The 144,179-nt window shown below is 41.7% G+C and overlaps 7 protein-coding genes across 10 annotated transcripts; 4 read left to right on the forward strand and 3 right to left on the reverse strand.

Moving 5' to 3' along the window:
- The first annotated feature begins 1,434 nt into the window (after positions 1-1,434).
- wdr77 (WD repeat domain 77) lies at positions 1,435-5,540 on the forward strand. The gene is made up of 10 exons (XM_053315882.1): positions 1,435-1,775; positions 2,613-2,798; positions 2,882-3,023; positions 3,175-3,224; positions 3,501-3,571; positions 3,736-3,793; positions 4,559-4,630; positions 4,718-4,826; positions 4,908-4,976; positions 5,060-5,540. Exons 1-10 carry the CDS (start codon positions 1,667-1,669, stop codon positions 5,205-5,207), a joined length of 1,014 nt encoding a protein of 337 aa, XP_053171857.1. The 5' UTR covers positions 1,435-1,666; the 3' UTR covers positions 5,208-5,540.
- Positions 5,541-6,962: 1,422 nt separating this feature from the next.
- Positions 6,963-15,495, reverse strand: LOC128356044 (proline-rich protein 36). The gene is made up of 5 exons (XM_053316475.1): positions 15,269-15,495; positions 13,002-13,090; positions 10,793-10,883; positions 8,138-10,097; positions 6,963-8,041 (listed from the first exon to the last, which is right to left on the reverse strand). Exons 1-5 carry the CDS (start codon positions 15,345-15,347, stop codon positions 7,945-7,947), a joined length of 2,316 nt encoding a protein of 771 aa, XP_053172450.1. The 5' UTR covers positions 15,348-15,495; the 3' UTR covers positions 6,963-7,944.
- Positions 15,496-19,050: 3,555 nt separating this feature from the next.
- LOC128355759 (guanylyl cyclase-activating protein 1-like) lies at positions 19,051-21,122 on the forward strand. The gene is made up of 4 exons (XM_053316098.1): positions 19,051-19,248; positions 19,829-19,978; positions 20,236-20,326; positions 20,589-21,122. Exons 1-4 carry the CDS (start codon positions 19,051-19,053, stop codon positions 20,717-20,719), a joined length of 570 nt encoding a protein of 189 aa, XP_053172073.1. The 3' UTR covers positions 20,720-21,122.
- A 1,878-nt stretch (positions 21,123-23,000) lies between these two features.
- irf6 (interferon regulatory factor 6) lies at positions 23,001-27,590 on the forward strand. 2 transcript variants are annotated; one of them, XM_053315932.1, is made up of 8 exons: positions 23,001-23,244; positions 23,559-23,733; positions 24,247-24,442; positions 24,577-24,675; positions 24,846-25,109; positions 25,358-25,750; positions 25,869-25,987; positions 26,684-27,590. In XM_053315932.1, coding segments are annotated over exons 1-8 (1,479 nt in total). In that variant the 5' UTR covers positions 23,001-23,242; the 3' UTR covers positions 26,915-27,590. The 2 variants fall into 2 exon arrangements, with proteins under 2 accessions (XP_053171907.1, XP_053171908.1); XM_053315933.1 differs by having other exon boundaries at positions 23,001-23,240.
- Positions 27,591-29,678: 2,088 nt separating this feature from the next.
- On the forward strand, positions 29,679-36,894 carry eps8l3a (EPS8-like 3a). Its single transcript, XM_053316288.1, has 19 exons — positions 29,679-29,686; positions 30,707-30,793; positions 30,902-30,975; positions 31,059-31,123; positions 31,210-31,368; positions 32,151-32,300; positions 32,384-32,448; positions 32,529-32,617; positions 32,714-32,874; positions 32,963-33,068; positions 33,166-33,239; positions 33,359-33,433; positions 33,955-34,100; positions 34,698-34,842; positions 34,953-35,114; positions 35,252-35,356; positions 35,804-35,889; positions 36,611-36,743; positions 36,850-36,894. Exons 2-19 carry the CDS (start codon positions 30,729-30,731, stop codon positions 36,859-36,861), a joined length of 1,872 nt encoding a protein of 623 aa, XP_053172263.1. The 5' UTR covers positions 29,679-29,686; positions 30,707-30,728; the 3' UTR covers positions 36,862-36,894.
- Positions 36,895-39,915: 3,021 nt separating this feature from the next.
- LOC128355072 (AMP deaminase 2-like) lies at positions 39,916-66,129 on the reverse strand. Of its 3 annotated transcripts, none has more exons than XM_053315245.1 (18): positions 65,770-66,129; positions 48,766-48,896; positions 47,607-47,737; positions 46,846-46,914; positions 46,024-46,135; positions 45,708-45,894; positions 44,698-44,839; positions 44,532-44,621; positions 44,271-44,400; positions 43,753-43,947; positions 43,520-43,651; positions 43,267-43,430; positions 42,699-42,825; positions 42,426-42,589; positions 42,192-42,312; positions 41,591-41,764; positions 41,318-41,428; positions 39,916-41,122 (listed from the first exon to the last, which is right to left on the reverse strand). In XM_053315245.1, exons 2-18 carry the CDS (start codon positions 48,793-48,795, stop codon positions 40,907-40,909), a joined length of 2,295 nt encoding a protein of 764 aa, XP_053171220.1. In that variant the 5' UTR covers positions 48,796-48,896; positions 65,770-66,129; the 3' UTR covers positions 39,916-40,906. The 3 variants fall into 3 exon arrangements, with proteins under 3 accessions (XP_053171220.1, XP_053171221.1, XP_053171218.1); XM_053315246.1 differs by having other exon boundaries at positions 65,754-65,801; XM_053315243.1 differs by lacking the exon at positions 65,770-66,129 and adding an exon at positions 63,407-63,857.
- A 6,101-nt stretch (positions 66,130-72,230) lies between these two features.
- Positions 72,231-73,634, reverse strand: LOC128355890 (G-protein coupled receptor 61-like). The gene has a single exon (XM_053316272.1). It carries the CDS (start codon positions 73,632-73,634, stop codon positions 72,231-72,233), a length of 1,404 nt encoding a protein of 467 aa, XP_053172247.1.
- Positions 73,635-144,179: the final 70,545 nt, after the last annotated feature.

Consider the following 144,179-nt stretch of genomic DNA (forward strand, 5'->3'; position numbering starts at 1 on the left):
CGTTTGCCTCTGAATTCAACTCTTCAAATTTGAGAAAGAGAAAATCTGAGTTACAAATTGATGTGTTAAAAAGTTATATTATGTTCAAGTTGCTCTAATTTGATGGCCAAATTCAGATCCTAAAATTCAAGTTAAAAAATTGAGATCAAACATTTGGGACTCCAAAGATAAACAATCGATACTGTCTCAAATTGAACCATCATCAGCCAATCAAGTTTACGTTCCATTTATTATGTGATGCCAAAGCTTGAAATTCACATCTATAAAGCCAGAATACTTGTCATCTATATTTTGAGGGGTGGGGCTCTTGCTCCAGTTTATCCTACTGATGTGAGATAATAGTATTCTCAGAATAAAACATCGAGCCACCCTTTATTGTTAACTTTATACTTGAAATTTCAAATACTGTCCAGCATTATTTGTTTATGTTAATGTATTCAAGAGTTAATCCATGATAACTTGTAGTTCATGTTACAATACATTTGGTTTGTACTTTAACTTCTTTTGTCTTTAATATTGATTGACAATGTTAGATTTTACATTCAATACTTTCAGTTGAAAGGACAGGCAAATCATACAATACAGATAAAACATTAACATCTTCTGCCAAAGGAGAGCAGCCTAGTTTAATGTGAAAATACACATTTCAGACTTCTGGCAATTCTCAGGACATTCTCATGAACGGTCGTCATGCCCTGCAGGTAAGTCAGAACCAGCCAATGTCTGAAACATTCAAAATGTATGGCCAAGGAGAGCTTGTGGTCCAGACAACATTAAAAATGAAATGCTCACAAGTGTTTTAGTAGCTGAGTGGTTACAGCACATGCCACATAATTGCAACGTCTGGTTTGACTCTGGTAAGAGACTTGTGTTGCATGTCATTCCCCACTCTCTTTACATTGTTCAATATCATATTAGTCAGGATGTTTTCTCACATCTGATACAAAGGGCTCCTTTCCCCTACTCAAAAGAGTGGGTATAATTCAGACCCTAGTTACAAACCGTGGCATCTGTGTCAGCAGTTATGTAGGTCTGTGGTATTCTAAATAAAATAATACTAGATTTCCTTGATGAACACTCCATCTTGAGTAAAAATTAAATGAAATGCGATGACTTTTGTTGTGATTTCGTGCTCTATAAATAAAGATTGATTTATTGATTTATAGACTGCTTAAATATAATTAGGTTACCTGATTGCGGGGACTGTATGATGATAAGTTTACTACTAGTCTTAAAAGAGACAGAAAATGTGGTAGTAACTTTGCCTATGCATGGAGGTATGAGGATCGTGGCAGGTATCATGGAGAGAGAATAAACGAATTATATATTGTCGCTTACTGCCAGCTGGTGGCGGTGTTGCACCAATAAACCTCAAAGCAGGCGATGAAGAAGAAGAGACCCGGAGCAGGAAGCGTATTGTCGGCCCCATGTGTAGCAGGGCTGCTCACTTGTTCATTCATTGTAGAGAGGGCAACTCAAGCAACATCAGCTATTGTTGTATTTTAACGCAACACATACACAACCGTGTTTTTAGGATACGATAAATCGCAAACAAGCTGGTCTGTGGTGCCGGCGACGCTAGCTAGCTAGCTAACGTTACGATAGCAGGAAAGTTGTTTGGAGGTCCGTATTTGTCGCTAGTGAAGATTTCAGGTGCGCTATCTAGATGAAAAGTGCGGTGGATACCAGCATGATTAAGGAGAACCGCTGGAACATCCCCCCCAATGCTCCGGCATGCATGGAGAAGCATCTGTGCTCGGCCCAATACAGAGCAGGTGGGTAAAAAGGTAGACTAGTGTTAGTGACTCAAGTAAACACGTGGTGCCGCTAGTTGGTTTGTTATTAGTCTGATTAAAAGCGTAATGTGCATTGCTCTTCTGATTGAGATGGTGCATGTACACTCCAGCAAAATATCCCCCTCCATTCAAAAGTGTGTTTTTCTACTTGTTTCCACAGTTTGAGCTTAAATGTGCAGTTTGACACCAGAAAGCTGTTTTTGCATTCATCTACTGATAGTGTGAAGTTTTCCCGAGGTCATTGAAAATCTGATTTTTAAAGGGTGGGCCTACAAGCAGGATTTGTGACATTACCACTAGCTTTGACGCCAATCCTGGTCCAATATTCAGCTGTGATGTGGAAACTTGAAGCTTCCAGTGAGCATACACTGATGATGGACTTTATAGCAAAGAAGGAGATATCTTCCAATTTACTTTATTTAATTACATTTAGTTTCGTTAAACCTATCCAAAGGACCAACGCCAGCCCTGATTCGAGGGAAATTGGGTCAAAGAGGTTGCTGTGGAAAAGTTGAAAATACCTGCTCTGTATTATCTTTACTGTGTTGTCACATTTTTAGCTAATTAAATATTGTTTTTAAAAAAAGTAGGGGACATCTTGTGTCCAATTTCAGTATTGTTGTATGTTTTAACACATGTGTGGAGGAGATCTTTAAATAAATAGCAAGTATGTTGATACAACTGCACATCACAGCTTAAATATGAGCTGCGTTGATGATTGGATGAATTTTACTCTTAATGATAGCTGTCACTGCAGCATTAAAATACAGGTGTTTGTTAATGTTTCTCTTATCTGATTATAATCTCTTTTCTCAGATGGCACCTTGCTGCTTGGTGCCTCCAGCCTCTCTGGAAGGAGCTGGCAGGGCTCTGTGTGGATCTACAGTGACCCTGAGCAGGCCCCCAATGAGGGATTCTGCAAAGCCGGTGTGCAGACTGAGGCTGGTGTTGTAGATGCCAAATGGGTGTCGGAGAAGGGTATTGTTGTTGCATCAGACTCTGGTAAGATGCTCAATAATCTCAGTTATAAATCAAGCAGTAGTCTTAAGATTTGATTGTTAAACTAGATTTGTTTGATTGTTTAGGTGCCTTGGAGTTTTGGGAACTGGCAGAGGATGAGCGCCTGCTGGTGAATCGTTTCACCAAACAGGAGCATGACCATATCATCACCACAGTGAGCCCCGTGACTGGAGCAAGCAGTGCAGTCACTGGCAGCATGGACTGCAAGTTAGTCAAACTCTGATTTACATAAATACACACAGTTTAATAGTGTTGCTGCAGAACAGAGGCATGTTTATAACTTTTGTGTATGTTTTTTGTTTGTATTATTGATCATTCCTTTTATCTCAATTCATCCATTTCCTTCTCTGCACTACAGAATTAAAGTCTGGGATCTCAGTCAGGAGACGGTTGTCACTACATACAGTGGTAGGAGAAAATCCCCAAACTCTTACAATAACTACATCAAAGGACATTGTTGATTTACCTTAAAGGCACATTTAGTTTCTATTTTATGGGTTTAATATTTGCCACAAAGTGTATGCTTCTCTTCCACATAACCTTAAAATCCAGATGCAGATTCAGTCATTTTTGGTGCAGATCCAGATATTTTCTGTTGTTAAAATACAATTTTAGCTACGTCTGAAAAATGAAAAGGCTTAATCATAACATATTACTGATTTTGTCTCTTTATTCATCCCTCAGCACACACAAAGCCAATCAACTGTGTTGCCTGTAGTCCTGCAGACGATTCTCTCTTCATCTCCTGTGGTCAAGTAAGATACCAGTCATCATCAGTTTCCTTACAGTGTTGTGAACACAACAACAAACAATAAATAGTAAAAATCGATGCAAGTATAATTTCTAATTATACGTACTGTGTAAGAAAGATAATAAACTACGCGTCATCCATCTTAACCTGTTGTTGTCCATCTTTTAGGATGGCCGTGTGTTGATGTGGGACAGAAGAAAGCCAAATAAACCTGCCTCAAGAATAGGTGAGCAACTTTTCCCAACTGGGACAACTAACACTTTTGCCAGGTTTTTGACAGTACCGGAATTAATTTTGCTAAACAAGAACAACAGTGGAAATGACAGATTAAGGGCCCCACCTTGCCCATTTGCACCAGTCTGTGCGCCTATGGGCGTGTTGGTCTCAAATGAGGTGTGGTCAGGCGCATTGGTGGAGGAAAGCGATTGTGCTACTGACCAAAAAAAAAACAGGTCTAAAGTCACTGCTGCATATGTCACTATTATTTAAGGAGCGCATCATCAAGAGTCCAATATGCTCCTAGATAGGCGGATGTGCAGTGTGCAGACACTGTGTCTGTTACGCAAACACGGGCACACAGCAGCACATCAACATGCAAAACATCACTAATAAAAGGACCACAATGTGAATTCGTTTTATGATGTACATCAACATATTAAGTCACAATGACGTGCCACTATGTATCAGAATCAGTCAATGGCAGTAATGATTATTGAAGCTGTCAATGTAGTCATGTGACCAATCCTGGTAAATCCGCCATCAAACTAACAATCCACCAAGGTGACAGCGACCATATTTCTGCCGTTAAAATAGCAAAAGTGGATTTGGATACGCCCCAAAGGCACTTGTGCCATGCGCTTCACGCCATGCGCTATATATCGTTAAAACAGGGCCCTAAGTGTAACCAGCAACCTAGTACTTACAAATAATCAGTCTCATTTCTGCATGTGTTGTGATATATCTTCCATTGCTCTCTGTGGTTTTGTCTCAGATAAAGAAGCCCCCATCTGTTCGCCTACCACTGTAACTTGGCACCCCCACCACAGAAGCACCTTTGCTTTTGGTAAGGACCATCAGCACAGATTGTCTGAGTGACAGAGACACTGAATTGGTAGTCCCTGTGTTTCTTATCATATTTATTGTGCCTCAGGTGATGAGATGGGCAGAGTGACAGTGAAGGATTTCCTGGGAACGGAGCCGGCTCGGATGCAGAACGTCCACAGCCGCAGAGTTAACGGGCTTGCCTTCTCTACACATAGGTAAACAATAAATTCTGTCAGTCTTCATCATCTCTTGTGTTGCTCCTCTCTGAATGTTAACTTTTCTTTTTTTTATTCCAGTGCCTCTTTGCTAGCCTCCGTTAGTGATGACTCTACCCTTGCCGTTATGAACTCTGAACTCCAAGAAATGTGAGTCACAGAGCTTCATAGTTAATCACTTGATCAGTCTCCTTCACAATTCAAAATACTAATCAAGTGTTCTACTTCTTCAGATTTAGAGATCGGCGACACCAGGACTTTGTCAAAGGTGTGTCTTGGCTCCATGGTGGCTCCAACACCCTCACGACTGTAGGCTGGGATCACCTTGTGCTTCACCACACGGTGGATCCAGCTGCTGAAGCTTCCAACTCCTCCTCTTAGATCTAAGAGATGATCACACACCTTGGAAGAGCAAGGTTTAAAATGACTTCATCTCCCCTCTATTTTTGAGGCGTGTACTTAAAGAATTAAATCTAATATGTCAGTCAGGTGATATGGATTTATGTCATTGTCACTCAGTACCCCAAAACATATGCACAGTACTTTTGACTTTTGCTCTTCCAAACCTTGCCTTGATGCATTAAACCTCTACTGTATGACAGTTTCTTTCAATGTCTTTCATACTGTATAGCATTTCCATCCATCTGTATTGACATATAAGGCAACCCATTTGTATTAAAAGTTTTACATTAAAGGTAACTTAATGTTGTAAAAGCCGTTACATCTTCTTATTTATTTATATCTTCTGTGTGTGGATAGATATTTGTCATATGTTGTTTGCTAGTGAAACAGTGTGACTGAGGCAAACCCTATTTATGCACTGCCAGGTCAAACAAGGGTAGTGTATTCATGTGTGACAAGTGTGGGCGGGTGGCTCAGAAGTTAACAAGATTATACATGTGATTTGCACTCACGGTCAGGTAAGGTGTCATTGCTCATCAGTGGATGACAATCATTTTAATGTCTCCAGCACAATGTGAAATGGCCAATAATATAAACTTTACCGAAATAATAAATGTCCTCGGATGCCATTTTCTATATTGATGGTGAACACCAGCAGTGTGGCCTACTACAATGGAAAGTTATTTTTAGCCCTACCAGGGGTGTGGCTCAAAGGATGGTATTGTGAGTCAGTCAAGATGGAAAACACTTTTTGACATTCATAGTCCAGTGACTTGCCATTAGCACTACTAGCAGGTCAAACTTTTTGTTTATTCTGTAAAATGTCTTGACATCGACTTTGAAGGTTGATGCAAAAGTTTGCACAGCCATTTATGCTTCCCAGACTTTTACTCCCTTGGTTTTGATGATCCCTTGACTTGTCAAAATGATTTTGCTTAGTAATGTTAACATGCAATCACACCAAACTATAGCATAAACATTATTAGCATGAGCATTTGGTTCAAAGCACAGCTGTTCCTACAATCTCAGAACTGCCAGTATGGCTGTAAAGTGGAAGTCTTGTTTCAGTCTTGTTATTTGACAAGTAGCATGTCCTTTTAAAGGAATTTCATAATTTAACCATATCACCATAGAATAGGCCTACATGTTTAATTTTGTTGTATATTGCGGCAGAAAGCACTGTACTGAACTAGCCAAGCTGATCTTTGACTCCAACTGTTGTTAGGGTTGTTGTAGGTACTGTTGTGATTGAAGAGATGTCAGAGAGATATGATAATTAACAGTGGAATATTTATATACAGAGTAATTCAATAATGTTTTATGAGACGTGATTGATTTGAGAAATTAATTTTGATATTGAGATCTACAACACTCCTGAACCTAGCCTGACAATGTCATGAAAAATGTTACATTAGCAGGAACATTGCTGAAGAGTCTTCATGTTGTTGTGTACCTGTCATGCCAATTTGTTAAAAATCTTGTCATGCACACCAAAAAGCACAGAGTTGGATGATCTTCTACCTACAGGGTTCCTCTCATGGGGCTTTAGGTTGTTTTTACTTTTTTCACTTTTCAACAAGTTTTTGTCAGCCATGTAATCTGTTTCTGATTTAGAGTTTGCCTCCCAAGTCAACTTTCACTTAATTAATGAAACAACGTAATGTCTCTGTAACATTTCACTGACTGTCTTGACACTATCACAAAAAACTCAACAACATTGAAATTACTGTTAGGATTTATTTTCCAGTTAAAGAGTTGGACAACATTAGGTGTAGATATACAACTCTGCTTAAAGACTTCATGACCAATATTTTAAATATTTTGATTATATAACCTTAACATGTACACTTTTAACTGCATTTTACAGTATATATGTTCCATTTTAATCTTCTGCAAACCAATATTTACAGCATAGCAACACAAGCAGAATGTAGCTACATAGACACATGCAGAATAACTAATACAGATGGCAAACCATGTCCAAGATCAATAAATATGAGAACAATCCTACTGAAAGATCAACGCACTTCAGGATTCGTCTGAATTTAATGTTGGCTTCTTTCCAATGGACCTAAAAATGTATATGTAACAGTTAAATAACATTTGAGTTATGGGATTTGTAATTACAGCATGGACCACATGTAGCACAATAAACATTCAATTGTACATTATTCTATTTAACAGTCAAGATTACAGATAAACCCATTGAATTTGAAGAAGAATGGAAGAATTGACTTTTCATGTTCTACAAATGACTGTATAATGTGCAGTCATTCCACTTAGCATACAGTATTACAGCTGTGAATATCTTACTATAGATATAAAGCATTTTATTAATAGAATTGGCCTAAATTATGAGTGTTACCCATGAGGCACTGAGATTGATTAAAAGCTGTGGTTAAAAAGACAACATATACCTCTACACTGAATAAACAGCAGCATAAAAAAACTTGGTAAATGGTCCACAAAAATAAAATATAAAACGGAAAAGAAAACAGTCTCTCTGGAGATTGAGCAATACATTCAGACTACAGTATTCATAGCAGGGCAGACCATTGTTAGGAGACATTCTCAACATATCTGAAAACCACATTTGTGTAACTCATTTGTTCAAAGTGCTTCCTCCACCACTGTACAAATTCCTTCTGATGCAAAAGTACATTTTACAATCAAAAGCTATATGGGCTGTATATTGAAGACCACATATCTTATTCACTTAAGATTCCCCTTTACTGACAAGAGTGATAGGTTGTTTGGTTCCAGGCCGAACTGTGAAAGTCATGCCATACTGATGTTTAGATTGTAGTCCATTGCTGAAAAGAAGAACACATTCACAATTTAGGGTGGATACTTTAAACATTGGGCTTACTGACAATGATGGGGTCATATTTGAGCGCTGGAAGTCTTACCTGGTGGTTGCTTTTTTTGAGGACGCCTCCTGATACTTTTTGACCACTTTATCCTCCAACTCCTGCGTGTTCAGGGTTGGTGTTTTCTTAGCCACAGTGAAATTCTTGGTCTGTGGTGTAGCTCTGGGGAGAACAGGGACCTTATTCTCCTCATTAGACACAGAGGCACCCCAATCATCAGAACTGGAGTCTGCATCTTTCATGGGTATTAGTCTGTGGTCCATTTCCAACATCTTCTTTTGCAAGATGCTCAGGAGGGTGGCCTGACTGGGTGACAGAGTGGATGGTTGCTGTGTAGGGCTGACTTGGGGTTTTGGTTGAACTTGCAGCTTTGGTTTGACGTGGACGTCAGGAGGTGGAAGCTTTGGAGGTGCTGGAGGGTTTGGGATGTTAGGCTTTGGTGGAGGAGGTGGAACATGAGCTGGAGGGAGAGAGCTTTCAGCTGGCACCGGAGGATCAGGTGGACGGATAGAAGGAGGGGGCTCTATAATCTCATCAAAATCATCAAACTCTGGTGGCGGGGGAAGTAATGGCACACATAACTCCTCTTTTTTATTCTCACACTGTGGAAATTGAGATTTTGGTAGGCTTTGCTCTGGGTGTAGTTTCTTCACAACTAGGTTGCTCGCACTTGAGGGAGTAGCTTCTGCTGTCCTTCTGAGAGCTGGACTGGTAGATGGTAACTGATTCTTGATCAGTGTAGTGCTGTTCGATTTTTCTGTAGTCTGAATTGTTTGCGTTCTCTCTTCAGGACGGACAAACTTTGGGCTCTCCTGCGTTCTCTCTGAAGATGTCAGAGAGGAGGGTGAACTGGATCTTGGGGTGACAATAAAGGAATTGGGACTCGAGTCACTCTGGTGAATGCTCGTACAAGGCTGCTCCGTGTTCTTGGTGCTGTTTTCCCGGGACAAACTCAATCTCTGCTTTTCTCTTTGCTTAGCTGCCATTAAGAGAGCCAGCGGGGAAGTGGCAGGTCCCTCTCGTGCCCCACTGGTTTCACTACTCTTCAGGCTACGTAGTTTACGATCCAATAATGGACTGATTTTGCGGATTTGACTTGGAGATTCATTCAATTTGCCCTTGCTGGCACCTGAATTCACCTGAGTGATGTTCAATTTTTGAAGCTGTGGTGATGTCTGATGTGGAGTCTGGAGAGGTTTCTCTGTTTTTTGCTGTGCTGAAAGTGTCCCTGTAGTAGCCTCCTTTTTTGGCCCAGGTAGGGGAGACTGAGGGGCCGGAGTAATTTGCAAGTTCTCCTTAATATCTGGTACATCTTTGGAAATTGGTTTAGGTGCTGGAGCCAACTTAGGAGCTTTTCCATCTACCTTGACATGCACTGGGGTGGATGTAACAGACCCAGAATCCTCCAGGAGTAAGATTTGCTTGGGTCTTGTATCACGATCCTCATATCCACTAAGCAAAGAAGGCTGAGGAACATTGTAAAGCTTTGCTGTGTTTTGGGGATTAAAGGTGGACTGTGTGGGTGTCTGTACAGGGGGAGGTGGAGCAGGAGTCTGTGGTGGGGAGTCAAGGATGGAGATAGAGGACAGTCTAATGGGCTTTGGAGGTGGCGTCTTAGAAGTCTTCTGTTGCCGTTCATTAGGGGGCTGTGGTGGTGCAAATTTTGGATGATCAGGAACTGGTGGTGGACTAGAAATAGGTACAGACGATGCAGAGCTGTTAGAAGAAGTAGATGGAGGCTTTGGTGGAGCCATTGGTGGGGGTTTTAATGCAGTTAGATCCTCCTCCATGGAGGGTGCCAATGGAGCAGGCATGGAGGGAGGCTGAAGGGTTGCCAGGTCTAGACTGTTTAAGTCACCCATGAAGTCTGGTGGAGGAGGAATGAAAGTCCCTGGAGGGGGTGGAGGGGCCACAGAGGGACGAGGAGGAACAAATATTTCCCCCTCCACCAGGTCAGGTACAGAGATAACTGATCCATTGGACAACCGATCTCCACTGACTACAAAAGGAAACAAGACAGAGAATAATTGAGAAATGTTAAGTGCTGTTGTGCTCTATGTTCTGTTGTCCCATGTTTGAAGCATTTACACACTGTAGAAATACAATCAAATTCTATGAAAAGCTACATAATTCCTGGATATGATTAGGTACTTCTGCTCTTTATTACCAATGTCACGTTCACCTGTGTGTGAAATGGCAATAAAAGCATGATAACCGCAGTACATAAATCGTATTGAAGTGAAGTGTAAGACTAAAAAAGTAAGTAGGAGAACAGTTGGGAGCAAATTAAAAACTAAGCAATTACAGTATGCAAGGAACAGTTTTATTAAAAAATTATTATTAAATGGATCAGTATGTCCATAGATATTACTCACAAACAATTTTTAAATGGAATCATGTCTACTTCCTTTAGTTATGCAAACACTCCCCGTCTGTAAATATGCTTGCCATCTGGTATGGCTGTTTGGACCCATTCAGAAAGGCTATTGAGCAATTGCCTGGGCAAACATTTACTTGCCATGCATTTTCAACCCTTAACGGAGATATTCTGATTGCTTTGATCCATCAACCAAGTCAAAGTTAAGTTACCACAAATGATCGGGGTGTACTTCAGAGTGTAAATAATAGGATTCTAAGCTTTGCCATGTTAAGCTTAGAGCACATATTTGAGATAGTTAAGTGATAGATGCTCACCTAAACCGTTGGTCTTTAGACCATTGACAGTGGGGAGGAGAGGGACTTTGGGTGTTGGGACAGCAAACCCTTGAAAACTCTCCGATGAGGACTGTGAGGAAAAATAAACATTATCAACCTGTTGATAGTTCAACAACTGAGACATAAGAAACAAAGCATGGTTCAGGAACAGCGCTAAAGATAAAATAAACTACATCATGTCATAGAGGTACTGAAAAGGTGTTGCTTTCTCCTACTTATAGAGTGAACAAACCAGTTTTCAACTATTGCAGCACTGACTGTTCCTTGAGAACTAGTTAGTATGTCCAATACTTGTTACATGATTAATAGATCAAATTTGCTGCCAAAATATGTAATTTTTGTATTAAGAGGCAGCTAGTGTATGACGGTTCTTATTATACTGAATTATGTAATTATTTTTTTACTACAACTTACATTTGTACTAAAATGTATTTACTTGTTAATTATGTAACCAAATAGAGCATATTTTAGGTTATTCTTAGATTTGAAAGTTTTCTACATAGACAATCGAAGTGACATGCTTCCAAAGTCATTTTTTTTGTACACATTCACATACTTCACTCATGAGGAGCACTGGGTGAATCAGAGGATCCACCTATTATTCATCAGTCAGACTCGTGTTAAGGTGGGCCTGGCAGAAATAATTGCATGCTGTCACTTAGATACCTGCATGTTTGTGTCTGTGTGAGAGAGACTGAGTAAGAGACAGAGAGAGAGAGAAAGATTTGCTGTTCCCATCAGAGCTCAAACAACTTTAAAGATAAACAAAGACAGTGTTGACACAATACAAAACCATGAGAGTTAACGTGGTATATGCCCTTCCAAAGGGCAAAAAATCATTCCAGTAACACACAGCATATTTGACTGCTCTACCTCTTGACATTATTGTGCTGAAGGCCCCTTGAAAAGTATATTAGTTCAATAAAGCAACAAGCTTAATGACAGTTTCACTTTCAGAAAAACAGTCAAATGAATTATGTTAATGTTGAACTATGAAGCTGTCTTTTATGTGTTCGCATACATGTTATGAAACTGTCCAAATTCTAGACAGATATGTAACGTTCTTATATATATATAAATAATGAAACTGAACCATCAACATTCCCAAAAAAAGTAAACAAAAAATTAAACAGGTCTCAGGTTCAGTCTTAGTCTATCACACCTTGAATGCCACTTGCTTTGCTTATAATCACAGGACATTCATATAGCTTCTGAATACTGCTCCACAGACCAAGGGTGTGTCATTGAAGATGACGTATGATCCAGTTTGATTTTATCCGTTTGGTCCCTATGCTGTGACTCACTTTCATTTGTCAAAGCAAGCTGAGGAGTCCTGCCCATGCGCTGTTGCTGGGTGTGCCACGTCCAACACATGCCACAGACACATGCCCAGAACACTCCCAAACACTGAGGTGTGAACCAGAGCAGAGATGAGCTTTGTGTTCATATTTGCTCCATGACGATTTTAATGGGAGGCGTGAGAGCAAACAAACTGCTCATGTAGTGGTGCAAGAAAAAATTAATCTTTTTAAACTGCCTAAGAAATGAAGACTTAAATCCATTTCACAGTTGGACAACTCATTTGTGTTAGACTGTCATTTGCTAGTTTTTTGTTCTGACTTTCTGAGTCAGTAAAATTCTGTGAGTTTAGCTGATCCTAGCTTTTTGCCTGTAGGGTGATATCATCTTTTTTGTTATTGTTACATGTTGTGATATCTCATTGTGAGTTACATCATCATTAACAGCTGCATATGATATCATTCAGAGAAAATGTTCTTTTTTATTTCTTCCACAAGATTATATTGTAGTTTTTAGCTCTGCTTGACTTTCATCAGAGAGACAACAGCTCCAAACTCGACCAAGTCCAACGTTTAATACACTAAATTACAACCAATTACTTAACAAACACTTTCTAAAACACTCCCCTTTTTGTCCAGATTCATACATGTCATGGGCCTGGGCTTATTTAAGCTGACCCAGATTCAAAGGCACTCTGCCAAACACTAAACTGACCGTTATCAGTTCATTTGCATCTGTGCAGTTCTTTATATCCTGACTTTAAGATTCAGTAAACCTTAACTTACTGTGGAGACTATTAAGATGTATACCTGTAACTCCACCATCAGAAACGGAGCGATAAATGTAAGAAAAATCTATGTAAATCATGAAGGTTTCTAGAGATACTCACAGTGTGATGCTTTACTGTGGGTCTTGCCCGCACACTGGCAGTACCCGACTCTGGAATCGCTGAGGAGCCCAGCACCAACTCCACATTATCTGAGGAAATAAAAAGCAAACAATTATTATCTTTTGACAGGCTTCTGATAACAAAGCAAGTTCCTATTTTTATATTTGTCCTTCAATTTCTGCTCAAAGCTCTGTGAATTACTGTCTGGAAAGTACAATCACTGGAGTTGGAGTAAGACACAGACAAACCTGGCCAGATGTTTTTCAAGAGATTAATATCGAGATTCCAAAATACTTAAATGCTCATTTCAGTGTGATGTAACCCTCTAAAACCGCACTGTGCATATTGTTCTTCTCTCAGGAGAAGTTAAGTACATTCTGGTCATTGTGCAGGTAATGAGATACCGTATGCTCTGAAGTGGCCTTTTAGTGGTTGTCTGTCAGCACTAATTATCTGCTGATTGGTCCCAAGTCATTTTGTTGTTGAAAGTAAAATAGTTATGCACAGCTGATGGTAATCTTTATTTACATTTTAGCATTGTATTGAAGTGAAAGCTCAATTATTCTGGCAACTCAAGTTCAGTACAGCAGCATAACTTGTAGTATAAGACACAATAATGGTAATCAAAATTTCTGCAATGCATAATTGGGATGAATTTAAGTTAAATTAATGGGATTGTACATATTTCTGCTAAAACAAAAAGGGCATCAGATGACAACTAAACATTCATGTTTTTAATGTATTTTAGGTTCTTTATGCAAGTATTTTTGACCTGCAGACACAGGCACAAAGATTATATGTTTTGAAGTCAAACTCGTGAAGAGATAATTTAATAATGCTTTTTTTATTCATTGTTAATGGAAATTGTGAGAAAATTGTCTTTATCTCACTCAGATATAGGCAAAGGGCAAAGGTGAGTCAAAAGAGCCATGGCACTGAGGTAAAAAACCCAAAAACTAAACTAATTCCCTCATCCGTACAAACAGTGACAGAACAGGGCAGCTGATAAGGCATTTTGCTAAATGTTACAGTAACAGTTAAGAGCAGAGGTCACAGGGGTTGTTAGAGTCAAGACATTTAGAAGTCGTACATTCCTTTGCTGTTCATACAAGCGTTGTTTTGTTTGTCCAATAAGTGACTGATGAAAGAAACTTGTCGCTGAGAAGTACTTAGTGTGTATGTTCTGTCAGACTTCTGTAGTAACACTTTTCACATCACACAGAGGAAAGAAGAGCCAAAGAACAACCAAGGAGCATGACATTAAAAAGAAACAAAATTCACATTGCCCCTGTGATGGTGATGCTGTTCAGACCAAAAATGTGATGGTGCCTCTTCAGATGACAACAGATGGAATTGTCCATAGTGTTAAACCAGTCTAACCAAATGATACGTTTCCCTATTTTGCCCCTTCCTGATTTAAATACTCAAATGTTCTTTCTCATGTTGCGGCTTTGCATAGCAATTGTTTCCTGGGCAAAAGCCAATCGGATGAAACCAATCTCACGAAGAGCTGGGCGAGAGTGGACATTGTCTGGGATCTGTGTTACTGTAATATCACAGTAGAGCTTTTAAATTGTCTTATCCTGGTTGTGAGGGTAGCTTTAAATTGAACTGAATTGACATGAACAGTATCTTCATTAATAATGAGTTCAAATATGTTCTCATAATCTCACAAAAAAAGTCTCTCCTTTCCCAGGGCTTTCAATGTCTCACTTTGTTGCGAATCCAGAATTAAAAGCTTAGTCATATTCACCCAAACTCTGTCCAAACAGGTCTGAACTGTAAAAATCAACACTGAATCAGAATGCTTGAAAGCTCTGGTTTAGACATAATCTCAATTGTGTAATATTAAATATTAAAAATATTTCATAAATGTTCCCTCTTGATTGGAAATTCTAGAGATGCTTGTCTGCTGCAGCTAAACAACCTAAGCAGTCCTTTATTTCCATTAAGCATTGTTCAGGCAACACAGGACGGGTCACTGGTCACAGGTCACAATTAAGGCAGATATGTAAAGTCAGCTGACATTTGAGAACAGGTTTTTCATGCGTGAATGTTATTGATCACGACACATCATGATATATTACTTAATACTGCTCTATATAATCCATTAGGGATTATAAAATCCATATGGGAGTTTTGTTGACACAGGCACTTTACTCTATATAATCAGCCGGTACAAAGGTCGTGTTAAGCTTCAGTATCTCGTTAATGTAAACACTTAGTCTGCAGTATAGCCTATAGGTCGTTTAAACTGTGTTACTCACCCATGTCCTTGATTTTGATATTGGTGTCGAAAAGAGACTGGTTCTTTCGACCCAAAAAGTTCAGCGTCCCCCTCTTCATGATTATTGATTGGTTTCTGTGCGGATGTTAAATTCAGCAGGGATTACTGACACATGTTGATCAACAATGTAAACTCCAAAGTAAAGCAGGTGAGCATACACTCTCTCGTTTTCCCGACAGGTGCACCGCCGTACACCTGACTCCTGTGATTTAGTGTAGACTTTTCGGGACAGAGAGAGAAAATGGAGCTAACCCCGCCCCCTCTCCTCTCCTTTCACTGTGCCTCCCTGAGTCTACACTCCCAACAGGTGAGGCCTCTGCCCTCCTTCTCACCGACATTCCAGTACAAATCTCACCTGCGCCTACCTGCGTGGCTCTTGTACTTAATTTGCTCGCTTTTAATGGCTGCTTAGGTCTCACTGCTGAGCTTTAATCGCTGTGAAATGAGCATACTGCGAGATAGGTTTCATTTCTTGGTGTTTGAGTACTATCCCATCATCAACATGTCAGGAGTAGAGTTGAACTTCACAGCAGTTTAACAAACAAGCTTTTATTTAATAGGTCACACTGGGCTAATGTGTTGGATTTGAACAGGAAATAATGTGTTGTTGGGAAACCAGCTGGGTATTTTGCTGGCATGGTTATAATGTAATAAAAGTGTTATTATGATCATAAATAACTTTTCTTATTGCACATTTCAAACCCGGATGGTGACTGATTCATAGGAGAACACAAAATACAGTGAACCACAACAAGACATCCAGGAAATGGTCATAACTGGACATAAAGCTTTTTATGAAATATTCATATATTATAATCAATATATTATAATCAAGCCAAACTACAGACAAGTAACCCAAACAATCTTATACTGGATACTAAAACATACAGTTGAACTGACGGAGACAGGAGAGACAGTGTCATGACATATATTCCTCTGGGTGTTTGCTCAGTTAGTTATCAAATAATCTTGACACTATGTTTTAGTTTTAATCCTTATTATAAATCTGTGCCATCACTTATAGGTATTACCTGAATCCCATGGCATTATGTACCTAATGATGGTAAAGCATGTGACTTATGTAAGTAGGATAACTGCAAAGATGATGCTGAAGAGGATCAAGAATCCTCTAAAGACCTGAGTGAGCTGACAGTGATCCTATACCAGCATCCACCTGGGAAGAACTTTGTTTCCTCATGAGCTCAGAGCCAAGGTTGATGTGGGTCACACCAAACACTTAAGTCAATACCAGTGATGGCAAGCAACTAATTACATTAATCAAGTGGTGTATTCAGTACGATTCTGGGGTACTTTTTCTGTACTTGAGTGTTTTCAGTTATGTTACACATTCAAATTGTGAAGGCAGAACTTTGAGTTAGTGTTACATGGTTGAGTTTTGTATCTGGGCACTTCCACCCCTACTAATTGATGTATTTTACCAAGTGTGATAATCCAAGTAGGATAGGTCACCATTGATCAGATATATTATATTAAAGGTGTGACCAAAATTTACATTTGAATGTAAATTGTAATTGGAGAAGGAACTATTTTTCCTGAGGCTTTTATGTAATAACATGGATTTTTAAAATATTTAGCCTCTCCAGGAAACCATTCTTGTCTGTCTGTCGCACCTAAATCTCAGTTGTCCTGGTGACAAACCAGACTGGTCCATCCAGTTCCTCTGTCCATGGTTTACATGCCTACTGATGTGAAATGTAAAGAATGTGCTGGCGCCTACATACAGCTCAGCTCTACTAAGGATACCACAAAGAAGCACAAGCATTACATGAGCTCCTCGTGTCATTCATTCATTAAATTATCCAGTCGTTTATTTCTTTACTTATTGCCGGATGTGTTGATTTAGTGAGGAGAACAACAAAGATGGCAGTTTTCTGAGTTACAAGTAAAAGTTATATCTTTAAATTGCATATAAACCAATAGATACTTTTTAATTGTTATATATCTTAAAACAAAATGGAACAAAGTGTTCTTTTGGTCTACTATTGTCACACCACACATATAATATACATGCAGTACATGGCAAGACATTAACACAGAACACAGTTATTGAACCAAAACTAATTCTTGTAGTGGACCTTGACCCCACCCCATTAGGACACCAGGTAGGTGATTCATTAAATATTTATTAAGTTTATTATATGTATTTATCTGTTGTTTTAGCCACAAATCACACTGTCCCTGACCTGTACTAAGCAAATCATAAATGAACACAATTACAGCTGACATTCTGCACTGACACATCATTAAGTAGAAGCCGATGAAGACAAAAGGCCATAAATATTTCACATTCCATCATGATGAGGTTTGAAACAGTTGTTAATGAAAATGAAACTACAGAAGATATCTGTTTTGTTAGTTGTCTGTGGAATGAAGATTTTTACTTCATTTTATAATGATGTGACAACAGCTTGGTTTCTGCAGTCTGTTTATTTTTTACACTTGACTTGCTGCCTGCTGTCTGATAATGCACTATAATCATGTTTATCTGATATTTGTTTTACTAACATTAATATTCCCTTTTCATTATTGCACTGAATGCTTATAAATTATTTCAACAACTGCTTTCATTTTAGTTTTAATATTATTTTTAAGGTGAACATCTCTCCAGGGACATCCATTCAAAAATATTTCAAATATTTCAATTATTTTATACTTTTGGGTAACTCTTTTTGTGCGCTGTCAGTGTTCGAAAAGAAACGAATGAATGAAATTCCATTCATCTCTAGCACAATGTAGTGGACGCAAAACTTCTGTAAATTGGCTGGACTGACCCATTAAATTTGCTGTAACAAAACCATTCCATTCAAAACCTATCATTCTTACATCTAATTTTCTTTGACCAAATCAAATTCTTTTTTATGGCAGGGGGCAGTTGAATTAGAGGAGTGTAGCCTACTGCAGTATGTCTGCCAGCAGATGGAGGAGCTTTAAGAGGAGCTTTAAAATAACCTTGTGACGGCCATACCGCAGATGAATTTAGGGTAAGCTGAGAGATCATGTAGGACTACAGTGAGGAGACTTAAGTAAAGGAGATTTATGAATATGGCCAAATATTGATCTTTGCTGCAAAAGGCTGCAATACCATATTTTAAAAATATACATACTATACTATATGTGGACAGATAGAATATATTTTAAGTATTATTACTAAGTACTAAGTACATACTGTATTATCATAATTTTTAGTTACCAGTATGTACTTTAAAGTTTCTTCTAGGTGTCAGTGACCTTGCCAGACAGTAACAGTGCATTGACATTATAGTTAGTGAAAGAGGGGACATCATAACATCTGACAGTAAAGCAACTTACAATAGCATCCTTAAACAGTCAATCACAGTTCATGATTTATGGTTTCTACAGTTTTTAAAAGCTTAAGCTACCTTTGTAAGGGCTCAAGTTGTGTTGTAGATTTCATTAAGTGCAATAATACATAGAAGATGCATGCAGTATTGATTGATAGACAACTAAAAGAAGGCATCATATTAATTTATGTAATCTGGTGTCATCCTATACTGAAGGATATATTTCTGCCCTCAATTAGTTAAGTCCCTCAGGAGCAAAGTGGATTACAACTTCTCAGCCTTTCCCACAGATGCACAGAGAGATGATTGGCTAACGAACATACTGCTGCTTGCTTACAAACATTTTTGCAGTCTGCATACTTGCCATGCCTGGATGCTTGGTGGAATTCTGGCTTTGGTTTTTGCAGGATTTGTTACATCTTTGTTTTAAATAACAGACATGGGAAACATCAATGGGTCGACAGTGGAGGAACTACAATCTTGTGAGAGTCATCAGTGGTACAGAAAGTTCATGACTGAGTGCCCATCTGGACTTCTCACTTTCTATGAGTTCAAGAAATTCTTTGGCCTAAGGAATCTATCAGAAATGTCAAACGCCTATGTTGAGACTATGTTTACAACGTTTGACATGAATGACGTAAGCTGTCTTATTCTTGATATTTTGTTTATTCTAATGTCACTATGTCAAAGAAGTGGGATATTTAAGTGTACTCATCATTATTTGTTTTTCATTTTATTTTTACTGAATAGCATTGATAGTAAAATGTTTTACAACTGCATCCTTTAGATATAAATATGTATTTTCATATAGATAATTTATGGTTATGCTGCTAATATGTTTTAAAAATCCATTATAGTTGTGTCATATATGCTAAATAGTAATCTGTTGTTGGAGGGGATCTTAGCTTATTAGAGAGGGGGCTTATCCCATGCTACTTACCCAAGTGACCCACAACCTTAAATGAGAGAAATGCAACCTCCATATGGATATATGTATACTACCAGCATGTGCATTTTCAACAACAATAATAATAATAATTAGGGGTGATATTAACGTCCCTTTCATATGTGAATTTATGCAGTATGGTTTTAACAGACATGTGCTTGTTTTAGTAGTTATGCATATTGTTGTATTAGATGTTTTTATGGAGGTCACTTCAAAATAAATGGATATAATTGGCTACTGACAGTGTTAATAGTGTGCTGCTCTTCTTTAGGATGGCTTCATTGATTTCATGGAGTATGTAGCTGCTCTGAGCCTGGTGCTGAAGGGAGGAGTACAGAAGAAGCTTCGTTGGTACTTTAAACTGTATGATATCGATGGCAGTGGCTGCATAGACCGTGAGGAGCTTCTTCAGATAATTAAGGTGCGTTGTGTTCAAGCTTAACGAAAGGCTTAGTAACAGACTTTAGAGAGTACTGTCCTGACACAGCCTGCAAAAACCACTCAGATCTGAATGACATGTAAGGTGGTAAAGCAGTGGAGATCTCTCCTCAGGCTTAGAGGGGTGTGGATCATACTGTAGTTATTCAAGGTGCAGAGGTGCTGACACTTGGCTGACATCTATTGGTTGGAAAATGACACACAGGTCTAAAATAAGCTCATCTCTTTGTGTAATGCTAGTCCATCCGTGCCATCAATGGAGTTCCTCATGAGATGTCAGCAGAGGACTTTGCCAACATGGTTTTTGACAGGATTGACATCAATGGCGACGGTAAGATCTCTGTCATGAAGTCAATATCATTGACTGTATCATAGCTTGAAACATCAGCATATAGTAGAATATGACTGCATAATAATTGTTTAAATATAGGATTTTCCAAACTGAACATATTGTGAACCCAGAGTTGTTTCATTTGGATTGTTTTGATGTAACTATATATTTTAACCATAGCAAATTATTCACTAAATATTTAATTTATCACCACCAGCATTTAATACTTTGGTTTCAATGTGTGCATTTATCCATTTTCCAGGTGAACTGTCCTATGAAGAGTTCGTGGAGGGGGTTCAGAATGATGAAATGCTGCTGAAGATGCTAACAGAGAGTTTGGACCTGTCTCATATTGTTAATAAAATTCAAGGGGAGCTGAGGGTCAACAACTAATTTTCCAACTTCATGGACCCTTACGTATACATTTATGTATGACTGTGCCACAGCTGATGGAATGAAGATCTTGGTCCTGTTAACCCATCAATAACCGCATCACCAGGCAAAAGGATGTGGACTTTTTGGATCTTTGGATCATTGTTTAGATGCAGCAGCACTTTTTCTATCCATACATAATCATGGATTTGGACATTCTGAAAATTATTCGACATCATTACATCTGTTGCTTTCCAATGGACCCTTACCCCTCAAACCTTTTTATACCTTAATAGGTGCAACGTATCATGATGCCAGTTTTCATATTTGTAAGCCTACATTATGAAGACAAGTTTACATCATGTTGTCCAACTGTATCAGTGTTCAGCTGCATCGTCTGTTGAATTCCAGCTGAAAGGCTGATGATTTCTGTCCATTGTCAGTTAAGTGCCATAATTGCCAAGAACCTGATAACCATTGCATGTGGTTGATGAACTTTTAGGCATCAGTAGAATCTGTAGACACTTGTCTTATATATTTGCAGTATTTTATACACAGTACCATCTCCCCACTGATGAGCTGTGGGGTTTTTTGTATCTACAGCAAAATTGTCTTATTCTCTGAGTTTGATGTGAACAGATTAATGGAAGAGTAGCTGTACTTTTGTATTTTAAAATAAATGATAAACTCACAGGAGACTTTACTTCTTTACTCTTCATCTGAAGGTATGCTGCCTGCACAGGGAAACACAATCAAGCTAGTTATTATTCATTAATTGTAAATATAAGACCAATTTCAGACAAGAATTCCAACTAAAAAGTTTCCAACACTAGTGTCTGGTCTGTTTGATAAGTTTGTAAACAATAGTAAGAAATATAATAAAAACATCATGTGATTAATTTAGGTATGCAGACACTCCTAAAGGTAAGAGATGGAGCAGAATGTATATTTGTATAAAGGGAGCTAGCTCAGTTTGATCAGCTTGTTTTAATTACTTCTAAGACTTGAAATGAAAATGACGTGAAGTCTTGAGAATATTTGGTATGTGACCCCTTATAATGAAGTAATTTATACTCCTCACATGTCATGGCTTTACTGTGGACAGTTTGGCAAATGTTTGTCTTTATTTTCAGTGGCCCAAAGAAGTGACTGTATGTAGTATTACACAAGAAGAAGCAAGACAAGTCAGAAAAATAAACTTTTTCATTTCTTGTATGATCTGGTGACCCCTGCGGTTCATTTTGGACCTTCTTGTGGTGTCCGGACCCTCATCATAGGAACCACTCCTTGCACATCATTACACTGCAACAAGCACATCCTTTGAGATGCTACAGGCAGCTGGTACCAAATTAGCTAAATTGTCCCCAAAACAATCCAACACACCAAGATGCAAAATAATATTATTAGCATTACACACAGATGGCAGCATGGCACATTATGCAAAAGATGCCGAAACCAGTTAAACCAAAGGGAAAGACGTGCGCCTGGATGGAGGACACATGAGCCATGAGCAGTTTCAGGGAGTGGCTTGTTATTGTTGGATTGTTTTGGCTCCTACTAGTGATGGGATCACTACCAACAGTCCACTCAACGTGTGCCACTTCACAGTGAATGCATTTGTTCTCTTTTGTGGAAACTCCCGCTCTGTTTGCTAGCTGAGTCAAGTCAAATCAATCATAACAAATAAATATTGTCAGCTAGTGTAAAATCTGGATTTAAGCCAATGTTGGCATACCCAGTCCAGATATTGACCTCTTGTAACCTCTTAAACCGTTTCAACCATATTTAAACGTAAAATATAAAATATATACTTTTCCTTCCTCACACTTAAATCAAGTAAACTGCAGAAAAATATATACATGCACCATATGCACACACTCACTCATGCACACATGCACTCATAGAAAGTACACAAGCACTCACTTCACCTGTTAATAGACATCCAGATTGGTGTGTTGTGTACATTATGAGCCACTAGACAGGTGACCGGCATCAAATTTATTCTATCATACTATGTTTCTGATTCTGCTTCGCAAAATCTGGCTTAATTGTCTTGAGTGGAAAAAGCCAAAATAAAACAGTGCACTGTAAAAGCTTATGTGGTCGAGAGCAGAACTGTTTAATGTGACAAGTTATTTCCGATGTCTATTTTTGGCCTCACAGTACATGAAATATCCTCTATTCTCCACCAAGTCGTATGGCTGAAGATGAACAATGCTTGAAAGGGCTTCACCCCCCCCCCTAAGAAAAGGTGTGTCACCCGGCCGACGTCACAGGTGTACCTGAGTTTCGGTAAGGCGAGGGGAAGGGCCAAGCCGAGTGAAAAACATCAGCTCTTCAAAGTTTTCCGAGACAAACTTTCTTCTTGTTGTTATTACCAACTAACTTCGCGGGAGTGAATGTTGTGGAACTGACTTTATCAGGAGTTTGCAGATTTTGGGGGGATTTGTGACGGAAACAGACTTTTTTTTATAAAAACTGCCAGCTGTTGGTTTGCAGGCCGACCAGGAAAGAACCTCGGTAGCTTCCTGGTTCGCTACAGGTATGTGTGTCGCTCTTCAGTATCGTGTTTGGTTGCTTTGTTTAGTTGAGTTTTAGACTGAATCGACTGTTACTCTCACATTTAATGATATGTTCTCTATAATGTAAAGTCCAACATACCTGAAACTACAGTTAAAGGATTAAGAAAGAAGTATTCAGTCTGGCAAGGCGATGCTATGAAGTTTTAAAATATATGGAAAATCCGGATGAACAGGATTTCCGTGCATTTGTGCACAGCTGCTGTAACAGTATTATTTCTCACTTTATTGTTGGGAAAACGTTTCAGATTTCAATCCACTGATTTATGTTTTCTTGTCAGGATGTCTGTCACCCCTCGGCGTGTGCGGCTGAAACCATGGTTGGTGGCGCAGGTCGACAGCGGCAGATATGTGGGTTTGGAGTGGATGGACCGCGAGGCCATGCGCTTTAAGATCCCATGGAAACACGCCACACGACACACACCCCAGCACGAGGACGAGGACACCATATTTAAGGTTTAGACTTGTTCCTAACAGATGATAAATAAACCCTCAACTGAAAGAGGAACGAATAGTGTTTGGTTTGGCCTGAGAGTCGGAACTTGGTCATGTGCGCCTCTGGCGCGTTCCAACAGGTCCAATAACCAAAATTATTATTAAAAGTGAAGGTTGATGCAAGGTTACAAATTCTAAAACCATCTTGGGACCAAACCTTTTTTTAAACTCTTCATGTGATGCTGTACACATGCTTCATGAACAATGTCTTTAATGGTGACACACCCCTTAAATGTTTCACTTGTATTGGCATAGGTGTAAATACATTTCATCTTCTCCAAATATGTCTCATTGTATATTAATGTACATAACGGCCAACAACTTTGTCTATCATCTTGGATATCTCACACCATACAATATGTCAACATGTTGTAAAAAAAGTAACAATGTAATGTTAACAAGTAAATCTGTCTGCGTAAATGTAAACATGTTAAAACATGACTGTGATGCAGGTATGTTTAAATGTTCCTCCAGGCGTGGGCTGTGGAGACGGGGAAGTTCCAAGAGGGAGTTGATGAACCTGATCCTGCAAAGTGGAAAGCACAGCTTCGATGTGCCCTGAACAAAAGCAGAGAATTCAAACTTGTCTATGATGGAACCAAAGAGGTCCCCATGAATCCTTTAAAGATATATGATGTCTGTGATATCCCACAACCCCTCAGTAACCAAGGTAAAAAGCAGTTATCTACATTTTCCTGTTACAGTATTATTTACCTACTCTGTGTAACTTGAAACAAACGGTACGTTTGAATATGGGTTGATAGTTACTCAGTCGTCTTGTCTCAATTCACCCTTTTCAAACAGGCTCTTCAGATGCTGGCTCTTGGACTCCTTATGAGGAAGAGGGTGGTGAGGAAGATGTTCCAGATACACCAGAATCTCTCCCTCCATACCCATCCAATGGTGAATGGCTTGTTCTCATTTGTATTTTTATTATTTTATATATTTATAATTTTTATTTCCAAGCATTAAATTAAAAAGGGTCAAATGGGAGATAAACTACTCAAATTTAAAGATGTTGTTTCATTAAGTACCACTTTGTCTTATTGATTCTTCTGTCTTTCCTTAATCAGGCACCCCCTCTCCTCTTATTATGTGGTCTCCCATGGGCTCCGATTCCTCTATGCAGCCTCCCAGTTGTCCCCCTTCAAATGAGGTCTGGCCCAAAGAGGAACCGGCTAAAATCTGGCCTAAAGAGGAGCCGGTGGATGTGGAAATGCAGCCCACAGCCCTGAGTGACATGCCCCCTGCTCCTCTGCCCGATCACTCAATGCAGCCACCCTCTCTACCAGATATGTTTTTTGCCTCTCCAGAGATGTGGATCAGCTCCCTCCCGAGTGAGTGTGTACTTATTGTAGTGCTCTTGAAAATCCAATGATCGCATTACATAAGTTAAAGGGACAGTTCATAGAAAAGCAGCAATGTATATTTTATTTATTGTAAAGTGCATTATGCTGCATTACTGATCATTTTGGGATGTCCCACCCTCGCTATTTCCAGACCTGTTGAGGCCTCAAACACATTTATAGGCATTACTTACTGGTTGTACATCATTTTAACATGTCTACTGATGTCTGTGACTCAGTGACCGACCTGGAGGTGCAGTTCCTGTACAGAGGGAAGGAGATGTGTCCTATGATGACTATCAGTAACCCGCAGGGCTGCAGGCTGTTCTACGGAGACCTCGGCCCCATGGTCAACCAGGAAGAGCTGTTCGGGCCAGTGAGCCTGGAACAGCTACGTTTCCCGACCACCGAGCATATTACCAATGACAAGCAGAGAGTCTTCACTAACCGCCTGCTGGATGTGATGGACAGAGGTCTAATCCTGGAGATCAATGGCCATGATATCTACGCAATTCGTCTCTGCCAGTGCAAGGTGTACTGGTGTGGCCCGTGTGCTCCAAATCCAGCAGCACCGAATCTTATAGAGCGACAGAGAAAGGTCAAACTCTTCTGTCTGGAGTCTTTTCTCAGTGGTAAGTAGAATACTCAAATTACTTTTTATTGAAATATATAGTATTTCCAGCCATTTGTATTATCTGGAAAATGCAATCTGCTGTGGGAAATAATGTGTCAAATGTGTATGGTGTGCAGGGGTGATAGCCCACCAGCGTGGACAGACACCAATCCCCCCCCAATTCGAAATCAGCCTGTGTTTCGGGGAGGAGTGGCCTGATGGAAGGCCCAGGGAGAGGAAACTTATCATGGTTCAGGTGAGAAATGTAGATGTCATTTTTAACAAGTTCAGTAATTAATCTTTTTGGTTATTAAGGGACAAGTCAGAGTTTTCAGTTTGGTGGATTGTGAGATTTGATCTCTTAAAACATTTAAGAGAATTATTTACTAAACAAAAATAGTTTTCATTATAGATTAATCTGACAATTATTTTATTGATTGATCAATTAATAGTTTAATTTCACATCCTGACATCAAATGAAGATTTCTTCAGCTTTCTTGTTCTATTGGCGACCAACAGTCTGAAAACTAGAGATTTAGTTTTCACTGATATAACAACTAAGAAAAACATTTTAAGTTTTTTCCCCCTATGAGTGATGGTGATTCATCAGATATCAAAATAGTTGCAGATTAGTTAATTGATGAATCAGGTTGCTACAGCTCTAAGCATCGTTTTACTGTATCGAAAAACATTTTCAATTGAAAAAAGAAACTTTTACTATTTTCTATTATTTGAAGGAGGTTAAAGATATAATGTTTAATTTAATTTCAGCTCAAATTTATTACACTTTTTATTGTTTTGTTTTACACACATCCAACATCTCATTTTCTCATACTGCAGAACAGCTATACATCCTTGTCACATGTCTGTCAGGCCTGTAGATGATAAAGCATTTCTGTGTTTTGAGTCTTCCTGTGACTCACTGGTCTTCTATCCCTCATCTGCCCTGCAGGTCATTCCAGTGGTGGCCCGCATGATAAGCGAGATGTTTGCTGGAGACAACACACGATCCTTCGATAGCGGCAGTGTTCGCCTGCAGATTTCAATCCCTGATATCAAAGACAACATAGTAACCCATCTTAAGCAGCTGTACTGCCTGCTACAGACCCACCAGGGTCAGGATGGCTGGGCACTGCCTCCTGGCCAAGGCCTGAACATCGTCCAGGCTCTGCAGGCTCAGTGAGAAAACTGCACCATGGACTGTTGAGCAAAAACAACATGTATCGTTTGTCATTGTGTTTCAAACTGCTCCTGAGAGTTAACTACTGTTAGCAAAGAAGTACTTATGTGTAATCGTATTTAGGAGTGTACACACTATACTGTAGGATTCCTGTTTTTCAGCTTTACTCTAGTATGACTGTGCTATGTTTTCTATAGTGCCTTGAAGCGCCTGCAGGAACAGTAGATTGATGGGGTAACTGCATGGGCCAAAGTCCTGCTTACTACAAGGCAACATTTAACATAGTTAATGAGTTACAGAAATTGCCCTCCGTCACTTAAATCTAAAACAGGTCAGTGATTACCAAGCTCCCCTTTGAGTCTGTTATTCATGAAACAGTGTAGGGTGCCGTTCTTAGCATGGGGTTTGTATATTTTGGGAAATATAAGAAAATGTGAATGACATTATGGAGGGCTAAAAGTTTATTCTGCCATTTATGGTTAATTATAGTGGCCAGTTGAACTCATGCACATACACATACATGCAGTTTGGGAATGTCAATTTTGTTAAACAAATGATGATGATGATAAGTGCCTGCTTTCTAGTAATTCAGCCTACAGTTTTGTTGACTTCGGCTGTTTTATTTTTCCATTTCTATTATAGGATATTTTTGTACACGTAGCGTTTGATTTTAAGCCATCTATTGTATCCAGGCAGCCATCTAACTAAACAACATTCAGCTTATATGGATCTGTTATGAAATGGATGCCACTGCACTTTGAGTGCTGAATTATGTTTTTATGGCTAGTTGAATGTGAGTGGATTTACCTGTGATTTTATGTTTATTTTATCAATAAAAAATACCAAAATGATGTTGAATGAATTTTACTGAGTCTAAACATAGTAATCATTCTTGGCTAAAAGAGTAAAATGTATGTAGAGTTATTTTAAAGTTTACTCTTATTACCTCATCCCTTCTCAAACAGCTGTCAGATGTTGACTGTTGCATGTCCAAACAGTGTGTGTTTACATTTGTGCTGCAGCTGATTGACTGGTATGTTGACAGATTTGGGTGGGAATTACAGCCTGCACCATCTGAATGACTTTATGTGACATTGCTGACATCTGGTGGTTTAGTTGATCAGCAGCAGGTCTGGGATCAGTACAGTGATGAGTAATGTGTTTTGGTCTAATGTCTAAAATTGGAGTGTTAACTTAATGTGATTGTCAGCCTTCTGATAATAAATGTCAAAATGTGTTGCTGTCCCTCAGCCCATCATCTGCTCCAGCTCTTCTGCCAGCAGTAATGCTCTGACTTCAGAGTTTATTGAATAACATTGTCCATTTTATGTAGAAGACACTATCTTGTGCTCCTAACACAGACCAGGCCTTCTCCAGGTTAGTCTGCTTTTGACAACCTCCAGACCTTGGTTTCATTTTAGGCTTGACACACTAGAGCACTAGAAATACTTAAGACTTTACTTAGACAGAAGATTGTCAAACATGTCATTAAGAAACAAAAAAATTAAAATTGGATCTATTAACATGATTACGATTTTTATGTTGTTGCTGGTCAAGGAATAGTAAAGTATTTTACTATTTTACACACTGTTTGGTAGTTCAATTTCATTTGTATTGTCATTTAATGTACAACATGACATTATAATAATTATCATTATTATTATTATGTATTTTATATGATGTTGTAGATTAAGGATTTAAACTCTGTCAAATGCATGTAATGACTGAAAGGACACTATTTCCCCCTGAAATGTAGCATGGGTATAAAGTTATAAAAAATAAAATAAAAATTGAAATATAATTGAAATACTCATTAAAAATACAGGTACCTCACAACTATAATTACTGTAAGTTCAGTTCTTGATCTACTTTCCACTGTTGTTTAACAGGCATGATTGCTGTGATTCATGCAGCTTGTTATTCAGCTACTGTGTGTGCTGCATTTCTGGATGGAAGATATGAAACTAAAACAAACTCCCATCATCACATTTAAATTGGACTATAAATAGGTGGCCCACTTTAGATTTTCAGATTCATGCATCATATGACTGCCTAATGAGATCTGCTGTGCCAAACACAGCCATGTTCACTATAGCGCATTCATTACATCACTAAAGAACTATTTCTGGTTAATGTTTGACAGTGTGATTCCTCCTCAGTTCTTCCTCAAGGCTGCTGGTTTTATGACGGAGCCAGAGGATTGACACTGTGACTTATCTAAGTTCATTTATGAGGTTTCAAGAAATTTCAAGAAATACTGACAGAGAGTCTTTAGTTTTAGACAACATTGATGCAATTTGTTTCATCCCTGTTTACCTTTTTTTTCTTCAGTAGTGACCAGAAGAAGAAGAAGAGGGCATCACGGGAGACACTTCAAAATATTTATGCTGTATAGAGATTAAACTATTTTTATTGTTTTTTTTAGAAAAACAATAAAAAAACAAACAAACAATTACAACCTACCATTACTACCACTATGTAAACTGGAATATGACGCCAAAGTGCTGAGATGGCACACAAGTTCCCATTTATAGCCCTGGTTAAGGTGATTTCCTCCCTATCGGTTAACCTTTGCTCAGGTGGGATGTCTCACACCCTTAACTGAGTTGGCTCAACATCCCACTGATCACTTTGCTACTGACAGTGGACTTCGTCCTTCTCCTTCATGAGGAAGTGTTGGGCGTTATATACTGAGGTACGGGATTAAAAATATGAGTTGAATTAATACTGGAGGGTAAATAATACATAAAGAAACCAAACAAACAAACATCAAAGGTAAGAGATCGAAAGTCTCCACATGAACTGGATATGTTTCTTATTATTATATTTTAAATAATGCGTATGGAAGAGTTGTTGAGTGAATAGATATCATTCAAGACAATTGTAATTAAAACTACATAAACATAACCATAACCTGAGGATTCTAGGTTAGTGAACTTTTTAAAAATCAATCCTCAAAACTTATTCTACAGCAAAGTTTTTCTCTAGTAAAGTAAGTTGCTTATCTATTGTACCGTTTTTTTCATTGTACTCTTTATGAAGTCCTGTGTTCTGTGTTTTCATTTCTGTCTGTACTGTTTTTACCTTACCTTCTCTTATTATTCCTGTTATTGTTGTTTTATCATGACTGTATTTAATGTTGTTCTGTAAAGCACTTTGTAACTATGTTTTGAAAAGTGCTGTACAAATAACATTACTATAATTATTATTATTACTATTATTATAATCTTTAAAGTCACCTGTTTATGATACAGTTATAATTCAGAGACTGAAGACTGAGGACTTGTTAGCTTTACACTGTCAAATGTTCTTTACCATTCATACTCTATATGTACCATATAAATCATCTACGTTTGTTTTATGGTGTTCTCCCAGATCATTTACCACTGTTTATATGTGATTGTAATATATGACAAACCTGCATAATAATATGATATAAATATAAATATGTAAACTCTCAGAATGTCCCAACAAGACTATAAAGATGGTTATGAGGTTGATAACAGTGCTGTATTAGTAGGTGACTATAAATTCCTGATGATTATCAAGACCTATTTATGTACTTACTGCTAATAACCAAGCACTCATTTCACACCAAGAAGTTGTGTTAAATTCAACATCAGGTTTTGTTTTGTGTTGTTTTTTAATTTGATGAAGACTGATGGCATGACAACCCCTTCAAAATGAATGATTTATGATTCATGATTCATGATTTTCCATTGCAGGCTGCTGAGTCAGTTCACTGACATAGCACACCCATGATGCATATAAATTATATCATACATGATATTGCAGGTTTATCAGTTCAGTTCTGAAGATGCCCAGGAGCAACAGTCCCTTTTTCAATGACACCAGCAGCTACGCAGAATCGATCCAGTCCAAGTATGTATTTCACACTTTTATGTGGTCGATTTATCAGCTGATTGTTTAATTCACTTTATTCATCACCAGATTATCAGTATTGTAAATTGCTTGCATTTGTTTTGCCAGTGGATATTCCATGTTTGATGAGGCGTCCTCGCAGTTGTCGAGTATGTCGAGGCCCAGCGCAAAGTCAATATACAGTAAGTTAAAACTGCTGTGCTCTACAACACTCCTTCAGTTTAATTTTATGAATAACACAGAGCTCTGCTTCATGTGCCAACAGTGCAAAGGCAGGACTATTCAGTATCAGTAAACAAGATGCTCAACAAGCGTCGGTTCAGAGTGGAGGTATCATAACATAATCCATACAAATGTGACTCATTCTGAGTCATGCCGTGTTTAATGTTGTGTGGTATCACCTTTGTCTGCTACAGCACTTATTCACTTGTGATCTGGATGGGAAGGAGATTAGATGTGTAGCTGACTGTGTGGAGCGGCTGAAGCTGCTGGATGAAATGGGTCGTGTGTGGGGTCAGAACATGCTGATGGAGGTGCGCGGTGCCACCTTGCTGCTCACAGACACTGATACCAAGGTAACCCTGATGACAGACTGAAGAAAAAATCTGATGAGAACAATCTGTTACATCTATACAAGACATGAAGGGTCACTGAATCATCATGAGTTTTAAAATGATGTGAATCATATGCCATGGAGTGTTAGATACTGCTTTCCGTCACCACCATCATCAAAAAAGTACATTTGATACAGGGGGTCATGATTTGCTTATAGAAAGTTGGATTGGGGTCTCTGGCACAGACTACTTCAAGTCTTACTTTACAGGTGTTAGACTACATTGTCTATCTTGGGGAATTCTACTCAGAAAGAGTCAATATTTCTCGTGGTGTGCGCCAAGGTTCAGTCCTGGGCCCCATTCTTTGTTGATGACACTCTATATCTGCCCTTCATCTGATAATATGATCCCTGTCATCAATCTTGTCAATTGCATTTCAGATATTAGTAAATGGCTGGTCCTTTATTGTAAAATCAGAAAACAAGGGTAATCTGTTTTTAAAGTTCCTTTTTCTTGCAACTCTCATTTTGTGTGTATTTTTCATCTCTTTGGAATCACACTGTATTGCATCTTTTTATGTGAAATGTGCTATACATATATAAATAGTTTTATCATAATTGTTGTTATTCATAAGGGAGTACCTTTTGGAACAACTGTGTTATTTACCCAGGAGAGTTCAGGACAAGAGGCACTGAAGCTGTTCTTGAATCATCTTGTGACACTTTATGTTGGTTTCTTCAATTATTTTTCACCCATTTTTCACACAGATGTTGATCACCATCTTGATTTTGTGTTTCTTTCAGGAGGAGCTGGATTCCATTGCTCTCAGTGACATCCAGGAGGTAAAGGCTTTGCTGGACGCTGCAGTGTTTAACTCATTGCTCACACTGTTAGTCCAGCCCAGGGAAAGAAAACCCACACGCGTCTTCATGTTCCAGTGTGAGGATGTTGGGGTGAGAACAAAAACTATGCAAGCAGCATTTGTTATGAATGAAAAGTGACCAAACTGAGTGAGTTAATATCTTGTTATGTACAGGCGGACTTTGTTCAGAGGGAACTCTCACAAGTGTTGTCTCATAGACGAGAGGATGCAAGCAGCAGGTAAGAACCTACAGTTCAATCACTGAGCACACTTTGAAGCGTTGTTGATTTTGACAGCCTACACTACTTTATTGAAACAGTAATGCAGGACTAGAGGGCATGAAAAACCATCATAAGGCTGCAACTCCTGAACCCAGAACAGTGCCTCTGTGGACTTCACCTGACTATGGTGAGACTGTGGCAAGTCATATACAACTGCTGCATTGAATATGAATGATGGTATGATGGTCTCTTTTCAATCTGGTTTTGGTTGCACTTGTAGAAGAGACTGATGTCCTCGAGCCTGAATTGGCTGTACCTCCAGACGAGGAGGAGGAGGAAGAGGAAGAGGAAGAGGCCCCTCCATCAAGACTGGGGGTATCAACACCGTCGCCCTTCACCACTGCACCACCAGAACGCCCATACACAGAGCTGGACAGAAATGTGGTTAGTGTCTGTTTTATAACATTTCATAAATGCAGTGGGTGAAGATTTCTGTGTTAATATGGAAATGATCTTCTGTCTTTCTTTACAGGATATCTTGAATCATATTGTAACTGACGTTGAAATCTTCATGGGACAAGTAGCTGCAGTAGCAGCAAAAAATACAAAGAAAAAGAAGAAAAAGAAGAAAGGAAAAGGTAGTCAAATGCAGACAATGTGGACAGATATAGAACTGTCTTAATTACTGTATTCAATTATGACATCTTAAACATGTGTGCCTTTTTGATTTTCTAGCTATGGATGGCATGCCGCCTGCAGGAGAATTTGCAGCATGCCTCCATAAGATCAAAAGTGGTTTCAACCTTCTGGTATGTGTCCTTAATATTATTATTCATATAATACGATTGCCTACATACACTGTTATGTACAGTACATGTAACAGATTTGTTGCTGTGTATTATGTATGAAAACATATTTGTTCTGACAGGGGGAGCTCAATGGAAAGATCAATAATCCCAGTGTCCCTGAACTTGTCCACTCCTTTTTCTCCACGTTATCATTCGTAAGTTACTACATCTCCTACAGTTTTTGTTTTTTTAAGAAATATGTATTATATATATGTATTTTTAGAACCGATAATTATTTACTCTAATTAGTTCAAAATCATAAATCTTCATATTAAAAACTCCACCAGTCAGTTTGAAAGAATGCATTACCATAATCTGGCAGTCTATGTTTTTAAATGAAGGTTTTTGTGTGATTTAGTCCAGTTTAATCAATATACACTATTCTTTACTAGTTGATTGTTGTTGTAGTGTTGTGTAATTATTGTATATAAAAAAAGTAAAAAAAGAAATTTTTGCTTCAGAATCAATTAATCTTGTGTGATATAAATGTTGTAAAATTAGCTGTTTATGAATAAATATTGGATCATTTCATCCAAATTGTTGTGTCTACTGAACATCCTCTGAGTGGAACTTCTTTCAGCAAATCTGCAGCCCTGCACTGCACTAAAATCAAATTTCCACACAAACTACTGCACTTCTTTTTTGTTAACAAAGCAATTGTAATTTTATTTACCAGGTGGTATCTCACAGCCCTGATGATCTGCCACAGACCATTGTGGCGCCGCTGCTGACGCCTCAGTGTATCCGCCTGCTGAGTGAAGAGGCCTCTACTGAGGAGGACAATCTGTGGCAGTCTCTGGGAGATGCCTGGAACATCCCCAGGTGGGAAACCAGGCAGTGCTGAACCAAATGTGCTGTTGTGTTTATTATCTGCACAATAACAACAGCTAAGCCTCATCTCATTACACCTCTGTTTGACTTTGACTTTAAAATGTGAAATATATTGTGTCATATTACAAAATAATGCAGGACAGAACAAATCTTAACTTAACTAGTAGAGGTCCAGTCTTTGCAGTCAACATGCTCTCACATCTTTGATTGAATCCGTCCATATTTATGTTGGCTGCACATTGATATAAAATGTCCAATAGTCACTGTAACCAGTGGTGATAAATCATATGGATGTTTCCAGCACTGGAATATAAGCTTCTTGACTACAGTCAAACCTGCTTTAGAATGAAAGCTTTAGAGTCACCAATGAGAAAATGTAGAGAAACTGGCCCACCTTCACCCAAAATGCACACACTCCTGAGCAAAGAGCCAGAAGGAGCAATCAGGGTTGTGTAATAATCCCATCTGATGTCTTGTCCTGAGAGTCAATTAAGCCCTATGCAAACATTTTATAAGAATAAACTGTATGGTATTTGGATTATTTAATTACCAGACATTAACATTAATTTTGACATTGCTTATGACTAGTACCAAATGGCCAGAGGATGATGAGGACATCCCAACCTACACTCTGGAGTTTTCTGATGGCTGGCAGCCTCCTGAGCTAAGGGCAGCACCCGCACCCAGAGAACCTGTGAGAAGACAGGAAGTTCAGAAACCTACAACCAGTCAGGTAAACATGCAGTAGGAGACCAGTGCAGATGGGCAGGTTGTCTGTTGGTATAATGACTACCCACAGACTAAATAAACATATGGATAAGACCATTTACTTTCTCTGTGTAGACTCCTGCCAAGAGGGCAACAACGCCTCCATCTCAAACAGCACTGTACGCACGACCACACAAGCCACGGAATGAGCCAAAACTGCGTCATGTGAAGGTTACTAATGACTTCATCTCACGAAACCACAGAGAGCTCACCGTCAGAAAAGGAGACATAGTTGTGGTGAGTATGAACGATGCAAATCACCTACCCCTCTTCTGTCCACCTTTGATTCAACTATTTTACAGTTGTCACAATTCACATAGAAAGTTCCACAATTCTTGAAAGCTAAGGCTATTCTGTGCTTTGTCTATCTGTAGCTGCTGGACACATCGAAGCAGTGGTGGAAAGTGAGGAACAGCGGAGGAGAGGAAGGCTATGTACCCAATAACGTCTTGGATGTGGATGGCAAACAACCTGATGAGGTGGTTACCACTCAGTAAACTATGGAAAGCCTTAAAAACTGAAGTCGGAAAGAGTTGATAATCATAGATTACACTTTTTCTCAAGCATGTAGGGCAATGGAGAGAATGCAATTACTTCACTAAACTCAGCACTTGTCACACTTTATGCTTTTGTGTAATTATATGTCACTCCTCAGATATTTTGACCTTTTTTGATATTTACCAGAGAAGATTGGAGCAGAAAAAATGCTACTTCAGCACAAAATAAATAAATAAAAGATCAATGGAATATGACATAGAATGATCACAAATTGTAAAATGTGACTCCCTTGTTTGGAGGTTTCATTGAAACTTAATTTTCAAACCGAATGAAAACTGTGAAACTTTATTTTGGTATAATATGCTGTCTAATTTTCATTCTTCAATTCAAAAAGTCATCACCACTCCATCATCACTCCACTTTCTTAGGAAGTTGAAGGAACTCCTGTCCTGACCAGGAGGTCCAAGTCTGCAGATGTGAAAGCCTGGCTCGAAGACAAGGGCTTCAGTAAAATGTAAGTACACACAGATGTTATAATACTATTAAACTTGTGTAGATTATTAAATTCAATCAGCTAAACTTGTCAATCAATCAATCAATCTTCTGTCCAGCCTTATTCTCCTGAATATCCTTTCTTTCTCTCCAGTGATCAAATGAGACTATATATGAGTGCAGATTCTTAAGAATTATATGACTGTTATTAAGAGCAGAATCACATACAGTATAAATTCTCTCTAACTATATTTGCACAAAACCAACATAACACCCTTGCCATTTATTAAAACATGCAGTAAATTGTTGCTTCATGCTGTAAATGATGAACTACACAGCTGGACCTGATCTTTAAATCCATCTTTAGACCACAAAAACACTGAACTAAATGGAGCAGCTCCTGATCACACATCCCTATTATAACATCATGCTCTTTAGCTCATCTAATGCTTTTGATTCTGCAACACTGAGAATGTGGAACATGTGTTACTTTCATCTACACTGCACAACACACCGCACACTGTGTGTTAATAATTGTGTATGTGTATTGCGAGTTATATGCATCCTACTTTGTATCAGCAGTGTTTAACATTTTAATACGTGTGCAGCATTGTGGTTGAATTAAATGTGCCTCAGTAGTTATTTTGGAAAACTGCCACCTCAAAATGAACACGTTCAAATCAAAGTGACACTTTTCCTACTACAGACAGCCCCTTTATTGAGGAAGACTCTTTCTCTTGCAGCACTGTTCGCTGTCTGGGCATGCTGAGTGGATCTATGCTCCTAGGGATGTCCAGAGAGGAACTGAAGCAAGTGTGTCCAGAGGAAGGAGGGCGAGTCTTCTACCAATTACAAGCGGTCAAGTCTGCCTTGGCTGTAAGTGACAGATCTCTCTCTGGTCCGTCTGGAGCTTTATTATTATAACACTGATAAATGCTGGCATAAACACAAACCCTCTTCTTCCTGTTTTGTGTTACTGCAGCTTGCCAATTAAGTGGGACCAACAATACAGGAAGAGGACATCAAATACAAAGGAGAAGAAGAAATCATCAAGTGTTCAGATACTATAAGCTTGAGCTGAGAAATGAAGAGATTAGGTTTACATTTTGTCACATTAACCATAAATATGCTACATATTGTATCAAAAAAGATTAATTTTGAATTGTTAGTCGGGAGTTATTCAGAATAGTTTAATGTCAACCTACAATCAAAATCAGTGGGCACATTAAATATAAATGGTGTGGGGGAAAAGCCTAATCTATTGTATAACCTGTAAATAAAAATTATATTTGACACAACACAAGGGTTCAGTGAATAAACATGCTTTATTTAATCGTTCAGACATTACACATGGTCTTTAACGGAGGCATCTGAATCTGTAAAACACTGGCAATCCATTTCAGGCAAGCAAATGGCTACAGATCAATGGACACAAAGTTAGGCAAAATTAAAAAATACAATGTCAAAAAGTGACAAGATTGTGTAAAAACAAAGATACTTTATGAGAACGATAACAGTTGAAAACAAAAATATCTCAAGTGTGAACAGAGTGTTAATACAAAGAAATATGTATCTGCGAATAACATGTATATTTGAATAATTTGTGTATATTTGTGTTGGCATACAAGAAAACTGACCAGCATCTTAAACGTTTTGCTTTTGTTGTTATTTAACTTGTGGGTAACTTCGTGCATCACGTTGCTGTTGAGAACAACGTAGAGCTGCAACAGCAACGTGACTGTAATGGAGATCAGTATGTGTGAGGTAGGGTGCACCGCTGCGTCGTGAGTGCACAGACAATATGAAACCATGAACAAGGACACAGTGAAAACATACCGGGACTCAACGGACACATTGCTCACCCTCCCAACTTCTGAATCAGGACTTTTTCCCAGAACGCCCTCACTAAATTGTAAAGTAGTCAATGAGATAGTTGAAAAAAAACTAAAACTGGGAAAGCTCAACAGAATAAAGTATGAAGACTGAGCTTTGTGCTTTGAAAAATGTGTAACGTAAAATGTGCGATATATGTTTTAACAGAATATGGGTTGAAATTGAGTTTTTAAACGATCAAACCAGAAAAAGCCAACTCTATACAATACATGTTCCTTTTTTTTAGCCATGCTTGCAGCATGGTTCCAGGCCTGTCGGTCCACTTTGGTCTACACTGAAATATCTCAACAACAAATGGATGGATTAAAATGAATTCTGAACATTCATGGTCCCTAAAGGATGAATCTCACTTTGATAATCTTTCACCTTCTGAGTATTGTGTCTTTTTTTTGTGAAATATCTCAAAACTATTGGATGGATTGCCATAAACCTTTGTACAGACATTCATGTCCCTCTGATAATGTATGTTAGCCAGTGATCAATTTACTTTCATATAGTGCCACCAGCAGGTCAAAGTCTAAATTGGTCCAATGGTGACCAAAACTAATGACATTCCCCTCAGCTGTAGCTTGTGTTTACTGCTAATTAGCCAATGTAAATCTATCACGCTAAACTAAAATGTGTTCAGCTTCTAACGTGGCATATAGCATGGCTGTAGACTCTCTGTGTGTGTATGTCAGGAGGTTAGTATCTGACGTGCTACTGTAGAGACAACTTTTGGCTTTGAAGAGGTATCAACCATCCATCATGAATGTGTTGGTTAACAATATGAGTGAAAAATGGCTGCTGTAATATTAAATAGGCAGAGGAAATACTAAAATATTGTGTCCAGTTACTTTAAATGGCTAACAATAAAACCAGAAAACTTCTATTTTCATGACGTAACACTAATTCACAATAATCAACAGCAACAAAACGGTTAAACCTTGACATCAAAATATTGTGAATATAAAATTTCTTATCTCTATATCTCGTCTTTTAAAAAAATACACTTTGTACATGAAATCCAACAGTCACACAGATTCCACCATGTTCAGCTCGCACCTCCAATGCATCCCTTTAAAGACTGCTACTGTATCCTTGCTGAACTAATGATATTCTAATCCTCTACTGTTTAAAGCAAACGTGTACATCGTTATACATTACAGTTACAGAGGGAAACATTTCCTTCTGCTCCTGACATACTGTAAGTGTTGGCATCAGAAATTATGTGACATCTAAGTTTAAGAAGAATGCTTACAGTTTGATGGGAGGTTGTACCGGGTCCAGTGGCAGGCAGAGTGGTGTGATAACATGATGAGTGTACAAAAATCGAAGGCATGAGATCCCAGCTTTGATCAGATTTGGGGGGGATTTTTTTTTTTAAATGCTACAAGAACCATGCAACAATCTTAACCATTTCCCAGCATGGTTTGCTCATTTCTACATGGTGAACAGTGCTATGTTTTAATCTGTTTGCAGAAAATATATATAATGTATTTTCTGCAAACGGATTTCAGATTCAAAAGCTGGTTGTCAGCCCTGAATTTGTTTAGATGCTTTACATTATAGCTTGCTGTAAAATTCTCTCCTGCCATCCATTATTCATGCAGGCATGCAAAAAAGCACTTATAAGCAGAGAATCAGAGGAAAAGTAAAGTTCCTCCTCAAACAAAGGCCAAGGTAAAATATATTTTACACCAAGCATGCAGCCAGGTGGTTTCAGTTCCATTGTCATGGATGTTAAAACTGCACAGAGGCTTTTACCTCTAAGCTAAGGAAAAAAGATACTATACTTGTTGCGCAGGTGATAAAAACAAAAGGTTTATACATGAAAAAAGCTTGAAGAGAGGACGGGCATGCAGTGCCCCAAAGCTAACAATGAAAAGGCACTGTGAAGTCTTGGTGCATATGTACAGTGCACTGCATGCAAAGGGGAAAAACATTGTAGTTTATCCACCGGGGGAAGGAACGAGTGTGGTCAGAGCTGTAAGCAGGTACAGAGGATCCACATCCTAATGGCCACAGTGAGGTAAAGTTACGGATGTTTTCCTCAGACGATGCTAAAAAGATCCATATGTTCAAACAAAAAAACAAAAAACAAAAAAAAAGCGGTGGTTAAAATCTACATTGCACTTTTTCCTCCTTTTCTCTCCCCTCATGGAACTCATTTCACTTTCAACTAAAAGTACCATTTGCTTCATGGAATGTCTGCTTCTCTCCTGATGTGAGTTTTTCTCTTCTCTGTTCACCTCTGAGCTCATTTAAATGATGGAGGAATAATGCTGCGTGTGCAATTTGGCAAATAAATGATCTGAAACCACACCAAGCTCCATTCATGGCTGATCTTCAGCACTGCAGCATTCAGACAGAAGCTATTTCCTCTTAGGTATAGGACTCGCTGATTCGGTTGTATCTCAAGGCTTTAAGTCGCCCTGAAGTGGCTTAAAAGATGAAACCTGTTTGTACTGTAGGTATGTCCAACCTTCACAGACAACACTACTGTTGTTCTAATAAAACTGCATCTTTATTCCTTCATTATACTTATAATGAAGATGATAGATGCATTAGTTAAGCAGCATAAATGTAAATTGGAAGCAATGTTCAGCGCATGTTTGCTATTAGTTGAAATGTGCTGGTTGACAGTGTCTATAGTACACAGATACCTCAGAGATACTACATGCTGTGAAGTATCTTTGGTGAAACATATCACAGGGATCATTTAATGGCTTTAGTGCTGCATTCTAGTGTTTCCCTGTTGTTCTTGTCTTGTGTGGTCATCCCCTCTAACCTGCATCATGCTGGCTGACAGTGGACATGTCACAGAAAATAATAGAAACTCCTCCTCAACTCTTTATAGGAAAAGAGTTGGGGAAAACCTCTGATCAAAACTTAGCCATAAACTGAATTTGAATCCTCTCCAACAAAATGAAAATGACTCACAAGAGATAGAAGAACACCGGCAGCACTATATCCTTGGCTTTTTGATAGTGGTGTGGCTGTCAGTGTGCAGCATAACTTACGCAGTGATGATTAGGGATGTTTATACTGTAATTAGGATGAACAGACAGCAGATTTGCTCTCACACCAGGTCTCTTCAGCATCATGCTGGGTGGACCACAGGGTTGGGGATTTACTGGACGGGACGAAACCATGTGATTGTTATTTCAGTGACGTCCCGGGAGAGGGCCCATGGACAGAGTGTCCTCCTCATCAATGGTGTCCAGCTCCTCTGTGCGCACAGCGTGAGTGATCAGCTGAAGCTCCTCAGAGAGTGTCTCACTGCGGTATGCCACACGGATGTCAGGGACGTTGGTACGACGGATGTCGTTGCTTAGAGGACCCTCCTTTGAATAGTTGGGGCCCAACCAGTAGCTTTTGGCCTAAATTAAAGAAAAGATACATGAGTAGGAACCTCAGAATGAAAAAAACTGAGAAATAATTTTAGCTGGAATCAGTGTGTCCCAGCTACTATTAATGGATCTGAGTGGTTCAATGGAGAATAATAGACCGTGTCACACACAAGGATAAACAGTGTCTACTGATTAAATAAACAAAATAATCTCTAACTACTTTACCTTGTGTGAAAAGCCACTCATGAGAACACTGTTTCTTGCCAGCTCACACATGTCACAAGAACTCAGTTTCCAAACTTGAGTAGCAATGCTGTACTCCTCCATCAGAGGCTCCTGGGACCAAAAACACACACACAAACCAAGAAATAAACACAATTTCGTCCTCATTACGTCCGATGATCTTTATGTACATTATAAAGCCATGTGTAGATTCAGAAAAACACACATATATTCATTTGGCAGATGTTAATAAATGGTTAACATCATCATAATGACCTTGGTGAAGTGGAACTGAAGGGGATCATCAGTGGACAGAGAGACCATGAGGCCTCTTGACAGATACTCTGGCAGCGGGTTGCGGTGGTAACTGAGAAACAGGCTGTTGTTACTCAGCGGTGACATGGCAATGCCAATTTGAGCCAGGTAGTAAAGATATTGCAGAACTGGGGCCTGAGGGATATCAAAGAGAGGGAGGGAGGGACAATGAAGGAGAAGTAAGTAAATACAGCAGTAAGCTACAGTCACTCAGTGACATGAGCACTTTGCCTCAGACTTCAGCAGTGCAGTCAATTTATACCTGCATCAGTGGAAGCCAAGGGTGACCCAATAATTTGTGCTTCACTTGACATTTTCCAAGATATAAAGCAGTTTAATTCAATACACTGAAACTAAACACTGTCACTGCCATGAAATTGAATGTTACTGTTCATATTGTGTTCACCCCTTTTAAACCATTTTAAGCCTGATAAAGCCTCCCATTTTTTTCCAGATAGTTTTTGAATGTTACACAGAGAGGCATTTATAAAAACATTATACAATTACAACATGATGAAGCCAAACAAAGTCTTTTGGAAACTATCCAGTATGTTGTCCTGACCTTTCTGAGCAGCAGCCCATGGGAGATGTTCTCTGACAGGATGAAACCTGACACCAGGTGGTGGATCGGCCCCGCCTCCCCACAGTGAGGTCGCAGCACAAACGTATGGAAGCCTCGTCTCCTGTATTAAATACATTTATTTACAAAGCTGTATTAAAATCTGGTTTATTTTGTTTTGTAGAAATGGAGGATCAATCATGTGCTATAAAAGTGTACAGCTGCCCAATACTGCACCTTCGCAGGTGGTTAAGCACAGTCATGTTGGCATAAGTGTAGTAGAGGTAGTAGGAATAGGGTGGGTTGTTCTCTTCTGTCCAGTTCTGTGGCAGCGGACTGTCAAGATTGAAAATGTGGTGCTCAGGTTTGGACTCGTCATCCACGCTGTCAAAGCCTACCACCTATTGCCACACAAGAAACAACACAAACAATAACATCAAAACACCACTAAGTCAGTCTTTTTAAGTCTGAATCATCACAATAACTTGGATTTGTTGTGGAGTGACTCACATGCTGCAGGAAGAGATGCAGCTCAGGATGACTGCGGGGGTTGATCGTGACTTCAAACAGAGGCATGAAGATGTTCTCCAGCATCTCCTGGAAATTAGCCAGCTGCTTCTTTGTGTGGTACACATCACTGGAGATATGGTGATTGTTTTCATAAGATACAAAGCATATAGAACAGTCACACTTTTTGTCACAACAAAACATATTTTTTTATACTGTATGTAGATTTAACTGTAAGAGGGTAATGAAGGGTTTTTTGTTGCTTGTTTTTTAGTTTGTTTTCTCCCAAGTGGGCTGGGACCACAAAGAGGAGTTAGCTTTTCTTATGATGTGCTCATATCACCCGAGACAGGAACATGACACTTTTTTTTGGTTCACTACGTACAGAACCTTTGCTCTTGCAAAACTTATGTTACATTCATATGTTTACTAAACAGATTTGTGTCCTTGGATTCTTCAAAAACACCTGGTCAGTTTCTTCTTGAATTACCCTCACCTATATCAAACCTAGAGGTTAAATAAATGCTGCACATCTCAGCTTCAAGGTAAAGCAAGTCAGGGTGTTACTTACAAAAGGCGGGGCACCTGGATGAGCCAGCGCACATTATGAGAGTGCACTCGATGTTTGACGGCCCATTGGGCCAGCTTGTCCCATTCATCTCTGGAGCGGCCGTAGATGGACAGACGTAGTTCAGAGTTCTGGTACTTGCTCTCCTCCAAGTCAAACATCACCTCCTGAACAGTTACAAATGATACTGATGTATCAGATTGTGTATTGTTGAATTACTTGGTGTTAAAACAATTGCATATGACTTTTTCTGTACCTTGACAATGTGTGCAAAGTATTTTCCTTCAATGTGGTTGTCAGTCTTGATGAAGATCTCTCTGAGGATGGATTCTCCAATCGGGTTGTATTTGGCATTGAACTTGTCAAACCGATGGAACGTGTTACGGTCCTGTTAAGTAAAAGAAACCAGTCAAATCGAATTTTTCATCTATAACAAATATGCTTCTTTTTATAAAGTTATATATTTGTAAAGCTATTGCCAGTTCTCACCGCGTGCATGTCCAGAGTGTCCACACTCAGGTCGAAGGCCGTCAGGTTCATGGACTCAAACACCTCCTTCAGGGTCTGGCCACGCCCGTTCTCAATGTGAACAATCTCCTCAGGGTATTTCTTCATGGCTCTCTTGATGAATCGCAGCAGGTGCTTCTGGTTCATGCAGGAAGATGCATGTATGTGTGTGTCTACCTGGAGTCAGGAGCAACAGCACAAAATATACCTCTTATTTGACTGAGTGTTGAGATTTCTGTCAATGTGAGTGGCAGATATGACCACTGATCTCAAGTTGGATCCTGTGTCCATATCAGGATCAGTACCAGTCATCACTTTGCAAAGTCTAATTAAAACATTAACATCATAATATGCAAACAGCTGAGCTGCATTTCAGTTATTTGGCTGAAATGTATTCAACTATTACATTTGATTTTTGTGTGTGGGATTTTGTTAACTATGCATTGCCCATAATCACAGTGATGGATAAACAAGTTTAGCTCCTATTTGTTGGCTCTTGCCTTTCTTATGTTGTAAAAGTCTCTGTGAGGAACTTTCTTCTGAGCTGCCAGCTCCTTCATCTCATTCAGGAGGATGTGCATCTGGAATTTAGAGCTCAGGTACTGAAGGCGACGGTAGCAAAAAGACTTCCTGTAAACACAACACAGGAGGACATACGACAATTGAAATATAGCTAAAAACAAAAAAATGAAGCTAGGAAATGAGATTGAAGCATATTTGTAGACTTATAGTATAAAAAACAAAACAAAAACAACACTCACACTGGCCCGTTGATAATGAGAGCTATCATAACATTCATATCTGCAATATACTCTTTCAGGTCAGGATACGGCAAGTCCAGTTCTGAACTCCTGAAAAAGCAGGATAGAGTTGTTAAAACCCCAAAGTATGATTATGTAAACATTAATAAACAAATTAGACACATACTTGTCCATGTTGGTTTTCTTGGTGTAGACATGGACTACTCCATCAAGCATCTTGCAACCATATCCTGTGTCTGCTGGCATATTCATGGGGTCCTGGTTTTCATAAGGATGTGTCTCTGAAACAGGTGGGTGGACGGGGGCATCTGAGAATATAGGAAATAGACAATAATTAAGTTACATCATGCTACAAAAATATCTTAAAATGATTAGCAACAACACAATAACTACTCATTTTATTACTGACTGGTGTCTGGTGTCTACTGTGTACATTCTTTTTGTCAGCTAGTTCAGGGTGTGTATGTGGCATCTCCAAATCCAGCAATTCCTTGCTGTCTGAGTATCAGTAAATATCCCCAATTTAAGGACTCTCAGGCTTGAACATGCACACAAGTTTTGGTCCTGTAAAGCCTCTTTGTAAAGAAAATGGTGATGTTGCCTTGAGCCTACAGTAATTACATCACCACATGAGCTTGCAGAGGGTTGAAACACCTTACTAATGCAGTAAGGGAAGTGGACCCTATTTTAATACCGGCCGACTCTTAGCAATAAGAAATAAAGCTGTTGTTATCTTTAAGAGGAAAACTGCAGAGATTAAAAGACTATAGTCCAGTGGAAACACACTCCACAGCTCAAGTAGAGCTGAAGCAATTATTACTTCTATTCTGAAATATGATATGAAAATAAGCAAGCTTCCCCTGCAGAACAGCTTGAAACACTTATGGTGTAGTCTCTCTGTCGACAGGTTTTCACAGAAAACAAAAAGACAGCCAAAGGAGTAGGAAGTCTAATTAACAACTTTTCTGATGCTACTGTATGAGTCACTGAAAATCACCTTGTCTTGGCCACAGATAAAACATAATTCTCAAAGTATGTGGCTCAGCGATTACTGTCTCCGGTGGGATGCATGCAAATTTCAACAAAAGGGAATGTATTGCCTCCAGCATGTGGTTCAATCCTTTCTGATAAAAAACTTTCTAATTGCTATTTTGTTTGAGTGTTTTCATGTCATACCGGCATCTACAGGTGTCTCTGGTATATCATCATAGACTCCCACTTCCAGAGGCTTGGTCCCAAGGTCCTGCAAGGCGTGAGCTGTGGTCTTACAAAAGTTCTGCATGGATCGTGTTATGTACTTCTCCCGGATGAATAATGCCTTCACCACACACTTGGCAGCATCTACCAGGTCAGTGAAGGGCACCTGGGAAGAATATTTTTGTGTTTATGAAAACGGGTGTTGGGGGATGAGAAACTACATTACTGAATGTAGTTTGAATGCTGGTGAAATCACAGACATCACATGACACAAGTTTACTAAAAACCTCCTCACCCCACACTTTTCCTCTCCAGATATTGAGACCCGCTGGTACTCCCTCTCCATTGGCATTGCCCTCTCTTTAAAGCCATCATCAACAGTGTCCAAACTCACCTGTTTCATTAGCCTAAAAAGATACAGGCACAGGAGAGGAGTTTAAAACAAGAGAAAATAAACAGATAGTGGAGGAATGAGGACACAAAGAGATGGAAAACATGTGGAGGTAAGCAGAAAGTGTAGCAGAAAAGTACAAGTTCAATTATCCAGATGTTCTTCGTTTTATACACCTTCACATAAATTAGTTATGTTCAAATAATCATGCTGACTAAAATGGTCTCGATTAAATTGACCATTTAATTAAATCAACAAAATGTAAATAAAGACAAGTAAAGCTAGTAAGATGTCAATAAACCTTTTTGAAACACTTTCAATAGTTAAGCTGTAAGATTTTCTCAGGGTCCACAGGAGGTACAAGTTTTATTACAAAGGAGACACAGGAATCTCAGTAATGAAGAAATCAAATCAGACTATGTAAATGTAGATGTAGACGTCTTGTTTCAAACAGACAGGGTACCAATTTCTAAATTTACTGTACATGTACCAAGCCACCAGCAGAGGGAAGATGTGGTCCATCTCAATATGTTGATAATCACTCTCAGTGTCTCTGGAGTAAAGTTCTTACAACAGTTCAGAGTTCCCAAATACTGCAGATATAAGTATAAAGGTTAAATACTAAAATGTCAGACTCCGAGCATACAAGCAAGCAAAATACAGATGCACTGAACGAAAAACAAACAAGCGTGACAAAACATACATACTGCAGCAGAGCTGACTCACTCTAGGTCTGCAGCACTGTCGATTTTCATGAAGTCCTGTTTGGCACGGAGCAAGATCTCTGGCTCAAGCCTTGGGGTGATATGCAGCAGCGCAGGATAGTGTGGGCAAGGAAGGGGGCAGATGGGCATCAGAGGTAATGAGAAGAAATTAAGCACACAAGGGGAGAAAGAGACACCAAGTACAAGTATATGCATAAGCACACACATGAACACCCTTTACTTAAGCAGTCACACACACACACACACACACACACACACACACACACACACACACACACACACACACACACACACACACACACACACACACACACACACATACACACATACACATACACACACACACACACACACACAATTTTAGGCATTAAGTGATCAAGGTGATTGACACAGACAGAGAAATATCATAAGTTAGTGATGGTACATCCTGATCGGTAAAGAGGCGCTTCATATAACCACCACTACATGATCTGCTTAGTGGTGATGAGAGCGTCAACCCCGGAAACCAAAACAGAGCCCGACTCCTTATAAAAGTTTGTGTGGAGGAAGATGAAACACCAGGACAAGTACCAAGTGCTGGTTAGCCCAAATAGCTGTTTGATGGAGTTAGTTAGCCCCAAACTGGCATTTTAGACGCTGATAAGCATGTGTGTGCATGGGTGGAAAGCAAGATTTGGTGGGGGCAGTTATGTCTGTCTGAGGTGCTGTAACAAGTATATTTTACTGGCTTTGTGTGTGTGCTTGGTGTTTGTATTTACTTACTTAATGTCCTGGCTGATTTGCCTCTCCAGGCGATGCCGGCGCTCTTCCAGCTGTTCGATGGGACTGTCTTCCGGGAACTCATAAGGAGCACTGCGCATCTCGCTCTCTGCCATGCTGCGTGTGAACAGCTCCTGGTGAAAACAGAGTTTATAACATTTATGAAATTATAAATCATATCTACTTTAGTGCACATGTGAAAGACACTGAGGGCCCTATTTTCCTGCTAATGCAAAGCCAGCGCTGAGACAAACGCAGTCTGTATGCAATTTTCCCAGCCTATGTGTTTTTGCATCTGGTAATTTCCTGGCACCAAACGAGAGTGCTTACGCAGACATGGGAGAAGAGCTGATGCTGTGTTTATGCTGATTAGGCAATTTTGGTGCTCAATTTGGGATGAAATTGTGTTAACTACCTCTTACCGCAAATGTGGACAGAGGGCAATTTTCCATTTCTACGAGTGTAATCTGTTGACCCAGAGATCAGAAATATGTTTTCTTGGATGAGTGAGTTTCCCACAATAATCTGAAGAACGTCAAATCTTTTCCACATTATTTATTAAACTGCTGTAGTCATCACACTGAAGTATGAACGAGGCACATGTTTCATCTACAGTCTCTGAATTGAGAGAAGGGCTGTGCATATTTTCACATGCAGATGGCGCCACAGAGGTAAATTAATAATTATTTAAACTGTCCAACACAGGATCAGTCAGGATGTACAGTAATTCATGTTTTGCATTTTTTTAACATCAAACTGGAAAACTTTTACTCACAGAGTAAACTATAAAATCATTTGGATTAACCTGATTGTTCTCAGGATGCCTCCCGAGCTTTGTCAAATCTGTCTACAACAAAAGTTTAAACTCAGTTTGGAGATTTAAAAAGGATTATAACAGTGAGTTTTTCAGTTATTTTTTTTAAGTTTGCAAAGAGGCTGATGGTAAGGAAAAGAGCCGAATACACATTTACCTTGAAATAAAGCCATAGCAGACACTAATATTATGACAAATAAAAAACTAAATGTAGCAAATTCAACAGCAGTAACAGCACATTAAAATACCTGAACACCCTCTGATTTTTAAACGGATCGTTTCACCCAGTTTAAGATGCATCAGATTAGCTGTTAGCAGTTTAGAAACAATATCTGTTTTGGCGTTTACCTCTGCAATCTCTTTGTACTTCTCTTCCATGGATGTTCGCAGGTCGATTGGGTAATGTGTGAGAGAGACAGGTGTCCCTGGAAGAGATCGCTGCTGCTTGAGGGGCTTGGGCCCAGATGCACTGCGCAGGTCTGTAAGGCAAACACAGACAGAGTTACAGCATGTGACAGCAACACATGATGATCTAAAAACCTGCTAGTCATGTAAAGCCTGATGTTGGCCTTGATGTTTCTACTGAACTGCTCCTATTTTGAGTTTCATCTGTTGAAATGAATGAATATGACTTGAATGCTACCTCTCGTCCTTTTAGTGTTAAATGGAAAAGATCACATCCCCCCCTGTTCTGAACAGTAATTTATATTGAGCTATATTTTACTTTGGTAGAGCACACATTAAAATACCAGTAAATTAGCATTTAAGTAATATGCTCAAGAAATATTTCCATGAGTGCATGAAATACGGTGCTGCTGGAAGAGTTTTTTGAGTTTTACTACATAAGTAAAATGTGTGTGCTGTATTTGCTTATGCAAGGATGGAGTGACACGGCCTCGACATTAGAGACACAACTCTGACAGTACCAGATTTACCACCCACAAGTCTTATCTCAAACACATTAAGGCATATATGTGTCACAAAGAACAACAGATCAACTGCCTGCAACATGACATGTGATGTATACTATCTGGGAGAACACAAGGACACATAGACCATCTGGGTATTTTGCAGGCTGAAGCTGATTTAGTAACGATGATGTAACTCTACAAAGTTAGCAACTCTTATTCATTTCTGTTGAAAACAGAGACAGAAAAATACGTAAAAGCAGACACAAGCTAACCATAGTATCATCACAGGCAAAAATAGAACATAATTTACATTTGGTTTACCCAAGATTCCAGTGTATGGTGGTTTGAGTGGGAAAAGTATGATTTTAGGAAGCACAAATTTAGCTCATATTTTTTTACACTGTGGTCTTGACTCAAACACTCCTTCAAACAAATGGACACATATTTAGTTTCAAACCTGAGAATAACACAAACAAAAGCACTTTACAAAAACTCTTATCACTCCATCTTATGAATAACTAGAAGATTAAGAGAAGTAAAACATTCAGAAGTTTAACAAATCTAAATAAAGCATAACCACGACGATTACCTATGAAGCTCTGCTGACGGCGGCTGATGCTGCAATATGTAACTGAGCATGAAAATCTTTGTAGAATATCCAAGAACAGATCCGGCTTAAGAGAAGACAGCTGTATCAGCAGATACTGTGACACTTCAATCGCATATGGGCATGCACACACTTGAAAAAGAATCACTCTCACTCACATGTACACAATCACACGTGCGTACACACACCTGAGGCTGACATAGAGGGGCCTCCCCAACTCTAGACCTGCTGGAAACAGGTGACGCCAGCCATTCCAGATTAAACCAAACACAATAGAAGAAAGCTAAAGAAAGACCTCTGCAAGTTAAAAATATTCATCATTTAAAGAGAAGCCTAGTTATTTACACACACAGTAATTCACTCTTTAGCTCTGGAAGTGGTGTGTTCACTGTCTTCTATAATTGGTGCCGTTATTGGTGCTGTGTCTGGCCTGTGACAATTAGTCTCTGCCATCTGTTGTCTGCATGGAGTTAATAATGAACAGAGGGTAACTCTCCACAGTACACCAACACCGACATAACACACTAAACAATTCAATACTGCAGCTTCAGTACAAGTCTCAAAGGATGTGAGTTACAGTTATGCAGCAATCCAGTCACACGCATAAGGACACACACATACGCTGATCACTACTGCATTGTGAGAACGATACTGATATTTGAAAGTCTAAAAACTGTTGAAAAATAAACTAATGAGCGCTCTTAGGTGGATAAAATGATGAACTTTTTTTTTGCATATCAGCTGACATTAGAGGTGCAATAATTTGTCAATTGACATGAAATTAATCTCCAACTATCTTGATAAATCAGTTAATGAGTCTGTCAGAGTAGTCGCAGAGACTTCCACGGGCACAACAAATGGCAACCGTAAAATCACACAGCATAAGAGCTCCTTTAGGCAGTCAGTCTTTTCCATAATGGCCTCTCGAATGTGGAACACACCTCCAAACAAAGTGAAAATAACTCAAGAGTGTGTGTTAAAGACTGAAGAAAAACCAGAGCTATATGCATATTAAATACTTGACTTGGCATTAATTCTATGTTGCATTGTCCCAACAAGATGTAAAAATCCCGTTCCAGCTTCTTAAAGTTATCTTTGATATATCAGGGCACCCAATTTATTGACATACATGTGTATATGTAGAGTGCATGTATGTGGACATAAGTACATGTGCATTTTCACATGGACTAACAGAAGACAGACACATACACACACAGAGTCATCCCCAGTATAGTATCCATGTAATCCTCCGGCCTTTGCGCCACAGATGCCTCTTAATCCAGCACCCCCTACTCTATTTATCTCAGTGACATCATTGTAGTGAGGAGCACAAACCTCTCTACCCCCAAAACTGAGAGAGTCTCTTCTGCTCAACACTGATACCTCTTTCAAAACAATCACCCAACTGACACAAAAACAACAAAAGCACAGCCAAGAGTCAACCAACAAAACAACAAAAAGGGCCTTTGCTGGTCTTTACTGTAAAATATTACTCATAAACACTTATTATACTTTTGATAATCTGTCTAATTAAAAGTAGTTCATTTGTTTTGATTATGTTTTACTTCATTAAACAAAGATGGTCTCTGTGTGACTCGTTTCTGAGAGAGACGGTGGATCCAGTGTCATGCAGTAACTTACACTGCACATCCTAATTTCCTGTGTTTGGTGCAACACCTGTCTTTAAAGTCCTGACATTTGCACTCTGTCTTTCTTTCAAACCACTGCGCAGACCACAGACTTCATGAGAAAGCAGTTTGCACACAGTTTGGCTGAGAACCCCCTCCTGCAGCCTTACCTCAAACACGCAGTTTACTGTGTGTGTGTCTATTTTCAGATGCCTCGGGCCGTCCACGTTCACTTGGTCACTGCACGAGTTAATTTCTTTCACCACTAAGTAATATAGACAAAGCATTCTCTCACATCCTGAGTGTGCACGCCTCCCACATGAACTAGTACTACCCACCTGTGTTTTTAAAATGCTGCCAGAGAGACAGACAACGAGTATCTGTGGAGCTGCTTCTGCTCGACGAGGATCAATACAATTCTTCCTGCGTGTCTCGTCCTCCTCATTCCTGGGGCCAAACGCAGCAACTATCTAGTTTGGCAGCTTGTTTCTTTCTTGTTCAGTCAAACAGTGATCAGGTAAACTAATGTATGGCTCATACTGAAGCAGTCAAACATAACATTGTACAGTGTAAAATAAATATTGGTTTATAAACTGCCATATTTATTACATTTTCCTACATAATGTAAAATTACAAATGATACTATCCTGTTAAAGTTTTTTACATTTCTCTCCTGTTTCCTATTCAAACAAGTAAAGACAGTCATCCAAAACTTCCTGTAAAAAAAGCTGATTAAACTCGATTTATAAAACACATATCTGAAAATAAGTAAATCAATTATAAATATACTATATATACTATTCTTACTAATGTATTTTTCTATGATCATGTGGCCTTATCAATAATTTAAGGCTCATATTTATTACATGAGTTGCTATAAATCATCTTGGTACACAGTTAAATTAAATGTGCCGTATTTGGTTGACAAAAAACAACTTTGCATGTAACAAACTTCAGACCCCCTTCAGGCTGTCTCTCTGAGTCGTTTACTATGATGATAAACTACGATTTCCAGAGAATTAATGAGATTTGGTCACTGCAGAGAAGAACAGAGCTTCCGCTACTTGAAGAGTCAATTATCCCCCACTTTAATCTCTTCAAACATCTCTCTCCTTCTCTGTAATTGATGTACATTTCTGTCAAGTAATCAGTTTACGCTCACTGATTAAATTTCCAAATCATCAGCTGTGTGACATTTTGCTGAAAACAGACTTCTTCTATTCACAGTGAAAATTCAAAGAGCCAGTTTTCGCCACAACAACAACACTCAAGGTAACTGTCGTTTTGCAGCAAACATCTGGCCTCGCACTGCCACATCTACACGGATCACAACGTTGTCTCCACCAGCCGTTACTCAAAGCACGATGCACCAAAGGGATGGGCAGAGCACCTCAATACCACACTAGAGCCAACACACCCATTTTAACAGTTCATATGTTAGAAAGAATGACAACTGTTATGATAATTAACTGATCATTTAAGTCCATTTTCAAGCCAAATATTTCATGTACCAGCATCTAAATGTGGGAATGACCTGCATTTCCTTTTCTTATCATTAAAGTAAGTTTACTGTCTTTAAGTTTTAGACTGTTTGTTGGATAAAGTAAGATTTTTAATAACGTCAGCTTTGGCTAGAGGAAATCTTGGCAGGCATTTTCCAATTTTTTTGTTTTATAGAACAATCAATGAATGGATTAATTCATAAAAAAAGATGTCAGATGAATTCATTTACTTACTTTTACTTTTATATTGGTCATATATTTGGTTTTATTGAGGTTAAATGTAATCTCACAGCATCGGGCCAAAATTCCTTTCAGTTCTCCTTTTCACTCAGATATCAACATGAATCTTTCCTGTTTGGTGGAGAATTCTCACATATAATCGGATATTTATAAACTGTCACGCAGTTGTACTTTATTTCCTTAAGCGAAGGTAACTATAGCAGCAGAGAGGAATTAGCTGCTGTGCTGATCAAGCAATCTGTGTTGCTTCCTCTACTTTCTGGTTCGGCCTCAGCCATTTTTAAATTAGACACCTCCTGACATCATTTTATGAATTCAAAGGCTTATTTCCTCCCGTGGTTCAAGCTGACACAGAGCACATATGGAAAAAATATGATATATATTTATTTTCCAAATTCAATATATAAAATAACAAGAGCATCAATGACAAATCGTTGTAGTTTTTTAACACATCTTTGTCTAAATCTCTCATTTGGACACAGAATGTAATGATCGTATTATCGTATGATTCAGCTGAAAGTCAGTAAACAGTGATATTGAAATACTGCCCAGCTTTACTTGGAAGGCCCTGTTGTTACACAGCTCACTGTATATTATTCACATATGAAGACACCGACACTGTGAGCTACTAAATCAAACCACAAGAAAGATAGAATCAGTTCTCTAAAGTGAGCACACCTGGCTATGGTATGGACATTTTTTATACGCTTTAGGGAAATGAAGGGGATTTACTTTTTTTCTTTGCAGTCATCTGGATTTGCACTGATGCCAAGAAAGAATTCTGTTGTCAGATACAAAGCTTAATGTCATGCACTGCTGCTGCATGACGCATTTTAGTAAGTGAGAAACTGTTAATAAATAGTACCATAGTTAAGTAACATACTGTGATTGTGGGTCCAATGTTTATAAATGTTTGTTTTTCTTCAGACATCTCACCTAACTGCGCTCACTGAGAGTGAGAGTGATGACACACGTCTCAGACGCTCCTTAGCAACCACAGATGAGAATAAACCTTTGCTTTATGTCCTCGTCTCAAAAATATATCATCAGTACTGTGCAAGCCTACAAACAAGGGTGATGAAATTTGCCAGCTAAAACTACTGCCTGCACAGTCACTTTGTAAACAGTCTGGGTATCATTTTCTTAAAAACAAAAGCAATTCACGAATGTCTGCTGGGAAGACAAAAAAAGATTTAATAGCATATATTTCAGATGATTCTTGGTACTGTGGTTGGAAACATTTACTTCAAGTGCTACTCTGCTTTTTTATCTGTAATAAACATCATTCAGGAGGAAATGGATCACACTAGTTACTGCCATCACATCACCAACACAAAAACAGATTTCAAACAATGCCCTTATACACATGAGGAAGGTCAACATGTTCAGATGGAGACCCCGGCATTACGCAGCACATCTCTGCACCACAGTGTCAACAAAGATCCTCTTCATGTGTGACTCCAGATTGAGATATTTCTTTCCCTCAGGATCTCGTTAGCTTTAGTTGACACTCTGCTTGCCGCCTTATTGCTTTACTGCACACTTTTGTAAAAAAAATGTGTATGCTCTTTATGTTTTGTTTTCGTCAGCAAACTCACAAGAACCACAATTAATCCACTGGGAAACATGACTGCACCATTTACTGGACTGGAGCAAACAGCAGCGGGAGTGGATGTCCCAAATGTTCACTCACTGCAACAGTCAGGCGCTGCTGTGATAAAACTATCAAACACATCACAAGCTTTTGCTAAGATCAGCATCGTAGCAACAGACCGAAAAAATGCATGACATAGTTTTATCTTATCCATATTTTTATCCTACCCTATAATATAAAGGATATACAACAGGGTTTACCAGCATCTCATCTGTTACCGTTCTCCTGCTCATGCATTAAATTTAAAAGGTGATAAGTATCATGCCAGCCTAACACAGAGCTGATAAAACTTCTAAGACGTCAGTATTCACATTAACAAACTGGTACTGTTCATCATTTATCAGCAGTAGGTTACAGTACCTCTATCTCCCTGTCTTGTCCTGTTCTCACAGTCTCCGTTACGGTCGCAGTGGCCTTGTCTGAGCTCTTGCGGGATGCTGGGACATGTAACTAGGCCTGGGACGGCCGATGCAACCCTCCCCCGCTGGCACAGTGGAAGAGAGAGAGAAATGACAGCAAAGAGAGAGGAGAGAGAGAGATAGGATGTGCTGCACTAACAGCGGGATCAGACTATTTTCTCTTTTATTTGCTCCTCCTGTTGTAATTGTCACCACCTCCAGTGTGCTGGTGAAGCAGTTTTTTTTTCAACCCTCTCTCTCCTGATTCTCTCTCTCTCTCTCTCTCTCTCTCTTTTCTGTCTCTATCTTCTCTTTCTCTCTGTGTGTGCCTGTCTCTCAGCTGCTTCCTGGATTACACCGGTTTTCAGTGACTGAACAACAGTCTTCAAGCTCCCGGATTTAAATACTGGGTTGGAAGATACCACGTGGCAAAAAAAGGGGAGGGGTCGGGGTGAACCACTTTATGCTCTATTGTGCTGTAAAATGGTGGAGGCCCTGCATCTGTGGCCACTCCCACTTCATCTCCAACTCCCACCTCTTCATGAAACCCACTGCTTCAGCCTTCTCATGACTGTAAAACACGTTGTGAATATTTGACATGACATGTTTGTTGAAGAAAGGTTTCGTGTGCACATAAATGTTCCTTTTAGTGTTTCTAATAAAATGCACTTTATGTTCGTCCTCAGTAGCACTGTAGCACTACAATAACATCCTTGTGTTTCTTTTGAACATGTCTTTTAATTGGCTTATTGCTCTGACTCAATGTTCTTATGCCCTACTTTCTCTATTTTTTGTTCGTATGCTCGCTGTTTGAAGAGGTCTGTTATTTGTCTGTTTTGTGTGTCAGAACAAATGCTCAACTCTTTTTTTTTTAATGCTTTTGGTCATTTCTTAATGTGATTGTCTCAAACGTGGATACCTGTCTAGTCTTGTTACATACAGGTATGTGTGTACATACATGTGAGCTCATTTACATACTGGACACAATGTTATTTTCTCTGTCGATCACATGATGCCAGGGGAGGCTATTTCCCCCCTCTCTCACATGACTGCTGTATGGCACAAGGATGGCCTATGTGCTCAAGTAGTCCGCTAAGCCTCGATTAAATCTACATTTTTAGTGAACTTTCAAAGCAAAGATCATCAAGGAATTTTCCAGATGAAGGGTTAAAACCAGAAGCACACAAACAAACACACACATGACACACATCAGCATGAAAGACACACAAAAGGCAGACACAAACCATGCCAGGGACTGAATTCTGGACAGATCCTCACATACAAATGACCCAGCTGCAACAAAAGTGAAGCTAGCATTATCAACACGACTCAGAGGAAACTATGAGGATAATATTGCTCTACTTATCGGATACATAAATTTGTGTTCTTTCATCGTTCATGTTACCAAACTGTATATTGAGTTTCAACCCAGTTAAAGAAGCAGTGCGGTATAAACATCCCCTCAGACGCTAGCTTAAAGTATCACAACAACACTGAGAAACCAGTTGAACTCAGCAACCCTGCAACACTCATAAAGAGTCTGGTTGTTTATAATGGAGAGTAAATATAGACAGTGATTTCACAGTATGTGACGTTAACAGGGGAAGAAACTTTTAGAAATACAGACCAGAATCAACACCAACCCATCAACCATAATGTTGACCTACGCACACAGTTCACTCATTTCTCTGACTGCCCTTTGTGACTCCCCCTAAACTGTGGTGGTCAGTGATGAGTCCACTTCCTTTCTGCAGTGGACTAAGAGGGCAGCACTTTTACAGCCAAGCTGAAGTTTAAATACACAACATCATGTTTAGAGCCTTTATTTTAAACCGTTTAAAAAAACTACGCTAGCAAACACAGAAGAGTCTTTAATAAACAGAGTCAACAAATGGCATTTAAAAATGTAAAAAGTGTTATATTCTTAATCTCAAATAGTTTTATCTGGGCAAGATTGTTAGGTAAAATTATCTGACAATAATGCATGAAAAACAAAAAACAAGAAAAGTATCAATAAAACCACAGAAAGTGCTCATGACATTCACTTTCACAGGACAGCAAGAAATGGGTCTTCTTTCCACTAAGGCTCAGTTTGATTACAGATCTTTAAAATGATTTGGAGAAGGTGACACTGATGTATAAACTTCTTTAGTACAGCGCGTGCAGTTTTACAGCCAATCAAACAAGATGGTTACCTTGTTACCTCGACCCAAATCTCAGCATCAACAACAGTGACATGAGTTACACAATACCTACAATAATGATAATGATATTTTCTGTGCAGAACCGTAACCATGGGAACCTAATTAAGAAACACAGAATATCTCTGGACATAATGTTGCACTTCACAGATTACCTCAACTACAAAACGGATGGTGCAAACTGTATAATTTAGTTAGTTTATCAGCACATAGAAATGACTTTTAACACTGGTAGAAACCATGACAACTCCTCAATTTAATGGAAGTTCATTCACTTATGAAGAGCATAGAGGACCCTCTACGTGCAGGACAATATAAAGGAGATTATGTTGGCAGAGAGGTGTTTAGGTGAAAGCATTAGTTCATATCTATAGATAAATGCTGCTCATTTCTCTGCAGTAATTCTCAGCCACCTGAAATATAGAAGACTGCTGTGACCTGCAATGCTCGTGAGCGTTTCTCATGCATGACATTTCTGTGAACCTCGACTACTTTAAAATAATGTATGTAGGTGAGCATTCTGCCATCAATGGCAATGGCATAAGAGCTGAGAAGCATGTTGCTGAATGCCTGCTGTGAATTTTAATTTAGAGTGAGGTTTGGTTTCTTTCTCAACCCCAGTTTGGACCTCCACTGTGCTCAACACATCTTTTTCCCAGAGGACTAATCAACAGCATACGGGAGTAGCTGTGCACCACTTTTTGCTCCTTTTCTCCCAGAGGAACACAAGCACTTGTATTATTGTGAAGGCTGTTGTCAAGCACGCCTAATCTCTCACCCTGCATAAACATTCCCATGTGAATAAAACGTGGTAAACACTTAAACAAAATACTCAGCACTCAGACTGTGTATCTCTATTTGAGCCCATCACAAAACAATGAATCTTCCCAGCCGCCCGTCCCACACAAATACACAGAAACAATGCTCAGAAATGAGAAGAGAACATATATGAGATGCGCACATAGAGTCGCACAATCCAGAAGAAACAGATACAGACAAACCCATTCACCCCCCCCCCCCCCTCCAATCCTGTGTGATTATCCAGACTACAGTCACCTCTCACCATATCTGAATATAGCAAAGAGGAGCACTGTGTCACTTAACTCTGTCAACATGTACTTAGCACTGCTTCGACAACAAGAGGGTACTGTAACACCCGATTCCTGAGACCAAAGGTGAGCCAGGGGAACAAAGCTGGAGGCAATAAAAAGACTGTTGCTACACAAAGACGGCCCAGAGTTTTCTGATAACACGTCCTGTTTCTAGGAACATCGCTAGAGACACACATGAGCATGAACACACCTTGTTACTGCTGTGTTTGATTACTGCAGAACAGATGTGAACTGTGAAGTCCTTTATGGTTAAATCACAAATGTAACTTATCAGGACTAAGTGGAGTTGCATATTCACCATGAAAATGACAATTTGATAGACAATGATTATTAATTGGCAAATATATACATGCTTAATAAACTAATTGATAAACCCTTTACAAACAATTGTCCATCACAATTTCTTTAGAACATCTTCAGATGTCTGACAGTTTCCAAACAAAGTGAAAACATGAGCTGAGAGATATTCATGTGAACCAGTGATTCTCTGACTCATTGAGGGGTCACAGGCCAATAAAAACCAGCCAGGGACCAAACGTCAGCTGACGCCTGCTCATCTGTGATCGAATGAGATGGATTAAACAAAAATGTGTCTTGTTTAGGAGTCATGGCATGAGGAGCAGGGACAGAGCAGAGCAGCATGCTTAACTGTACCTCAGCGGTGAAACACAACTCCTTCATTACCATGTGTTATGTACCGTCTGTCAGCCGGTAAATCAACCAGCTGAGATGGATACGGTGTGTGATGGATATTGAGTTTGGGTCCTCTGGGAATGTGAGTGTTTGTTTGCTAAAGGTGCGGTGATGATTAAAAGGACAGATATGCCAGCTCCACTGACTATCTAGTCGACCCCATAACAACAACAGGCCCACCTGTTCATGTGATAGCTTATGAGACCGTGAGTCCTGGTTCTCCAAAATCCTTTTTCCACCACTGACTGACTTCCTCTGTTAGACCGGGAAACAGCTGAGCTATTCATAGCAGAAGAAAGGCCAGGAATTTTCCACTCAAACACGGACCGAACGGGTCCTCAGTCATATCTGACGGCAGAAGAGGCAAAGACCTGAGACACTGACAACGAGCCGCCTGTTCAACCTGTTAAACCACACTGTCCCACCTGTGAGACACTTCAGGATCAGGATCACTTATTCTGACTTTATGGCTGTGAAGTTTCTGAGTTCCCTTTCAAAGGGGACCACGATTATGAATAGTACAATTTTATTTTGGGCACATTGTCAAAACTAGGGGTGCCTGGTAAGAGGTTAAAGCTGATGGTCTGACTTTACAAAACACTCATGAATCAGAGACTCCCTCTAGTGGTGTGATTGAAAAGTGCAGAACTGTACTTATTATTCGTGCTATTAAAATATACACTAGAAAAGAAGTTAATCAGAAAACCCATATACAGTACACACAATACAGTCAATATTTTCATAACTTTCTCATAGCTTTTACTTCTCCCTCAAATCTCTACATTTTACAGTTTAATAATATAAATAACATGTTTTCGTGTGCAGTGACGCTGATGCTCTGCCTTGTCTCTAAGCAGTGGAGAAAAAACACCCTTTCAGCAGAAGAGGGTAACATCTACAATATGCTGTGACACCCAAAACCATCACTGTAAGGTTATGGAGTACTTGGAAGGGACTCTCTGTGTTTATTTGTCACATGTTTCAGCTAGTGGGGGGTTGGGCAGGGCAAGGTGGGCTGGAACGGAGATGCCGGTTGTGCAACTCCATGAGACAACAACATGTAGATGTGCTACTTTTTCAGTGAGGGGTTTACCAGAGCCCCCCAGGGGTAACTGAACAGAGAACACGACTTTTCATGTCATTAGAAAAGGAATATGCATAATTTCAAGAGGCATGCCACGACAGGATCAACAGTGGGATATCCATGTAATGAGCCAGGTATCACTGCGCCTTGTAAATGTTATTGAGTTGACAACGTGCTTGAAAGGAAAATCTACTGAAACAAAATCATTTGACAAATGAGACCAGCAGACAGCCCACAGATAAAAGGTACACACCGTACTGTCAAGTTAGAGGCCAGCAAGTATGTGAAGATCAAGCCAGCAGCCTCGGTATCAGAGAGCACAGCAGTCATAAATGCTGGATAGAGGAATTCCCTCCACCTCTCTGGCAGATGCTGTAATAGCCGCTATATATCACGTCATATAGCTTCAGCTGCAACGGCAGGACATTACATATTCTGCTTTATATGAGGCAATGAGGTTCCAGTGGGAGAAAGCAGCCTACAGACACACAGATCTCTGCAGATGTGAAAACTGGCTCAACACTGACACTTACATAAGAGAACTGTTTCAAATGTGCAGGAGTGCTGGAGATAAAAATAAATTTGGGGAAAAAAAAAAAAAAGAACTTGCTAGATTCTTGAAAGGAAAGATGCCGTGGAGCAGAGCTACTTCTTGTGCTGCAGCAAGAAGGAAGACAGGAAATGATGAAGCCTCCGGTTCATGACTTGAATAAAACACCAACTACTCAAGATGCAGCTACAGTAGATTTTTCTACAGCAAAAATTTGGCACAGAGAATGCTAACAGACTGGTGTGGTCGGAGCAAAGTACTGTAATGGGTACCCTACATGTGGCTCTCATGACAGACTGGGAGTGCAGAGGGCTCAGCCAAGCGGCTAATTGAGAGGACTTAAATGACTGCATGGATGGAGAGACCTCTAAGTTATTTATTACTGCGGCAAAGACAGACTTCCGCAGCAAATACGGTACAGTGTGTGTCAATGTGAGTAACTGCCGGAGATCTGCTGCTGCACCCCTCCAAAAATATCCAACATTTGTGCTGCGCTGTGTCACACTGAGGATGTGGCATCTAATTAAGTCAATATTAACATTTAATTGCTTCACAGATACATTTCTGGTTTAACTTCCTAGTTTGTCCCCACAGAGACCAGCGAGCGTCAACATCAAAGGTAATGAAAGATCTACAATCGTTTGGCCTGTCTCCCATCACACTAAAATGTTAATCAACTCCTACGCATATCTGGTGAACTGACACTACTGAATTACACACTCACTGCAAAACACCATCATATACCAGCGAGATAAAGGCCTGTTGTAACAAAGCCTAATTAAAATAGCGAAGTAGGTGTTTACTTATGTTAAAATATTTTTTATTGTTGTCACCAGCATGCAAATGCCAATAACAATTATCTTTTAATAATTTATAGAATAGTGACTGAAACTTTTATATTCCTCCTGTAACTTGCAACAATTTATAAAAAGTCAAGTAAAGTAGCTGAAAATCTGTTAAACCCAACCGTTCAAAAGGCAGCTGCAGTAACATGAACTTTACTGCAATTTCTCTGGTATTCAGAAGTCCAGAGATTACAGAGGCAAGCTGTGACGCCGACAGAGGAATCCAAATTAAACTTAGAGTGAAGATTAAATACAGTCATCTTTAGCTGCTGTAACAAAGAAAACATTGAAGACTCAAGATTAGATGACTGAAAACTTTCATCACATGTCCGTCACTGACATCATTCACTTTTCTCCATATGGTGGTGAGGGTAACATGGTCACTGCATGTTACTCTTAATAAAAGTAAAGAGATTTTGGGCCAACAGTTGGGAAAGGTATTGTTGGCATATTGACACAGGTGAAGTTTAAAGATAAAATGATACCACTGCTCTGTTGAACCCAGACTACTAAGATAAGGAGAGGCCATAGTCAGGACACCCATGATAAACTGTCACTGCTACAAAAGGGAGGGCAGCAGGGGCCCACTAAGGGCTGAGAATCTGTCTACAATTTGACATTCAACCCCGTGGCAGCACTAAGCATTCAGTCTTTTAAAATTTACAAGATAATTAGCAGTTGTGCTTCAGCACCATTAGGACCCACGTTTCAATCACTCTGCCAAGACTTTTTAGAAGGAAGAACGACTAAAACAAAAATGGATGTGGCTACCCACATATATGGGAAGCACACTCTACACTACACTATGTGTTTTCATCAGCAATAAAAGTTAAATCCTTAAAAGCGGAATCTGATCCATGTTTTGATTGTTTATGTGTGGCTGAATTATCTTGTATTTATTAACTTAATAACTGTTACTAAATTACAAACATTTTGCTAAGTGTTTCAGTTTCTGAGTTACCAACCAGTCAAAATTATTATTTACTTTAGCGCTGAAATGATTTATTGATTAACTGATTGACAGAAAACTTAAACTAATCAACATCAATTTCCGGAGCCGACTGATCATTTAAGACAATTCATCAAATAAAAATGTCAGCCATTTTTAGATTGATGCTTCTGAATCCAGGATGTACAAGAACACGCAACGTGCTTTCGTCCATATTTTTAAATATTTTATACAATTCACTGACTGTCAAAAACACTATTATCAGTAGATTAACTTGTAACAATAATCATTCATTGCAGCCATAATTCAGTAAAAATATTATTTCCAATGAAATACATTACGGTCCCACAGACAGCAGCATGCATGATGAATGAACTCCAAATTGTGAAATTTAACCTTAATTTAACCTTTATCTATTAAAAAACAATAAAAACATACCTGAGCTACTAACTACAGTTACATCTGTTAACTTCCCTCTCTCATTGCTCCTGATGAGCATGCACAGATCCTTCAATGCCACTGCTCACACATCTGTGTAATTTTATGACTCTACAGTCATATTACAGCTGATAGTTTTCACACTCTTTATATGGGACCCCTCTCACCCACACTCACCAGGGCTGGTGGTGCTCTTCAGGCTCCCCCTGCTGTGAAATGTGGATTTAGGTTTAGGCTTCCCTTGTCCATCGCTGGTGGATGAGGAGCTGGAGGAGGAGGAGGACATCTTGCTGCCTGTGCTCCTGCTACAACTGGAGCAGAGCAAGTCAGAGCTATGCAGTGGCCAGCAGAGGGAGAGAGGAGCACTTGCTCTAATGCTGAAGCTCTGTCTCATGGTGGGGCAGTGGGGCGGCAGGACCCATACTGGGCCTGGAGAAGCTCCTCTGCAGAGTTGGCTCCTCCTACCAGCCAGCAGCAGGTCAGCAGGCATGCTCCACAGCGACGAGCTGAACAGCAGCCCATGGCTTCCCCAGCTCCTGCTGGGAGCCATCCTCCTTGGTTGCCCTAGCAACCACGGTATGAGCTTCCTATAGCCAAAGTGGGGGAAAACAGCCACAGCGGAGGGCATTGCAGATCAAAGTCTGTAGCTAGCATGACAGCCAGTGAGCCTGGAGACTGGCTACACCCCGCCAGCTTAGCGCCAAGGTGAGCGAAGGACAAAAGTTTTTCCACTCATCTAAAAATAGCATTTAGATACACTAGATATCAGAAGAATGTGTATCCAACCGAAAAAGAGAAGCAGCGGATCCAGATGAATAGCAAGCCACAAAAAAGCCCAAGAACACAGAATGGTGAGTGTGGATAAGCATGGAAACCAGCTTAGTGTGTAAGCTGACTAGTGAACTCCAAATCTTCTTTGCTGGAAAATTCAGAGGGGAGACTGACAGCCTAAAGGCACACAGCACAGGCCCGCCTGCCATGAACTGTTATAAACAATAACGACCAATGCCCAACAAGGCCAGCAATGTAACCCATGGCAAGCATGTGCAAAACTTCCTTAGAGTGGATGCTGTAATTTAAGAACATGAACTACTATTTCACACGTTGATTAAAGGTGAAGTAAACACACAAGCTTCCAAAAGCAAGCAGAGCCCAAGCAAGCAACAGAAATAAAGGTCATGTCGTTTTGTTGATATAATGGGGCTTAACTTAAAACAAAATTACTTTATTTACACGTCATTCACACTCATCATTAGATAGTAAAAGATACAAATTTCAGACTCTTTGAAAGTCCTCTAACACTATTCAGTTAATATTTTTCATCACACTTGTGCATATCATATAGATGATGGAAAAGTCCATTTCTACTGCATGTGATAATTCTCTAATTTGGCTTTTTGAAATTAATAGATTTTCTGAACCACCACAAACAAACACAATCAAAAAGGCTCAGTAAGTCCATTTAAATTAAGAGGTTTTCATGTCACAGATCAATAAACATAGATTCAAAAAGAGACACCAACTGGTGACTGTCTACAGTAATGCTGGCCTTACAGTGTATTGTAAACATCACTTGCCTCAGCATTCAGAGCAAGAGAGCCAAAAAAGAGCAAAGCTCTCCATCTAGTGGTAAAAACATTGTATGCAGTTGGTCAAAAACATAATTATCCCTTTTGAGTTCAGGCAACTTCAGTTTACCAAAATTTTAAACCGCACAGAAACAAGAAGACAAATCTTTTACTTCTACACAAACAAAAATACAGCATTAAGTAGCTTCGCCATGTTTTAAATGCGGCATACTGACATTTCCATGAAGTGTGATGATTTGTACACATTTTGTTCAGAGCTTGCACTTAGTAAAAAGGAAGTTTCAGATATACTGAAGCTACTGTCCATTAACTGATTATTTCATTCATTTCCACCAATGTTGTCCTGTAAAGGATTATGATAAAACTGACATCTGCAGGCTATACAGGCTGAACATGATCAAGTCATGATCAACATAATTGTCAATGTTTATTGAGAACATATTAAACTATGATATGTGGAGCAGATATTTAGTCATATAGCTGTGGCTGAAACACTCAAACCTAAAAACTATTAAACCTATCATACTATTATCTAAAACTAAAGTACAATCTATACAATATTGTTTATTCGAATTACTGTGCAATTAGAATAAAACTATTGAACTTCAGTCTCAAGCTACGCCCTGAAGATTTTTAACAGACCGCAACATAAAACATTCAAATTAAATGAGCTTCACGACACCTCGCAAATAAAGATCATGTGCCTGGCAAAAGTGTAAGAAATCAAGATTTATCTTTGCCAAGTTGAAAAAAAGAAATCTTGTTTCAGGGTGTCTCCAGCCTTTTCTGAAATCTGACCCAGTTTTTGAGTGAGCTGACGCTTGCCATCTGGTACAGCAGCAGCAGCAGCAAAGGCTAAGAAACAGAAGCCTACTTTTTGTTTAAAAGAAAAATGAAATCCATGTAACACATTTAGCTAAAACCGATTTACTTACATTCTCAATGCCTTACCTGCACACAGAGGGCAATTATGTTGCCCTGATAGCTTTTGTTATTCCCTCTTTGGGCTTCTCTTTGCCTCTGCTGCTTGGTCAAGCTCTCTGTCTGCTCACCCTTTTGCTAAAAATGAGACCACTGTGCATATCAATAGCTGCTTGGGGATTTTTTTTTCACTCCTTCAGAGCAAAGCTCATGGAATTCAGCATTTTGTTTGCAGAGGCCATACGCCAAAAAAAAGAAAAAGAACCCACAGTGTCCTCTTTTTCCATGTATAGCCTGTTCATAAGTAATCTGAGCTGCAATTTGCCAACAAGGCCAACTTAACAAATCATGCTTTTCTCTAATTAGATCACATAGACATTGCAATCAAAGACTGACATTGATAAACTTGCAATTATTTTAGCATGTCACAAAATAGTCATGACATTTGGCTTAATTGCACTGGTTCCACTGATCACAGGACTGTAGAGTGGATTATTTGCTAAATTATAACTGAATTATTTGCTTTAACTGAAACTGAGCACTGTTGGGGGGGGGGGGGGGGGGGGGGTTCACTCGATTCTTGCAGTTTTAAGCTACTTGAGATAAGCAGTTGTCTTAATAACATTATGGGTTATGTAACCTCGACAATACCTATTTTAAGTATTTGAGTTCTTGACAGACGTCTGAACTGTGTCACTTGCTTTGTTGACTTACCACCTGCCATTGCAGAGGACTTTAAGCTGGCAGCAGATGCAGACTGTAGTAACTCAAGAGGAAGACAGGAAATGTCCTGCAGAAAACACACAGCAGAACCATGCATGAGCAGAACACAGCACGGTAAATTAAACTGGCATGAGATAATTTAGCTAGCGAGCTGACGAGTTACCAGCCATACTCAGACCTGCTGACTAATATCAACGTCACTTGTAAAGCTGGGAAATGTCTCGTAAGTTAACATTTGATACAGGTTGGTGCATTAGCTGTTCACTACAAACTAACGTGAAATGAGTTCATCTCGGTTAACTCAGTCAGTAGCCGTTAGCTTTAACTTACACCACTTACACCTTAACGGTAACTAACGGAATAACCCAATAACTGGAAAAGCTGTCCATAAGTTTCACCTTTGCTCGACTGCGTGTGTTTAAGGCAGTTTCCTCAAAAAAGAAGGTGTATGTTTTGAAGAAGCCACCCGCTGTGTGGTCGTGTGGAGGTTCAAAGGTCTCTATTGTTAAGTTAGAGTAGACATATCAGTCAAATGTCGATAGTGACAGAGGGTGGGCCGGTAGTCAGGGCCAGCCCTCCTTTTTCACAATATTTCCTGTTTGGAAATATCCAACGGACGTGTTTGGCCTTAAGGGGCTTTTTGGGACATGTTTCTGGTCAAATTATGTAAATCCAACTATTAAGGTGCTATAATTGCATAAATAGCCTACTCATATATGTAAGTGTGTAATTTGGCAGGAAGCCTATCCTTAAATAAAGAGAATAGTAAGTAGCTTGTTGACATTCTTTTTTAAATATTACCACAACATTACCCAAAAAGACCAAAAAAAGACATAAAAAAAGACACAAAAATCAATTTTCCAGCACTTTAAGGTTAATGTCACTGCCTCACTCCGATAAAACTACCAAAGTCCTCTTCAATTTGAGCCCAAGATGACTTTTCTATCTGGAAAATTACACTTACTGTGACCAAAATTTTCCACTCTACCTCAAATCAGAGAAACAAGGTTTTAAGTCACTGGTCTTCCAGATGGGGGGTGAGCTTCTAACAATATGGCTTTGCAAGATTGTAAAGTAGTTTTATTGAATATAGTAATTTTTACATAAGGAGGCATGGGGAAATCGTTTTGCTGGTAACAATCCCAAAAGACAATCCCTCAAAGTAGAGCTGAAGAAAATACTCCTGTTAAAGTAGAGATACCACAATGTAAGTATACTCAATTACCAGTAAAGGCTTGCATTCAACATTACACTGGAGTACTGTAACAATGATATCCAGTTTACTATCACTGAAGCCTAAAGACACTTGAATGTATTCACATTTATGAAGCTGGAACCAAAGAAGTTTCAAAGCATTTTTCAAGTTTCCACTTTTATTGGTAAACTACCAACACTTGATCACTAGACAGTTTTAATGCATGGTGCTGCCACATGTAACTTGTAATACTAGTAGTAGTATGGTGTTTTGTGAATTGGTCTGTAATTAAAGCAATAGCTGATGATTAAACCCTTCTTACATTGCTATTATGCCAGTATCTATTGTGCCTTTATATTCATACACACACAAGATATTTAGAAGCACACACTCCCCATGAAGTTATCTGTGTTTTCCTTACTTTATCATTACTCTCTTTTACTCTTTAACAAATACTGTCTTGTCCTCCCTTTTTATGTGTTCGTCTGGGTTTGTTCCTGCCACAGAGTCCGACTGTGACCCCCTTTGTCCATCTGCTTCCACCTCTTCTTGATATGTTTATCGGCATGATACATGTGACGTAAAGGACCAACCTCTGTCTGGAGTCAGTCAACTTTTTGGGTTTGTTCAGTGACAATATTACCCTCACAAGACACGGTCAATAAAACAAGGTCCATGAATATCCATCTCCACAAATGATGTATGTTGTTTCTTATAGAAAATAATTGTAAAATGATTTATTAAAAGTCCCATAATGCATATTTTTGTACTAACAACAGATCAAATGACAAAGTGTAGTGTAGAAGTTGTGGAGCAGTTTAGCATCTTTCAGTTTGTTGTTTTAGTTCAACAGCCAGCAGCTTCACTCTTTTGGTTCAGTGTGACTTTCATCAGTATTTTATCTACATGCAGCAGTAACTGTTTTCAACGTAAAGATCTGATAAACCTGCTGTGTGTGCACTGTCCAGCCAGCACCATATGACACACAAAGTTAGCAACTATCCGATAAACATGATGGAGCATTAATCAGCTAAAGAGCCAGATATCTTTCACAGGAGTCTGTGGAGACCAAAGCAGAGCTAAAAGGAGAGTAAATATGTAGACACAAACACAACTCCAAATGTTACAGTACAGTACTTGCTAACCTGTGCAAATACTTACAATATTTGAGTGTGGTTTTTACAGCTTGTTCCACTGCCCCCAAGTACCCCAAACATATCCATCATACCAGCTTTGAGCTTGTATAGATTCCACTGAGGTTTTTTTTAAATCTTTGTTCCTTAATAAACTGACATATTACCTCCTTTTGTATGTTGTCTTTTCTTCAGTGTACTCACGTCACTCATCTCACTTCCCTCTTTCATTTCCTCTTTTGGACATACTCTCAAGGCTATTGTTCATCATTCCATTCCACCTAAATGCTCTTTGCCCTCCTGCAGGAACTCAGTACATACTGACAAATACTTCACAGTCTTGCCTGTCTGTACTGTTCTCCAACCTGCCACTGGCTTTCTAAAATAGATTTTTGTTTTGCATTTCTTTAGTCTCTAGCCATCAGGTTAGATCTAATTACTAATATGTGGTGCTATCAGCATAACTACTTAAGTGTATTACTTTAAGATAGCACAATGGTGAATTTCTCGTTACATTTGAAAGAAACAAAAGTTATGTAAATGCAAAGCTAAAAGTCTGCGTATACAGAGTACATTTCACACAACATGAAATAATTCTGAATCTGGACTATGACATTAGCACCTTTTGTATTAGAATTTATCTTTGTGTTTACATGTACAGTACCAGTCACAATATTTCATTCAAGTGAATGGGAAGATGTGTCCAAACTTTTGACTGGTAATATATATTCTGTAGTTACTCATGTAAATGAATACAGTATTTCCAGGAAGCAATCACAGGTAATAACACAGATTACAGCAGAATGTGGAAAGCAAAAATATCATAGTATGACAATATTCTCAAAAGCAATCCCAGACTGTGATAAAATAACAAAAACAAATGTCAGGTCTAGTTTGGCCTGGAATATATTTTAAGAAGTCACAGATAAGGGTCTCTTGTTGGATTCCCAATAGAGCAGGCTCCTCCTACCGCCCACTACAAAACTGAGAAATGTCACTAGGTAATAATTGCCATGGGGATGGCAGAGCCTGGCGAAGCTGGGGGCGGTTTGACTGAGGTCCATCGTTGAGGTGTGAGGCCTGTCACGCACCAGCATCTTCCAACTGAAACATAGCATCAAACAGTAGCAGGACAGATTTACATTTTATTCTGCTCCCAAGAGAGTTACATTAGTCCCATATCTGAGCAGTGAGAGTAAACAGAGATGGGAATGGTGCTAAATGAATTTATTATATTTTTACAAATCTTTTTTTCTATCTATTAGGCTTTTCATATTGATGAAGGCTATACCAGTGGCTTTGGCCTTTGAAGTTTAAATGTTACCTTAAGGTCAAAGTGTTTGAACTGCATCCTCCTACCCTCCTCTTTTCAGTGGGATATCAAAGCAAAGCAGGGAGATTATGCCACACACACTGAATGACATAGTACAAATACAGAACACTGAGATGTTGAGTGAAAGATGCTATAAAGACCCTAAATGTCAAGGCAGATATTTGGTATCACTATTTGTGACAGAAGCCTCATACTTTAGGTAGAATTATGAGAATGCATCGGAAATGATTTACAAACATAGAAACTCTTTATTACAACAGTATCTCTCACTCAAGTTTTAGCCATGTATTTTCAGAACACATTCGTATCATTGCAGTACAGTGGTCATTCTTTTATTTTACTCACAGCATAAAAAAACAATCTCTGAACAAGTGAAAACCCTAACACAAACGTTCAACATCATTCACAGTTTCAGGATATTTAGACATGATGAAAAGAACATATCAAGCTCAAGTTTGATTTTGTATTGGCATTGTCACTCAAAAACAACCTTTGGAAAAAATATCTTAAAAACCCTGTATCCACATTAAGAAAGGACCTGTTTCAATAAAACATTTCCACATGTAGTATTATCCCTAACACTTTGCTATAAAATATTACTTCAACTCGTCATCAAGCTCAAGTTGAAAAGCGTATCAAAGGCTGCACTCTCGTTTCTAATAAAACCTAAACAAGGAAATCTTGTTGTAACATTGTAATAGTGTGCAGGAATCATACGTAACATGGAACTGTGCAGGACTGGATTTTTTTCCCCCTGCATATGAGGTACTGTAAAAACCCTGTCAAAAAATCTAAATGTATTCTTCTTCTGGGATAATAATCTCCACAGCTGAAAAACACACAAAGAAGGCAGTTACTGCATATGGGTCAAAATACATCAGCCTCTTTGCAATGAAATTCATAACAAGTACTCACCAATAAAAAGAAAAAAGGTTGTGTAGAGTGATATACACAACCAACACTTACAGTTTTACTAAACATAACATACAGTTACGTACATCAAACGATGTAAGGAAAAGAATCATGTGCATCAAGAGAACACTGTTTTGTTTTGTTTTTTTAAGATCTACGTCCAAATACACTGATAAATAGACCACATGGCAGAAAGCTGGATGACCCTTAAAATTAGTTATAAACTCAATCTAAATTCTAAACTGAGTTGCAATAGATCTGGCTTGCTTCTTACAATAGATAGGAATGGATGTGTTTAGATGAGCACCAAATACACAAGTTAGATATCTATCTGCAAACAACTTGAAACATTTCCATGACAGTTCGGCCAGAATATGTATGCCTTCTAATCCAATTATGATCAGATTGGTTTAAGGGGTTGTGACATTATCACTGATAAAGGCCCAACTACCAATCAAAAGTGACAGTAGTGCTTTTCCTTCAATCTGTCCTCTTTTATGATCATAATTTTGTGTATTTTATTGCTGTCTTCAGTACCAAATCATTTACAAAATCACTTTCAAAAACAATCAACTCTCAATGGTCTCAAGAAATTAATTATTTGGCATTAAAATTTGAACTCTCTGTTTGTGTGTGGAACTTCTTCATTTATTAATATACCAAAGGCAATTCATTGAAATAGCAGAGCATTTCTGCACAATAATAAAGTAATTAAAAGAGAGGGGGCCTGTGTATTTCACCAGGTGTTCCATAATTTGAGATCAAACAGAATATTGTGAAAACATTAAACTCTGAAAACTATTTAGTTACCTTCATATATTCAAACAATAATTAATGTGATTTTTTTTGTATATTAAAAAAGGCTTTAACAAGTTACATCAATAATAATTCACTGAGTCATTTACTGTACAGAGCTGAGCGGTTGTGTTTAAATTCTAGCAGTAGTTTCCCTGTTCACAAACAACAGTTTGAAATGCATCTCAAATAATTGCATTTAACTGTGTCATTGTGACTGTTTTTAAGAACTAGAATGGAAACTGATGAGGCAAAGTGCAATGATTTAAATATACAATTTAAAGTAATTTAAATGAACAGTTATTTGTTGGTCAGCTTTCAACATTTTTTTCACTGAAACGACTCCTGAAACACTTGATCAAAACTAGACTAATTTTCAGAAAATAAAGATGTTTAAAACTTAATTGTCAGTATATATATGGTTGTTTTTGACCTGTTCAGTCTCAATAAACTCTGAAGTCTCCTCTGCAATTTGTCCAGGAATACGGAAATCAATGGGTATGGGCTGTGCTGGCTCAGGTGGTTGGGACTGAGCCATGGGGCAGCACGCCTCCCCCTTGGGGCTGGAGGTGCTGTGAGAGTTTTGAGGATCCAAGTTACAGCCAGTGCCCTGAAGAAACTGAAGGAAATTCTCTTCTATGGATCCTTCACGGCTGGGAAGTCTGTCCTCCATTTCAAACCCTGCTCGACGGAACAGGCAAGGCAGATGCTTGCCCAGCTCCTCCCGGATCTGTCTGTTAAGACAGCCATAGAAGAAGGGATTAGAGGTGAAGCAGAAGTAGCCAATCCAGGTGACCACCTCCTCCAGAGAGGCCAGCATGGCTGGTGGGCTGGCAGCCAGTGCTGAATACAAGTGGAAAGTAAAGTAGGGCAGCCAACAACAAAGGAATTGTCCACCCACTGCTGCCAACACTGCTGCAGCCTTTCCTCCCCCAAAGGGGCGCTGCGGAGTTGCTCTTCCTGTCCTGGTCCCTGTACCAGAGCTGGTAACCATCGTAGAGCGGCTGCTAAGTGATTCCGACCGCTGACGCCGAGGTGTGTCCATCCAGGTAGGCAGAGGCCCATGGTGCATGGCTGCTACCCGAGCCACTTTAAACATATTGCAGTACACAACAAGAATCACCAGTAGTGGACACAGGAAATACACCAGAGTAAAGAGGACCATGAAGGCCAAACGGTTTGATCCTCCCCCTGTCCAATGCAGAGAACAGCGCCTGTGACCCTGAGCAGGGGGAGATGGAACAGCCCCACCTCCTCCACCGCCAACCCCACTACCCTCTAGTAGAGGAGTTCTTCCACCTTGCAGGAACCAAGCGAGCAGTGGCAAAGCTGACATGGCCAGAGCTTTGACCCATATCCCCACCAGCACTGAAGCTACTAGGCCAACAGTCATCTTTACTTCATAGCGCATGGGGTGTATGATGTAGTAGTAACGCTCCACATTGACGACAGAGATAGAAAGGATTGCAGCGCTGACGAGGCACACACTGAGGAAGAGGTAGCTCCTGCACAGGGCCTCTCCGAAGAAGACTCGGCTCGAGAGCATGCCGAGGGGCATCAGCACCAGGGCTGCCAACAGGTCCACCAAACACAGGTGGAAGACAAAGGCAAACTTGTGGAGCTGTGGGGCCTTGGCAATGACTGCCATGACAGCCACATTACCCACCACAGCCAGCAGATCCATGACTAGCATGGCCAACAGGGCTAGTGACTGGGACAGAGCCCAGCCCTCAGGCAGAGAGGAGGCAGACATGTTAGACATGAGCTGTGGAGGTGGGTGGGAGGAGTTCCACGTTGGCTCCATTGAAGGGTGGGATGAGGCAGGCAGGCAGAATCAGTCATAGGCCCATCACCCATCCTTCACAGCCAGGAAGTACGGCTAGAGAACAGCGGCTTGAAAATTAGGTCAAAAGCTGCCTTGTAGTCCGAAGGATGATGTGATCGTCAGGAGGTTCAGATTTCATAAATTTACTAAATCTTCATGTCTGACATCAGTCACATCATACCCTAAGAAACAAAAAAGAAAGACAGAGTAAAATAATCTGTTAATGTTTGTACCTATATTCATCTGTGTTCCTAACACAACCTCTTTTTTTCATTTCTGGTTTATATGAACGAATCCCACCAATCAGTTGCTCATGCTAAGTCTCACTTTTGCCTCAGCTATTATTAAGATTAATTCACCCTGATGAAGTTTTATATAAATCCTCCTAAGCCTCTCAAATCTCTGTTAAGGCAATCTTACTGATAAGGTAATCCAAAACCAACCCTCAATCCAATTAACTCATGCAAGTATGCATTATTCAAGGAAGGGACATTTGCCACCTTTTTAGCAGCAAGCTGAGACATCTGAGTGAGTAAATGGATTGAACAATTAGAATTCATTCAGAGTTGAGCCACTTGAACAGGTCATAGTTCCTAATTCTGCAACCAAATCAAAATGTCTGAAGCACATGTGTATGATAACACTGGTCCTGTAGAAAAATACAAATAAACGGTTATGGATCACTTTCTTTAGACTTGTATTAATATAGAAAGAAGTGAAAGATAGTTCCAGTGTGGTCGTTGCTGAGAAGCTGCAGGGGCCAAATACTTTTCAAGCATACATCCTGCCAATGCATGAATACAAGATAATTCCCTAAAGCCAATCCTATCACTAAATAGGTAATAGCCCTTTTACATGACATCTGCTGTGGAATCTTTTATATAGATCTATACGTATAAACAGGTGTAAACTGACTGTGTATGAGTATGTTTTCTCACAAAAATATAATTGCTCATTTATGGAAGTCCTTGCCAATGTATAAACCACAGATCTAAGATTGTATGAATGTACACTAAAAAAAACATTGCACTCATTACTGATTAGCAATTTGTTATTTTGACCCAGTGTACACACAACAAGCTTTAGCTAAAATGGTCAGAAATGTATTGTTTCTTGTACAAAATAAAGTGCATATAATATTCAAAAGATGCACAAGCTATTATCAATAACAAACCATGACATGCAAGTTTAAAGAGAACAGAGCAGACTATAACAAGCATTAGTTTGGGGTAAATAACCCAACAGTATAATTAAAAATAACACTAAACTGGATCAAAAAGCCCCTTAGTGGCATTCTATGTAACATTAACCCAGTATTGTGTTGGTGCTATTTTAACTCAAACTGGGTAAAATTTAAACTCAGCGATTTTTTGTGTGTGTGTAAGCTTTTACTTCCGTACATGTAGCACATTAGCATAACTGCCACTAAGAAAGCCCTGATCACTTGGCATGACTGCATTACTGTTTCAAATAGAAAACCTGAGGGTATTCACAGGTAGCAGAGGCTGTCTGCATATCAACTGTGCTTAGCTTCTAGACAACAAACAGACATGGGGGTTGCTGGTATATGCATGTGTCAGATGAAGAAAATCCAGTTGCTTACTGCAATAAATGCCTTCTGCCACAGATGTAACAAAAGCACAGGGTGCTTTGTCGCGCTCTCAGTTTTAACAGTCGGAATCAGGGCAAAAATTGAGCTCTAACCTCTCTCATCATGAATGATCGCCCCCAGTAAGCAATGTCTCTAAATCACACACAGGGGTACTCCCAATTCAGTTTAACCCCACTGCCTGGTTTAGTCATGTCTTGCCGCCTACTCATTTATATATTAATCATTAATGCATTACACCCACTGTATAAAGCAAGGCCCACCTTATATATATTCACATTACAATTGAATTAGATTTATTCATTACACTCGGCAGTACATAATCATTAGATTAGATGAGGATAATAAGAACAAGCAAGAAAATGTGGTGAGAATCAGGGAGCGTGAGGGGAAGAAACAGAAGGAGAGAGAACAAGGCAGAGAGCATTATGTACCTGAATCAGAATATTTCCTGATGCAGCTGTCTGCTGCTTTGGTCTCTGAGGATGAAAACCTGGTTTCCCACTGCTGAGGTACACAGTGGACATCAATCACTCTACCTTGTGAATGCTGCTGAGGTACGTCCCTTGATCTGCCTTGTGCATCCTCTCCCCGGATGACTACAGCTGTGGCAGCAGAGGTTTTTCTGAGTAGCGATGCTGATGTAAATGCTTGCAAAGGCACCAGCTCACTCTCTGCTTTCCCCCTCCACTCACACACAGTAACTGCAGAGATGAAGCAGGAGGCAACTAGAAACAGGACCAATGCTGCTGTCTCCACAGGGTCCTAGTGTCCTCACTGTCGTGTCGATTTTTACCCTCAGAAATTAGGAAAATTGTATAGTGTGATGTAAATACTGGGGATATATATAGTCCAACACTCCTCAATATCTCACAAACTATTCAAGTAAGTTCTATTCAATCAAGCACCAAATTCCTGACAGCTTCAGCTAGAAGTACTTTGAGATAAACCTTTTACTGTGCTAACATGCAAAATGCTGACCTGACTTTCAAAAGAAAAAAAACACAAGGTTAGAAAGAAACCATGCTAACTAAATGTTACTACACCATGCAAGGCCTATTTTTATAGCACATTTCAACAACAAGGCAATTCAAAGTGCTTTATATATAACATGAAATGCATTAAGACAGAATATAAAAGCAACACATGGCAAAATAAAAGACACTGCAGTGTGAACATAGCGATTACCAACATACGGTGCTTGATTTTACACATTTTTCATTCAGCTCGCCCCTCTGGCCCCTTGTAGCAAGTTTGGGGACAATCCCCCACCCTTCCCATTTTTGACTTTTTCGACACTACCGGCCCTGTCATTTTTTTCAATTTTTGCCCGCTTTGGAAAATCCTTCACAATTTTCACACAATGCCTTCACGGTGCTTGATTTTACACATTTTTCATTCAGCCCGCCCCTCTGGCCCCTTGTAGCAAGTTTTGGGACAATCCCCCACCCTTCCCATTTTTTACTTTTTCGACACTATCGGCCCTGTCATTTTTTTCAATTTTTGCCCGCTTTGGAAAATCCTTCACAATTTTCACACAATGCCTTCACGGTGCTTGATTTTACACATTTTTCATTCAGCCCGCCCCTCTGGCCCCTTGTAGCAAGTTTTGGGACAATCCCCCACCCTTCCCATTTTTGACTTTTTCGACATTACCGGCCCTGTCATTTTTTTCAATTTTTGCCCGCTTTGGAAAATCCTTCACAATTTTCACACAATGCCTTCACGGTGCTTGATTTTACACATTTTTCATTCAGCCCGCCCCTCTGGCTCCTTGTAGCAAGTTTTCGGACAATCCCCCACCCTTCCCATTTTTGACTTTTTCGACACTACCGACCCTGTCATTTTTTTCAATTTTTGCCCGCTTTGGAAAATCCTTCACAATTTTGACACAATGCCTTCACGGTGCTTGATTTTACACATTTTTCATTCAGCCCGCCCCTCTGGCCCCTTGTAGCAAGTTTTGGGACAATCCCTCACCCTTCCCATTTTTGACTTTTTCGACACTACCGGCCCTGTCATTTTTTTCAATTTTTGCCCGCTTTGGAAAATCCTTCACAATTTTCACACAATGCCTTTACGGTGCTTGATTTTACACATTTTTCATTCAGCCCGCCCCTCTGGCCCCTTGTAGCAAGTTTTGGGACAATCCCCCACCCTTCCCATTTTTGACTTTTTCGACACTATCGGCCCTGTCATTTTTTTCAATTTTTGCCCGCTTTGGAAAATCCTTCACAATTTTCACACAATGCCTTCACGGTGCTTGATATTACACATTTTTCATTCAGCCCGCCCCTCTGGCCCCTTGTAGCAAGTTTGGGGACAATCCCCCACCCTTCCCATTTTTGACTTTTTCGACACTATCGGCCCTGTCATTTTTTTCAATTTTTGCCCGCTTTGGAAAATCCTTCACAATTTTCACACAATGCCTTCACGGTGCTTGATATTACACATTTTTCATTCAGCCCGCCCCTCTGGCCCCTTGTAGCAAGTTCGGGGATAATCCCCCACCCTTCCCTATTTTTGACTTTTTCGACACTACCGGCCCTGTCATTTTTTTCAATTTTTGCCCGCTTTGGAAAATCCTTCATAATTTTCACACAATGTCTTCACGGTGCTTGATTTTACACATTTTTCATTCAGCACGCCCCTCTGGCTCCTTGTAGCAAGTTTTGGGACAATCCCCCACCCTTCCCATTTTTGACTTTTTCGACACTACCGACCCTGTCATTTTTTTCAATTTTTGCCCGCTTTGGAAAATCCTTCACAATTTTCACACAATGCCTTCACGGTGCTTGATTTTACACATTTTTCATTCAGCCCGCCCCTCTGGCCCCTTGTAGCAAGTTTAGTGACAATCCCCCACCCTTCCCATTTTTGACTTTTTCGACACTACCGGCCCTGTCATTTTTTTCAATTTTAGCCCGCTTTGGAAAATCCTTCACAATTTTCACACAATGCCTTCACGGTGCTTGATTTTACACATTTTTCATTCAGCCCGCCCCTATGGCCCCTTGTAGCAAGTTTTGGGACAATCCCCCACCCTTCCCATTTTTGACTTTTTCGACACTACCGGCCCTGTCATTTTTTTCAATTTTTGCCTGCTTTGGAAAATCCTTCACAATTTTGACACAATGCCTTCACGGTGCTTGATTTTACACATTTTTCATTCAGCCCGCCCCTCTGGCCCCTTGTAGCAAGTTTGGGGACAATCCCCCACCCTTCCCATTTTTGACTTTTTCGACACTACCGGCCCTGTCATTTTTTTCAATTTTTGCCCGCTTTGGAAAATCCTTCACAATTTTCACACAATGCCTTCACGGTGCTTGATTTTACACATTTTTCATTCAGCCCGCCCCTCTGGCCCCTTGTAGCAAGTTTTGGGACAATCCCCCACCCTTCCCATTTTTTACTTTTTCGACACTACCGGCCCTGTCATTTTTTTCAATTTTTGCCCGCTTTGGAAAATCCTTCACAATTTTCACACAATGCCTTCACGGTGCTTGATTTTACACATTTTTCATTCAGCCCGCCCCTCTGGCCCCTTGTAGCAAGTTTGGGGAAAATCCCCCACCCTTCCCATTTTTGACTTTTTCGACACTACCGGCCCTGTCATTTTTTTCAATTTTTGCCCGCTTTGGAAAATCCTTCACAATTTTCACACAATGCCTTCACGGTGCTTGATTTTACACATTTTTCATTCAGCCCGCCCCTCTGGCCCCTTGTAGCAAGTTTTGGGACAATCCCCCACCCTTCCCATTTTTGACTTTTTCGACACTATCGGCCCTGTCATTTTTTTCAATTTTTGCCCGCTTTGGAAAATCCTTCACAATTTTCACACAATGCCTTCACGGTGCTTGATTTTACACATTTTTCATTCAGCCCGCCCCTCTGGCCCCTTGTAGCAAGTTTTGGGACAATCCCCCACCCTTCCCTATTTTTGACTTTTTCGACACTACCGGCCCTGTCATTTTTTTCAATTTTTGCCCGCTTTGGAAAATCCTTCATAATTTTCACACAATGTCTTCACGGTGCTTGATTTTACACATTTTTCATTCAGCACGCCCCTCTGGCTCCTTGTAGCAAGTTTTGGGACAATCCCCCACCCTTCCCATTTTTGACTTTTTCGACACTACCGACCCTGTCATTTTTTTCAATTTTTGCCCGCTTTGGAAAATCCTTCACAATTTTCACACAATGCCTTCACGGTGCTTGATTTTACACATTTTTCATTCAGCCCGCCCCTCTGGCCCCTTGTAGCAAGTTTTGGGACAATCCCCCACCCTTCCCATTTTTTACTTTTTCGACACTACCGGCCCTGTCATTTTTTTCAATTTTTGCCCGCTTTGGAAAATCCTTCACAATTTTCACACAATGCCTTCACGGTGCTTGATTTTACACATTTTTCATTCAGCCCGCCCCTCTGGCTCCTTGTAGCACGTTTTGGGACAATCCCCCACCCTTCCCATTTTTGACTTTTTCGACACTACCGGCCCTGTCATTTTTTTCAATTTTTGCCCGCTTTGGAAAATCCTTCACAATTTTCACACAATGCCTTCACGGTGCTTAATTTTACACATTTTTCATTCAGCTCGCCCCTCTGGCCCCTTGTAGCAAGTTTTGGGACAATCCCCCACCCTTCCCATTTTTTATTTTTTTGACACTACCGGCCCTGTCATTTTTTTCAATTTTTGCCCGCTTTGGAAAATCCTTCACAATTTTCACACAATGCCTTCACGGTGCTTGATTTTACACATTTTTCATTCAGCCCGCCCCTCTGGCCCCTTGTAGCAAGTTTAGGGACAATCCCCCACCCTTCCCATTTTTGACTTTTTCGACACTACCGGCCCTGTCATTTTTTTCAATTTTTGCCCGCTTTGGAAAATCCTTCACAGTTTTCACACAATGCCTTCACGGTGCTTGATTTTACACATTTTTCATTCAGCCCGCCCCTCTGGCCCCTTGTAGCAAGTTTTGGGACAATCCCCCACCCTTCCCATTTTTTACTTTTTCGACACTACCGGCCCTGTCATTTTTTTCAATTTTTGCCCGCTTTGGAAAATCCTTCACAATTTTGACACAATGCCTTCACGGTGCTTGATTTTACACATTTTTCATTCAGCCCGCCCCTCCGGCCCCTTGTAGCAAGTTTTGGGACAATCCCACACCCTTCCCATTTTTTACTTTTTCGACACTACCGACCCTGTCATTTTTTTCAATTTTTTCCCGCTTTGGAAAATCCTTCACAATTTTCACACAATGCCTTCACGGTGCTTGATTTTACACATTTTTCATTCAGCCCGCCCCTCTGGCCCCTTGTAGCAAGTTTAGGGACAATCCCCCACCCTTCCCATTTTTGACTTTTTCGACACTACCGGCCCTGTCATTTTTTTCAATTTTTGCCCGCTTTGGAAAATCCTTCACAGTTTTCACACAATGCCTTCACGGTGCTTGATTTTACACATTTTTCATTCAGCCCGCCCCTCTGGCCCCTTGTAGCAAGTTTTGGGACAATCCCCCACCCTTCCCATTTTTTACTTTTTCGACACTACCGGCCCTGTCATTTTTTTCAATTTTTGCCCGCTTTGGAAAATCCTTCACAATTTTCACACAATGCCTTCACGGTGCTTGATTTTACACATTTTTCATTCAGCCCGCCCCTCTGGCCCCTTGTAGCAAGTTTGGGGACAATCCCCCACCCTTCCCATTTTTGACTTTTTCGACACTACCGGCCCTGTCATTTTTTTCAATTTTTGCCCGCTTTGGAAAATCCTTCACAATTTTCACACAATGCCTTCACGGTGCTTGATTTTACACATTTTTCATTCAGCCCGCCCCTCTGGCCCCTTGTAGCAAGTTTTGGGACAATCCCCCACCCTTCCCATTTTTTACTTTTTCGACACTACCGGCCCTGTCATTTTTTTCAATTTTTGCCCGCTTTGGAAAATCCTTCACAATTTTGACACAATGCCTTCACGGTGCTTGATTTTACACATTTTTCATTCAGCCCGCCCCTCTGGCCCCTTGTAGCAAGTTCGGGGATAATCCCCCACCCTTCCCTATTTTTGACTTTTTCGACACTACCGGCCCTGTCATTTTTTTCAATTTTTGCCCGCTTTGGAAAATCCTTCATAATTTTCACACAATGTCTTCACGGTGCTTGATTTTACACATTTTTCATTCAGCACGCCCCTCTGGCTCCTTGTAGCAAGTTTTGGGACAATCCCCCACCCTTCCCATTTTTGACTTTTTCGACACTACCGACCCTGTCATTTTTTTCAATTTTTGCCCGCTTTGGAAAATCCTTCACAATTTTCACACAATGCCTTCACGGTGCTTGATTTTACACATTTTTCATTCAGCCCGCCCCTCTGGCCCCTTGTAGCAAGTTTTGGGACAATCCCCCACCCTTCCCATTTTTTACTTTTTCGACACTACCGGCCCTGTCATTTTTTTCAATTTTTGCCCGCTTTGGAAAATCCTTCACAATTTTGACACAATGCCTTCACGGTGCTTGATTTTACACATTTTTCATTCAGCCCGCCCCTCTGGCCCCTTGTAGCAAGTTCGGGGATAATCCCCCACCCTTCCCTATTTTTGACTTTTTCGACACTACCGGCCCTGTCATTTTTTTCAATTTTTGCCCGCTTTGGAAAATCCTTCACAATTTTCACACAATGCCTTCACGGTGCTTGATTTTACACATTTTTCATTCAGCCCGCCCCTCTGGCCCCTTGTAGCAAGTTTGGGGACAATCCCCCACCCTTCCCATTTTTGACTTTTTCGACACTACCGGCCCTGTCATTTTTTTCAATTTTTGCCCGCTTTGGAAAATCCTTCACAATTTTCACACAATGCCTTCACGGTGCTTGATTTTACACATTTTTCATTCAGCCCGCCCCTCTGGCCCCTTGTAGCAAGTTTTGGGACAATCCCCCACCCTTCCCATTTTTGAGTTTTTCGACACTACCGGCCCTGTCATTTTTTTCAATTTTTGCCCGCTTTGGAAAATCCTTCACAATTTTCACACAATGCCTTCACGGTGCTTGATTTTACACATTTTTCATTCAGCCCGCCCCTCTGGCCCCTTGTAGCAAGTTTAGGGACAATCCCCCACCCTTCCCATTTTTGAGTTTTTCGACACTACCGGCCCTGTCATTTTTTTCAATTTTTGCCCGCTTTGGAAAATCCTTCACAATTTTCACACAATGCCTTCACGGTGCTTGATTTTACACATTTTTCATTCAGCCCGCCCCTCTGGCCCCTTGTAGCAAGTTTGGGGACAATCCCCCACCCTTCCCATTTTTTACTTTTTCGACACTACCGGCCCTGTCATTTTTTTCAATTTTTGCCCGCTTTGGAAAATCCTTCACAATTTTCACACAATGCCTTCACGGTGCTTGATTTTACACATTTTTCATTCAGCCCGCCCCTCTGGCCCCTTGTAGCAAGTTTAGGGACAATCCCCCACCCTTCCCATTTTTGACTTTTTCGACACTACCGGCCCTGTCATTTTTTTCAATTTTTGCCCGCTTTGGAAAATCCTTCACAGTTTTCACACAATGCCTTCACGGTGCTTGATTTTACACATTTTTCATTCAGCCCGCCCCTCTGGCCCCTTGTAGCAAGTTTTGGGACAATCCCCCACCCTTCCCATTTTTTACTTTTTCGACACTACCGGCCCTGTCATTTTTTTCAATTTTTGCCCGCTTTGGAAAATCCTTCACAATTTTGACACAATGCCTTCACGGTGCTTGATTTTACACATTTTTCATTCAGCCCGCCCCTCCGGCCCCTTGTAGCAAGTTTTGGGACAATCCCACACCCTTCCCATTTTTTACTTTTTCGACACTACCGACCCTGTCATTTTTTTCAATTTTTTCCCGCTTTGGAAAATCCTTCACAATTTTCACACAATGCTTTCACGGTGCTTGATTTTACACATTTTTCATTCAGCCCGCCCCTCTGGCCCCTTGTAGCAAGTTTTGGGACAATCCCCCACCCTTCCCATTTTTTACTTTTTCGACACTACCGGCCCTGTCATTTTTTTCAATTTTTGCCCGCTTTGGAAAATCCTTCACAATTTTCACACAATGCCTTCACGGTGCTTGATTTTACACATTTTTCATTCAGCCCGCCCCTCTGGCCCCTTGTAGCAAGTTTGGGGACAATCCCCCACCCTTCCCATTTTTGACTTTTTCGACACTACCGGCCCTGTCATTTTTTTCAATTTTTGCCCGCTTTGGAAAATCCTTCACAATTTTCACACAATGCCTTCACGGTGCTTGATTTTACACATTTTTCATTCAGCCCGCCCCTCTGGCCCCTTGTAGCAAGTTTTGGGACAATCCCCCACCCTTCCCATTTTTGACTTTTTCGACACTATCGGCCCTGTCATTTTTTTCAATTTTTGCCCGCTTTGGAAAATCCTTCACAATTTTCACACAATGCCTTCACGGTGCTTGATTTTACACATTTTTCATTCAGCCCGCCCCTCTGGCCCCTTGTAGCAAGTTTTTGGACAATCCCCCACCCTTCCCATTTTTTACTTTTTCGACACTACCGGCCCTGTCATTTTTTTCAATTTTTGCCCGCTTTGGAAAATCCTTCACAATTTTGACACAATGCCTTCACGGTGCTTGATTTTACACATTTTTCATTCAGCCCGCCCCTCTGGCCCCTTGTAGCAAGTTCGGGGATAATCCCCCACCCTTCCCATTTTTGACTTTTTCGACACTACCGGCCCTGTCATTTTTTTCAATTTTTGCCCGCTTTGGAAAATCCTTCACAATTTTCACACAATGCCTTCACGGTGCTTGATTTTACACATTTTTCATTCAGCCCGCCCCTCTGGCCCCTTGTAGCAAGTTTTGGGACAATCCCCCACCCTTCCCATTTTTGAGTTTTTCGACACTACCGGCCCTGTCATTTTTTTCAATTTTTGCCCGCTTTGGAAAATCCTTCACAATTTTCACACAATGCCTTCACGGTGCTTGATTTTACACATTTTTCATTCAGCCCGCCCCTCTGGCCCCTTGTAGCAAGTTTAGGGACAATCCCCCACCCTTCCCATTTTTGAGTTTTTCGACACTACCGGCCCTGTCATTTTTTTCAATTTTTGCCCGCTTTGGAAAATCCTTCACAATTTTCACACAATGCCTTCACGGTGCTTGATTTTACACATTTTTCATTCAGCCCGCCCCTCTGGCCCCTTGTAGCAAGTTTGGGGACAATCCCCCACCCTTCCCATTTTTTACTTTTTCGACACTACCGGCCCTGTCATTTTTTTCAATTTTTGCCCGCTTTGGAAAATCCTTCACAATTTTCACACAATGCCTTCACGGTGCTTGATTTTACACATTTTTCATTCAGCCCGCCCCTCTGGCCCCTTGTAGCAAGTTTAGGGACAATCCCCCACCCTTCCCATTTTTGACTTTTTCGACACTACCGGCCCTGTCATTTTTTTCAATTTTTGCCCGCTTTGGAAAATCCTTCACAGTTTTCACACAATGCCTTCACGGTGCTTGATTTTACACATTTTTCATTCAGCCCGCCCCTCTGGCCCCTTGTAGCAAGTTTTGGGACAATCCCCCACCCTTCCCATTTTTTACTTTTTCGACACTACCGGCCCTGTCATTTTTTTCAATTTTTGCCCGCTTTGGAAAATCCTTCACAATTTTGACACAATGCCTTCACGGTGCTTGATTTTACACATTTTTCATTCAGCCCGCCCCTCCGGCCCCTTGTAGCAAGTTTTGGGACAATCCCACACCCTTCCCATTTTTTACTTTTTCGACACTACCGACCCTGTCATTTTTTTCAATTTTTTCCCGCTTTGGAAAATCCTTCACAATTTTCACACAATGCTTTCACGGTGCTTGATTTTACACATTTTTCATTCAGCCCGCCCCTCTGGCCCCTTGTAGCAAGTTTTGGGACAATCCCCCACCCTTCCCATTTTTTACTTTTTCGACACTACCGGCCCTGTCATTTTTTTCAATTTTTGCCCGCTTTGGAAAATCCTTCACAATTTTGACACAATGCCTTCACGGTGCTTGATTTTACACATTTTTCATTCAGCCCGCCCCTCTGGCCCCTTGTAGCAAGTTCGGGGATAATCCCCCACCCTTCCCTATTTTTGACTTTTTCGACACTACCGGCCCTGTCATTTTTTTCAATTTTTGCCCGCTTTGGAAAATCCTTCATAATTTTCACACAATGTCTTCACGGTGCTTGATTTTACACATTTTTCATTCAGCACGCCCCTCTGGCTCCTTGTAGCAAGTTTTGGGACAATCCCCCACCTTTCCCATTTTTGACTTTTTCGACACTACCGACCCTGTCATTTTTTTCAATTTTTGCCCGCTTTGGAAAATCCTTCACAATTTTCACACAATGCCTTCACGGTGCTTGATTTTACACATTTTTCATTCAGCCCGCCCCTCTGGCCCCTTGTAGCAAGTTTTGGGACAATCCCCCACCCTTCCCATTTTTTACTTTTTCGACACTACCGGCCCTGTCATTTTTTTCAATTTTTGACCGCTTTGGAAAATCCTTCACAATTTTCACACAATGCCTTCACGGTGCTTGATTTTACACATTTTTCATTCAGCCCGCCCCTCTGGCCCCTTGTAGCAAGTTCGGGGATAATCCCCCACCCTTCCCTATTTTTGACTTTTTCGACACTACCGGCCCTGTCATTTTTTTCAATTTTTGCCCGCTTTGGAAAATCCTTCACAATTTTCACACAATGCCTTCACGGTGCTTGATTTTACACATTTTTCATTCAGCCCGCCCCTCTGGCCCCTTGTAGCAAGTTTGGGGACAATCCCCCACCCTTCCCATTTTTGACTTTTTCGACACTACCGGCCCTGTCATTTTTTTCAATTTTTGCCCGCTTTGGAAAATCCTTCACAATTTTCACACAATGCCTTCACGGTGCTTGATTTTACACATTTTTCATTCAGCCCGCCCCTCTGGCCCCTTGTAGCAAGTTTTGGGACAATCCCCCACCCTTCCCATTTTTGAGTTTTTCGACACTACCGGCCCTGTCATTTTTTTCAATTTTTGCCCGCTTTGGAAAATCCTTCACAATTTTCACACAATGCCTTCACGGTGCTTGATTTTACACATTTTTCATTCAGCCCGCCCCTCTGGCCCCTTGTAGCAAGTTTAGGGACAATCCCCCACCCTTCCCATTTTTGAGTTTTTCGACACTACCGGCCCTGTCATTTTTTTCAATTTTTGCCCGCTTTGGAAAATCCTTCACAATTTTCACACAATGCCTTCACGGTGCTTGATTTTACACATTTTTCATTCAGCCCGCCCCTCCGGCCCCTTGTAGCAAGTTTTGGGACAATCCCCCACCCTTCCCATTTTTTACTTTTTCGACACTACCGGCCCTGTCATTTTTTTCAATTTTTGCCCGCTTTGGAAAATCCTTCACAATTTTCACACAATGCCTTCACGGTGCTTGATTTTACACATTTTTCATTCAGCCCGCCCCTCTGGCCCCTTGTAGCAAGTTTAGGGACAATCCCCCACCCTTCCCATTTTTGACTTTTTCGACACTACCGGCCCTGTCATTTTTTTCAATTTTTGCCCGCTTTGGAAAATCCTTCACAATTTTCACACAATGCCTTCACGGTGCTTGATTTTACACATTTTTCATTCAGCCCGCCCCTCTGGCCCCTTGTAGCAAGTTTAGGGACAATCCCCCACCCTTCCCATTTTTGACTTTTTCGACACTACCGGCCCTGTCATTTTTTTCAATTTTTGCCCGCTTTGGAAAATCCTTCACAATTTTCACACAATGCCTTCACGGTGCTTGATTTTACACATTTTTCATTCAGCCCGCCCCTCCGGCCCCTTGTAGCAAGTTTTGGGACAATCCCCCACCCTTCCCATTTTTGACTTTTTCGACACTACCGGCCCTGTCATTTTTTTCAATTTTTGCCCGCTTTGGAAAATCCTTCACAATTTTCACACAATGCCTTCACGGTGCTTGATTTTACACATTTTTCATTCAGCCCGCCCCTCTGGCCCCTTGTAGCAAGTTTTGGGACAATCCCTCACCCTTCCCATTTTTGACTTTTTCGACACTACCGGCCCTGTCATTTTTTTCAATTTTTGCCCGCTTTGGAAAATCCTTCACAATTTTCACACAATGCCTTCACGGTGCTTGATTTTACACATTTTTCATTCAGCCCGCCCCTCTGGCCCCTTGTAGCAAGTTTTGGGACAATCCCCCACCCTTCCCATTTTTGACTTTTTCGACACTATCGGCCCTGTTATTTTTTTTCAATTTTTGCCCGCTTTGGAAAATCCTTCACAATTTTCACACAATGCCTTCACGGTGCTTGATTTTACACATTTTTCATTCAGCCCGCCCCTTTGGCCCCTTGTAGCAAGTTTTGGGACAATCCCTCACCCTTCCCATTTTTGACTTTTTCGACATTACCGGCCCTGTCATTTTTTTCAATTTTTGCCCGCTTTGGAAAATCCTTCATAATTTTCACACAATGTCTTCACGGTGCTTGATTTTACACATTTTTCATTCAGCCCGCCCCTCTGGCCCCTTGTAGCAAGTTTGGGGACAATCCCCCACCCTTCCCATTTTTGACTTTTTCGACACTACCGGCCCTGTCATTTTTTTCAATTTTTGCCCGCTTTGGAAAATCCTTCACAATTTTCACACAATGCCTTCACGGTGCTTGATTTTACACATTTTTCATTCAGCCCGCCCCTCTGGCCCCTTGTAGCAAGTTTTGGGACAATCCCTCACCCTTCCCATTTTTGACTTTTTCGACACTACCGGCCCTGTCATTTTTTTCAATTTTTGCCCGCTTTGGAAAATCCTTCACAATTTTCACACAATGCCTTCACGGTGCTTGATTTTACACATTTTTCATTCAGCCCGCCCCTCTGGCCCCTTGTAGCAAGTTTTGGGACAATCCCCCACCCTTCCCATTTTTGACTTTTTCGACACTATCGGCCCTGTTATTTTTTTTCAATTTTTGCCCGCTTTGGAAAATCCTTCACAATTTTCACACAATGCCTTCACGGTGCTTGATTTTACACATTTTTCATTCAGCCCGCCCCTCTGGCCCCTTGTAGCAAGTTTTGGGACAATCCCTCACCCTTCCCATTTTTGACTTTTTCGACATTACCGGCCCTGTCATTTTTTTCAATTTTTGCCCGCTTTGGAAAATCCTTCATAATTTTCACACAATGTCTTCACGGTGCTTGATTTTACACATTTTTCATTCAGCACGCCCCTCTGGCTCCTTGTAGCAAGTTTGGGGACAATCCCCCACCCTTCCCATTTTTGACTTTTTCGACACTACCGACCCTGTCATTTTTTTCAATTTTTGCCCGCTTTGGAAAATCCTTCACAATTTTCACACAATGCCTTCACGGTGCTTGATTTTACACATTTTTCATTCAGCCCGCCCCTCTGGCCCCTTGTAGCAAGTTTAGGGACAATCCCCCACCCTTCCCATTTTTGAGTTTTTCGACACTACCGGCCCTGTCATTTTTTTCAATTTTTGCCCGCTTTGGAAAATCCTTCACAATTTTCACACAATGCCTTCACGGTGCTTGATTTTACACATTTTTCATTCAGCCCGCCCCTCTGGCCCCTTGTAGCAAGTTTGGGGACAATCCCCCACCCTTCCCATTTTTGACTTTTTCGACACTACCGGCCCTGTCATTTTTTTCAATTTTTGCCCGCTTTGGAAAATCCTTCACAATTTTCACACAATGCCTTCACGGTGCTTGATTTTACACATTTTTCATTCAGCCCGCCCCTCTGGCCCCTTGTAGCAAGTTTTGGGACAATCCCCCACCCTTCCCATTTTTGAGTTTTTCGACACTACCGGCCCTGTCATTTTTTTCAATTTTTGCCCGCTTTGGAAAATCCTTCACAATTTTCACACAATGCCTTCACGGTGCTTGATTTTACACATTTTTCATTCAGCCCACCCCTCTGGCCCCTTGTAGCAAGTTTAGGGACAATCCCCCACCCTTCCCATTTTTGACTTTTTCGACACTACCGGCCCTGTCATTTTTTTCAATTTTTGCCCGCTTTGGAAAATCCTTCACAATTTTCACACAATGCCTTCACGGTGCTTGATTTTACACATTTTTCATTCAGCCCGCCCCTCTGGCCCCTTGTAGCAAGTTTGGGGACAATCCCCCACCCTTCCCATTTTTTACTTTTTCGACACTACCGGCCCTGTCATTTTTTTCAATTTTTGCCCGCTTTGGAAAATCCTTCACAATTTTCACACAATGCCTTCACGGTGCTTGATTTTACACATTTTTCATTCAGCCCGCCCCTCTGGCCCCTTGTAGCAAGTTTAGGGACAATCCCCCACCCTTCCCATTTTTGACTTTTTCGACACTACCGGCCCTGTCATTTTTTTCAATTTTTGCCCGCTTTGGAAAATCCTTCACAGTTTTCACACAATGCCTTCACGGTGCTTGATTTTACACATTTTTCATTCAGCCCGCCCCTCTGGCCCCTTGTAGCAAGTTTTGGGACAATCCCCCACCCTTCCCATTTTTTACTTTTTCGACACTACCGGCCCTGTCATTTTTTTCAATTTTTGCCCGCTTTGGAAAATCCTTCACAATTTTGACACAATGCCTTCACGGTGCTTGATTTTACACATTTTTCATTCAGCCCGCCCCTCCGGCCCCTTGTAGCAAGTTTTGGGACAATCCCACACCCTTCCCATTTTTTACTTTTTCGACACTACCGGCCCTGTCATTTTTTTCAATTTTTGCCCGCTTTGGAAAATCCTTCACAATTTTCACACAATGCCTTCACGGTGCTTGATTTTACACATTTTTCATTCAGCACGCCCCTCTGGCTCCTTGTAGCAAGTTTTGGGACAATCCCCCACCTTTCCCATTTTTGACTTTTTCGACACTACCGACCCTGTCATTTTTTTCAATTTTTGCCCGCTTTGGAAAATCCTTCACAATTTTCACACAATGCCTTCACGGTGCTTGATTTTACACATTTTTCATTCAGCCCGCCCCTCTGGCCCCTTGTAGCAAGTTTTGGGACAATCCCCCACCCTTCCCATTTTTTACTTTTTCGACACTACCGGCCCTGTCATTTTTTTCAATTTTTGACCGCTTTGGAAAATCCTTCACAATTTTGACACAATGCCTTCACGGTGCTTGATTTTACACATTTTTCATTCAGCCCGCCCCTCTGGCCCCTTGTAGCAAGTTCGGGGATAATCCCCCACCCTTCCCTATTTTTGACTTTTTCGACACTACCGGCCCTGTCATTTTTTTCAATTTTTGCCCGCTTTGGAAAATCCTTCACAATTTTCACACAATGCCTTCACGGTGCTTGATTTTACACATTTTTCATTCAGCCCGCCCCTCTGGCCCCTTGTAGCAAGTTTTGGGACAATCCCCCACCCTTCCCATTTTTGACTTTTTCGACACTACCGGCCCTGTCATTTTTTTCAATTTTTGCCCGCTTTGGAAAATCCTTCACAATTTTCACACAATGCCTTCACGGTGCTTGATTTTACACATTTTTCATTCAGCCCGCCCCTCTGGCCCCTTGTAGCAAGTTTAGGGACAATCCCCCACCCTTCCCATTTTTGAGTTTTTCGACACTACCGGCCCTGTCATTTTTTTCAATTTTTGCCCGCTTTGGAAAATCCTTCACAATTTTCACACAATGCCTTCACGGTGCTTGATTTTACACATTTTTCATTCAGCCCGCCCCTCCGGCCCCTTGTAGCAAGTTTTGGGACAATCCCCCACCCTTCCCATTTTTTACTTTTTCGACACTACCGGCCCTGTCATTTTTTTCAATTTTTGCCCGCTTTGGAAAATCCTTCACAATTTTCACACAATGCCTTCACGGTGCTTGATTTTACACATTTTTCATTCAGCCCGCCCCTCTGGCCCCTTGTAGCAAGTTTAGGGACAATCCCCCACCCTTCCCATTTTTGACTTTTTCGACACTACCGGCCCTGTCATTTTTTTCAATTTTTGCCCGCTTTGGAAAATCCTTCACAATTTTCACACAATGCCTTCACGGTGCTTGATTTTACACATTTTTCATTCAGCCCGCCCCTCTGGCCCCTTGTAGCAAGTTTAGGGACAATCCCCCACCCTTCCCATTTTTGACTTTTTCGACACTACCGGCCCTGTCATTTTTTTCAATTTTTGCCCGCTTTGGAAAATCCTTCACAATTTTCACACAATGCCTTCACGGTGCTTGATTTTACACATTTTTCATTCAGCCCGCCCCTCCGGCCCCTTGTAGCAAGTTTTGGGACAATCCCCCACCCTTCCCATTTTTGACTTTTTCGACACTACCGGCCCTGTCATTTTTTTCAATTTTTGCCCGCTTTGGAAAATCCTTCACAATTTTCACACAATGCCTTCACGGTGCTTGATTTTACACATTTTTCATTCAGCCCGCCCCTCTGGCCCCTTGTAGCAAGTTTTGGGACAATCCCTCACCCTTCCCATTTTTGACTTTTTCGACACTACCGGCCCTGTCATTTTTTTCAATTTTTGCCCGCTTTGGAAAATCCTTCACAATTTTCACACAATGCCTTCACGGTGCTTGATTTTACACATTTTTCATTCAGCCCGCCCCTCTGGCCCCTTGTAGCAAGTTTTGGGACAATCCCCCACCCTTCCCATTTTTGACTTTTTCGACACTATCGGCCCTGTTATTTTTTTTCAATTTTTGCCCGCTTTGGAAAATCCTTCACAATTTTCACACAATGCCTTCACGGTGCTTGATTTTACACATTTTTCATTCAGCCCGCCCCTCTGGCCCCTTGTAGCAAGTTTTGGGACAATCCCCCACCCTTCCCATTTTTGACTTTTTCGACACTATCGGCCCTGTTATTTTTTTTCAATTTTTGCCCGCTTTGGAAAATCCTTCACAATTTTCACACAATGCCTTCACGGTGCTTGATTTTACACATTTTTCATTCAGCCCGCCCCTCTGGCCCCTTGTAGCAAGTTTTGGGACAATCCCTCACCCTTCCCATTTTTGACTTTTTCGACATTACCGGCCCTGTCATTTTTTTCAATTTTTGCCCGCTTTGGAAAATCCTTCATAATTTTCACACAATGTCTTCACGGTGCTTGATTTTACACATTTTTCATTCAGCACGCCCCTCTGGCTCCTTGTAGCAAGTTTGGGGACAATCCCCCACCCTTCCCATTTTTGACTTTTTCGACACTACCGACCCTGTCATTTTTTTCAATTTTTGCCCGCTTTGGAAAATCCTTCACAATTTTCACACAATGCCTTCACGGTGCTTGATTTTACACATTTTTCATTCAGCCCGCCCCTCTGGCCCCTTGTAGCAAGTTTAGGGACAATCCCCCACCCTTCCCATTTTTGAGTTTTTCGACACTACCGGCCCTGTCATTTTTTTCAATTTTTGCCCGCTTTGGAAAATCCTTCACAATTTTCACACAATGCCTTCACGGTGCTTGATTTTACACATTTTTCATTCAGCCCGCCCCTCTGGCCCCTTGTAGCAAGTTTGGGGACAATCCCCCACCCTTCCCATTTTTGACTTTTTCGACACTACCGGCCCTGTCATTTTTTTCAATTTTTGCCCGCTTTGGAAAATCCTTCACAGTTTTCACACAATGCCTTCACGGTGCTTGATTTTACACATTTTTCATTCAGCCCGCCCCTCTGGCCCCTTGTAGCAAGTTTTGGGACAATCCCCCACCCTTCCCATTTTTTACTTTTTCGACACTACCGGCCCTGTCATTTTTTTCAATTTTTGCCCGCTTTGGAAAATCCTTCACAATTTTCACACAATGCCTTCACGGTGCTTGATTTTACACATTTTTCATTCAGCCCGCCCCTCTGGCCCCTTGTAGCAAGTTTTGGGACAATCCCCCACCCTTCCCATTTTTTACTTTTTCGACACTACCGGCCCTGTCATTTTTTTCAATTTTTGCCCGCTTTGGAAAATCCTTCACAATTTTCACACAATGCCTTCACGGTGCTTGATTTTACACATTTTTCATTCAGCCCGCCCCTCTGGCCCCTTGTAGCAAGTTTTGGGACAATCCCCCACCCTTCCCATTTTTTACTTTTTCGACACTACCGGCCCTGTCATTTTTTTCAATTTTTGCCCGCTTTGGAAAATCCTTCACAATTTTCACACAATGCCTTCACGGTGCTTGATTTTACACATTTTTCATTCAGCCCGCCCCTCTGGCCCCTTGTAGCAAGTTTGGGGACAATCCCCCACCCTTCCCATTTTTGACTTTTTCGACACTACCGGCCCTGTCATTTTTTTCAATTTTTGCCCGCTTTGGAAAATCCTTCACAATTTTCACACAATGCCTTCACGGTGCTTGATTTTACACATTTTTCATTCAGCCCGCCCCTCTGGCCCCTTGTAGCAAGTTTTGGGACAATCCCCCACCCTTCCCATTTTTGACTTTTTCGACACTATCGGCCCTGTCATTTTTTTCAATTTTTGCCCGCTTTGGAAAATCCTTCACAATTTTCACACAATGCCTTCACGGTGCTTGATTTTACACATTTTTCATTCAGCCCGCCCCTCTGGCCCCTTGTAGCAAGTTTTGGGACAATCCCCCACCCTTCCCATTTTTGACTTTTTCGACACTACCGGCCCTGTCATTTTTTTCAATTTTTGCCCGCTTTGGAAAATCCTTCACAATTTTCACACAATGCCTTCACGGTGCTTGATTTTACACATTTTTCATTCAGCCCGCCCCTCCGGCCCCTTGTAGCAAGTTTTGGGACAATCCCCCACCCTTCCCATTTTTGACTTTTTCGACACTACCGGCCCTGTCATTTTTTTCAATTTTTGCCCGCTTTGGAAAATCCTTCACAATTTTCACACAATGCCTTCACGGTGCTTGATTTTACACATTTTTCATTCAGCCCGCCCCTCTGGCCCCTTGTAGCAAGTTTAGGGACAATCCCCCACCCTTCCCATTTTTGAGTTTTTCGACACTACCGGCCCTGTCATTTTTTTCAATTTTTGCCCGCTTTGGAAAATCCTTCACAATTTTCACACAATGCCTTCACGGTGCTTGATTTTACACATTTTTCATTCAGCCCGCCCCTCCGGCCCCTTGTAGCAAGTTTTGGGACAATCCCCCACCCTTCCCATTTTTGACTTTTTCGACACTACCGGCCCTGTCATTTTTTTCAATTTTTGCCCGCTTTGGAAAATCCTTCACAATTTTCACACAATGCCTTCACGGTGCTTGATTTTACACATTTTTCATTCAGCCCGCCCCTCTGGCCCCTTGTAGCAAGTTTAGGGACAATCCCCCACCCTTCCCATTTTTGACTTTTTCGACACTACCGGCCCTGTCATTTTTTTCAATTTTTGCCCGCTTTGGAAAATCCTTCACAATTTTCACACAATGCCTTCACGGTGCTTGATTTTACACATTTTTCATTCAGCCCGCCCCTCTGGCCCCTTGTAGCAAGTTTAGGGACAATCCCCCACCCTTCCCATTTTTGACTTTTTCGACACTACCGGCCCTGTCATTTTTTTCAATTTTTGCCCGCTTTGGAAAATCCTTCACAATTTTCACACAATGCCTTCACGGTGCTTGATTTTACACATTTTTCATTCAGCCCGCCCCTCCGGCCCCTTGTAGCAAGTTTTGGGACAATCCCCCACCCTTCCCATTTTTTACTTTTTCGACACTACCGGCCCTGTCATTTTTTTCAATTTTTGCCCGCTTTGGAAAATCCTTCACAATTTTCACACAATGCCTTCACGGTGCTTGATTTTACACATTTTTCATTCAGCCCGCCCCTCTGGCCCCTTGTAGCAAGTTTAGGGACAATCCCCCACCCTTCCCATTTTTGACTTTTTCGACACTACCGGCCCTGTCATTTTTTTCAATTTTTGCCCGCTTTGGAAAATCCTTCACAATTTTCACACAATGCCTTCACGGTGCTTGATTTTACACATTTTTCATTCAGCCCGCCCCTCTGGCCCCTTGTAGCAAGTTTTGGGACAATCCCCCACCCTTCCCATTTTTGACTTTTTCGACACTACCGGCCCTGTCATTTTTTTCAATTTTTGCCTGCTTTGGAAAATCCTTCACAATTTTGACACAATGCCTTCACGGTGCTTGATTTTACACATTTTTCATTCAGCCCGCCCCTCTGGCCCCTTGTAGCAAGTTTGGGGACAATCCCCCACCCTTCCCATTTTTGACTTTTTCGACACTACCGGCCCTGTCATTTTTTTCAATTTTTGCCCGCTTTGGAAAATCCTTCACAATTTTCACACAATGCCTTCACGGTGCTTGATTTTACACATTTTTCATTCAGCCCGCCCCTCTGGCCCCTTGTAGCAAGTTTTGGGACAATCCCTCACCCTTCCCATTTTTGACTTTTTCGACACTACCGGCCCTGTCATTTTTTTCAATTTTTGCCCGCTTTGGAAAATCCTTCACAATTTTCACACAATGCCTTCACGGTGCTTGATTTTACACATTTTTCATTCAGCCCGCCCCTCTGGCCCCTTGTAGCAAGTTTTGGGACAATCCCCCACCCTTCCCATTTTTGACTTTTTCGACACTATCGGCCCTGTTATTTTTTTTCAATTTTTGCCCGCTTTGGAAAATCCTTCACAATTTTCACACAATGCCTTCACGGTGCTTGATTTTACACATTTTTCATTCAGCCCGCCCCTCTGGCCCCTTGTAGCAAGTTTTGGGACAATCCCTCACCCTTCCCATTTTTGACTTTTTCGACATTACCGGCCCTGTCATTTTTTTCAATTTTTGCCCGCTTTGGAAAATCCTTCATAATTTTCACACAATGTCTTCACGGTGCTTGATTTTACACATTTTTCATTCAGCCCGCCCCTCTGGCCCCTTGTAGCAAGTTTGGGGACAATCCCCCACCCTTCCCATTTTTGACTTTTTCGACACTACCGGCCCTGTCATTTTTTTCAATTTTTGCCCGCTTTGGAAAATCCTTCACAATTTTCACACAATGCCTTCACGGTGCTTGATTTTACACATTTTTCATTCAGCCCGCCCCTCTGGCCCCTTGTAGCAAGTTTTGGGACAATCCCTCACCCTTCCCATTTTTGACTTTTTCGACACTACCGGCCCTGTCATTTTTTTCAATTTTTGCCCGCTTTGGAAAATCCTTCACAATTTTCACACAATGCCTTCACGGTGCTTGATTTTACACATTTTTCATTCAGCCCGCCCCTCTGGCCCCTTGTAGCAAGTTTTGGGACAATCCCCCACCCTTCCCATTTTTGACTTTTTCGACACTATCGGCCCTGTTATTTTTTTTCAATTTTTGCCCGCTTTGGAAAATCCTTCACAATTTTCACACAATGCCTTCACGGTGCTTGATTTTACACATTTTTCATTCAGCCCGCCCCTCTGGCCCCTTGTAGCAAGTTTTGGGACAATCCCTCACCCTTCCCATTTTTGACTTTTTCGACATTACCGGCCCTGTCATTTTTTTCAATTTTTGCCCGCTTTGGAAAATCCTTCATAATTTTCACACAATGTCTTCACGGTGCTTGATTTTACACATTTTTCATTCAGCACGCCCCTCTGGCTCCTTGTAGCAAGTTTGGGGACAATCCCCCACCCTTCCCATTTTTGACTTTTTCGACACTACCGACCCTGTCATTTTTTTCAATTTTTGCCCGCTTTGGAAAATCCTTCATAATTTTCACACAATGCCTTCACGGTGCTTGATTTTACACATTTTTCATTCAGCCCGCCCCTCTGGCCCCTTGTAGCAAGTTTAGGGACAATCCCCCACCCTTCCCATTTTTGAGTTTTTCGACACTACCGGCCCTGTCATTTTTTTCAATTTTTGCCCGCTTTGGAAAATCCTTCACAATTTTCACACAATGCCTTCACGGTGCTTGATTTTACACATTTTTCATTCAGCCCGCCCCTCTGGCTCCTTGTAGCAAGTTTGGGGACAATCCCCCACCCTTCCCATTTTTGACTTTTTCGACACTACCGACCCTGTCATTTTTTTCAATTTTTGCCCGCTTTGGAAAATCCTTCACAATTTTCACACAATGCCTTCACGGTGCTTGATTTTACACATTTTTCATTCAGCCCGCCCCTCTGGCCCCTTGTAGCAAGTTTAGGGACAATCCCCCACCCTTCCCATTTTTGAGTTTTTCGACACTACCGGCCCTGTCATTTTTTTCAATTTTTGCCCGCTTTGGAAAATCCTTCACAATTTTCACACAATGCCTTCACGGTGCTTGATTTTACACATTTTTCATTCAGCCCGCCCCTCTGGCTCCTTGTAGCAAGTTTTGGGACAATCCCCCACCCTTCCCATTTTTGAGTTTTTCGACACTACCGGCCCTGTCATTTTTTTCAATTTTTGCCCGCTTTGGAAAATCCTTCACAATTTTCACACAATGCCTTCACGGTGCTTGATTTTACACATTTTTCATTCAGCCCGCCCCTCTGGCCCCTTGTAGCAAGTTTAGGGACAATCCCCCACCCTTCCCATTTTTGACTTTTTCGACACTACCGGCCCTGTCATTTTTTTCAATTTTTGCCCGCTTTGGAAAATCCTTCACAATTTTCACACAATGCCTTCACGGTGCTTGATTTTACACATTTTTCATTCAGCCCGCCCCTCCGGCCCCTTGTAGCAAGTTTTGGGACAATCCCCCACCCTTCCCATTTTTTACTTTTTCGACACTACCGGCCCTGTCATTTTTTTCAATTTTTGCCCGCTTTGGAAAATCCTTCACAATTTTCACACAATACCTTCACGGTGCTTGATTTTACACATTTTTCATTCAGCCCGCCCCTCTGGCCCCTTGTAGCAAGTTTTGGGACAATCCCGCACCCTTCCCATTTTTGACTTTTTCGACATTACCGGCCCTGTCATTTTTTTCAATTTTTGCCCGCTTTGGAAAATCCTTCATAATTTTCACACAATGTCTTCACGGTGCTTGATTTTACACATTTTTCATTCAGCACGCCCCTCTGGCTCCTTGTAGCACGTTTGGGGACAATCCCCCACCCTTCCCATTTTTGACTTTTTCGACACTACCGACCCTGTCATTTTTTTCAATTTTTGCCCGCTTTGGAAAATCCTTCACAATTTTCACACAATGCCTTCACGGTGCTTGATTTTACACATTTTTCATTCAGCCCGCCCCTCTGGCCCCTTGTAGCAAGTTTAGGGACAATCCCCCACCCTTCCCATTTTTGAGTTTTTCGACACTACCGGCCCTGTCATTTTTTTCAATTTTTGCCCGCTTTGGAAAATCCTTCACAATTTTCACACAATGCCTTCACGGTGCTTGATTTTACACATTTTTCATTCAGCCCGCCCCTCTGGCTCCTTGTAGCAAGTTTTGGGACAATCCCCCACCCTTCCCATTTTTGAGTTTTTCGACACTACCGGCCCTGTCATTTTTTTCAATTTTTGCCCGCTTTGGAAAATCCTTCACAATTTTCACACAATGCCTTCACGGTGCTTGATTTTACACATTTTTCATTCAGCCCGCCCCTCTGGCCCCTTGTAGCAAGTTTAGGGACAATCCCCCACCCTTCCCATTTTTGACTTTTTCGACACTACCGGCCCTGTCATTTTTTTCAATTTTTGCCCGCTTTGGAAAATCCTTCACAATTTTCACACAATGCCTTCACGGTGCTTCATTTTACACATTTTTCATTCAGCCCGCCCCTCTGGCCCCTTGTAGCAAGTTTAGGGACAATCCCCCACCCTTCCCATTTTTGACTTTTTCGACACTACCGGCCCTGTCATTTTTTTCAATTTTTGCCCGCTTTGGAAAATCCTTCACAATTTTCACACAATGCCTTCACGGTGCTTGATTTTACACATTTTTCATTCAGCCCGCCCCTCTGGCCCCTTGTAGCAAGTTTTGGGACAATCCCCCACCCTTCCCATTTTTGACTTTTTCGACACTACCGGCCCTGTCATTTTTTTCAATTTTTGCCTGCTTTGGAAAATCCTTCACAATTTTGACACAATGCCTTCACGGTGCTTGATTTTACACATTTTTCATTCAGCCCGCCCCTCTGGCCCCTTGTAGCAAGTTTGGGGACAATCCCCCACCCTTCCCATTTTTGACTTTTTCGACACTACCGGCCCTGTCATTTTTTTCAATTTTTGCCCGCTTTGGAAAATCCTTCACAATTTTCACACAATGCCTTCACGGTGCTTGATTTTACACATTTTTCATTCAGCCCGCCCCTCTGGCCCCTTGTAGCAAGTTTTGGGACAATCCCTCACCCTTCCCATTTTTGACTTTTTCGACACTACCGGCCCTGTCATTTTTTTCAATTTTTGCCCGCTTTGGAAAATCCTTCACAATTTTCACACAATGCCTTCACGGTGCTTGATTTTACACATTTTTCATTCAGCCCGCCCCTCTGGCCCCTTGTAGCAAGTTTTGGGACAATCCCCCACCCTTCCCATTTTTGACTTTTTCGACACTATCGGCCCTGTCATTTTTTTCAATTTTTGCCCGCTTTGGAAAATCCTTCACAATTTTCACACAATGCCTTCACGGTGCTTGATTTTACACATTTTTCATTCAGCCCGCCCCTCTGGCCCCTTGTAGCAAGTTTAGGGACAATCCCCCACCCTTCCCATTTTTGACTTTTTCGACCCTACCGGCCCTGTCATTTTTTTCAATTTTTGCCCGCTTTGGAAAATCCTTCACAATTTTCACACAATGCCTTCACGGTGCTTGATTTTACACATTTTTCATTCAGCCCGCCCCTCCGGCCCCTTGTAGCAAGTTTTGGGACAATCCCCCACCCTTCCCATTTTTTACTTTTTCGACACTACCGGCCCTGTCATTTTTTTCAATTTTTGCCCGCTTTGGAAAATCCTTCACAATTTTCACACAATACCTTCACGGTGCTTGATTTTACACATTTTTCATTCAGCCCGCCCCTCTGGCCCCTTGTAGCAAGTTTTGGGACAATCCCTCACCCTTCCCATTGTTGAGTTTTTCGACATTACCGGCCCTGTCATTTTTTTCAATTTTTGCCCGCTTTGGAAAATCCTTCATAATTTTCACACAATGTCTTCACGGTGCTTGATTTTACACATTTTTCATTCAGCACGCCCCTCTGGCTCCTTGTAGCAAGTTTGGGGACAATCCCCCACCCTTCCCATTTTTGACTTTTTCGACACTACCGACCCTGTCATTTTTTTCAATTTTTGCCCGCTTTGGAAAATCCTTCACAATTTTCACACAATGCCTTCACGGTGCTTGATTTTACACATTTTTCATTCAGCCCGCCCCTCTGGCCCCTTGTAGCAAGTTTAGGGACAATCCCCCACCCTTCCCATTTTTGAGTTTTTCGACACTACCGGCCCTGTCATTTTTTTCAATTTTTGCCCGCTTTGGAAAATCCTTCACAATTTTCACACAATGCCTTCACGGTGCTTGATTTTACACATTTTTCATTCAGCCCGCCCCTCTGGCTCCTTGTAGCAAGTTTTGGGACAATCCCCCACCCTTCCCATTTTTGAGTTTTTCGACACTACCGGCCCTGTCATTTTTTTCAATTTTTGCCCGCTTTGGAAAATCCTTCACAATTTTCACACAATGCCTTCACGGTGCTTGATTTTACACATTTTTCATTCAGCCCGCCCCTCTGGCCCCTTGTAGCAAGTTTAGGGACAATCCCCCACCCTTCCCATTTTTGACTTTTTCGACACTACCGGCCCTGTCATTTTTTTCAATTTTTGCCCGCTTTGGAAAATCCTTCACAATTTTCACACAATGCCTTCACGGTGCTTCATTTTACACATTTTTCATTCAGCCCGCCCCTCTGGCCCCTTGTAGCAAGTTTAGGGACAATCCCCCACCCTTCCCATTTTTGACTTTTTCGACACTACCGGCCCTGTCATTTTTTTCAATTTTTGCCCGCTTTGGAAAATCCTTCACAATTTTCACACAATGCCTTCACGGTGCTTGATTTTACACATTTTTCATTCAGCCCGCCCCTCTGGCCCCTTGTAGCAAGTTTTGGGACAATCCCCCACCCTTCCCATTTTTGACTTTTTCGACACTACCGGCCCTGTCATTTTTTTCAATTTTTGCCTGCTTTGGAAAATCCTTCACAATTTTGACACAATGCCTTCACGGTGCTTGATTTTACACATTTTTCATTCAGCCCGCCCCTCTGGCCCCTTGTAGCAAGTTTGGGGACAATCCCCCACCCTTCCCATTTTTGACTTTTTCGACACTACCGGCCCTGTCATTTTTTTCAATTTTTGCCCGCTTTGGAAAATCCTTCACAATTTTCACACAATGCCTTCACGGTGCTTGATTTTACACATTTTTCATTCAGCCCGCCCCTCTGGCCCCTTGTAGCAAGTTTTGGGACAATCCCCCACCCTTCCCATTTTTGACTTTTTCGACACTATCGGCCCTGTCATTTTTTTCAATTTTTGCCCGCTTTGGAAAATCCTTCACAATTTTCACACAATGCCTTCACGGTGCTTGATTTTACACATTTTTCATTCAGCACGCCCCTCTGGCTCCTTGTAGCAAGTTTGGGGACAATCCCCCACCCTTCCCATTTTTTACTTTTTCGACACTACCGGCCCTGTCATTTTTTTCAATTTTTGCCCGCTTTGGAAAATCCTTCACAATTTTCACACAATACCTTCACGGTGCTTGATTTTACACATTTTTCATTCAGCCCGCCCCTCTGGCCCCTTGTAGCAAGTTTTGGGACAATCCCTCACCCTTCCCATTTTTGACTTTTTCGACATTACCGGCCCTGTCATTTTTTTCAATTTTTGCCCGCTTTGGAAAATCCTTCATAATTTTCACACAATGTCTTCACGGTGCTTGATTTTACACATTTTTCATTCAGCACGCCCCTCTGGCTCCTTGTAGCACGTTTGGGGACAATCCCCCACCCTTCCCATTTTTGACTTTTTCGACACTACCGACCCTGTCATTTTTTTCAATTTTTGCCCGCTTTGGAAAATCCTTCACAATTTTCACACAATGCCTTCACGGTGCTTGATTTTACACATTTTTCATTCAGCCCGCCCCTCTGGCCCCTTGTAGCAAGTTTAGGGACAATCCCCCACCCTTCCCATTTTTGAGTTTTTCGACACTACCGGCCCTGTCATTTTTTTCAATTTTTGCCCGCTTTGGAAAATCCTTCACAATTTTCACACAATGCCTTCACGGTGCTTGATTTTACACATTTTTCATTCAGCCCGCCCCTCTGGCTCCTTGTAGCAAGTTTTGGGACAATCCCCCACCCTTCCCATTTTTGAGTTTTTCGACACTACCGGCCCTGTCATTTTTTTCAATTTTTGCCCGCTTTGGAAAATCCTTCACAATTTTCACACAATGCCTTCACGGTGCTTGATTTTACACATTTTTCATTCAGCCCGCCCCTCTGGCCCCTTGTAGCAAGTTTAGGGACAATCCCCCACCCTTCCCATTTTTGACTTTTTCGACACTACCGGCCCTGTCATTTTTTTCAATTTTTGCCCGCTTTGGAAAATCCTTCACAATTTTCACACAATGCCTTCACGGTGCTTCATTTTACACATTTTTCATTCAGCCCGCCCCTCTGGCCCCTTGTAGCAAGTTTAGGGACAATCCCCCACCCTTCCCATTTTTGACTTTTTCGACACTACCGGCCCTGTCATTTTTTTCAATTTTTGCCCGCTTTGGAAAATCCTTCACAATTTTCACACAATGCCTTCACGGTGCTTGATTTTACACATTTTTCATTCAGCCCGCCCCTCTGGCCCCTTGTAGCAAGTTTTGGGACAATCCCCCACCCTTCCCATTTTTGACTTTTTCGACACTACCGGCCCTGTCATTTTTTTCAATTTTTGCCTGCTTTGGAAAATCCTTCACAATTTTGACACAATGCCTTCACGGTGCTTGATTTTACACATTTTTCATTCAGCCCGCCCCTCTGGCCCCTTGTAGCAAGTTTGGGGACAATCCCCCACCCTTCCCATTTTTGACTTTTTCGACACTACCGGCCCTGTCATTTTTTTCAATTTTTGCCCGCTTTGGAAAATCCTTCACAATTTTCACACAATGCCTTCACGGTGCTTGATTTTACACATTTTTCATTCAGCCCGCCCCTCTGGCCCCTTGTAGCAAGTTTTGGGACAATCCCTCACCCTTCCCATTTTTGACTTTTTCGACACTACCGGCCCTGTCATTTTTTTCAATTTTTGCCCGCTTTGGAAAATCCTTCACAATTTTCACACAATGCCTTCACGGTGCTTGATTTTACACATTTTTCATTCAGCCCGCCCCTCTGGCCCCTTGTAGCAAGTTTTGGGACAATCCCCCACCCTTCCCATTTTTGACTTTTTCGACACTATCGGCCCTGTCATTTTTTTCAATTTTTGCCCGCTTTGGAAAATCCTTCACAATTTTCACACAATGCCTTCACGGTGCTTGATTTTACACATTTTTCATTCAGCCCGCCCCTCTGGCCCCTTGTAGCAAGTTTAGGGACAATCCCCCACCCTTCCCATTTTTGACTTTTTCGACCCTACCGGCCCTGTCATTTTTTTCAATTTTTGCCCGCTTTGGAAAATCCTTCACAATTTTCACACAATGCCTTCACGGTGCTTGATTTTACACATTTTTCATTCAGCCCGCCCCTCCGGCCCCTTGTAGCAAGTTTTGGGACAATCCCCCACCCTTCCCATTTTTTACTTTTTCGACACTACCGGCCCTGTCATTTTTTTCAATTTTTGCCCGCTTTGGAAAATCCTTCACAATTTTCACACAATACCTTCACGGTGCTTGATTTTACACATTTTTCATTCAGCCCGCCCCTCTGGCCCCTTGTAGCAAGTTTTGGGACAATCCCTCACCCTTCCCATTGTTGAGTTTTTCGACATTACCGGCCCTGTCATTTTTTTCAATTTTTGCCCGCTTTGGAAAATCCTTCATAATTTTCACACAATGTCTTCACGGTGCTTGATTTTACACATTTTTCATTCAGCACGCCCCTCTGGCTCCTTGTAGCAAGTTTGGGGACAATCCCCCACCCTTCCCATTTTTGACTTTTTCGACACTACCGACCCTGTCATTTTTTTCAATTTTTGCCCGCTTTGGAAAATCCTTCACAATTTTCACACAATGCCTTCACGGTGCTTGATTTTACACATTTTTCATTCAGCCCGCCCCTCTGGCCCCTTGTAGCAAGTTTAGGGACAATCCCCCACCCTTCCCATTTTTGAGTTTTTCGACACTACCGGCCCTGTCATTTTTTTCAATTTTTGCCCGCTTTGGAAAATCCTTCACAATTTTCACACAATGCCTTCACGGTGCTTGATTTTACACATTTTTCATTCAGCCCGCCCCTCTGGCTCCTTGTAGCAAGTTTTGGGACAATCCCCCACCCTTCCCATTTTTGAGTTTTTCGACACTACCGGCCCTGTCATTTTTTTCAATTTTTGCCCGCTTTGGAAAATCCTTCACAATTTTCACACAATGCCTTCACGGTGCTTGATTTTACACATTTTTCATTCAGCCCGCCCCTCTGGCCCCTTGTAGCAAGTTTAGGGACAATCCCCCACCCTTCCCATTTTTGACTTTTTCGACACTACCGGCCCTGTCATTTTTTTCAATTTTTGCCCGCTTTGGAAAATCCTTCACAATTTTCACACAATGCCTTCACGGTGCTTCATTTTACACATTTTTCATTCAGCCCGCCCCTCTGGCCCCTTGTAGCAAGTTTAGGGACAATCCCCCACCCTTCCCATTTTTGACTTTTTCGACACTACCGGCCCTGTCATTTTTTTCAATTTTTGCCCGCTTTGGAAAATCCTTCACAATTTTCACACAATGCCTTCACGGTGCTTGATTTTACACATTTTTCATTCAGCCCGCCCCTCTGGCCCCTTGTAGCAAGTTTTGGGACAATCCCCCACCCTTCCCATTTTTGACTTTTTCGACACTACCGGCCCTGTCATTTTTTTCAATTTTTGCCTGCTTTGGAAAATCCTTCACAATTTTGACACAATGCCTTCACGGTGCTTGATTTTACACATTTTTCATTCAGCCCGCCCCTCTGGCCCCTTGTAGCAAGTTTGGGGACAATCCCCCACCCTTCCCATTTTTGACTTTTTCGACACTACCGGCCCTGTCATTTTTTTCAATTTTTGCCCGCTTTGGAAAATCCTTCACAATTTTCACACAATGCCTTCACGGTGCTTGATTTTACACATTTTTCATTCAGCCCGCCCCTCTGGCCCCTTGTAGCAAGTTTTGGGACAATCCCCCACCCTTCCCATTTTTGACTTTTTCGACACTATCGGCCCTGTCATTTTTTTCAATTTTTGCCCGCTTTGGAAAATCCTTCACAATTTTCACACAATGCCTTCACGGTGCTTGATTTTACACATTTTTCATTCAGCCCGCCCCTCTGGCCCCTTGTAGCAAGTTTTGGGACAATCCCCCACCCTTCCCATTTTTGACTTTTTCGACACTATCGGCCCTGTCATTTTTTTCAATTTTTGCCCGCTTTGGAAAATCCTTCACAATTTTCACACAATACCTTCACGGTGCTTGATTTTACACATTTTTCATTCAGCCCGCCCCTCTGGCCCCTTGTAGCAAGTTTTGGGACAATCCCTCACCCTTCCCATTTTTGACTTTTTCGACATTACCGGCCCTGTCATTTTTTTCAATTTTTGCCCGCTTTGGAAAATCCTTCACAATTTTCACACAATGCCTTCACGGTGCTTCATTTTACACATTTTTCATTCAGCCCGCCCCTCTGGCCCCTTGTAGCAAGTTTTGGGACAATCCCCCACCCTTCCCATTTTTGACTTTTTCGACACTACCGGCCCTGTCATTTTTTTCAATTTTTGCCTGCTTTGGAAAATCCTTCACAATTTTGACACAATGCCTTCACGGTGCTTGATTTTACACATTTTTCATTCAGCCCGCCCCTCTGGCCCCTTGTAGCAAGTTTGGGGACAATCCCCCACCCTTCCCATTTTTGACTTTTTCGACACTACCGGCCCTGTCATTTTTTTCAATTTTTGCCCGCTTTGGAAAATCCTTCACAATTTTCACACAATGCCTTCACGGTGCTTGATTTTACACATTTTTCATTCAGCCCGCCCCTCTGGCCCCTTGTAGCAAGTTTTGGGACAATCCCTCACCCTTCCCATTTTTGACTTTTTCGACACTACCGGCCCTGTCATTTTTTTCAATTTTTGCCCGCTTTGGAAAATCCTTCACAATTTTCACACAATGCCTTCACGGTGCTTGATTTTACACATTTTTCATTCAGCCCGCCCCTCTGGCCCCTTGTAGCAAGTTTTGGGACAATCCCCCACCCTTCCCATTTTTGACTTTTTCGACACTATCGGCCCTGTCATTTTTTTCAATTTTTGCCCGCTTTGGAAAATCCTTCACAATTTTCACACAATGCCTTCACGGTGCTTGATTTTACACATTTTTCATTCAGCCCGCCCCTCTGGCCCCTTGTAGCAAGTTTTGGGACAATCCCCCACCCTTCCCATTTTTGACTTTTTCGACACTATCGGCCCTGTCATTTTTTTCAATTTTTGCCCGCTTTGGAAAATCCTTCACAATTTTCACACAATACCTTCACGGTGCTTGATTTTACACATTTTTCATTCAGCCCGCCCCTCTGGCCCCTTGTAGCAAGTTTTGGGACAATCCCTCACCCTTCCCATTTTTGACTTTTTCGACATTACCGGCCCTGTCATTTTTTTCAATTTTTGCCCGCTTTGGAAAATCCTTCACAATTTTCACACAATGCCTTCACGGTGCTTGATTTTACACATTTTTCATTCAGCCCGCCCCTCTGGCCCCTTGTAGCAAGTTTTGGGACAATCCCTCACCCTTCCCATTTTTGACTTTTTCGACACTACCGGCCCTGTCATTTTTTTCAATTTTTGCCCGCTTTGGAAAATCCTTCATAATTTTCACACAATGTCTTCACGGTGCTTGATTTTACACATTTTTCATTCAGCACGCCCCTCTGGCTCCTTGTAGCAAGTTTGGGGACAATCCCCCACCCTTCCCATTTTTGACTTTTTCGACACTACCGACCCTGTCATTTTTTTCAATTTTTGCCCGCTTTGGAAAATCCTTCATAATTTTCACACAATGTCTTCACGGTGCTTGATTTTACACATTTTTCATTCAGCACGCCCCTCTGGCTCCTTGTAGCAAGTTTGGGGACAATCCCCCACCCTTCCCATTTTTGACTTTTTCGACACTACCGACCCTGTCATTTTTTTCAATTTTTGCCCGCTTTGGAAAATCCTTCACAATTTTCACACAATGCCTTCACGGTGCTTGATTTTACACATTTTTCATTCAGCCCGCCCCTCTGGCCCCTTGTAGCAAGTTTAGGGACAATCCCCCACCCTTCCCATTTTTGAGTTTTTCGACACTACCGGCCCTGTCATTTTTTTCAATTTTTGCCCGCTTTGGAAAATCCTTCACAATTTTCACACAATGCCTTCACGGTGCTTGATTTTACACATTTTTCATTCAGCCCGCCCCTCTGGCTCCTTGTAGCAAGTTTTGGGACAATCCCCCACCCTTCCCATTTTTGAGTTTTTCGACACTACCGGCCCTGTCATTTTTTTCAATTTTTGCCCGCTTTGGAAAATCCTTCACAATTTTCACACAATGCCTTCACGGTGCTTGATTTTACACATTTTTCATTCAGCCCGCCCCTCTGGCCCCTTGTAGCAAGTTTAGGGACAATCCCCCACCCTTCCCATTTTTGACTTTTTCGACACTACCGGCCCTGTCATTTTTTTCAATTTTTGCCCGCTTTGGAAAATCCTTCACAATTTTCACACAATGCCTTCACGGTGCTTGATTTTACACATTTTTCATTCAGCCCGCCCCTCCGGCCCCTTGTAGCAAGTTTTGGGACAATCCCCCACCCTTCCCATTTTTTACTTTTTCGACACTACCGGCCCTGTCATTTTTTTCAATTTTTGCCCGCTTTGGAAAATCCTTCACAATTTTCACACAATACCTTCACGGTGCTTGATTTTACACATTTTTCATTCAGCCCGCCCCTCTGGCCCCTTGTAGCAAGTTTTGGGACAATCCCTCACCCTTCCCATTTTTGACTTTTTCGACATTACCGGCCCTGTCATTTTTTTCAATTTTTGCCCGCTTTGGAAAATCCTTCATAATTTTCACACAATGTCTTCACGGTGCTTGATTTTACACATTTTTCATTCAGCCCGCCCCTCTGGCCCCTTGTAGCAAGTTTTGGGACAATCCCTCACCCTTCCCATTTTTGACTTTTTCGACATTACCGGCCCTGTCATTTTTTTCAATTTTTGCCCGCTTTGGAAAATCCTTCATAATTTTCACACAATGTCTTCACGGTGCTTGATTTTACACATTTTTCATTCAGCCCGCCCCTCTGGCCCCTTGTAGCAAGTTTTGGGACAATCCCTCACCCTTCCCATTTTTGACTTTTTCGACATTACCGGCCCTGTCATTTTTTTCAATTTTTGCCCGCTTTGGAAAATCCTTCACAATTTTCACACAATGCCTTCACGGTGCTTGATTTTACACATTTTTCATTCAGCCCGCCCCTCTGGCCCCTTGTAGCAAGTTTAGGGACAATCCCCCACCCTTCCCATTTTTGAGTTTTTCGACACTACCGGCCCTGTCATTTTTTTCAATTTTTGCCCGCTTTGGAAAATCCTTCACAATTTTCACACAATGCCTTCACGGTGCTTGATTTTACACATTTTTCATTCAGCCCGCCCCTCTGGCTCCTTGTAGCAAGTTTTGGGACAATCCCCCACCCTTCCCATTTTTGAGTTTTTCGACACTACCGGCCCTGTCATTTTTTTCAATTTTTGCCCGCTTTGGAAAATCCTTCACAATTTTCACACAATGCCTTCACGGTGCTTGATTTTACACATTTTTCATTCAGCCCGCCCCTCTGGCCCCTTGTAGCAAGTTTAGGGACAATCCCCCACCCTTCCCATTTTTGACTTTTTCGACACTACCGGCCCTGTCATTTTTTTCAATTTTTGCCCGCTTTGGAAAATCCTTCACAATTTTCACACAATGCCTTCACGGTGCTTGATTTTACACATTTTTCATTCAGCCCGCCCCTCTGGCCCCTTGTAGCAAGTTTAGGGACAATCCCCCACCCTTCCCATTTTTGACTTTTTCGACACTACCGGCCCTGTCATTTTTTTCAATTTTTGCCCGCTTTGGAAAATCCTTCACAATTTTCACACAATGCCTTCACGGTGCTTGATTTTACACATTTTTCATTCAGCCCGCCCCTCTGGCCCCTTGTAGCAAGTTTTGGGACAATCCCCCACCCTTCCCATTTTTGACTTTTTCGACACTACCGGCCCTGTCATTTTTTTCAATTTTTGCCTGCTTTGGAAAATCCTTCACAATTTTGACACAATGCCTTCACGGTGCTTGATTTTACACATTTTTCATTCAGCCCGCCCCTCTGGCCCCTTGTAGCAAGTTTGGGGACAATCCCCCACCCTTCCCATTTTTGACTTTTTCGACACTACCGGCCCTGTCATTTTTTTCAATTTTTGCCCGCTTTGGAAAATCCTTCACAATTTTCACACAATGCCTTCACGGTGCTTGATTTTACACATTTTTCATTCAGCCCGCCCCTCTGGCCCCTTGTAGCAAGTTTTGGGACAATCCCCCACCCTTCCCATTTTTGACTTTTTCGACACTATCGGCCCTGTCATTTTTTTCAATTTTTGCCCGCTTTGGAAAATCCTTCACAATTTTCACACAATACCTTCACGGTGCTTGATTTTACACATTTTTCATTCAGCCCGCCCCTCTGGCCCCTTGTAGCAAGTTTTGGGACAATCCCTCACCCTTCCCATTTTTGACTTTTTCGACATTACCGGCCCTGTCATTTTTTTCAATTTTTGCCCGCTTTGGAAAATCCTTCACAATTTTCACACAATGCCTTCACGGTGCTTCATTTTACACATTTTTCATTCAGCCCGCCCCTCTGGCCCCTTGTAGCAAGTTTAGGGACAATCCCCCACCCTTCCCATTTTTGACTTTTTCGACACTACCGGCCCTGTCATTTTTTTCAATTTTTGCCCGCTTTGGAAAATCCTTCACAATTTTCACACAATGCCTTCACGGTGCTTGATTTTACACATTTTTCATTCAGCCCGCCCCTCTGGCTCCTTGTAGCAAGTTTTGGGACAATCCCCCACCCTTCCCATTTTTGAGTTTTTCGACACTACCGGCCCTGTCATTTTTTTCAATTTTTGCCCGCTTTGGAAAATCCTTCACAATTTTCACACAATGCCTTCACGGTGCTTGATTTTACACATTTTTCATTCAGCCCGCCCCTCTGGCCCCTTGTAGCAAGTTTAGGGACAATCCCCCACCCTTCCCATTTTTGACTTTTTCGACACTACCGGCCCTGTCATTTTTTTCAATTTTTGCCCGCTTTGGAAAATCCTTCACAATTTTCACACAATGCCTTCACGGTGCTTGATTTTACACATTTTTCATTCAGCCCGCCCCTCCGGCCCCTTGTAGCAAGTTTTGGGACAATCCCCCACCCTTCCCATTTTTTACTTTTTCGACACTACCGGCCCTGTCATTTTTTTCAATTTTTGCCCGCTTTGGAAAATCCTTCACAATTTTCACACAATACCTTCACGGTGCTTGATTTTACACATTTTTCATTCAGCCCGCCCCTCTGGCCCCTTGTAGCAAGTTTTGGGACAATCCCTCACCCTTCCCATTTTTGACTTTTTCGACATTACCGGCCCTGTCATTTTTTTCAATTTTTGCCCGCTTTGGAAAATCCTTCATAATTTTCACACAATGTCTTCACGGTGCTTGATTTTACACATTTTTCATTCAGCCCGCCCCTCTGGCCCCTTGTAGCAAGTTTTGGGACAATCCCTCACCCTTCCCATTTTTGACTTTTTCGACATTACCGGCCCTGTCATTTTTTTCAATTTTTGCCCGCTTTGGAAAATCCTTCATAATTTTCACACAATGTCTTCACGGTGCTTGATTTTACACATTTTTCATTCAGCCCGCCCCTCTGGCCCCTTGTAGCAAGTTTTGGGACAATCCCTCACCCTTCCCATTTTTGACTTTTTCGACATTACCGGCCCTGTCATTTTTTTCAATTTTTGCCCGCTTTGGAAAATCCTTCACAATTTTCACACAATGCCTTCACGGTGCTTGATTTTACACATTTTTCATTCAGCCCGCCCCTCTGGCCCCTTGTAGCAAGTTTAGGGACAATCCCCCACCCTTCCCATTTTTGAGTTTTTCGACACTACCGGCCCTGTCATTTTTTTCAATTTTTGCCCGCTTTGGAAAATCCTTCACAATTTTCACACAATGCCTTCACGGTGCTTGATTTTACACATTTTTCATTCAGCCCGCCCCTCTGGCTCCTTGTAGCAAGTTTTGGGACAATCCCCCACCCTTCCCATTTTTGAGTTTTTCGACACTACCGGCCCTGTCATTTTTTTCAATTTTTGCCCGCTTTGGAAAATCCTTCACAATTTTCACACAATGCCTTCACGGTGCTTGATTTTACACATTTTTCATTCAGCCCGCCCCTCTGGCCCCTTGTAGCAAGTTCAGGGACAATCCCCCACCCTTCCCATTTTTGACTTTTTCGACACTACCGGCCCTGTCATTTTTTTCAATTTTTGCCCGCTTTGGAAAATCCTTCACAATTTTCACACAATGCCTTCACGGTGCTTGATTTTACACATTTTTCATTCAGCCCGCCCCTCTGGCCCCTTGTAGCAAGTTTAGGGACAATCCCCCACCCTTCCCATTTTTGACTTTTTCGACACTACCGGCCCTGTCATTTTTTTCAATTTTTGCCCGCTTTGGAAAATCCTTCACAATTTTCACACAATGCCTTCACGGTGCTTGATTTTACACATTTTTCATTCAGCCCGCCCCTCTGGCCCCTTGTAGCAAGTTTTGGGACAATCCCCCACCCTTCCCATTTTTGACTTTTTCGACACTACCGGCCCTGTCATTTTTTTCAATTTTTGCCTGCTTTGGAAAATCCTTCACAATTTTGACACAATGCCTTCACGGTGCTTGATTTTACACATTTTTCATTCAGCCCGCCCCTCTGGCCCCTTGTAGCAAGTTTGGGGACAATCCCCCACCCTTCCCATTTTTGACTTTTTCGACACTACCGGCCCTGTCATTTTTTTCAATTTTTGCCCGCTTTGGAAAATCCTTCACAATTTTCACACAATGCCTTCACGGTGCTTGATTTTACACATTTTTCATTCAGCCCGCCCCTCTGGCCCCTTGTAGCAAGTTTTGGGACAATCCCTCACCCTTCCCATTTTTGACTTTTTCGACACTACCGGCCCTGTCATTTTTTTCAATTTTTGCCCGCTTTGGAAAATCCTTCACAATTTTCACACAATGCCTTCACGGTGCTTGATTTTACACATTTTTCATTCAGCCCGCCCCTCTGGCCCCTTGTAGCAAGTTTTGGGACAATCCCCCACCCTTCCCATTTTTGACTTTTTCGACACTATCGGCCCTGTCATTTTTTTCAATTTTTGCCCGCTTTGGAAAATCCTTCACAATTTTCACACAATGCTTTCACGGTGCTTGATTTTACACATTTTTCATTCAGCCCGCCCCTCTGGCCCCTTGTAGCAAGTTTTGGGACAATCCCCCACCCTTCCCATTTTTGACTTTTTCGACACTATCGGCCCTGTAATTTTTTTCAATTTTTGCCCGCTTTGGAAAATCCTTCACAATTTTCACACAATACCTTCACGGTGCTTGATTTTACACATTTTTCATTCAGCCCGCCCCTCTGGCCCCTTGTAGCAAGTTTTGGGACAATCCCTCACCCTTCCCATTTTTGACTTTTTCGACATTACCGGCCCTGTCATTTTTTTCAATTTTTGCCCGCTTTGGAAAATCCTTCATAATTTTCACACAATGTCTTCACGGTGCTTGATTTTACACATTTTTCATTCAGCACGCCCCTCTGGCTCCTTGTAGCAAGTTTTGGGACAATCCCTCACCCTTCCCATTTTTGACTTTTTCGACATTACCGGCCCTGTCATTTTTTTCAATTTTTGCCCGCTTTGGAAAATCCTTCATAATTTTCACACAATGTCTTCACGGTGCTTGATTTTACACATTTTTCATTCAGCACGCCCCTCTGGCTCCTTGTAGCAAGTTTTGGGACAATCCCCCACCCTTCCCATTTTTGAGTTTTTCGACACTACCGGCCCTGTCATTTTTTTCAATTTTTGCCCGCTTTGGAAAATCCTTCACAATTTTCACACAATGCCTTCACGGTGCTTGATTTTACACATTTTTCATTCAGCCCGCCCCTCTGGCTCCTTGTAGCAAGTTTTGGGACAATCCCCCACCCTTCCCATTTTTGACTTTTTCGACACTACCGGCCCTGTCATTTTTTTCAATTTTTGCCCGCTTTGGAAAATCCTTCACAATTTTCACACAATGCCTTCACGGTGCTTGATTTTACACATTTTTCATTCAGCCCGCCCCTCTGGCCCCTTGTAGCAAGTTTTGGGACAATCCCTCACCCTTCCCATTTTTGACTTTTTCGACACTACCGGCCCTGTCATTTTTTTCAATTTTTGCCCGCTTTGGAAAATCCTTCACAATTTTCACACAATGCCTTCACGGTGCTTGATTTTACACATTTTTCATTCAGCCCGCTCCTCTGGCCCCTTGTAGCAAGTTTTGGGACAATCCCCCACCCTTCCCTATTTTTGACTTTTTCGACACTACCGGCCCTGTCATTTTTTTCAATTTTTGCCCGCTTTGGAAAATCCTTCACAATTTTCACACAATGCCTTCACGGTGCTTGATTTTACACATTTTTCATTCAGCCCGCCCCTCTGGCCCCTTGTAGCAAGTTTTGGGACAATCCCTCACCCTTCCCATTTTTGACTTTTTCGACACTACCGGCCCTGTCATTTTTTTCAATTTTTGCCCGCTTTGGAAAATCCTTCACAATTTTCACACAATGCCTTCACGGTGCTTGATTTTACACATTTTTCATTCAGCCCGCCCCTCTGGCCCCTTGTAGCAAGTTTAGGGACAATCCCCCACCCTTCCCATTTTTGACTTTTTCGACACTACCGGCCCTGTCATTTTTTTCAATTTTTGCCCGCTTTGGAAAATCCTTCACAATTTTCACACAATGCCTTCACGGTGCTTGATTTTACACATTTTTCATTCAGCCCGCCCCTCTGGCCCCTTGTAGCAAGTTTAGGGACAATCCCCCACCCTTCCCATTTTTGACTTTTTCGACACTACCGGCCCTGTCATTTTTTTCAATTTTTGCCCGCTTTGGAAAATCCTTCACAATTTTCACACAATGCCTTCACGGTGCTTGATTTTACACATTTTTCATTCAGCCCGCCCCTCTGGCCCCTTGTAGCAAGTTTTGGGACAATCCCCCACCCTTCCCATTTTTGACTTTTTCGACACTACCGGCCCTGTCATTTTTTTCAATTTTTGCCTGCTTTGGAAAATCCTTCACAATTTTGACACAATGCCTTCACGGTGCTTGATTTTACACATTTTTCATTCAGCCCGCCCCTCTGGCCCCTTGTAGCAAGTTTTGGGACAATCCCCCACCCTTCCCATTTTTGACTTTTTCGACACTACCGGCCCTGTCATTTTTTTCAATTTTTGCCCGCTTTGGAAAATCCTTCACAATTTTCACACAATGCCTTCACGGTGCTTGATTTTACACATTTTTCATTCAGCCCGCCCCTCTGGCCCCTTGTAGCAAGTTTTGGGACAATCCCTCACCCTTCCCATTTTTGACTTTTTCGACACTACCGGCCCTGTCATTTTTTTCAATTTTTGCCCGCTTTGGAAAATCCTTCACAATTTTCACACAATGCCTTCACGGTGCTTGATTTTACACATTTTTCATTCAGCCCGCCCCTCTGGCCCCTTGTAGCAAGTTTTGGGACAATCCCCCACCCTTCCCATTTTTGACTTTTTCGACACTATCGGCCCTGTCATTTTTTTCAATTTTTGCCCGCTTTGGAAAATCCTTCACAATTTTCACACAATGCTTTCACGGTGCTTGATTTTACACATTTTTCATTCAGCCCGCCCCTCTGGCCCCTTGTAGCAAGTTTTGGGACAATCCCCCACCCTTCCCATTTTTGACTTTTTCGACACTATCGGCCCTGTAATTTTTTTCAATTTTTGCCCGCTTTGGAAAATCCTTCACAATTTTCACACAATACCTTCACGGTGCTTGATTTTACACATTTTTCATTCAGCCCGCCCCTCTGGCCCCTTGTAGCAAGTTTGGGGACAATCCCTCACCGTTCCCATTTTTGACTTTTTCGACATTACCGGCCCTGTCATTTTTTTCAATTTTTGCCCGCTTTGGAAAATCCTTCATAATTTTCACACAATGTCTTCACGGTGCTTGATTTTACACATTTTTCATTCAGCACGCCCCTCTGGCTCCTTGTAGCAAGTTTTGGGACAATCCCTCACCCTTCCCATTTTTGACTTTTTCGACATTACCGGCCCTGTCATTTTTTTCAATTTTTGCCCGCTTTGGAAAATCCTTCATAATTTTCACACAATGTCTTCACGGTGCTTGATTTTACACATTTTTCATTCAGCACGCCCCTCTGGCCCCTTGTAGCAAGTTTTGGGACAATCCCCCACCCTTCCCATTTTTGAGTTTTTCGACACTACCGGCCCTGTCATTTTTTTCAATTTTTGCCCGCTTTGGAAAATCCTTCACAATTTTCACACAATGCCTTCACGGTGCTTGATTTTACACATTTTTCATTCAGCCCGCCCCTCTGGCTCCTTGTAGCAAGTTTTGGGACAATCCCCCACCCTTCCCATTTTTGACTTTTTCGACACTACCGGCCCTGTCATTTTTTTCAATTTTTGCCCGCTTTGGAAAATCCTTCACAATTTTCACACAATGCCTTCACGGTGCTTGATTTTACACATTTTTCATTCAGCCCGCCCCTCTGGCCCCTTGTAGCAAGTTTTGGGACAATCCCTCACCCTTCCCATTTTTGACTTTTTCGACACTACCGGCCCTGTCATTTTTTTCAATTTTTGCCCGCTTTGGAAAATCCTTCACAATTTTCACACAATGCCTTCACGGTGCTTGATTTTACACATTTTTCATTCAGCCCGCCCCTCTGGCCCCTTGTAGCAAGTTTTGGGACAATCCCCCACCCTTCCCTATTTTTGACTTTTTCGACACTACCGGCCCTGTCATTTTTTTCAATTTTTGCCCGCTTTGGAAAATCCTTCACAATTTTCACACAATGCCTTCACGGTGCTTGATTTTACACATTTTTCATTCAGCCCGCCCCTCTGGCCCCTTGTAGCAAGTTTTGGGACAATCCCCCACCCTTCCCATTTTTGACTTTTTCGACACTACCGGCCCTGTCATTTTTTTCAATTTTTGCCCGCTTTGGAAAATCCTTCATAATTTTCACACAATGTCTTCACGGTGCTTGATTTTACACATTTTTCATTCAGCCCGCCCCTCTGGCCCCTTGTAGCAAGTTTTGGGACAATCCCTCACCCTTCCCATTTTTGACTTTTTCAACACTACCGGCCCTGTCATTTTTTTCAATTTTTGCCCGCTTTGGAAAATCCTTCACAATTTTCACACAATGCCTTCACGGTGCTTGATTTTACACATTTTTCATTCAGCCCGCCCCTCTGGCCCCTTGTAGCAAGTTTTGGGACAATCCCCCACCCTTCCCATTTTTGACTTTTTCGACACTATCGGCCCTGTCATTTTTTTCAATTTTTGCCCGCTTTGGAAAATCCTTCACAATTTTCACACAATACCTTCACGGTGCTTGATTTTACACATTTTTCATTCAGCCCGCCCCTCTGGCCCCTTGTAGCAAGTTTTGGGACAATCCCTCACCCTTCCCATTTTTGACTTTTTCGACATTACCGGCCCTGTCATTTTTTTCAATTTTTGCCCGCTTTGGAAAATCCTTCATAATTTTCACACAATGTCTTCACGGTGCTTGATTTTACACATTTTTCATTCAGCACGCCCCTCTGGCTCCTTGTAGCAAGTTTTGGGACAATCCCTCACCCTTCCCATTTTTGACTTTTTCGACACTACCGGCCCTGTCATTTTTTTCAATTTTTGCCCGCTTTGGAAAATCCTTCATAATTTTCACACAATGTCTTCACGGTGCTTGATTTTACACATTTTTCATTCAGCACGCCCCTCTGGCTCCTTGTAGCAAGTTTTGGGACAATCCCCCACCCTTCCCATTTTTGAGTTTTTCGACACTACCGGCCCTGTCATTTTTTTCAATTTTTGCCCGCTTTGGAAAATCCTTCACAATTTTCACACAATGCCTTCACGGTGCTTGATTTTACACATTTTTCATTCAGCCCGCCCCTCTGGCTCCTTGTAGCAAGTTTTGGGACAATCCCCCACCCTTCCCATTTTTGACTTTTTCGACACTACCGGCCCTGTCATTTTTTTCAATTTTTGCCCGCTTTGGAAAATCCTTCACAATTTTCACACAATGCCTTCACGGTGCTTGATTTTACACATTTTTCATTCAGCCCGCCCCTCTGGCCCCTTGTAGCAAGTTTTGGGACAATCCCCCACCCTTCCCATTTTTGACTTTTTCGACACTATCGGCCCTGTCATTTTTTTCAATTTTTGCCCGCTTTGGAAAATCCTTCACAATTTTCACACAATACCTTCACGGTGCTTGATTTTACACATTTTTCATTCAGCCCGCCCCTCTGGCCCCTTGTAGCAAGTTTTGGGACAATCCCTCACCCTTCCCATTTTTGACTTTTTCGACATTACCGGCCCTGTCATTTTTTTCAATTTTTGCCCGCTTTGGAAAATCCTTCATAATTTTCACACAATGTCTTCACGGTGCTTGATTTTACACATTTTTCATTCAGCACGCCCCTCTGGCTCCTTGTAGCAAGTTTTGGGACAATCCCTCACCCTTCCCATTTTTGACTTTTTCGACATTACCGGCCCTGTCATTTTTTTCAATTTTTGCCCGCTTTGGAAAATCCTTCATAATTTTCACACAATGTCTTCACGGTGCTTGATTTTACACATTTTTCATTCAGCACGCCCCTCTGGCTCCTTGTAGCAAGTTTTGGGACAATCCCCCACCCTTCCCATTTTTGAGTTTTTCGACACTACCGGCCCTGTCATTTTTTTCAATTTTTGCCCGCTTTGGAAAATCCTTCACAATTTTCACACAATGCCTTCACGGTGCTTGATTTTACACATTTTTCATTCAGCCCGCCCCTCTGGCCCCTTGTAGCAAGTTTTGGGACAATCCCCCACCCTTCCCATTTTTGACTTTTTCGACACTATCGGCCCTGTCATTTTTTTCAATTTTTGCCCGCTTTGGAAAATCCTTCACAATTTTCACACAATACCTTCACGGTGCTTGATTTTACACATTTTTCATTCAGCCCGCCCCTCTGGCCCCTTGTAGCAAGTTTTGGGACAATCCCTCACCCTTCCCATTTTTGACTTTTTCGACATTACCGGCCCTGTCATTTTTTTCAATTTTTGCCCGCTTTGGAAAATCCTTCATAATTTTCACACAATGTCTTCACGGTGCTTGATTTTACACATTTTTCATTCAGCACGCCCCTCTGGCTCCTTGTAGCAAGTTTTGGGACAATCCCTCACCCTTCCCATTTTTGACTTTTTCGACACTACCGGCCCTGTCATTTTTTTCAATTTTTGCCCGCTTTGGAAAATCCTTCATAATTTTCACACAATGTCTTCACGGTGCTTGATTTTACACATTTTTCATTCAGCACGCCCCTCTGGCTCCTTGTAGCAAGTTTTGGGACAATCCCCCACCCTTCCCATTTTTGAGTTTTTCGACACTACCGGCCCTGTCATTTTTTTCAATTTTTGCCCGCTTTGGAAAATCCTTCACAATTTTCACACAATGCCTTCACGGTGCTTGATTTTACACATTTTTCATTCAGCCCGCCCCTCTGGCTCCTTGTAGCAAGTTTTGGGACAATCCCCCACCCTTCCCATTTTTGACTTTTTCGACACTACCGGCCCTGTCATTTTTTTCAATTTTTGCCCGCTTTGGAAAATCCTTCACAATTTTCACACAATGCCTTCACGGTGCTTGATTTTACACATTTTTCATTCAGCCCGCCCCTCTGGCCCCTTGTAGCAAGTTTTGGGACAATCCCCCACCCTTCCCATTTTTGACTTTTTCGACACTATCGGCCCTGTCATTTTTTTCAATTTTTGCCCGCTTTGGAAAATCCTTCACAATTTTCACACAATACCTTCACGGTGCTTGATTTTACACATTTTTCATTCAGCCCGCCCCTCTGGCCCCTTGTAGCAAGTTTTGGGACAATCCCTCACCCTTCCCATTTTTGACTTTTTCGACATTACCGGCCCTGTCATTTTTTTCAATTTTTGCCCGCTTTGGAAAATCCTTCATAATTTTCACACAATGTCTTCACGGTGCTTGATTTTACACATTTTTCATTCAGCACGCCCCTCTGGCTCCTTGTAGCAAGTTTTGGGACAATCCCTCACCCTTCCCATTTTTGACTTTTTCGACATTACCGGCCCTGTCATTTTTTTCAATTTTTGCCCGCTTTGGAAAATCCTTCATAATTTTCACACAATGTCTTCACGGTGCTTGATTTTACACATTTTTCATTCAGCACGCCCCTCTGGCTCCTTGTAGCAAGTTTTGGGACAATCCCCCACCCTTCCCATTTTTGAGTTTTTCGACACTACCGGCCCTGTCATTTTTTTCAATTTTTGCCCGCTTTGGAAAATCCTTCACAATTTTCACACAATGCCTTCACGGTGCTTGATTTTACACATTTTTCATTCAGCCCGCCCCTCTGGCTCCTTGTAGCAAGTTTTGGGACAATCCCCCACCCTTCCCATTTTTGACTTTTTCGACACTACCGGCCCTGTCATTTTTTTCAATTTTTGCCCGCTTTGTAAAATCCTTCACAATTTTCACACAATGCCTTCACGGTGCTTGATTTTACACATTTTTCATTCAGCCCGCCCCTCTGGCCCCTTGCAGCAAGTTTTGGGACAATCCCTCACCCTTCCCATTTTTGACTTTTTCGACACTACCGGCCCTGTCATTTTTTTCAATTTTTGCCCGCTTTGGAAAATCCTTCACAATTTTCACACAATGCCTTCACGGTGCTTGATTTTACACATTTTTCATTCAGCCCGCCCCTCTGGCCCCTTGTAGCAAGTTTTGGGACAATCCCCCACCCTTCCCATTTTTGACTTTTTCGACACTATCGGCCCTGTCATTTTTTTCAATTTTTGCCCGCTTTGGAAAATCCTTCACAATTTTCACACAATACCTTCACGGTGCTTGATTTTACACATTTTTCATTCAGCCCGCCCCTCTGGCCCCTTGTAGCAAGTTTTGGGACAATCCCTCACCCTTCCCATTTTTGACTTTTTCGACATTACCGGCCCTGTCATTTTTTTCAATTTTTGCCCGCTTTGGAAAATCCTTCATAATTTTCACACAATGTCTTCACGGTGCTTGATTTTACACATTTTTCATTCAGCACGCCCCTCTGGCTCCTTGTAGCAAGTTTTGGGACAATCCCCCACCCTTCCCATTTTTGAGTTTTTCGACACTACCGGCCCTGTCATTTTTTTCAATTTTTGCCGGCTTTGGAAAATCCTTCACAATTTTCACACAATGCCTTCACGGTGCTTGATTTTACACATTTTTCATTCAGCCCGCCCCTCTGGCCCCTTGTAGCAAGTTTAGGGACAATCCCCCACCCTTCCCATTTTTGACTTTTTCGACACTACCGGCCCTGTCATTTTTTTCAATTTTTGCCCGCTTTGGAAAATCCTTCACAATTTTCACACAATGCCTTCACGGTGCTTGATTTTACACATTTTTCATTCAGCCCGCCCCTCCGGCCCCTTGTAGCAAGTTTTGGGACAATCCCCCACCCTTCCCATTTTTTACTTTTTCGACACTACCGGCCCTGTCATTTTTTTCAATTTTTGCCCGCTTTGGAAAATCCTTCACAATTTTCACACAATGCCTTCACGGTGCTTGATTTTACACATTTTTCATTCAGCCCGCCCCTCTGGCCCCTTGTAGCAAGTTTTGGGACAATCCCTCACCCTTCCCATTTTTGACTTTTTCGACATTACCGGCCCTGTCATTTTTTTCAATTTTTGCCCGCTTTGGAAAATCCTTCATAATTTTCACACAATGTCTTCACGGTGCTTGATTTTACACATTTTTCATTCAGCACGCCCCTCTGGCTCCTTGTAGCAAGTTTTGGGACAATCCCTCACCCTTCCCATTTTTGACTTTTTCGACACTACCGGCCCTGTCATTTTTTTCAATTTTTGCCCGCTTTGGAAAATCCTTCATAATTTTCACACAATGTCTTCACGGTGCTTGATTTTACACATTTTTCATTCAGCACGCCCCTCTGGCTCCTTGTAGCAAGTTTTGGGACAATCCCCCACCCTTCCCATTTTTGAGTTTTTCGACACTACCGGCCCTGTCATTTTTTTCAATTTTTGCCCGCTTTGGAAAATCCTTCACAATTTTCACACAATGCCTTCACGGTGCTTGATTTTACACATTTTTCATTCAGCCCGCCCCTCTGGCTCCTTGTAGCAAGTTTTGGGACAATCCCCCACCCTTCCCATTTTTGACTTTTTCGACACTACCGGCCCTGTCATTTTTTTCAATTTTTGCCCGCTTTGGAAAATCCTTCACAATTTTCACACAATGCCTTCACGGTGCTTGATTTTACACATTTTTCATTCAGCCCGCCCCTCTGGCCCCTTGCAGCAAGTTTTGGGACAATCCCTCACCCTTCCCATTTTTGACTTTTTCGACACTACCGGCCCTGTCATTTTTTTCAATTTTTGCCCGCTTTGGAAAATCCTTCACAATTTTCACACAATGCCTTCACGGTGCTTGATTTTACACATTTTTCATTCAGCCCGCCCCTCTGGCCCCTTGTAGCAAGTTTTGGGACAATCCCCCACCCTTCCCATTTTTGACTTTTTCGACACTATCGGCCCTGTCATTTTTTTCAATTTTTGCCCGCTTTGGAAAATCCTTCACAATTTTCACACAATACCTTCACGGTGCTTGATTTTACACATTTTTCATTCAGCCCGCCCCTCTGGCCCCTTGTAGCAAGTTTTGGGACAATCCCTCACCCTTCCCATTTTTGACTTTTTCGACATTACCGGCCCTGTCATTTTTTTCAATTTTTGCCCGCTTTGGAAAATCCTTCATAATTTTCACACAATGTCTTCACGGTGCTTGATTTTACACATTTTTCATTCAGCACGCCCCTCTGGCTCCTTGTAGCAAGTTTTGGGACAATCCCCCACCCTTCCCATTTTTGAGTTTTTCGACACTACCGGCCCTGTCATTTTTTTCAATTTTTGCCCGCTTTGGAAAATCCTTCACAATTTTCACACAATGCCTTCACAGTGCTTGATTTTACACATTTTTCATTCAGCCCGCCCCTCTGGCCCCTTGTAGCAAGTTTAGGGACAATCCCCCACCCTTCCCATTTTTGAGTTTTTCGACACTACCGGCCCTGTCATTTTTTTCAATTTTTGCCCGCTTTGGAAAATCCTTCACAATTTTCACACAATGCCTTCACGGTGCTTGATTTTACACATTTTTCATTCAGCCCGCCCCTCCGGCCCCTTGTAGCAAGTTTTGGGACAATCCCCCACCCTTCCCATTTTTTACTTTTTCGACACTACCGGCCCTGTCATTTTTTTCAATTTTTGCCCGCTTTGGAAAATCCTTCACAATTTTCACACAATGCCTTCACGGTGCTTGATTTTACACATTTTTCATTCAGCCCGCCCCTCTGGCCCCTTGTAGCAAGTTTAGGGACAATCCCCCACCCTTCCCATTTTTGACTTTTTCGACACTACCGGCCCTGTCATTTTTTTCAATTTTTGCCCGCTTTGGAAAATCCTTCACAATTTTCACACAATGCCTTCACGGTGCTTGATTTTACACATTTTTCATTCAGCCCGCCCCTCTGGCTCCTTGTAGCAAGTTTTGGGACAATCCCCCACCCTTCCCATTTTTGAGTTTTTCGACACTACCGGCCCTGTCATTTTTTTCAATTTTTGCCCGCTTTGGAAAATCCTTCACAATTTTCACACAATGCCTTCACGGTGCTTGATTTTACACATTTTTCATTCAGCCCGCCCCTCTGGCCCCTTGTAGCAAGTTTAGGGACAATCCCCCACCCTTCCCATTTTTGACTTTTTCGACACTACCGGCCCTGTCATTTTTTTCAATTTTTGCCCGCTTTGGAAAATCCTTCACAATTTTCACACAATGCCTTCACGGTGCTTGATTTTACACATTTTTCATTCAGCCCGCCCCTCCGGCCCCTTGTAGCAAGTTTTGGGACAATCCCCCACCCTTCCCATTTTTTACTTTTTCGACACTACCGGCCCTGTCATTTTTTTCAATTTTTGCCCGCTTTGGAAAATCCTTCACAATTTTCACACAATACCTTCACGGTGCTTGATTTTACACATTTTTCATTCAGCCCGCCCCTCTGGCCCCTTGTAGCAAGTTTTGGGACAATCCCTCACCCTTCCCATTTTTGACTTTTTCGACATTACCGGCCCTGTCATTTTTTTCAATTTTTGCCCGCTTTGGAAAATCCTTCATAATTTTCACACAATGTCTTCACGGTGCTTGATTTTACACATTTTTCATTCAGCCCGCCCCTCTGGCCCCTTGTAGCAAGTTTTGGGACAATCCCTCACCCTTCCCATTTTTGACTTTTTCGACATTACCGGCCCTGTCATTTTTTTCAATTTTTGCCCGCTTTGGAAAATCCTTCACAATTTTCACACAATGCCTTCACGGTGCTTGATTTTACACATTTTTCATTCAGCCCGCCCCTCTGGCCCCTTGTAGCAAGTTTAGGGACAATCCCCCACCCTTCCCATTTATGAGTTTTTCGACACTACCGGCCCTGTCATTTTTTTCAATTTTTGCCCGCTTTGGAAAATCCTTCACAATTTTCACACAATGCCTTCACGGTGCTTGATTTTACACATTTTTCATTCAGCCCGCCCCTCTGGCCCCTTGTAGCAAGTTTAGGGACAATCCCCCACCCTTCCCATTTTTGACTTTTTCGACACTACCGGCCCTGTCATTTTTTTCAATTTTTGCCCGCTTTGGAAAATCCTTCACAATTTTCACACAATGCCTTCACGGTGCTTGATTTTACACATTTTTCATTCAGCCCGCCCCTCTGGCCCCTTGTAGCAAGTTTAGGGACAATCCCCCACCCTTCCCATTTTTGACTTTTTCGACACTACCGGCCCTGTCATTTTTTTCAATTTTTGCCCGCTTTGGAAAATCCTTCACAATTTTCACACAATGCCTTCACGGTGCTTGATTTTACACATTTTTCATTCAGCCCGCCCCTCTGGCCCCTTGTAGCAAGTTTTGGGACAATCCCCCACCCTTCCCATTTTTGACTTTTTCGACACTACCGGCCCTGTCATTTTTTTCAATTTTTGCCTGCTTTGGAAAATCCTTCACAATTTTGACACAATGCCTTCACGGTGCTTGATTTTACACATTTTTCATTCAGCCCGCCCCTCTGGCCCCTTGTAGCATGTTTGGGGACAATCCCCCACCCTTCCCATTTTTGACTTTTTCGACACTACCGGCCCTGTCATTTTTTTCAATTTTTGCCCGCTTTGGAAAATCCTTCACAATTTTCACACAATGCCTTCACGGTGCTTGATTTTACACATTTTTCATTCAGCCCGCCCCTCTGGCCCCTTGTAGCAAGTTTAGGGACAATCCCCCACCCTTCCCATTTTTGACTTTTTCGACACTACCGGCCCTGTCATTTTTTTCAATTTTTGCCCGCTTTGGAAAATCCTTCACAATTTTCACACAATGCCTTCACGGTGCTTGATTTTACACATTTTTCATTCAGCCCGCCCCTCTGGCCCCTTGTAGCAAGTTTTGGGACAATCCCTCACCCTTCCCATTTTTGACTTTTTCGACATTACCGGCCCTGTCATTTTTTTCAATTTTTGCCCGCTTTGGAAAATCCTTCATAATTTTCACACAATGTCTTCACGGTGCTTGATTTTACACATTTTTCATTCAGCACGCCCCTCTGGCTCCTTGTAGCAAGTTTGGGGACAATCCCCCACCCTTCCCATTTTTGACTTTTTCGACACTACCGGCCCTGTCATTTTTTTCAATTTTTGCCTGCTTTGGAAAATCCTTCACAATTTTGACACAATGCCTTCACGGTGCTTGATTTTACACATTTTTCATTCAGCCCGCCCCTCTGGCCCCTTGTAGCAAGTTTAGGGACAATCCCCCACCCTTCCCATTTTTGACTTTTTCGACACTACCGGCCCTGTCATTTTTTTCAATTTTTGCCCGCTTTGGAAAATCCTTCACAATTTTCACACAATGCCTTCACGGTGCTTGATTTTACACATTTTTCATTCAGCCCGCCCCTCTGGCCCCTTGTAGCAAGTTTAGGGACAATCCCCCACCCTTCCCATTTTTGACTTTTTCGACACTATCGGCCCTGTCATTTTTTTCAATTTTTGCCCGCTTTGGAAAATCCTTCACAATTTTCACACAATACCTTCACGGTGCTTGATTTTACACATTTTTCATTCAGCCCGCCCCTCTGGCCCCTTGTAGCAAGTTTTGGGACAATCCCTCACCCTTCCCATTTTTGACTTTTTCGACATTACCGGCCCTGTCATTTTTTTCAATTTTTGCCCGCTTTGGAAAATCCTTCATAATTTTCACACAATGTCTTCACGGTGCTTGATTTTACACATTTTTCATTCAGCACGCCCCTCTGGCTCCTTGTAGCAAGTTTTGGGACAATCCCCCACCCTTCCCATTTTTGACTTTTTCGACACTACCGGCCCTGTCATTTTTTTCAATTTTTGCCCGCTTTGGAAAATCCTTCACAATTTTCACACAATGCCTTCACAGTGCTTGATTTTACACATTTTTCATTCAGCCCGCCCCTCTGGCCCCTTGTAGCAAGTTTAGGGACAATCCCCCACCCTTCCCATTTTTGACTTTTTCGACACTACCGGCCCTGTCATTTTTTTCAATTTTTGCCCGCTTTGGAAAATCCTTCACAATTTTCACACAATGCCTTCACGGTGCTTGATTTTACACATTTTTCATTCAGCCCGCCCCTCCGGCCCCTTGTAGCAAGTTTGGGGACAATCCCCCACCCTTCCCATTTTTGACTTTTTCGACACTACCGGCCCTGTCATTTTTTTCAATTTTTGCCCGCTTTGGAAAATCCTTCACAATTTTCACACAATGCCTTCACGGTGCTTGATTTTACACATTTTTCATTCAGCCCGCCCCTCTGGCCCCTTGTAGCAAGTTTAGGGACAATCCCCCACCCTTCCCATTTTTGACTTTTTCGACACTACCGGCCCTGTCATTTTTTTCAATTTTTGCCCGCTTTGGAAAATCCTTCACAATTTTCACACAATGCCTTCACGGTGCTTGATTTTACACATTTTTCATTCAGCCCGCCCCTCTGGCTCCTTGTAGCAAGTTTAGGGACAATCCCCCACCCTTCCCATTTTTGACTTTTTCGACACTACCGGCCCTGTCATTTTTTTCAATTTTTGCCCGCTTTGGAAAATCCTTCACAATTTTCACACAATGCCTTCACGGTGCTTGATTTTACACATTTTTCATTCAGCCCGCCCCTCTGGCCCCTTGTAGCAAGTTTAGGGACAATCCCCCACCCTTCCCATTTTTGACTTTTTCGACACCCTGTCATTTTTTTCAATTTTTGCCCGCTTTGGAAAATCCTTCATAATTTTCACACAATGTCTTCACGGTGCTTGATTTTACACATTTTTCATTCAGCACGCCCCTCTGGCTCCTTGTAGCAAGTTTAGGGACAATCCCCCACCCTTCCCATTTTTGACTTTTTCGACACTACCGGCCCTGTCATTTTTTTCAATTTTTGCCCGCTTTGGAAAATCCTTCACAATTTTCACACAATGCCTTCACAGTGCTTGATTTTACACATTTTTCATTCAGCCCGCCCCTCTGGCCCCTTGTAGCAAGTTTAGGGACAATCCCCCACCCTTCCCATTTTTGACTTTTTCGACACTACCGGCCCTGTCATTTTTTTCAATTTTTGCCCGCTTTGGAAAATCCTTCACAATTTTCACACAATGCCTTCACGGTGCTTGATTTTACACATTTTTCATTCAGCCCGCCCCTCCGGCCCCTTGTAGCAAGTTTGGGGACAATCCCCCACCCTTCCCATTTTTGACTTTTTCGACACTACCGGCCCTGTCATTTTTTTCAATTTTTGCCCGCTTTGGAAAATCCTTCACAATTTTCACACAATGCCTTCACGGTGCTTGATTTTACACATTTTTCATTCAGCCCGCCCCTCTGGCCCCTTGTAGCAAGTTTAGGGACAATCCCCCACCCTTCCCATTTTTGACTTTTTCGACACTACCGGCCCTGTCATTTTTTTCAATTTTTGCCCGCTTTGGAAAATCCTTCACAATTTTCACACAATGCCTTCACGGTGCTTGATTTTACACATTTTTCATTCAGCCCGCCCCTCTGGCTCCTTGTAGCAAGTTTTGGGACAATCCCCCACCCTTCCCATTTTTGAGTTTTTCGACACTACCGGCCCTGTCATTTTTTTCAATTTTTGCCCGCTTTGGAAAATCCTTCACAATTTTCACACAATGCCTTCACGGTGCTTGATTTTACACATTTTTCATTCAGCCCGCCCCTCTGGCCCCTTGTAGCAAGTTTAGGGACAATCCCCCACCCTTCCCATTTTTGACTTTTTCGACACTACCGGCCCTGTCATTTTTTTCAATTTTTGCCCGCTTTGGAAAATCCTTCACAATTTTCACACAATGCCTTCACGGTGCTTGATTTTACACATTTTTCATTCAGCCCGCCCCTCCGGCCCCTTGTAGCAAGTTTTGGGACAATCCCCCACCCTTCCCATTTTTTACTTTTTCGACACTACCGGCCCTGTCATTTTTTTCAATTTTTGCCCGCTTTGGAAAATCCTTCACAATTTTCACACAATACCTTCACGGTGCTTGATTTTACACATTTTTCATTCAGCCCGCCCCTCTGGCCCCTTGTAGCAAGTTTTGGGACAATCCCTCACCCTTCCCATTTTTGACTTTTTCGACATTACCGGCCCTGTCATTTTTTTCAATTTTTGCCCGCTTTGGAAAATCCTTCATAATTTTCACACAATGTCTTCACGGTGCTTGATTTTACACATTTTTCATTCAGCCCGCCCCTCTGGCCCCTTGTAGCAAGTTTTGGGACAATCCCTCACCCTTCCCATTTTTGACTTTTTCGACATTACCGGCCCTGTCATTTTTTTCAATTTTTGCCCGCTTTGGAAAATCCTTCACAATTTTCACACAATGCCTTCACGGTGCTTGATTTTACACATTTTTCATTCAGCCCGCCCCTCTGGCCCCTTGTAGCAAGTTTAGGGACAATCCCCCACCCTTCCCATTTTTGAGTTTTTCGATACTACCGGCCCTGTCATCTTTCAATTTTTGCCCGCTTTGGAAAATCCTTCACAATTTTCACACAATGCCTTCACGGTGCTTGATTTTACACATTTTTCATTCAGCCCGCCCCTCTGGCCCCTTGTAGCAAGTTTAGGGACAATCCCCCACCCTTCCCATTTTTGACTTTTTCGACACTACCGGCCCTGTCATTTTTTTCAATTTTTGCCCGCTTTGGAAAATCCTTCACAATTTTCACACAATGCCTTCACGGTGCTTGATTTTACACATTTTTCATTCAGCTCGCCCCTCTGGCCCCTTGTAGCAAGTTTTGGGACAATCCCCCACCCTTCCCATTTTTGACTTTTTCGACACTACCGGCCCTGTCATTTTTTTCAATTTTTGCCCGCTTTGGAAAATCCTTCACAATTTTCACACAATGCCTTCACGGTGCTTGATTTTACACATTTTTCATTCAGCCCGCCCCTCTGGCCCCTTGTAGCAAGTTTAGGGACAATCCCCCACCCTTCCCATTTTTGAGTTTTTCGACACTACCGGCCCTGTCATTTTTTTCAATTTTTGCCCGCTTTGGAAAATCCTTCACAATTTTCACACAATGCCTTCACGGTGCTTGATTTTACACATTTTTCATTCAGCCCGCCCCTCTGGCCCCTTGTAGCAAGTTTTGGGACAATCCCCCACCCTTCCCATTTTTGACTTTTTCGACACTATCGGCCCTGTCATTTTTTTCAATTTTTGCCCGCTTTGGAAAATCCTTCACAATTTTCACACAATGCCTTCACGGTGCTTGATTTTACACATTTTTCATTCAGCCCGCCCCTCTGGCCCCTTGTAGCAAGTTTTGGGACAATCCCTCACCCTTCCCATTTTTGACTTTTTCGACATTACCGGCCCTGTCATTTTTTTCAATTTTTGCCCGCTTTGGAAAATCCTTCATAATTTTCACACAATGTCTTCACGGTGCTTGATTTTACACATTTTTCATTCAGCCCGCCCCTCTGGCCCCTTGTAGCAAGTTTTGGGACAATCCCTCACCCTTCCCATTTTTGACTTTTTCGACACTACCGGCCCTGTCATTTTTTTCAATTTTTGCCCGCTTTGGAAAATCCTTCACAATTTTCACACAATGCCTTCACGGTGCTTGATTTTACACATTTTTCATTCAGCCCGCCCCTCTGGCCCCTTGTAGCAAGTTTTGGGACAATCCCCCACCCTTCCCATTTTTGACTTTTTCGACACTATCGGCCCTGTAATTTTTTTCAATTTTTGCCCGCTTTGGAAAATCCTTCACAATTTTCACACAATACCTTCACGGTGCTTGATTTTACACATTTTTCATTCAGCCCGCCCCTCTGGCCCCTTGTAGCAAGTTTTGGGACAATCCCTCACCCTTCCCATTTTTGACTTTTTCGACATTACCGGCCCTGTCATTTTTTTCAATTTTTGCCCGCTTTGGAAAATCCTTCATAATTTTCACACAATGTCTTCACGGTGCTTGATTTTACACATTTTTCATTCAGCACGCCCCTCTGGCTCCTTGTAGCAAGTTTTGGGACAATCCCTCACCCTTCCCATTTTTGACTTTTTCGACATTACCGGCCCTGTCATTTTTTTCAATTTTTGCCCGCTTTGGAAAATCCTTCATAATTTTCACACAATGTCTTCACGGTGCTTGATTTTACACATTTTTCATTCAGCACGCCCCTCTGGCTCCTTGTAGCAAGTTTTGGGACAATCCCCCACCCTTCCCATTTTTGAGTTTTTCGACACTACCGGCCCTGTCATTTTTTTCAATTTTTGCCCGCTTTGGAAAATCCTTCACAATTTTCACACAATGCCTTCACGGTGCTTGATTTTACACATTTTTCATTCAGCCCGCCCCTCTGGCTCCTTGTAGCAAGTTTTGGGACAATCCCCCACCCTTCCCATTTTTGACTTTTTCGACACTACCGGCCCTGTCATTTTTTTCAATTTTTGCCCGCTTTGGAAAATCCTTCACAATTTTCACACAATGCCTTCACGGTGCTTGATTTTACACATTTTTCATTCAGCCCGCTCCTCTGGCCCCTTGTAGCAAGTTTTGGGACAATCCCTCACCCTTCCCATTTTTGACTTTTTCGACACTACCGGCCCTGTCATTTTTTTCAATTTTTGCCCGCTTTGGAAAATCCTTCACAATTTTCACACAATGCCTTCACGGTGCTTGATTTTACACATTTTTCATTCAGCCCGCCCCTCTGGCCCCTTGTAGCAAGTTTTGGGACAATCCCCCACCCTTCCCATTTTTGACTTTTTCGACACTACCGGCCCTGTCATTTTTTTCAATTTTTGCCCGCTTTGGAAAATCCTTCACAATTTTCACACAATGCCTTCACGGTGCTTGATTTTACACATTTTTCATTCAGCCCGCCCCTCTGGCCCCTTGTAGCAAGTTTTGGGACAATCCCCCACCCTTCCCATTTTTTACTTTTTCGACACTACCGGCCCTGTCATTTTTTTCAATTTTTGCCCGCTTTGGAAAATCCTTCACAATTTTCACACAATGCCTTCACGGTGCTTGATTTTACACATTTTTCATTCAGCTCGCCCCTCTGGCCCCTTGTAGCAAGTTTTGGGACAATCCCCCACCCTTCCCATTTTTGACTTTTTCGACACTACCGGCCCTGTCATTTTTTTCAATTTTTGCCCGCTTTGGAAAATCCTTCACAATTTTCACACAATGCCTTCACGGTGCTTGATTTTACACATTTTTCATTCAGCCCGCCCCTCTGGCCCCTTGTAGCAAGTTTTGGGACAATCCCCCACCCTTCCCATTTTTGACTTTTTCGACACTATCGGCCCTGTCATTTTTTTCAATTTTTGCCCGCTTTGGAAAATCCTTCACAATTTTCACACAATACCTTCACGGTGCTTGATTTTACACATTTTTCATTCAGCCCGCCCCTCTGGCCCCTTGTAGCAAGTTTTGGGACAATCCCTCACCCTTCCCATTTTTGACTTTTTCGACATTACCGGCCCTGTCATTTTTTTCAATTTTTGCCCGCTTTGGAAAATCCTTCATAATTTTCACACAATGTCTTCACGGTGCTTGATTTTACACATTTTTCATTCAGCCCGCCCCTCTGGCCCCTTGTAGCAAGTTTTGGGACAATCCCTCACCCTTCCCATTTTTGACTTTTTCGACACTACCGGCCCTGTCATTTTTTTCAATTTTTGCCCGCTTTGGAAAATCCTTCACAATTTTCACACAATGCCTTCACGGTGCTTGATTTTACACATTTTTCATTCAGCCCGCCCCTCTGGCCCCTTGTAGCAAGTTTTGGGACAATCCCCCACCCTTCCCATTTTTGACTTTTTCGACACTATCGGCCCTGTCATTTTTTTCAATTTTTGCCCGCTTTGGAAAATCCTTCACAATTTTCACACAATACCTTCACGGTGCTTGATTTTACACATTTTTCATTCAGCCCGCCCCTCTGGCCCCTTGTAGCAAGTTTTGGGACAATCCCTCACCCTTCCCATTTTTGACTTTTTCGACATTACCGGCCCTGTCATTTTTTTCAATTTTTGCCCGCTTTGGAAAATCCTTCACAATTTTCACACAATGCCTTCACGGTGCTTGATTTTACACATTTTTCATTCAGCCCGCCCCTCTGGCCCCTTGTAGCAAGTTTTGGGACAATCCCTCACCCTTCCCATTTTTGACTTTTTCGACACTACCGGCCCTGTCATTTTTTTCAATTTTTGCCCGCTTTGGAAAATCCTTCACAATTTTCACACAATGCCTTCACGGTGCTTGATTTTAAACATTTTTCATTCAGCCCGCCCCTCTGGCCCCTTGTAGCAAGTTTTGGGACAATCCCCCACCCTTCCCATTTTTGACTTTTTCGACACTATCGGCCCTGTCATTTTTTTCAATTTTTGCCCGCTTTGGAAAATCCTTCACAATTTTCACACAATGCCTTCACGGTGCTTGATTTTACACATTTTTCATTCAGCCCGCCCCTCTGGCCCCTTGTAGCAAGTTTTGGGACAATCCCCCACCCTTCCCATTTTTGACTTTTTCGACACTATCGGCCCTGTAATTTTTTTCAATTTTTGCCCGCTTTGGAAAATCCTTCACAATTTTCACACAATACCTTCACGGTGCTTGATTTTACACATTTTTCATTCAGCCCGCCCCTCTGGCCCCTTGTAGCAAGTTTTGGGACAATCCCTCACCCTTCCCATTTTTGACTTTTTCGACATTACCGGCCCTGTCATTTTTTTCAATTTTTGCCCGCTTTGGAAAATCCTTCACAATTTTCACACAATGCCTTCACGGTGCTTGATTTTACACATTTTTCATTCAGCCCGCCCCTCTGGCCCCTTGTAGCAAGTTTTGGGACAATCCCTCACCCTTCCCATTTTTGACTTTTTCGACACTACCGGCCCTGTCATTTTTTTCAATTTTTGCCCGCTTTGGAAAATCCTTCACAATTTTCACACAATGCCTTCACGGTGCTTGATTTTACACATTTTTCATTCAGCCCGCCCCTCTGGCCCCTTGTAGCAAGTTTTGGGACAATCCCCCACCCTTCCCATTTTTGACTTTTTCGACACTATCGGCCCTGTCATTTTTTTCAATTTTTGCCCGCTTTGGAAAATCCTTCACAATTTTCACACAATACCTTCACGGTGCTTGATTTTACACATTTTTCATTCAGCCCGCCCCTCTGGCCCCTTGTAGCAAGTTTTGGGACAATCCCTCACCCTTCCCATTTTTGACTTTTTCGACATTACCGGCCCTGTCATTTTTTTCAATTTTTGCCCGCTTTGGAAAATCCTTCATAATTTTCACACAATGTCTTCACGGTGCTTGATTTTACACATTTTTCATTCAGCACGCCCCTCTGGCCCCTTGTAGCAAGTTTTGGGACAATCCCTCACCCTTCCCATTTTTGACTTTTTCGACACTACCGGCCCTGTCATTTTTTTCAATTTTTGCCCGCTTTGGAAAATCCTTCACAATTTTCACACAATGCCTTCACGGTGCTTGATTTTACACATTTTTCATTCAGCCCGCCCCTCTGGCCCCTTGTAGCAAGTTTTGGGACAATCCCCCACCCTTCCCATTTTTGACTTTTTCGACACTATCGGCCCTGTAATTTTTTTCAATTTTTGCCCGCTTTGGAAAATCCTTCACAATTTTCACACAATACCTTCACGGTGCTTGATTTTACACATTTTTCATTCAGCCCGCCCCTCTGGCCCCTTGTAGCAAGTTTTGGGACAATCCCTCACCCTTCCCATTTTTGACTTTTTCGACATTACCGGCCCTGTCATTTTTTTCAATTTTTGCCCGCTTTGGAAAATCCTTCATAATTTTCACACAATGTCTTCACGGTGCTTGATTTTACACATTTTTCATTCAGCACGCCCCTCTGGCTCCTTGTAGCAAGTTTTGGGACAATCCCCCACCCTTCCCATTTTTGAGTTTTTCGACACTACCGGCCCTGTCATTTTTTTCAATTTTTGCCCGCTTTGGAAAATCCTTCACAATTTTCACACAATGCCTTCACGGTGCTTGATTTTACACATTTTTCATTCAGCCCGCCCCTCTGGCTCCTTGTAGCAAGTTTTGGGACAATCCCCCACCCTTCCCATTTTTGACTTTTTCGACACTACCGGCCCTGTCATTTTTTTCAATTTTTGCCCGCTTTGGAAAATCCTTCACAATTTTCACACAATGCCTTCACGGTGCTTGATTTTACACATTTTTCATTCAGCCCGCTCCTCTGGCCCCTTGTAGCAAGTTTTGGGACAATCCCTCACCCTTCCCATTTTTGACTTTTTCGACACTACCGGCCCTGTCATTTTTTTCAATTTTTGCCCGCTTTGGAAAATCCTTCACAATTTTCACACAATGCCTTCACGGTGCTTGATTTTACACATTTTTCATTCAGCCCGCCCCTCTGGCCCCTTGTAGCAAGTTTTGGGACAATCCCCCACCCTTCCCATTTTTGACTTTTTCGACACTATCGGCCCTGTCATTTTTTTCAATTTTTGCCCGCTTTGGAAAATCCTTCACAATTTTCACACAATACCTTCACGGTGCTTGATTTTACACATTTTTCATTCAGCCCGCCCCTCTGGCCCCTTGTAGCAAGTTTTGGGACAATCCCTCACCCTTCCCATTTTTGACTTTTTCGACATTACCGGCCCTGTCATTTTTTTCAATTTTTGCCCGCTTTGGAAAATCCTTCATAATTTTCACACAATGTCTTCACGGTGCTTGATTTTACACATTTTTCATTCAGCACGCCCCTCTGGCTCCTTGTAGCAAGTTTTGGGACAATCCCCCACCCTTCCCATTTTTGAGTTTTTCGACACTACCGGCCCTGTCATTTTTTTCAATTTTTGCCCGCTTTGGAAAATCCTTCACAATTTTCACACAATGCCTTCACGGTGCTTGATTTTACACATTTTTCATTCAGCCCGCCCCTCTGGCCCCTTGTAGCAAGTTTAGGGACAATCCCCCACCCTTCCCATTTTTGACTTTTTCGACACTACCGGCCCTGTCATTTTTTTCAATTTTTGCCCGCTTTGGAAAATCCTTCACAATTTTCACACAATGCCTTCACGGTGCTTGATTTTACACATTTTTCATTCAGCCCGCCCCTCCGGCCCCTTGTAGCAAGTTTTGGGACAATCCCCCACCCTTCCCATTTTTTACTTTTTCGACACTACCGGCCCTGTCATTTTTTTCAATTTTTGCCCGCTTTGGAAAATCCTTCACAATTTTCACACAATGCCTTCACGGTGCTTGATTTTACACATTTTTCATTCAGCCCGCCCCTCTGGCCCCTTGTAGCAAGTTTAGGGACAATCCCCCACCCTTCCCATTTTTGACTTTTTCGACATTACCGGCCCTGTCATTTTTTTCAATTTTTGCCCGCTTTGGAAAATCCTTCACAATTTTCACACAATGCCTTCACGGTGCTTGATTTTACACATTTTTCATTCAGCCCGCCCCTCTGGCCCCTTGTAGCAAGTTTTGGGACAATCCCTCACCCTTCCCATTTTTGACTTTTTCGACACTACCGGCCCTGTCATTTTTTTCAATTTTTGCCCGCTTTGGAAAATCCTTCACAATTTTCACACAATGCCTTCACGGTGCTTGATTTTACACATTTTTCATTCAGCCCGCCCCTCTGGCCCCTTGTAGCAAGTTTTGGGACAATCCCCCACCCTTCCCATTTTTGACTTTTTCGACACTATCGGCCCTGTCATTTTTTTCAATTTTTGCCCGCTTTGGAAAATCCTTCACAATTTTCACACAATACCTTCACGGTGCTTGATTTTACACATATTTCATTCAGCCCGCCCCTCTGGCCCCTTGTAGCAAGTTTTGGGACAATCCCTCACCCTTCCCATTTTTGACTTTTTCGACATTACCGGCCCTGTCATTTTTTTCAATTTTTGCCCGCTTTGGAAAATCCTTCATAATTTTCACACAATGTCTTCACGGTGCTTGATTTTACACATTTTTCATTCAGCACGCCCCTCTGGCCCCTTGTAGCAAGTTTTGGGACAATCCCTCACCCTTCCCATTTTTGACTTTTTCGACACTACCGGCCCTGTCATTTTTTTCAATTTTTGCCCGCTTTGGAAAATCCTTCACAATTTTCACACAATGCCTTCACGGTGCTTGATTTTACACATTTTTCATTCAGCCCGCCCCTCTGGCCCCTTGTAGCAAGTTTTGGGACAATCCCCCACCCTTCCCATTTTTGACTTTTTCGACACTATCGGCCCTGTAATTTTTTTCAATTTTTGCCCGCTTTGGAAAATCCTTCACAATTTTCACACAATACCTTCACGGTGCTTGATTTTACACATTTTTCATTCAGCCCGCCCCTCTGGCCCCTTGTAGCAAGTTTTGGGACAATCCCTCACCCTTCCCATTTTTGACTTTTTCGACATTACCGGCCCTGTCATTTTTTTCAATTTTTGCCCGCTTTGGAAAATCCTTCATAATTTTCACACAATGTCTTCACGGTGCTTGATTTTACACATTTTTCATTCAGCACGCCCCTCTGGCTCCTTGTAGCAAGTTTTGGGACAATCCCCCACCCTTCCCATTTTTGAGTTTTTCGACACTACCGGCCCTGTCATTTTTTTCAATTTTTGCCCGCTTTGGAAAATCCTTCACAATTTTCACACAATGCCTTCACGGTGCTTGATTTTACACATTTTTCATTCAGCCCGCCCCTCTGGCTCCTTGTAGCAAGTTTTGGGACAATCCCCCACCCTTCCCATTTTTGACTTTTTCGACACTACCGGCCCTGTCATTTTTTTCAATTTTTGCCCGCTTTGGAAAATCCTTCACAATTTTCACACAATGCCTTCACGGTGCTTGATTTTACACATTTTTCATTCAGCCCGCTCCTCTGGCCCCTTGTAGCAAGTTTTGGGACAATCCCTCACCCTTCCCATTTTTGACTTTTTCGACACTACCGGCCCTGTCATTTTTTTCAATTTTTGCCCGCTTTGGAAAATCCTTCACAATTTTCACACAATGCCTTCACGGTGCTTGATTTTACACATTTTTCATTCAGCCCGCCCCTCTGGCCCCTTGTAGCAAGTTTTGGGACAATCCCCCACCCTTCCCATTTTTGACTTTTTCGACACTATCGGCCCTGTCATTTTTTTCAATTTTTGCCCGCTTTGGAAAATCCTTCACAATTTTCACACAATACCTTCACGGTGCTTGATTTTACACATTTTTCATTCAGCCCGCCCCTCTGGCCCCTTGTAGCAAGTTTTGGGACAATCCCTCACCCTTCCCATTTTTGACTTTTTCGACATTACCGGCCCTGTCATTTTTTTCAATTTTTGCCCGCTTTGGAAAATCCTTCATAATTTTCACACAATGTCTTCACGGTGCTTGATTTTACACATTTTTCATTCAGCACGCCCCTCTGGCTCCTTGTAGCAAGTTTTGGGACAATCCCCCACCCTTCCCATTTTTGAGTTTTTCGACACTACCGGCCCTGTCATTTTTTTCAATTTTTGCCCGCTTTGGAAAATCCTTCACAATTTTCACACAATGCCTTCACGGTGCTTGATTTTACACATTTTTCATTCAGCCCGCCCCTCTGGCCCCTTGTAGCAAGTTTAGGGACAATCCCCCACCCTTCCCATTTTTGACTTTTTCGACACTACCGGCCCTGTCATTTTTTTCAATTTTTGCCCGCTTTGGAAAATCCTTCACAATTTTCACACAATGCCTTCACGGTGCTTGATTTTACACATTTTTCATTCAGCCCGCCCCTCCGGCCCCTTGTAGCAAGTTTTGGGACAATCCCCCACCCTTCCCATTTTTTACTTTTTCGACACTACCGGCCCTGTCATTTTTTTCAATTTTTGCCCGCTTTGGAAAATCCTTCACAATTTTCACACAATGCCTTCACGGTGCTTGATTTTACACATTTTTCATTCAGCCCGCCCCTCTGGCCCCTTGTAGCAAGTTTTGGGACAATCCCCCACCCTTCCCATTTTTGACTTTTTCGACACTATCGGCCCTGTCATTTTTTTCAATTTTTGCCCGCTTTGGAAAATCCTTCACAATTTTCACACAATACCTTCACGGTGCTTGATTTTACACATTTTTCATTCAGCCCGCCCCTCTGGCCCCTTGTAGCAAGTTTTGGGACAATCCCTCACCCTTCCCATTTTTGACTTTTTCGACATTACCGGCCCTGTCATTTTTTTCAATTTTTGCCCGCTTTGGAAAATCCTTCATAATTTTCACACAATGTCTTCACGGTGCTTGATTTTACACATTTTTCATTCAGCACGCCCCTCTGGCTCCTTGTAGCAAGTTTTGGGACAATCCCCCACCCTTCCCATTTTTGAGTTTTTCGACACTACCGGCCCTGTCATTTTTTTCAATTTTTGCCCGCTTTGGAAAATCCTTCACAATTTTCACACAATGCCTTCACGGTGCTTGATTTTACACATTTTTCATTCAGCCCGCCCCTCCGGCCCCTTGTAGCAAGTTTTGGGACAATCCCCCACCCTTCCCATTTTTTACTTTTTCGACACTACCGGCCCTGTCATTTTTTTCAATTTTTGCCCGCTTTGGAAAATCCTTCACAATTTTCACACAATGCCTTCACGGTGCTTGATTTTACACATTTTTCATTCAGCCCGCCCCTCTGGCCCCTTGTAGCAAGTTTAGGGACAATCCCCCACCCTTCCCATTTTTGACTTTTTCGACACTACCGGCCCTGTCATTTTTTTCAATTTTTGCCCGCTTTGGAAAATCCTTCACAATTTTCACACAATGCCTTCACGGTGCTTGATTTTACACATTTTTCATTCAGCCCGCCCCTCTGGCCCCTTGTAGCAAGTTTTGGGACAATCCCCCACCCTTCCCATTTTTGACTTTTTCGACACTACCGGCCCTGTCATTTTTTTCAATTTTTGCCTGCTTTGGAAAATCCTTCACAATTTTGACACAATGCCTTCACGGTGCTTGATTTTACACATTTTTCATTCAGCCCGCCCCTCTGGCCCCTTGTAGCATGTTTGGGGACAATCCCCCACCCTTCCCATTTTTGACTTTTTCGACACTACCGGCCCTGTCATTTTTTTCAATTTTTGCCCGCTTTGGAAAATCCTTCACAATTTTCACACAATGCCTTCACGGTGCTTGATTTTACACATTTTTCATTCAGCCCGCCCCTCCGGCCCCTTGTAGCAAGTTTTGGGACAATCCCCCACCCTTCCCATTTTTTACTTTTTCGACACTACCGGCCCTGTCATTTTTTTCAATTTTTGCCCGCTTTGGAAAATCCTTCACAATTTTCACACAATGCCTTCACGGTGCTTGATTTTACACATTTTTCATTCAGCCCGCCCCTCTGGCCCCTTGTAGCAAGTTTAGGGACAATCCCCCACCCTTCCCATTTTTGACTTTTTCGACACTACCGGCCCTGTCATTTTTTTCAATTTTTGCCCGCTTTGGAAAATCCTTCACAATTTTCACACAATGCCTTCACGGTGCTTGATTTTACACATTTTTCATTCAGCCCGCCCCTCTGGCCCCTTGTAGCAAGTTTTGGGACAATCCCCCACCCTTCCCATTTTTGACTTTTTCGACACTACCGGCCCTGTCATTTTTTTCAATTTTTGCCTGCTTTGGAAAATCCTTCACAATTTTGACACAATGCCTTCACGGTGCTTGATTTTACACATTTTTCATTCAGCCCGCCCCTCTGGCCCCTTGTAGCATGTTTGGGGACAATCCCCCACCCTTCCCATTTTTGACTTTTTCGACACTACCGGCCCTGTCATTTTTTTCAATTTTTGCCCGCTTTGGAAAATCCTTCACAATTTTCACACAATGCCTTCACGGTGCTTGATTTTACACATTTTTCATTCAGCCCGCCCCTCTGGCCCCTTGTAGCAAGTTTTGGGACAATCCCTCACCCTTCCCATTTTTGACTTTTTCGACACTACCGGCCCTGTCATTTTTTTCAATTTTTGCCCGCTTTGGAAAATCCTTCACAATTTTCACACAATGCCTTCACGGTGCTTGATTTTACACATTTTTCATTCAGCCCGCCCCTCTGGCCCCTTGTAGCAAGTTTTGGGACAATCCCTCACCCTTCCCATTTTTGACTTTTTCGACATTACCGGCCCTGTCATTTTTTTCAATTTTTGCCCGCTTTGGAAAATCCTTCATAATTTTCACACAATGTCTTCACGGTGCTTGATTTTACACATTTTTCATTCAGCCCGCCCCTCTGGCCCCTTGTAGCAAGTTTTGGGACAATCCCCCACCCTTCCCATTTTTGACTTTTTCGACACTACCGGCCCTGTCATTTTTTTCAATTTTTGCCTGCTTTGGAAAATCCTTCACAATTTTGACACAATGCCTTCACGGTGCTTGATTTTACACATTTTTCATTCAGCCCGCCCCTCTGGCCCCTTGTAGCATGTTTGGGGACAATCCCCCACCCTTCCCATTTTTGACTTTTTCGACACTACCGGCCCTGTCATTTTTTTCAATTTTTGCCCGCTTTGGAAAATCCTTCACAATTTTCACACAATGCCTTCACGGTGCTTGATTTTACACATTTTTCATTCAGCCCGCCCCTCCGGCCCCTTGTAGCAAGTTTTGGGACAATCCCCCACCCTTCCCATTTTTTACTTTTTCGACACTACCGGCCCTGTCATTTTTTTCAATTTTTGCCCGCTTTGGAAAATCCTTCACAATTTTCACACAATGCCTTCACGGTGCTTGATTTTACACATTTTTCATTCAGCCCGCCCCTCTGGCCCCTTGTAGCAAGTTTAGGGACAATCCCCCACCCTTCCCATTTTTGACTTTTTCGACACTACCGGCCCTGTCATTTTTTTCAATTTTTGCCCGCTTTGGAAAATCCTTCACAATTTTCACACAATGCCTTCACGGTGCTTGATTTTACACATTTTTCATTCAGCCCGCCCCTCTGGCCCCTTGTAGCAAGTTTTGGGACAATCCCCCACCCTTCCCATTTTTGACTTTTTCGACACTACCGGCCCTGTCATTTTTTTCAATTTTTGCCTGCTTTGGAAAATCCTTCACAATTTTGACACAATGCCTTCACGGTGCTTGATTTTACACATTTTTCATTCAGCCCGCCCCTCTGGCCCCTTGTAGCATGTTTGGGGACAATCCCCCACCCTTCCCATTTTTGACTTTTTCGACACTACCGGCCCTGTCATTTTTTTCAATTTTTGCCCGCTTTGGAAAATCCTTCACAATTTTCACACAATGCCTTCACGGTGCTTGATTTTACACATTTTTCATTCAGCCCGCCCCTCTGGCCCCTTGTAGCAAGTTTTGGGACAATCCCTCACCCTTCCCATTTTTGACTTTTTCGACACTACCGGCCCTGTCATTTTTTTCAATTTTTGCCCGCTTTGGAAAATCCTTCACAATTTTCACACAATGCCTTCACGGTGCTTGATTTTACACATTTTTCATTCAGCCCGCCCCTCTGGCCCCTTGTAGCAAGTTTTGGGACAATCCCTCACCCTTCCCATTTTTGACTTTTTCGACATTACCGGCCCTGTCATTTTTTTCAATTTTTGCCCGCTTTGGAAAATCCTTCATAATTTTCACACAATGTCTTCACGGTGCTTGATTTTACACATTTTTCATTCAGCACGCCCCTCTGGCTCCTTGTAGCAAGTTTTGGGACAATCCCCCACCCTTCCCATTTTTGACTTTTTCGACACTACCGACCCTGTCATTTTTTTCAATTTTTGCCCGCTTTGGAAAATCCTTCACAATTTTCACACAATGCCTTCACGGTGCTTGATTTTACACATTTTTCATTCAGCCCGCCCCTCTGGCCCCTTGTAGCAAGTTTAGGGACAATCCCCCACCCTTCCCATTTTTGACTTTTTCGACACTACCGGCCCTGTCATTTTTTTCAATTTTTGCCCGCTTTGGAAAATCCTTCACAGTTTTCACACAATGCCTTCACGGTGCTTGATTTTACACATTTTTCATTCAGCCCGCCCCTCTGGCCCCTTGTAGCAAGTTTTGGGACAATCCCCCACCCTTCCCATTTTTTACTTTTTCGACACTACCGGCCCTGTCATTTTTTTCAATTTTTGCCCGCTTTGGAAAATCCTTCACAATTTTCACACAATGCCTTCACGGTGCTTGATTTTACACATTTTTCATTCAGCCCGCCCCTCTGGCCCCTTGTAGCAAGTTTGGGGACAATCCCCCACCCTTCCCATTTTTTACTTTTTCGACACTACCGGCCCTGTCATTTTTTTCAATTTTTGCCCGCTTTGGAAAATCCTTCACAATTTTCACACAATGCCTTCACGGTGCTTGATTTTACACATTTTTCATTCAGCTCGCCCCTCTGGCCCCTTGTAGCAAGTTTGGGGACAATCCCCCACCCTTCCCATTTTTGACTTTTTCGACACTACCGGCCCTGTCATTTTTTTCAATTTTTGCCCGCTTTGGAAAATCCTTCACAATTTTCACACAATGCCTTCACGGTGCTTGATTTTACACATTTTTCATTCAGCCCGCCCCTCCGGCCCCTTGTAGCAATTTTTGGGACAATCCCCCACCCTTCCCATTTTTGACTTTTTCGACACTACCGGCCCTGTCATTTTTTTCAATTTTTGCCCGCTTTGGAAAATCCTTCACAATTTTCACACAATGCCTTCACGGTGCTTGATTTTATCATTTTTCATTCAGCCCGCCCCTCTGGCCCCTTGTAGCAAGTTTGGGGACAATCCCCCACCCTTCCCATTTTTGACTTTTTCGACATTATCGGCCCTGTCATTTTTTTCAATTTTTGCCCGCTTTGGAAAATCCTTCACAATTTTCACACAATGCCTTCACGGTGCTTGATTTTACACATTTTTCATTCAGCCCGCCCCTCCGGCCCCTTGTAGCAATTTTTGGGACAATCCCCCACCCTTCCCATTTTTGACTTTTTCGACACTACCGGCCCTGTCATTTTTTTCAATTTTTGCCCGCTTTGGAAAATCCTTCACAATTTTCACACAATGCCTTCACGGTGCTTGATTTTACACATTTTTCATTCAGCCCGCCCCTCTGGCCCCTTGTAGCAAGTTTTGGGACAATCCCCCACCCTTCCCATTTTTGACTTTTTCGACATTACCGGCCCTGTCATTTTTTTCAATTTTTGCCCGCTTTGGAAAATCCTTCATAATTTTCACACAATGTCTTCACGGTGCTTGATTTTACACATTTTTCATTCAGCACGCCCCTCTGGCTCCTTGTAGCAAGTTTTGGGACAATCCCTCACCCTTCCCATTTTTGACTTTTTCGACATTACCGGCCCTGTCATTTTTTTCAATTTTTGCCCGCTTTGGAAAATCCTTCATAATTTTCACACAATGTCTTCACGGTACTTGATTTTACACATTTTTCATTCAGCACGCCCCTCTGGCTCCTTGTAGCAAGTTTTGGGACAATCCCCCACCCTTCCCATTTTTGAGTTTTTCGACACTACCGGCCCTGTCATTTTTTTCAATTTTTGCCCGCTTTGGAAAATCCTTCACAATTTTCACACAATGCCTTCACGGTGCTTGATTTTACACATTTTTCATTCAGCCCGCCCCTCTGGCTCCTTGTAGCAAGTTTTGGGACAATCCCCCACCCTTCCCATTTTTGACTTTTTCGA

This window comes from Scomber japonicus, chromosome 3 (genome assembly GCF_027409825.1).
Source record: "Scomber japonicus isolate fScoJap1 chromosome 3, fScoJap1.pri, whole genome shotgun sequence".
Taxonomy (NCBI): Eukaryota; Metazoa; Chordata; class Actinopteri; order Scombriformes; family Scombridae; genus Scomber; species Scomber japonicus.

Coding starts and splice junctions, on each gene's coding strand:
- LOC128355072 (XM_053315243.1), bottom strand. CDS start 63,857: ATGCCCTCCGCTGTGGCTGTTTTCCCCCACTTTGGCTATAGGAAGCTC. Junction 43,431..43,519: donor ACTTTGCACACATTGTCAAG/GTACAGAAAAAG, acceptor GTAACTGTTCAG/GAGGTGATGTTTGACTTGGA. Junction 42,313..42,425: donor GTGCTTAACCACCTGCGAAG/GTGCAGTATTGG, acceptor TATTTAATACAG/GAGACGAGGCTTCCATACGT.
- wdr77 (XM_053315882.1), top strand. CDS start 1,667: ATGAAAAGTGCGGTGGATACCAGCATGATTAAGGAGAACCGCTGGAAC. Junction 3,572..3,735: donor TCTTCATCTCCTGTGGTCAA/GTAAGATACCAG, acceptor TCCATCTTTTAG/GATGGCCGTGTGTTGATGTG. Junction 3,794..4,558: donor TAAACCTGCCTCAAGAATAG/GTGAGCAACTTT, acceptor GTTTTGTCTCAG/ATAAAGAAGCCCCCATCTGT.
- LOC128355759 (XM_053316098.1), top strand. CDS start 19,051: ATGGGAAACATCAATGGGTCGACAGTGGAGGAACTACAATCTTGTGAG. Junction 19,979..20,235: donor AGCTTCTTCAGATAATTAAG/GTGCGTTGTGTT, acceptor GTGTAATGCTAG/TCCATCCGTGCCATCAATGG. Junction 20,327..20,588: donor GATTGACATCAATGGCGACG/GTAAGATCTCTG, acceptor TCCATTTTCCAG/GTGAACTGTCCTATGAAGAG.
- LOC128355890 (XM_053316272.1), bottom strand. CDS start 73,634: ATGGAGCCAACGTGGAACTCCTCCCACCCACCTCCACAGCTCATGTCT.
- eps8l3a (XM_053316288.1), top strand. CDS start 30,729: ATGCCCAGGAGCAACAGTCCCTTTTTCAATGACACCAGCAGCTACGCA. Junction 32,618..32,713: donor GTGGACTTCACCTGACTATG/GTGAGACTGTGG, acceptor CACTTGTAGAAG/AGACTGATGTCCTCGAGCCT. Junction 32,875..32,962: donor CAGAGCTGGACAGAAATGTG/GTTAGTGTCTGT, acceptor CTTTCTTTACAG/GATATCTTGAATCATATTGT.
- LOC128356044 (XM_053316475.1), bottom strand. CDS start 15,347: ATGAAGAGGGGGACGCTGAACTTTTTGGGTCGAAAGAACCAGTCTCTT. Junction 13,091..15,268: donor TATCAAAATCAAGGACATGG/GTGAGTAACACA, acceptor TTATTTCCTCAG/ATAATGTGGAGTTGGTGCTG. Junction 8,042..8,137: donor TCAAAAAAAGCAACCACCAG/GTAAGACTTCCA, acceptor TCTTCTTTTCAG/CAATGGACTACAATCTAAAC.
- irf6 (XM_053315932.1), top strand. Junction 24,443..24,576: donor ACAACCCCTCAGTAACCAAG/GTAAAAAGCAGT, acceptor CTTTTCAAACAG/GCTCTTCAGATGCTGGCTCT. Junction 24,676..24,845: donor CCCTCCATACCCATCCAATG/GTGAATGGCTTG, acceptor TTCCTTAATCAG/GCACCCCCTCTCCTCTTATT.